At 44.2% G+C, this 143,719-nt stretch overlaps 2 protein-coding genes across 5 annotated transcripts; both read right to left on the bottom strand.

The window, feature by feature from the left end:
- Positions 1-23,515: 23,515 nt before the first annotated feature.
- Positions 23,516-56,795, bottom strand: KIFC1 (kinesin family member C1). Of its 2 annotated transcripts, none has more exons than XM_089657178.1 (17): positions 56,684-56,795; positions 51,494-51,634; positions 48,436-48,556; positions 45,705-45,755; positions 45,398-45,430; positions 44,012-44,219; positions 41,768-41,945; positions 39,583-39,750; positions 39,368-39,490; positions 36,535-36,651; positions 36,275-36,448; positions 36,006-36,173; positions 30,659-30,797; positions 29,374-29,513; positions 28,169-28,242; positions 27,433-27,508; positions 23,516-24,852 (listed from the first exon to the last, which is right to left on the bottom strand). In XM_089657178.1, the coding sequence occupies exons 2-17, from the start codon at positions 51,623-51,625 to the stop codon at positions 24,808-24,810; spliced, it is 1,947 nt and encodes a 648-aa protein (XP_089513304.1). In that variant the 5' UTR covers positions 51,626-51,634; positions 56,684-56,795; the 3' UTR covers positions 23,516-24,807. The 2 variants fall into 2 exon arrangements, with proteins under 2 accessions (XP_089513304.1, XP_089513306.1); XM_089657180.1 differs by having other exon boundaries at positions 51,512-51,634.
- A 6,370-nt stretch (positions 56,796-63,165) lies between these two features.
- On the bottom strand, positions 63,166-120,246 carry LOC149441568 (uncharacterized). 3 transcript variants are annotated; one of them, XM_089657175.1, is made up of 11 exons: positions 120,116-120,246; positions 107,363-107,473; positions 96,337-96,528; positions 92,028-92,156; positions 87,563-87,652; positions 83,000-83,143; positions 81,426-81,584; positions 79,518-79,676; positions 75,842-76,018; positions 74,295-74,538; positions 63,166-67,823 (listed from the first exon to the last, which is right to left on the bottom strand). In XM_089657175.1, exons 2-10 carry the CDS (start codon positions 107,465-107,467, stop codon positions 74,320-74,322), a joined length of 1,374 nt encoding a protein of 457 aa, XP_089513301.1. In that variant the 5' UTR covers positions 107,468-107,473; positions 120,116-120,246; the 3' UTR covers positions 63,166-67,823; positions 74,295-74,319. The 3 variants fall into 3 exon arrangements, with proteins under 3 accessions (XP_089513301.1, XP_089513302.1, XP_089513303.1); XM_089657176.1 differs by lacking the exon at positions 79,518-79,676; XM_089657177.1 differs by lacking the exon at positions 96,337-96,528.
- Positions 120,247-143,719: the final 23,473 nt, after the last annotated feature.

The raw sequence follows: 143,719 nt of genomic DNA, 5'->3' as shown, positions 1-143,719 counted from the left end.
TACTCGCCGTGAAGTCGGGTTGCTGTAGTGACGTCAAAGCCCCTCCCCAACGCGTTGCGCCACAGGGACAGGTGGCTTCGTCCGGGGGATGTGATAGAACAATCACCATACTAAGGATCCTTAGTATGGTTTATATGAGGATGTGAATAGATGCCTGCTGACCTATATATTTAATTATTATCTCATACCTCAGTGGCTCGCAAGTAATTTTAATATATATTATTTCTCTTAGAAGTTACATTCCCTTTATTGAAAAGGGGCAGGGACAGCGTTGCTATTCATCGCCTGAAATTCCAGAAGCTTTCCGTTCTTACTATTCGAAGCTCTATAATCTGCATGCTCCGCTGACACCTGAACAACTCGACACCCGACGGGGGCAGATTGGGGAGTAATTAGCGACCTCAGGTCTTCCTACAATCTCTGCGTAGGCGATGGCATATCTGGGTGCTCTTTGGCACAATGAAGTTGCTGAAACCTCAGAAAGCCCCAGGACCTGATGGTTTCACGGCGGAGTATTATAGAGGGTTTGCTCCTATTTTGGAGCCTAGATTTGTGGCGGCCTTTAATTCTCTTCTCGAGGACAACTCCCTGCCCTTGGACTCGTTGAGGGCGCATATCATGGTCATTCCAAAGGAGGGAAAGGATCCCTCTCACTGTCAGAATTTTAGGCCCATTTCACTTTTGAACACAGATCTGAAGATATTTAGAAGATATTTGAAGATCCTCTCCATTAGGTTGTTGTCTTTTCTCCAGGAACTAGTCCATCCTGATCAAGTGGGCTTTATGCCATGCAAGGAAGCTGAAGGCAATACTACTAGGGTCTTGGATGTCATTCATTGGGCTCATTCTCGTAGGCTACCCGTGAGGCCTTTGACAGGGTGAACTGGCTTTTCTTGAAGGAGACGCTCCGATATATAGGTGTGGGCCTGGGATTCCTGGCTTGGAGTGATGCTATATATTCCCACCCTTTAGCAGCTGTTAGTACTAATGAGGCCACCTCTGTGTATTTCTTCCTGTCCAAAGGGACGCGCCAGGGTTGTCTTTTGTCGCCGATGATCTTCATTTTGACTCTAGAGCCCCTTTTGTGTCATGTGCGGCTGAATCACAATGTTAAGGGGTTCTTATGGGCAGAACGGAACATAAGGTGACGGCGTTTGCAGAAGACCTCTTGTTCTTTGTGGAGGCCCCTGAGGTAACATTGCCTAATCTTTTAGAAGAGCTGTCTTGCTACGGGGCTCTTTCAAACTTCAAAATTAATAGCCACAAGTCAGAGTTTTTGAATGTTTCTATGCCTCATGGTAGATTTCGGGCCGTCTGTGCCACCTTTCCTTTTCAGGTGGCCACCTCATCAATGTCATACTTGAGAGTCAAGATTACCCGTACTCTGGATCAGTTGTTCCAAACCAATTTCCTTCCTGCTCTGGCTGCTATCACGGAGGATCTGCGTAAATGGAATGATCTTGCCCGGACTGACCATTCGGGCATTGCCCAAGGGCCTGAGGTCAGTAGGGGGCCCGTGGGAGGATCACTGTCCAGTGACAGTGTGGGGAGCGGAGGAGGAGGCAGTCTCAGATCCCGAGCCAGAAGTAGCTCACCTGTCACTTCGCGTGGGGGCAGAGTGAGTCGGGTGACAGGTCCAGAAACTGTGCTGGTGATGGAGCCGGTGGGAATTTGAGAGGCATGGGTGAGGGGTGTTCACCACACACACCCTGCACCTCCCCCCCCTATGGATGATCTGTATCAGGAACAAAGTCGGAGGTGATCGGTGCAGGGGAGGGAGAGTGACAGCACCGATCTCCCTGCATGGATTTCAAGGGAACAGCTGAAAGCCATGGGATAGAGAGGCTTCCAGCTGCCTCGTTGAAATCCATACAGGGAGATCGGTGCTGTCACTGTCCCTCCACTGCACCGATCATCCCTGACTGTGCACCGGATTTCCCTCCTGGGCCCCCCCTCCATGCTCCTCAGACCCCCCCCCCCCTTGCAGGTCTCTAAAGCCTCCTCTTCTCTGACAGTGTCCAGCCCCTCCCCCCATCCTCCACGGTAGAGCAGCGGAGAGAGGATCTGCTGTGCCTCCCCTGTCCAGATCAGCCGGCAGCTCTGTGATGCTTCTAAGTGTACCAGGTCCGTCTCTCTCTCTCTCCCTCTCTCTCCTTCCCTCTCTCTCCCTCCCTCTCTCTCTCCCCTCCCTCTCTCTCCCCCTCCCTCTCTCTCTCCCCTATCTCTCTCCCACCCTCTCCCCATCTCTCTCTCGACCCCTCCCTCTCTCTCTCCCCCCTATCTCTCTCCCACCCTCTCCCCATCTCTCTCTCGACCCCTCCCTCTCCCACCCTCCCATTCTCTCTCCCTCTCTCTATCCCTCCTCCTCTCTCTCCCCCCTCTCTCTCCCTCTCCCCCTCGCTCCCTCTTCCTCTCTCTCCCCCTCCCTCTCCCCCACTCTCTCTCCCCCCTCTCTCTCTCCCCCCTCTCTCCGCCTCCCTCTCTCTCTCTCCCTCTCTCTCTCCTTCCTCCACCCATTTCCTTCCTTCCTCTATCCATTCCCTCCCTCCCTTTTCTTCCTTCCTCCATCCCCTCCCTTCATTCTTTCCTTCCCTCCCTTCCTTCCTTCCCTCCCTTCCTTCCTTTCGCTCTCCTTCCCTCCCCTTCTTTCCTTCCTTCCTTCCCCTCCCTTCTTTCCTTCCTTCCTTCCTTCCTTCCTCCCTTTCTTCATCCATTCCCTCCCTCATTTCTCTTCCTTCCTTCTTCCCTCTCCTCCTTCCTTCCTTCCCTCCCTTTCCTTCCTTCCTTCTTCCATTCCCTCCCTCCCTTTTCTTGCTTACCTTCATTCCTTCCTCCATCCCCTCCCTTAATTCTTTCATTCCCTCCCTCCTCATCCTTCAATCATTCCCTCCTTCCTTCCCCGCTCCCTCCCCTTCCTTCTATCCTTTCTCCCTTCCTCCCTCCCTTAATTCATTTCCTCCTTCCTTCCTTCCTTCCTTCCTTCCTTGCTTCCTTCCTTCCTTTCTCCCCTCTATTCGTTCCTTCCTCCCTCCCATTCTTCCTTCCCTCCCTTTCCTTCATTCCTTCCTCCATCCATTCCCTCCCTCCCTCCCCTTTCTTCCTTCTTTCATCCCCTCCCGGTATCCTTTCCTCCCTCCCTTCTTTCCTTACCTTTCCTTCTCTTCCCTTCCTTCCTTTCTCTATCCATTCCCTTTTCCCCCTTCCTTCCTTCCTTCCTTCCTTCCTTCCTTCATTCCTTCCTCCATTTCCTACCTCCCTTTTCTTTCTTTTGCCATCCCCTCCCTTCATCCTTTCCTCCCTCCCTTCCTTTCATTTCCTTCCTTCCTTCCTTCCTTCCTTCCTTCCCTCCCCTTCCTTCCTCTCTCCCTCCCTACCATTCCTTCTTTCCTTCCTCCCTCATTCTATTCCCTCCCTTTTCTTGCTTCCTTCCTCTCTCCCTCCCTACCCTTCCTTCTTTCTTTCTTTCTTTCTTTCTTTTTTCTTTCTTTCTTTCTTTCTTTCTTTCTTTCTTTCTTTCTTTCTTTCTTTCTTTCTTTCTTTCTTTCTTTCTTTCTTCCTTCCTTCCTTCCTTCCTTCCTTCCTTCCTTCCTTCCTTCCCTCCCTTTCCTTCATTCCTTCCTCCATCCATTCCCTCCCTCCCTCCCTTCCTTCCTTCCTTCCTTACTTCCTTCCTTCCTTCCTTCCCTCCCTCCCCTTCCTTCCTTCCCTTCTTTACCTTCATTACTTCGCCCATCCATTTTCTTTCTTTCCTTCATTCCTTCCTTCCTCCTTCCATTCCCTCCCTCCCTTTTTGTTCCTTCCCCCATCCCCTCCCTTCATTCTCTCCTCCCACCCCTTCTTCCTTCCCTCCCCTCCCTTCCTTCCTCCATCCATTCTCTCCCTCCTTTTTCCTTCCTTCCCTCCTTCCTTCCTCCCTCCCTTCCTTCCCTCCCTCCCCTTTCTTCCTCCCTCCATCTATTCCCTCCCTTTTCTTCCTTCCTTCCTTCCTTTCTCCCCTCTCCTTCCTTTCTTCCTCCCCTTTCTTCCTCCATCCATTCCCTCCCTCCCTTCCTAACTTCCTTCCTTCCCTCCTTTTCCTTCATTCCTTCCTCCATCCATTTTCTTTCCTTCCTTCCTCCATCTATTCCTTTCATTCTTTTCCTCACACCCCTCTTTCCTTCCCTCCTCTTTCTTCATCCATTCCCTCTCTCCCTTTTTATTCCTTCCTTCCTCCCTCCCTCCCATTCCTTCCTTCCTTTTCCTTCATTCCCTTTTCTTCTTTCCCTTCCTTCCTCCATCCCCTCCCTTCATTCTTTTCCTCCCACCCCTCTTTCCTTCCTTCCTTTTTCTTCATCCATTCCTTCTCTCCCTTCTAATTCCTCCCATTCCTTCCTTCCTATTCCTTCATTCCTTCCTCCATCCAATTTCTTTCTTTCCTTATTCCTTCCTTACTCCATCAATTCCCTCCCTCCCTTTTCTTCCGTCCCTTCCTTCCTCCATCCCCTCCCTTCATTCATAATGACAGCCCAACATATACTAGTGCTCCCTGTTCACTCCTTACTGACAATGTCCACTGCCCCCACAAAATCATTGTGAAAAAAAGACATAAATTGTAAAAAATAATTTAGAAATTAGATAATAAAAATTAAAAAATTCTGACACCTTCACTATTGCTCTACTGACACCATGCACTGGCCACCCTAAAGTATTTTGAAAACAAAATGATAAAAAATAATAAAAATGATAAAACATTAATTTGTAAATAAAATCATAAATTTGCAAAAAAAAAAAATAATACTAATAAAAATGAAGATCTACTGACACCACCTACTGACACCATCTTACACATAGTACCCACAGCCATACTCTCCGCACTCTTGTCCCTGTATGTACTACCCACCACCATACACTCCGCACTCCTGTCCCTGTACATACTACCGCCATACACTCCGCACTCCTGTCCCTGTACGTACCACCCACCGCCATACACTCCGCACTCCTGTCCCTGTACGTAATACCCACCGCCATACACTCCGCACTCCTGTCCCTGTACATACTACCGCCATAAACTCCGCACTCCTGTCCCTGTACGTACCACCCACCGCCATACACTCCGCACTCCTGTCCCTGTACGTAATACCCACCGTCATACACTCCGCACTCCTGTCCCTGTACATACTACCGCCATAAACTCCGCACTCCTGTCCCTGTACGTAATACCCACCATCATACACTCCGCACTCCTGTCCCTGTACATACTACCGCCATACACTCTGCACTCCTCTCCCTGTACGTACCACCCACCGCCATACACTCCGCACTCCTGTCCCTGTACGTACTACCGCCATACACTCCGCACTCCTGTCCCCTGTACATACTACCGCCATACACTCCGCACTCCTGTCCCTGTACGTACCACCCACCGCCATATACTCCACACTCCTGTCCCTGTACGTACCACCCACCGCCATACACTCCGCACTCCTGTCCCTGTACGTACCACCCACCATCATACACTCCGCACTCCTGTCCCTGTACATACTACCGCCATACACTCCGCACTCCTGTCCCTGTACGTACCACCCACCGCCATATACTCCACACTCCTGTCCCTGTACGTACCACCCACCGCCATACACTCCGCACTCCTGTCCCTGTACGTACCACCCACCGCCATACACTCCGCACTCCTGTCCCTGTACGTACCACCCACCATCATACACTCCGCACTCCTGTCCCTGTACATACTACCGCCATACACTCTGCACTCCTGTCTCTGTACGTACCACCCACCGCCATACACTCCGCACTCCTGTCCCTGTACGTACCACCCACCGCCATACACTCCGCACTGCTGTCCCTGTACGTACTACCCACCGCCATACACTCTGCACTCCTGTCCCTGTACGTACCACCCACCGCCATACACTCCGCACTCCTGTCCCTGTACGTACTACCCAGAGCCCTAATGATTGGTGCTGATTCATCCTCTGACAATTGCTGGTTATCAGCAGTACTTTCCTGTGACGGCGCGAGGAAAGTGCAGCCAATAACCAGCAACTGCATTTACCGGTGATCTGCTGTGTCATTGGACATAGCTGATCACGTGGTAAAAGGCCGCTGTGATTGGCCTTTTACCACATCACGTGATCAGCTGTGTCCGTAGGACACAGCAATCACAGAGATCGCTGGGTGCGTGCCGCTGGGGGCGCACGGGAGGGCGCGTTCTGGGGGGACGTCATATGATGCCCTGCTAGGACTGGACAACCGCGCTGTAGCCATCATTCGGCTACAGCGCGTCATTCGGCTATTGGCAAGTGGTTAATGTATCCTCCAAATACATTATTGGGTTCTTATTTGGACTATACTGTACATATTTGTAAGTGTACATTTCATATCATATCATTTGCCCCTTGGAAACAAGAATTGTCCTTCTGGATCCACCATTCTATCATCTATAGTGAATCTTACATTTTTTGCCATCCCAATAGCTACTCCTTTAGCTGGTTTTATTGGAGAATCAGCATAATACTAAACTAGCTTTTTTTTATTGTAATCTAATTCTTGTATCATGAGATAAGTGTGTTTCTTGTAAAAACGTATTTAAAATTCAAAATACTAACCACAGCTTACAAAGCCATCCACAACACTGCCCCTAGCTACATCACCAACCTCATCCACAGATATCGGCCAAATTGCCCACTCCGCTCCTCCCAAGATACCTTCCTCTCTAGCTCCTTCATCACCTCCTCCCATGCTCGCCTCCAGGACTTCTCCAGAGCCTCTCCCATCCTCTGGAACTCCCTACCACAGTATGTCCAGTCAGCCCCCAGCCTGTCTGCCTTTAGGTGATCTTTAAAAATGCACTTATTCAGAGAAGTCTACCCCACCTCCACCTAAGAACTGTACTTGAATCACCTCCAACAGATCATCCCCTGCAGCTATCACCTTTTGTATCACCTCCCCTTTCCTTTAGATTGTAAGCTCCATGAGCCGGGCCTTCACACTCCTTCTGTACTGAAATGTATTGTAATTATACTGTCTCCCTTATATTGTAAAGCGCTGCGCAAACTGTTGGTGCTATATAAATCCTGTATAATAATAATAATATTATATAAATCCTGTATAATAATAATAATATATAAATCCTGTATAATAATAATATATAAATCCTGTATAATAATAATATTATATAAATCCTGTATAATAATAATATATAAATCCTGTATAATAATAAAAAATACACTATATCCCATGAACATTGATAAATTCCCCTTACAATCCTATGTCTTTTCACCAGAGTGTTTAATCCTTTTACATTGTATGTTACAATGTTAACTATCTTCCCTTCCTCCATCCATTTTTTTTTATTCCTGCTCTTTTCCTCCCAGTCCCCCATAGCATGGATCTGGATACGATATGTCTGACCCAGCAGAAAACTGCTAGACAATTATTTCCTCTTTCACTTCCCCTCCCCTTCACCTCCCCCCTCCCTACACCTCTTCCATCCCTCCCTTCCCATCCCCCCTCCCTCCCCTCCCCTAAGAAACCTATGGCTCATCTGTAGCCTTCGGATCTGTTGTGGGACAATTCCCCTCCTCGATCCCTCTAATTGGGGTAAGGCTCTGTCTATGTATGCCTCCCTCCACCCCATCCCTACTTTTGGAGTGCGGGTCCAAAGGTGCATTGGCCTCCATTTATACCGCCTATGCTATACCTTTCAAGCGTCAACCTCCATCTCTCTCCCTCCTTTCCCCTCCCCCACCCCCCACTCTCCCAAGTCTCCGACCACCCTGTATTACACATGGGTCTAAGATTTAAAGGGAAAGCCAGGCGCATAAGAAAGAGAGGAGAGGGGGAGGGCCATGATACAATATCAGAGAGAGAGAAAAGAAGGAAGAAAAAAAAAAGACAGAAAAAGAGACTCTGAATCTAACTTTCAATTACACTCCCATTCAGTTCCCTCTATTATTATTATTATTCAGGATTTATATAGCGCCAACAGTTTGCTCAGCTCTTTACAATATAACAGGAGACAATACAGCAACAATACAGTTCAAAACAAGAGGGATTTGAGGGCCCTGATCCTGGGAGCTTACAATCTAGGATCTATTGAATAATATAGTCTCTATGCATATTATCTTCTTCCGTTCTTTGAGTCTCTATTACCGTCTCTCCCTTTAGAAATTAATAACCATCTTTCTTCTTCCTGTTCCTTCCTTCTCCCTATCTCCTCGGTCCATCCTGGAATTTTTGGTATTTGCAAATCTAATCTTCCACAAAAGTCCTGAATAGGGGCGGACTGACCATTTGGAAACTAGGGCACTGCTCGAGGGCCCGGGATCAGTAGGGGGCCCCATGAAATGTCCCTGGTACCTTTTTCATAGGCTTTTATGAGTTTGGGCAAGGACACAGGGGCCCCATGATCCCCTATTGCCCGGGGGCCCCATGAGTTGTCAGTCCGCCCCTGGTCCTGAAGCTCATCTGGGAACCTCAATCTAGCTGATCGACCATCTTTCCATCCCTTTAAACATGCTGGGAAACCCCAGCTGTATCGAATATTTTTTTTCCGCCTCTATTCCAGTAATGGTCTCAGAACTCTCCTGCTTGCGAACGTTTCCGGTGCTATATCTGCATAAATCTGCAAGGTCGCTCCTTCGTATTTCATTGAGGGTATTCCCTTCATTTTCTCCCAGATCTTTATTTTATCTTCATAGTAGTGGAATCTTACTATCACATCTCTTGGTGTTTCTATAGTCACTCCTTGGGGCCTTCTTATCCTGTGAACTCTGTCCATTCTCAGTTGCTCTGTTATAGGTCTATCTAATATTGAATTTAGTAACTTATTCATTACAATTCTTAAGTCTTCTCCTTGGGATGCCTCAGGTAACCCCCTGATCCTCAGGTTATTCCTTCCATTTCTATTTTCCTGATCTTCTATCTTGTATAACAGTTTCCTCTGCTCACTTCGCATTTCCTTCATTTTCCCCTTTAACTCAGACATTACTTGTGCATGTTTATCCAGTTTCTTCCACTCGAGTGAACGCCTGTCCTAGCTCCTTATGCAGTATTGCCATATCGTTCTTTATTGAGAGTTCTAGCTTTGCGAACATATCTGCCATTTCAATCTTTGTAGGCATTTGTGAACTTTCTATTTGTTCTTCTCTGTTTCTTTTATCCTCTACACCTACTAAATTTGGTCTTTCTTTACAGGGGTTCAGATCCTTAGTCTATAATGACAGTCCAGATTGGTCTCCACTATTAATGAGGTGATAGTCAAACAATAAAACAAAAAACACTTGAGCTAAATGCATACATCAAATGAAATATATAAAGTGAATTAATTCAAAAACTCACATGAGATTATGAAAAAAAGAAAAAAGAGTGTGGATTTGGGAAACAAGTACCAAGTCCTGGGGAGCACTTGCATACTTGTACACCTGAATTTCTGTACCTGTATATCTATTAATCCCTTCAACACATCTATTTAACCCTTTGCTGAAAATTAGAAGGAAGACTAAGCGTATACACAGGGGCGGACTGACAACTGATGGGGCCCCTGTGTCCTTGCCCAAACACAAAAAAGCCTATGAAAAAAGGTACCAGGGGCATCTCATGGGGCCCCCTACTGACCCCGGGCCCTCGGGCAGTGCCCGAGTTTCCAAATGGTCAGTCCGCCCCTGCGTATACATAAAATCGCTAAAGAAGGTGAAGAGGTAAGGAGGGAAAGAGAGAAAACAGCTATGGAGAACAGAGCGACGAAAGGAGGAGGGGTTAAGACACCCAAAACTAGTATAGGTACAATCAAAAATTATTTGCCCCCCAAGGAGGTTTATCCGTGGAGAGAAAATGGGAATCCAACGGTAGACAGGATACGGAAAATAATAGTGGAGACCATGCATAAATAAATGAACATCAATAGTCCAGTGGCGCTGTGACCAAAAAATTATATAAAACTAAACAACAAAACATTAATGTGACACACCAATCACTTGGTGCATTAGAATAAAGTCCATTGTGACCAGGGGCGGACTGACAACTCATGGGGCCCCCGGGCAATAGGGGATCATGGGACCCCTGTGTCCTCACCCACACTCAAAAAAGCCTATGAAAAGGTACCAAGGGCATCTCATGGGGCCCCCTACTGACCCCAGGCCCTCGGGCAGTGCCCGAGTACCAGAATGGTCAGTCCGCCCCTGATTGTGACACGTGAATATCTCTTTCAATGTGCTAAAACTTCACAGTATTCCCAAACCAAAAAACACCTCGTGCCCTTTAGCAAACGCCTCCCCTTCTGGGTATCCACTCACTAAATTCACATTGGCATATATTGCTGATGGATAGAGTGCTGGGACCGGTATTACCTAGCTCACCTAGGTTTGTCTATAGGAGGTCACGGAATTTTGGTGAGATGGTAGAAATTCCGTGACCTCCTATAGACAAACCTAGTGGGACAGTTGCAGGATTTTTCATCTAACCAAGGCAGATGAGCCAAGGGTAGTAAATAGGACTGAGGGGTGAACCCATCCTGAAGAACCAAGAAAAGTAGAAGCCCTGATCAGGTTTAGGTCTGGCTGTAGTTGGAACGCCCTGTCAGAGAGACCAGGGATGAAATTTGGGTGGCCAATGATAGGTGTCAGTGGAAATGGGAAGCTAGATATCTCGGCCATCCTGTAATATCTCTGGAGTTCCAGTAGAGTGGATTAGATTAGTGGATGTGGAGAAGAGTACCTGGAGAAAGGGACTCCAGCCCATGGAAGGCCAGCAAATGGGACTGGTACTGAATCCTGTTCCAGAGATTGTGGGAGGAGTGTCTACACCAGTCCATTACTCTTGCCATGTGGACTGCTGTACAATAAATGTCAGGATTGGGGAGGCCAACTCCTCCTCTGAGCTTTGGCTGTAAAAGGAGGGATCGTTTCAGATGAGAAAGTGTACCTTGCCAGAAATAATGAATGAATAGTGAACGAAGCTTACGAAAGTATTCCTGTGGAATCCTTACGGGCAATGCTTGCAAAAGATAAAGAAGATGCAGCATAATGTTCATCTATAGGACATTACATCTACCAAACCAGGAAATGGCCAGAGTCTTCCACCTCTCTAAGTCTGCAGAAAAAGAGCTCAACAAAGGTTGACAATTGCATTGAAAGATCAGCTGAAGGTTGGAAGGAATTCTGGTACCCAAGTATTGGATGCAATGGGGGGCCCAACGGAAAGGAAAGTTGACAATGAGATGTGCAAAGGACTAAGGGGTGAGGGAGACATTGAGGGCTTCCGATTTTTGTAAGTTAACCTTGAACTCGGAGAGATCACTATAGGCTCGTATTTCAGATATTAAATTCGGTAAGCAAACCCCGTGGAATTGCTATGTAGAATAGTAAGTTATCCACATAGGCAGCCATTTTGTTGTGATGTGTGCTAATTTCTAAACCTTTGATGTTGGGGTTATCCCTAATATGTCGCAACAGGGTTTCTAGAGAAAGTATGAAAAGGAGCAGAGAAAGGGGCATCCTTGCTGCGTGCCATTGCTAATAGCAAAGGATTTGATGGCAAAGCCATTTACCCTGACAGTAGCAGTGGGAGTCGAGTAGAGAGCAGAGATCCAGGATAGGATTGAGGCAGGCATCCCAAAATGTCTTAGGGTAGCTTGGAGAAAAGCCCAGTCCACCCTATCAAATGCTTTTTAAGCATCAGTAGATAGTAGGATGAATGGGGTGTTGAGGTGTTTAGCTCGTGCTATAACATCAATAGTCCATATCGTGTTGTCTCCAATTCACAAAAAAAACATTGGGGAACTGGAGAAGGTACAGAGAAGGGCAACCAAACTGATAAGAGGCATGGAGGAGCTCAGCTATGAGGAAAGATTAGAGGAACGGAATTTATTCTCTCTTGAGAAGAGGAGATTAAGGGGGGGTATGATCTCCATGTATAATACATAAGGGGGGATGTGATCTCCATGTATAATACATAAGGGGGATGTGATCTCCATGTATAATACATAAGGGGGGGTATGATCTCCATGTATAATACATAAGGGGGATGTGATCTCCATGTATAATACATAAGGGGGGATATGATCTCCATGTATAATACATAAGGGGGGATATGATCTCCATGTATAATACATAAGGGGGGGATATGATCTCCATGTATAATACATAAGGGGGGATATGATCTCCATGTATAATACATAAGGGGGGGATATGATCTCCATGTATAATACATAAGGGGGGATATGATCTCCATGTATAATACATAAGGGGGGATATGATCTCCATGTATAATACAAAAGGGGGGATATGATCTCCATATATAATACATAAGGGGGATATGATCTCCATGTATAATACATAAGGGGGGGATATGATCTCCATGTATAATACATAAGAGGGGATACGATCACCATGTATAATACATAAGGGGGGGATATGATCTCCATGTATAATACATAAGGGGGGATACGATCTCCATGTATAATACATAAGGGGGATATGATCTCCATGTATAATACATAAGGGGGGATATGATCTCCATGTATAATACATAAGGGGGGATATGATCTCCATGTATAATACATAAGGGGGGATATGATCTCCATGTATAATACATAAGGGGGATGTGATCTCCATGTATAATACATAAGGGGGGATATGATCTCCATGTATAATACATAAGGGGGGATATGATCTCCATGTATAATACGTAAGGGGGATGTGATCTCCATGTATAATACATAAGGGGGGATATGATCTCCATGTATAATACGTAAGGGGGGATATGATCTCCATGTATAATACATACGGGGGGATATGACCTCCATGTATAATACATAAAGGGGATATGATCTCCATGTATAATACATAAGGGGGGATATGATCTCCATGTATAATACATAAGGGGGGATATGATCTCCATGTATAATACATAAGGGGGATATGATCTCCATGTATAATACATAAGGGGGGGATATGATCTCCATGTATAATACATAAGGGGGATGTGATCTCCATGTATAATACATAAGGGGGGATATGATCTCCATGTATAATACAAAAGGGGGATATGATCTCCATGTATAATACATAAGGGGGGATATGATCTCCATGTATAATACATAAGGGGGGGATATGATCTCCATATATAATACATAAGGGGGGATATGATCTCCATGTATAATACATAAGGGGGGGATATGATCTCCATATATAATACATAAGGGGGATATGATCTCCATGTATAATACATAAGGGGGGGATATGATCTCCATATATAATACATAAGGGGGATATGATCTCCATTTATAATACATAAGGGGGGATATGATCTCCATGTATAATACATAAGGGGGGATATGATCTCCATGTATAATACATAAGGGGGGATATGATCTCCATGTATAATACATAAGGGGGGATATGATCTCCATGTATAATACATAAGGGGGGATATGATCCCCATGTATAATACATAAGGGGGATATGATCTCCATGTATAATACATAAGGGGGGATATGATCTCCATGTATAATACATAAGGGGGGATATGATCTCCATGTATAAATACATCAGAGGTTCATATAGTGAACTCGGTGTAGAGTTATTCACCCTGAGGTCATCACAGAGGACAAGGGGGCACTCATTAGGTCTGGAGGAAAAGAGATTTAATCTCCAAATATGGAAAGGTTTCTTCACAGTGAGAGCTGTGAGAATGTGGAATAGACTCCCTCAAGAGTTGGTTCTGGCCAGCTCAGTGGATTGCTTTAAAAAAATCCTGGATTCTTTCCCAGATACACAGAATATAACTGGAAATGAATATTTATAGGTAAAGTTGATCCAGGGAATATCCGATTGATTCCCAGGGGATCAGGAAGAAATTTGTTCCCCTGCAGGAGCAAATTGGATCATGCTTTGTTGTTTTTTTTGCCTTCCTCTGGATCAACTGTGGATATAGGATTATAACTTTTTTTGGTTGAACTGTATGGACTTTTGTAGTTTTTTTTCAGCCAGACTAACTATGTAACTATGTCTCGGGCTTCTCTATTACGGATGAAACCAACTGGGTCAAGGTGGGGGGTGATCTATTTTTGTGTGGTGGTCTATTGTTGCTGATGGGGATCTATTGTAGATTGAATCAATTGTTGCTGGAATGGATCTACTTTTGAGGGAGGGGTCTGTTGTCTTGGCTATTGTTGCTGGCTGCTGCAGAGTCTATTGATGCTGGCTGCTGGGAGATCTATTGGAGCTGCTGGGGGTCTATTGTTGATGGGGTGGTATTTTGTTTTGGGGGTCCATTGTTGCTGGAGGAATCTATTGTTGCTGGGGAAGGGGGGTCTATTGCAGCTAGCTGCTTTTCTTGTTAACATTAACAAATTCCATACAAACTATTTAGCACCACACAATGGCATTTGGCTCTGTATTCTGTAAAAGGAGAGGTACTGGAAGGTGGGTAGGGGGTGGAAGCAAGTGATGGTGTTTGAAGGTGGGTAGGGGGCGGAGACAAGAAGTGATTCAGAAGGGGGGAGTTCCTGCACCTATTTTTTGAGAAAAAAGAGCCCTGATCATATACCAATTTTCTGAATTTTTAATAACATATCCAATAGCAATTCTCAAGCATATTACTGCTATAATACTCATAAGGGGACTTACACATGGTACTGATGTTTGAACATATTCAGTATTCCTGGCTGAAATCTCTTGGGTTTGTTTTGCACCTATTGGCATGCATGCCGGCATAAAGAAATATTAATGTAAGTGCACACTTTGCTTTGGTTTTAGCTCGCTTTTAATAAAGAATACTGCACAATGGTACTTCTTCTCTGTTGCCTATTTTCTACAATAGCTAATATGGTACTGGAGGAGCTAAAAAGCAGGCTGTAAGGCTCCTTTCACACTGACGGTCTGATTGGGTCCACCTATCAGACAAGCTTTAAAATTCTGCACGTTTAAATGGATGTAGAGAAGAGAATACAGCAGATAAACAGGTACAACTTATGTAGGAGTACAACTTATGTAGGAGTACAACTTACAGTGGGGATCGAAAGTTTGGGCACCCCAGCTAAAAATTTGTATTAATGTGCATAAAGAAGCCAAGGAAAGATGGAAAAATCTCCAAAAGGCATCAAATTACAGATTAGACATTCTTATAATATGTCAACAAAAGTTAGATTTTATTTCCATCATTTACACTTTCAAAATAACAGAAAACAAAAAAATGGCGTCTGCAAAAGTTTGGGCACCCTGCAGAGTTAATATCTTGTACTGCCCCCTTTGGCAAGTATCACAGCTTGTAAACGCTTTTTGTAGCCAGCCAAGAGTCTTTCAATTCTTGTTTGAGGTATCTTTGCCCATTCTTCCTTACAAAAGTCTTCCAGTTCTTTGAGATTTCTGGGCTGTCTGTCACGCACTGCTCTTTTAAGGTCTATCCATAGACTTTCAATTATGTTGAGGTCAGGAGATTGTGAAGGCCATGGCAAAACCTTCAGTTTACGCCTCTTGATGTAATCCCCCGTGGATTTCGAGGTGTGTTTAGGATCATTATCCATTTGTAGAAGCCATCCTCTCTTTAACTTCAGCTTTTTCACAGATGGCATCAAGTTACCATCCAAAATTTGCTGAAATTTTATTGAATCCATCTTTCCTTCTACTCGTGAGATGTTCCCTGTGCCACTGGCTGCAACACAACCCCAAAGCATGATTGATCCAACCCCATGCTTAACAGTTGGACAGAGGTACTTTTCATTAAATTCTGTGCCCCTTCTTCTCCAAACGTACCTTTGCTCATTCCGGCCAAAAAGTTTAATTTTAACCTCATCGGTCCACAGAACTTGTTTCCAAAATGCATCAGGCTTGTCTATATATTCATTTGCAAAGTTCAAACGATGATTTTTGTGGTGAGGACGTAGAAGAGGTTTTCTTCTGATGACTCTTCCATGAAGACCATATTTGTACAAGTATCTCTTTATAGTAGAATAGTGTACCACAACTCCAGTGTCTGCCAGATCTTTCTGGAGGGATCGTGCAGTCAAACGTGGGTTTTGAATTGTTTTTCTCACAATCCTGTGAGCTGTTCTGTCTGATATTTTTCTTGGTCTTCCAGATCTTGCTTTAACTTCCCCTGTTCCTGATGACTGCCATTTCTTAATTACATTCCGAACAGAGGATACTGACATCTGAAAACGCTTTGCTATCTTCTTATAGCCTTCTCCAGCTTTGTGAGCGTCAAATATTTTCAGTTTCAGTTTTCTAGACAACTGCTTAGAAGAACCCATGGTGCTGATTGTTGGGGCAAGGTCAGATGAGTCTGGGCATTTAAAACCTTTGAGATTGACATCACCTGGTCTTCCCAGACGATGATTGAGAACAATCCATGACACTGGCAGGTCTCAGCTTTGCAAAGGGGGCAGTGCATGCTATAAATTCTGCAGGGTGCCCAAACTTTTGCAGACGCCATTTTTTTGTTTTCTGTTATTTTGAAAGTGTAAATGATGGAAATAAAATCTAACTTTTGTTGACATATTATAAGAATGTCTAATCTGTAATTTGATGCCTTTTGGAGATTTTTCCATCTTTTCTTGGCTTCTTTATGTACATTAATACAAATTTTTAGCTGGGGTGCCCAAACTTTCGATCCCCACTGTATGTAGGATGATTTGTTTCAACTTTGTGTCTCACATTCATTTCACTGGGTATATGTGAGGGTTTGCAACCACTTTGAAGTTACATAAACCCAGTAAGGTGACTGGTCTCAGGTATTACATAAGTTGTACCTGTTTATATGTATTATTCTCTACATTTATTTATTTATTTCAGGTACTTATATAGCGCCGTCCATTTACACAGCACTTTACATATATATTGTACATTCACATCACTCCCTAACCCTCAAGGGGTGTACAATCTAAGGTCCCTAACTCACATTCATACATACACATAATAGGGCCAATTTAGACTGGATCCAATTAACCTACCAGCATGTCTTTGGAGTGTGGGAGGAAACCAGAGGAAACCCACGCAGGCACAGGGAGAACATGCAAACTCCAGGCAGGAGGTGCCGTGGCTGGGATTTGAACCAATGACCCGAGTACTGCCAGGCAGAAGTGCTAACCATTTAGCCACTGTGCTGCCCTACATCGTTTCAAAGTGCTACATTTATACAGCTTGTATGAGTGTTAAGAAAGCAGGGGCAGGGAACTAAAGTTACACTCTGCAGAGCTCAGTGATAGCTGATTGGAGGGAAGAGATAGACCCCCCCCCTTCACACAGCATACCGGAACAAAGCTGAGGCTGTCAATCACAGGCTTTGTGCTGGAGGCTCTTCCTCTGTCACCTTTTCCTTCTTGGTATCAGGAAAACTTGTCAGAAATGATTCATGCTGATAGCAGAGGAAGGAGGCAGAAATGGCACATAGTGCTCTGGATTGAGACAAGCGCACACTATAGAGGGATATGGTTTGTTCATGTCATGTCTGAGGTTTACAACCACTTTAAGGGGTCATAAAATTCCAGTGAGGGCATAGACTGGGTGTGAGCACTGTGGGAGCATGGAGTGACTCGAAGGAGGTGTTTTGTAGTACAAAACGTCATTTTTGATGAAGGAAACCTTTGTTTCAAGATCACTGAAGATAAATGGGATTTTCTTTCATTCACAATATGAAGTGATAAAGGAAGCACTTCTGAAAGAACTCGGGTTTTTTAAAGACTTCATATAAAACGGACACTGTCTGCGTAAGGATTTTTCCCTTTTTTTATTGTGTTTGTTTTGCATTGTCATGTTATATTGTCACAGAGTAACAGAATATTATTTACTGATGAATGATTGATTAATGAGATACACTGTTCATTATGTTGGTTTATGGCAGGGGTGGGTAACTGTGGCCCTCCAGCTGTTGGTGAACTACAAGTCCCATCATGCCTCTGCCTTTGGGAGTCATGCTTGTAACTGTCAGTTTTGCAATGCCTCATGGGACTTGTAGTTCTACAACAGCTGGAGGGCCACAGTTGCCCACCCCTGGTTTATGGTTAAGCGCAGCATCTGATATTTTAATTCTCATTATAACAACTGTTGATCCTTTCGTTAAAAAGGGAAAACGCGTTTTTTGGCGCAAGCAGCTTCCACTATTAGGATACTTATACCATGATAATATGCGCGGGATTGCTATGATCTCGGTGAATGCAGCTTAATGTGGTGTCACCTATAGCATTCCCCTTCCCTGTAGGTGACGCAAGCCAAGCCTATTGGAATGTGGCTGCCCCCAGGAATGTCATGTTTACTGGCCAGGAGATACAGAAGGCTGAACAAAGGCGGTTCGGTGGTTTCAGGCAGGGGCGGACTGACAACTAATGGGGCCCCCGGGCAATAGGGGATCATGGGGCCCGTGTCCTCCCCCACACTCAAATCACACTCAAAAAAGCCTATGAAAGGTACCAGGGACATCTCATGGGACCCCTACTAACCCCAGGCCCTCGGGAAGTGCCCGAGTTCCCCAATGGTCAGTCCGCCCCTGGTTTCAGGAGTGCAGTTGTCTGCAGGGGATGACTGGGACTGATGTCTCTCAGGAACGTAGTCAATGGGAAGTGTAGATGGGTCAGTTCAGGCTGCAGGCAGAGACATGGTCTGCAAAAAGGCAAGACACTGTTGCTGACTTACACTGGTCTGGTAGCACTAGGGCTGGTGTGGTGGCAATCAGGAACACTGTTACTGGCTTACACTCATCTGGTAACACTAGGACTCTTGTGGCAGCAATTAGGAACACTGTTGCTGAAGACACTGGGACTGGTTTGGCAGCAATCAGGAACACTGTTGATGAAGACACTGGGACTGGTTTGGCAGCAATCAGGAACACTGTTGATGGCTACACTGGTTTAGTGACATTGGGACTGGTGTGGCAGCGATTAGAACATGGTTGCTGGCTGCTGGTGTGGCGATGATCTGGAACACTGTTGCTTGCTGCACTTATATCGGTCACTGGTACTTGTGTGGCAGCAATTATGGAGACTGTTGCTGGCTTACACTCATCTGTTAACACTAGGACTCTTGTGGCAGCATTTAGGAACACTGTTGCTAATGACACTGGGACTGGTGTGGCAGGAATTAGGAACACTGCTGCTGGCCTACACTCATCTGGTAACACTAGGACTCTTGTGGCGGCAATTAGGAACACTATTACCGAAGACACTGGGACTGGTTTGACAGCAATCAGGAACACTGTTGATGGCTACACTGGTTTGGTGACATTGCGACGAGTGTGGCAGTGATTAGAACTGTTGCTGGCTGCTGGTGTGGCGGCGGTCAGGAACACTGTTGCTGGCCGCACTCATATCGGTCACTGTTATTGGTTTGGCAGCAATTAGGAACACTGCTGCTGGCCTACACTCATCCATTAACACTAGGACTCTTGTGGCAGCAACTAGGAACACTATTGCCGACACTGGGACTGGTTTGGCAGCAATCAGGAACACTGTTGATGGCTACACTGGTTTGGTGACATTGGGACTGGTGTGGCAGTGATCAGGAACACTGTTTCTGGCTGCTGGTGTGGCGGTGATCAGGAACACTGTTGATGGCTGCACTCATATCGGTCACTGGTACTGGTGTGGCAGCAATTAGGAACACTGTTGATGGCTACACTGGTTTGGTGACATTTGAACACGTGTAGGACAGATTAGAACACTGTTGCTGGCTACTGGTGTGGTGGCCATGAGGAACACTGTTGCTGCCTGCACTCATATCGGTCACTGGTACTGGTGTGGCAGCAGTTAGGAACACTGTTGCCGGCTTACACTCATCTGTTAACACTAGGACTCTTGTGGCAGCATTTAGGAACACGGTTACTAATGACTGATGTGGCAGCAATCAGGAACAGTGCTGCTAGCTGAATTTGTATGTTCACTGGCATTGGTGTGACAGCAATCAGGAAAACTGTTGTGGCGATCATAAACACTGTTGCTGGCTGCTGGTGTGGCAGCGATCAGGAAAACTATTGCTGGTTGCACTCATACTGGCGTGCAGGGGTGGACTGACCATTTGGAACTCAGGCACTGCCCGAGGGCCCGGGGTCAGTAGGGGGCCCCATGAGATGCCCCTGGTACCTTTTTCATAGGCTTTTTTGAGTTTGGGAAGGACACAGGGGCCTCATTATCCCCTATTGCCCAGGGGCCCCATGAGTTGTCAGTCCGCCCCTGCTTGCGTGATAACAATTAGGAACTGTTGTTGGCTTACACTGGTCTGGTGACAATGGGACTGAGGAGGCAATGATCTGGGACATTGTTACTGGCTTACACTGGTCCGATGACACTAAGACTCGTGGAGATTATCAGTAACACTGTTGCTGGCTGCTGGTGTGGTGGCGGTCAGGAACACTGTTGCTGGCTGCTGGTGTGGCGGTGATCAGGAACACTGTTGCTGGCTGCACTGGTCAGGTGACACTGGGGACTTCCATGGCAGATCAGGAATACTGTTGCTGGCTTGCAATGGTCTGATGACTCTAGTACTGGTGTGGAGGCAATCAAGAACACTGTTCAGGGCTACACTGTTTTAGTGACACTGGTACTGGTGTGGCAGTGATTAGAACACTGTTGCTGGCTGCACTGGTCTGGTGGTGATCAGGAACACTGTTGCTGGCTGCACTGGTCTGGTGGTGATCAGGAACACTGTTGCTGGCTGCACTGGTCTGGTGGTGATCAGGTACACTGTTGCTGGCTGCACTGGTCTGGTGGTGATCAGGAATACTGTTGCTGGCTGCACTGGTCTGGTGGTGATCAGGAACATGGTTGATGGCTACACTGGTCTGATGAGACTGACTGGTGTGGCAGGAATCACCGGAACACTGACTTGCTGCACTGATATGGAGACATATGCTGCACTGGTGTGGCGGTGATCAGGGATACAGGAAGATTCTTTCATTACAGAGCCTCAAGTACAGCTATCTCTCCAGCAAGTAGGGTAGCAAGCAGTACAGCAATGACATCACCAAATCTCACAAGACTAGACATGAAAGGCAGCAGTCTCACACAAGACATAAAAAGCTCTGCATTGCTTTTTTTTTTTCTGAAGGAATTGAAAGAATACTAGAAATTGTAGCTGTCTGCTGTCTTATAAAGTTCAATGAGGTATATGCAATCTCTTGGACTTCGCTTTTATTTACCATTTACATATAGCCATACTTTCAGTGCTCTAACGCTGGACCTTTGATCTCCAATACAGAAGCTGCAGTCATGTGCAACTGCTCTGCCTGTCACTTTATCCTCTTGCTCTTTTACAGAAGGTTTTGTATTATGTGAACCCATTTAGACCAGAGGAGGTTTTCTGTAAGTAGTTAGTGGAGAGGAGGGGCAGGCAGTCACACAGAAGCTAAATCTCTTCTGTCAGAGTGCCAGGACAATAGCAATATGCATAATAGTAAACAAACAAAAAAGTCCATGAGATGGCATGCACCTCCTTGGGCCCAAGACCTTACAGGCCTGCATATTTTTTTTTTTATCTTTTAAACTGCTGCAATTTTTGAAGTTCTTTAAAAGCAGAACTATAGGCAAAACCTCTTTTTTTTAATTTTGGATTAGCGTAAAGGAGGGTTATAACCCATCAGCGTTTTTGGTCATCTGTGTCCCATTTGGGAAGATTTACCTTCACTTCCTGTTCAAATAGTCAAAACAGGAATTGAAGAAGAGAGAAAACACTGCTCCGGGTTCGTCAGCCACATACTGCTCTGGTAGCACTGAACAACTTAGTGTTACTAAACCCACAACAGTAAAATCGGTCTGTATATGTAGTAAAGCATGCTTGTTATACTCACTGTGGAATCTAAGGGATTAAATCTCTGCATTGTGTAAAAAGGCTGTTTGATCCTGTCTTCTCTGCCCCCCTCTTGTCCAAATATCCACGCTGATGAGACAGACTGCACATGCTCAGTTTAGTGTGTATTGCTAGAGGGTTTTTTTTATTCTTGGGAGAGTGCATGTGATCAGCACAGGGCCAATCAGCACTATCCAGACAGAAGTCAGGGGTTTTGTGTACTGTGGGAGACCAGATATAGTTAATGCATGGTCCGGTGTTTAGGAACACTTTAACTCAACTCAGCTTGGTTGGACCATAGGCCTGATCCCACGCTACCATCATCAGGTATCATGGCGATTTGCACAGTAGTGCAGGCCTTCCTTTTTCCTTCAAAACAGGAAGTGATAGGAAACCTCTGCAAGTTCTGCGTTTAGTTATACTTTAAAGCGGAACAATACTCACCTCAGTTCCAGCGATGCGGCATCTTTAAGCTCCCTGCCCGGCTGCTGACATCTTTGGGTGGCCTTCTTCTGGGTCTCGATCGTCAAACGCTGACATGGCCAGGCGAGGATGACCTCACTCCCGTGCATGCACGGGCATTCAATCAGATTCAGCATTGCCAAATTTGTACAGTGAGCTGCGTGTACATTCACTATACAAGGATGGACAGGCAGGTAAGTAGTTTTAATGCAGAAAAGACAAAGCATGTCTATTCTGTATTAAAAATCCTGCCTGCGCACTCATTTTAATTTCCCTTTAAAACAAAAAGGTACAGTTTTAAAGTGTACTACTTAAAAAAATAAAAAAAATGAACCTTCCTAGATGTCCCCTACAAGAGAACAAATCTTCACTTTGAGTTCAATTACACTATATAAAAACTATAAGATGTGGGCAGCACAGTGGTTAAATGGTTAGCACTTCCGCCTGGCAGTACTAGGGTCATTGGTTCGAATTCCAGCCATGGCACCACCTGCCTGGAGTTTGCATGTTCTCCCTGTGCCTGCTTGAGTTTCCTCCGGGTACTCCAGTTTCCTCCCACACTCCAAAGACATGCTGATAGGTGAATTGGCTCCTGTCTAACTTGGCCCTAGTATGTGTATGTATGAATGTGAGTTAGGGACCTTAGATTGTACACCCCTTGAGGGTTAGGGACTGATGTGAATGTACAACATATACATATATACACACACACACACACACACACACATACATATATATACATATATACATATATATACACACACACACACACACAACATATACATATATATACACACACACACACAACATATACATATATATACACACACACACAACATATACATATATATATATACATATATATACACACACACACACACACAACATATACATATATACATATATATATACACACACACACACACACATACATATATATACACACACACACACACACACATACATATATATATATACATATATATACACACACACACAAACATATACATATATATACACACACACACACACACACAACATATACATACACACACACATATCTATCTATATATATATATATATATATATATATATATATATACACACACATATATATATACATATATATATACATATATATATATATATATATACACACACACACACACATAAAGCGCTGCGTAAATGGACGGCGTTATATAAGTACCTGAAATAAAGATGAAAAGCAGAATCTCATACAGGGAATTGCCCACAGCAATATTATTATTAGGACACAAAACTCCAGATACTAATAAACGAAGGCAAATTTATTTACAATAACACATCACGCATATTTACATATGTACACACATCCATAAAAATTAAAGCACAAAAACGGACCATAAGAAGATTGCCGTTATAGCTGTCATGGGAAAAAAAGAAATATGAAACAGTAATGGGTTCACTCAACAAGGCAACACAATGCCCACAAAGCGGACCAAGAGTATTTCAGCACATGGATGTCCAGGAGAGATGAATCCTGATTGGGTAATGTGGGTTTCTATACTTCCTGCTTTGCTTTGGCCTTATTGGTTAAAGCCTTTATATATTTGTAGAAAGATAAAGATTTTTTTAACAGATTAAAAACCAGAATTAATAGCTGCAGAGAATATGCATAAACATGCAAGACTTCCTCTTCTGCCACAAAAGTAAGACGCTATCTTAAACAATACAGGTTTATTTTAAATGCTAGGCTATTGGTCCAGGGTACAATAAATATACATATTAAAGTCATTTTCTCCTGTTGTTGATGGATACATTTTTTTTTTCTGTTTGCTCATTCTGCATACAATACAGGACATTTCAATTCTGCAACAAAAGTAAAAAATACTGCCTTATAGGGCTCATACACAGGGATGCATCTGCCCATATAATGTAAAAATTGTGAGTATTTTGGTGCCTAGGAGGTACATGTGGTACATAGAGAGCCTGCTGCCAGCAGCCTGTGAAAGTCAATGACCGGATGAAATAATCAGTGGTTGTCAGGGACGGACTGACCATTTGGAAACTGGGGCACTGCCCGAGGGTCCGGGGTCAGTAGGGGGCCCCATGAGATGCCCCTGGTACCTTTTTCATAGCCTTTTTTGAGTTTGGGCAAGGACACAGGGGCCCCATGATCCGCTATTGCCTGGGGGCCCCATGAGTTGTCAGTCCGCCCCTGGTGGTTGTATGAACATCTGAGCAATACTCATGTACAAGGCTGTACGTCCCAAACGAAGACTTTCTGCATTTGGGGCATGCGTCCCTGCATGCATACGGACGGCCCCTGTACGAGAGTACCACTCAGATGTGTGTACAGCTGCTGTCTATTTCAGCCTATCATTGATTTGACAGGCTGATGGCAGCGGGCTGCATGTACCACCCTCAGTGCCTCCTGGCTGCTGAAACACTCCTGGTCTTTATGCTGTGTGGGCAAATGCGTCCATGTGCATAAATCCTAAACAATACAGGTTTACTTTAAATGCTAGGCTATGGTCCGGGGTATAATAAAAATACATATTAAAATTCATGCTTTCATGTGGTTGAGAAGATGAGACGATTATTTTCTGTTTGCCCGTGCTGTGCCAATCACACATTCGTTGACCTGCAATCAAAAAGATATAGTTTGTTTTTTTTACATTATCCCCAAAGCCAACAAACCCCCTCCAAATCCCCGTAGGGCTAAATACCAGAGCAAACTAAAAATAATTCCGGGTTTCTGCATTTTATACAAGAAGTGATAATTAGGAACACACATGAACCCCAAACCTCCCCCTTCCTCTCTGAAACTCATCCCAGCATTATTTTATTCTTTCACTTTTTTCTTGTAGTGATTAAGAAAATGTTTTACTCCGTCTGTGATGTCATAACCAGGCTTTTTGAATTTTTTCAGGACTAGCTGCTGAGAGCTCCACTCCTATTGCACTACACTTCCCAAGAGCCATTTACCTACACAGAGTACATGCAGGCACATTGGAGTCGAATCAGCAGCATCATTGTGCTGGGAAAGAGAAATCCATATATGCGTTTAGAGAGGCAGGGCAAGGCAGAGATCTGTAGTCCAGCAGGCATGGCTGACAGTTTCAGAGCAAAAAAAGCATTCGGTGGAGATTTCCTAAAACTGGAGCACACAGAATCTGGTGCAGCTGTGCATAGCAACCAATCATCTTCTAACGTCAGCTAAATAGAATAATAAAAGATTTACATCTTTTTGCAGGTAAATAATATGCACTTATTATTATTATATTTTTTTACTGTGAGCTTGCAAAGCATTGAACACGCGATCATTAGATCGCAGGTGCAATGCAGGGCTCTTGCAGACTGTCAGTGTAAGCTGTCACCTCACACCTCGTATGAGCAGGAAGTTAACACACTGTCAGGAAGACTCAACGAACCAATTACACTACAAGCTGACAGCAGCAAAGGCTGTCAGTACTTGTAGTTTTCACATTCACTGAACTCTGAATTAATGATGCGGCCGGGCGGGCAGAGAAGATCCGCTGCTTGCAGTGAAAACGAGGGATCGGGGGCAGATGCATCTGTAACATGGTTGTCATGTTTCACATGACTGTCATATGCCTTTAAGTGTTTTCTATATTTTGTTTTGCTCCTCCTTTTCTTTTGGTTTAGTTAATGCTGTACAGATAGCCCACCTTTTTTCCCAGAAATGCATTGCAGCAAGCCTCATGTCATGAAGCAAGTCACATTATGATCTTTTGACCTATCCGATGTTCATTGTTGTAAGATTCTCTAAGCTTATGGAATAAACTTCACAAGATATCATCTCGATTGAGTCACTGACTGTGGTATCCAACCGAGATTGGAGTTATCGCTATCTCATCACAACTGTAAGTTACAGAGATCACACTTTCAATGCTTAGATTGGAGAGACAGAACAATGGTACACCCCGAATATGGGTGTAGCATGTAATAGGTTACAAAAGCCTCGACAATAAAATTTGGAAGCTGATTGGTTACTATGCACGGCTGAACCAGATTCTGTATGCACCAGTTTTAGTAAATCTTCTCCACTGTGTTGTCAACCAAATTAGAAAGTAAATCGCTTTGAATTTTGTGGCAAATCACATCTGTCCAAATTAGAACAGTTCCAAGCAAAAGCAAAAAAAAAAAAAAAAAATCTACTAGCAATTCAAAATGATGTCACAAACAACCATCAACTTTGTCAAAGTAAAATAAGAGAATGATGGTCATCATGGTGCACAAGCAACTCTCCGTAATACTTAACGACACCCATGCTAAAATTCCTACAATCGTCACATGAACCTTGATCGCACCGTCCTTTCTTTGTAGATGGAATGATCCCGTATGGGGTTGGGTGCTCAGCCAGGCCATGCAGACCCCTTCCCATTCCACCACCTCTGGGAACCCTTTTCCTACACACCTCTTTCTTTCTCCTTTTTTATTTTCTACATTCAGTTTCTTCCCCTCTTTCTCTCATCTCCCATTTAGTACAATATTGCACAATATAGTTTTGCCAATAATTTCCTCCATCTTGCATAAATAACTTCCTGGCTTGCCCAAGAGGATCTCCCATATGGGCACATTTTCATTTAAATTTCAGGATAATCTACGGAAAACACAATGCCGTATAGATCTGCCATGACCTTTTACTTTATATTATGCATCTCATCCCGTGAGTTTTTATATGTTCTTCGTTTTCTACTTGTGAATGTAAAATATATGGCTTGTGCCTTTAACTGTTGAACCATAAACAAGACTCAAAACTTTCGTGAACTAAAATGATGTCACAGCGGAAACTTTGTTGCAATTTAAAGAGTTATGCGATTCCTAAAATTTCTGTGTAAAGTCTAAAATAAAACTGGAAGGCAGGCTCTTTGCTGCAAAAAATATATGCATAGTCTCTTCCTCCGCATTAAAATGTACCTACCTGCATGCGTACAGTCTTCTGTAAAATGTACATGGAGATGAACATGCAAAGTTCAGTTTACATTCCAGCACAAGGTCTGTGTGGTGGAATGACTGCACACCTGCATGGAGTGACGTCATCCCGCACTGGCCAATCAAGATGGCCGAAGACTAGCAGCCCTAAACAACCAGGGGACAGATGCCAGTGAAGAACATCTGCAGAAAAACCCAGTAACTAAACTATGCATCAAAATAAAGGTGTTAGACCAGAAGGAAAACACTAAAATGACTCGCTTACCTTGCTGGCAAAACGTAAAGAGTTCAAAGATTCTGCAAAGTTTTCCTCTAAAGGAGAAATATTCACAAACATCAACCTGGAACAGAGCAATTAGATGGTAATCAAATGAGAGTCCCCTCTTCCCAAAAAGCAAACAAACAAACTACAGATTTTAGGGCCCATTCATGGGGGTGCAGAGGCCCATACACCACAAAGAGCTGTTCATACTTCCGGAGCAGTGTGGAGCTCTATGCAGGCAGCCAACATTGCTCAATGGAGATGTGGCGGCTGCACAGACGGGGCTCATTCACATGGAGACTGAGGTCCAGATAGGATCTAAGAGTCAGTTGTTTGCACCTGGGAGCAGGGGCAGACTGACAACTCATGGGGCCCCCGGGCAATAGGGGATCATGGGGCCCCTGTGTCCTTGCCCAAATTCAAAAAAGCCTATGAAAAAGGTACCAGGAGCATCTCATGGGGCCCCCTACTGACCCCAGGCCCTCAGGCAGTGCCCGAGTTGCCAAATGGTCAGTCCGCCCCTGCCTGGGAGCAGCATGAAGCTCCATGCAGGCAGCCTATATTAGTCGATGGAGATGCAGCAGTTTGACAGGCATGCAGGGAAGGGTGCACAGACCCGGATGCACACGGTCTGATTTCGAGGTCATGCACCTTGGAGCTCGGCCATGTGAATAAGCCCTTATGTTGCACTAGAATAAGAAAGACTAGAAAAAAAAAAAAAAAAAAAAAGATAACTTACACTTTTGAGTTTCCTCCCAAACTGTTCTGTAGAAGATAAGTCAGTTTGCTGTTTCTGTAGGGTATATGGGAGTCCTGTAAGAGGGATAATAAGAAAGGTCACCCCTACAGTGCAATTCTGAATACATACTAATTAAAGTAAAACTCATTTTTTTTCATTTATAACAAAAGATCCGTAGGCCAACATTATCAGGAATAAAAAGCTTTCACTGCAACACCTACACTTCAATCCATAGCTGTCCCCCACCAGTCATTTCTGCCACCAGATCAGAGGTCACCACCAGGTGGAACGACCCACTTCAATTCAGTTCCCTTTCCCTCAGCTGAGAGTGTCATGCGCACACTCCCCCCATTGGAGGTGCAGCATCAGCCCCAACCTGGGCTCAGAAAACTACTAATCCTAATGTGTCATTACGTGTCGTGGGTTCAGTGCATGAGAAAAGACCGCCACCAGCTGCAGGAGAAGTAAACGGACCTGTGAAATCACTGGAGAGGCTGAAAGACCCTTGGGGGAAAAGGGTTGAATGTAAACACATACTATACATCTCTTTAGATTTTCTTTTAAGTATGAGGGTGGATAGGAAGTTAACTAAAACCTGAAGTTCTGCTTTAATGGCAACCATTAAAAAAAAATTATTAAAAAAAAAAAAAAAAAAAAAAGACAAGGACATGTACATGCTTCATGCATAATTAAAGCAGAGTTCCAGGTGAAAAAAAAAAATAAAAAAAAGTCAGCAGCTTCAAAAACTGTAGCTGCTGACTTTTAAAGGACAGTCACTTACCTATTCCTCAGTCCAGTGGTGTCCTCACCATGGCTGGTCTCACCGGCCGTCTTCTCTCCCTGGCGCCGGCATCTTCAGTGTGGGCATCCGGCTGTGACAGCTTGCAGCTTCAGAGCCGGGTGCCCACTGCGCATGTGTTAGAAGCACTGTGCTTTTTGAATGGCCCCGTAGTCTTCTAGGACCTGTCACATGCCCCAAAAGACTACGAGGGGGGGGGGGGGGGGGGAGTACAACTTCCGCTTCCGATCGCCTAAGGCGATCGCAGCAGAAGTGGGAGGGAGTACCTGTCAAATTCAGGTGCCCACTCCCCAAAGGTGCCAATCCTTAATGGGGGAGCGGGGGACAAAGGCTTAAAGCGGAACTTCCCCTTTTGGGTGGAGCTCTACTTTAAATACACAGGCAAAGCAACACAGCATGTACTCACTTTGTTGCACAGAGAGGTGATAACCATCCCCAGGGTGGACAGTGAAGTGTTGATGCTCTGCGTTTCCTTTAAACGATCACCAGTTGATAACGACCGGTCCAGACGCTCGCTCCCAGCAAGATCAATCAGGCTTAGGACCGCTATAGATAAAGTAAAGCGTTGCACAAACGGTTGGCAATATAAATCCTGTACAATAATAATAAAACTGGGATTTTTTTTTTCTACTAGTAATGGCAGCGATCGGTGACTTTTATCAGGACTGCGGCGGGAATTCTGACACTGGGGGGAACTAACTTGGTGTCACTGACATCCTCAGTGACACCAATACAGTGATCAGTGCTAAAAAAAATAAAAGAAAGCACTGACACTGTACTAATGGCACTGGACAGGAAGGGGTTAATGTGAAAGGCGATCAAAGGGTTAACTATGTGCAAGATGTGTTTTACTAGGGGGCAGCTTACCAATCATTCATTGTGGTGACTGCATTCGTTTTCTTTTATTAATACTATACACTGCCACTATACTAATGACACTGGCTGAAAAGGCATTAAGATCTTGGGGTAATCAAGAGGTTAATTGTGTGCCTAACAAGTGTTAATGTGTGTATCATGTGCTACTTTTTCCTAAAAATCTATTTATTCCTTCTCCCTACTTTGCAGAAACAAACAAACGATTGTTTCCTCTGCACAGAGCCCTAGGTTGATTGTCAACACAGAGCTCTGACCTATGATTGGACACAGCCAATCAGTAATACCCAGGACCTGTAGACAGAATCTTGCAGTCTCTAATCACAGTGGGAGTTGGAGTGCAGGGTGTGCGCCCTGTACCCAGAAGAGGCCAGCAACATACCGGTACATCACTGTGCCTGTACGGGCCGCCCCTCCGTAGTGCATGGCGGTCCTAAAGTTAACCGATACATTTGCAGGAGAGCTTGTTCTGTTGAAAAACTACCAACTTACTTGCTGAATCACCAGGTGAAAGCAAAGGAAAAAAAACCCAAAAACGAATGCAGCCATCACAGCTAGGAATTGGTAAGCTGTAATATAATAAAATGTTTGCTTTTGGGTTTAATACCACTAACAGCAGCAGAGTAAATGCTGGTCCCCTGGCCTGCCAGACAGGGCTGTGCGGTAAATCTCAGAAAAACAAGTTCAGAAACACATCCTTTGGTGGGTAAAATATCCCCTTCTATGCATTTCATCTGTGTATTTAGCCATTTGGTTGTAGTAAGTACATTTGAGTTACCAAGTCTCTCCTGGTACTCCTAACCTCTGCAGAAACTTACACGATGTATGGACATCTCTTAGCTTGTTCTCGCCCTCAATTTTCAGCTGGAAAACACTGTGGCTGCGAGACGACCGGTCGTTAAGCGCCGTTTTGGCCACAGAGCGATGTGTTTTAGCTGCATGGAGGAGGTCATGCACCTGGGATGAAAAGAAGCATTCAGATTTATTATTATCTACACCCTAGAATATAAAATAGTGGTAGTTCCAAATGTTTTGCATCACATGATATTACTGCAAAAGGTCAAAGCAGCACAAAAAAAAAAAAAAAAAAAAAAAAAAAAAAAAAAAGAAAAAAGAAAAACACAACACACTTAAAGTGAATTTTAGGGCAAGTAAATGCAATAAATTACCCACATTTTTGTTAAAATATAAAAGATGAGGTTGCACCGAGTAAACAGACACCCAACATATCAAACCTTAAATGTGTGCGCACCCATAAAATAGTGACAAACTTCAGTACCCGATATTTTCTATGGATGACGCTTCAACAGCTCCTACAGGTCATCAGTTTAGTGTTACAGAGGAGGTCTGGTGCTAGAATTTTTGCTCTCACACTGGCGTGCGCAGCGATATGTAACATGGGTATCGCAATCAACATTTGACATATAGGCACCTCAGACGTGTGCGTTTACGTATATGTGGGGGTGGGATGTTATGTTCTTGGGTGTAACTATTTTTTTAATTAAAATAAAAATGCTTCACTTTTTTTCCCATCACGTAGGGGACACAAAGTCCCTTATGTGATAAATCTTTACGTGACAGGTTCTCTTTCATGAGACATGCAGGGTCTAAGAGACGCTGCATGTCTCGTTTGGGCTCCACTGGATGTATTACAATGCATTCCTCCCCGGATAGAACAAAAAGGGACAGGATGACCCTGTGACGTCAAATACATTGCTTTCCGGGTTACAGCAAGAAGGGGAGGAGAGTGGATGTGTGTCCACTTCTCTCTCCCCTCCCACCCGCCATGTCAGCCCCGGGCCCATGGAGCCCAGAATACATGATGGTGGCGCTGTTACCGGGGTGTGTGGCAGCCATTGGGTGGCACTGCAGCCTCCCGACTTCTTCCATCTGACATGCAGGAGTCTTCCGGCCTGTTTTATGCACAATCCTGGTGGCTGCAGCCAACAGATTGTGCATAAACCCCCCCTGGCTGTCAGGTCCATACAAACTACAGAACTGGCAGTGAAAGAATTAAAGCCCAGCTGAAGTTGTAATTTAAATCCACCAAACACATTCCAAGTGCAACAAAACAAAAAGGCGTGCAAACTCGTATCTGGTAGTTTTCTTTAAAAAGTAGCCTCAGCTTTGCATGTCACCCATCTTTCCCAAACGCTCACAGCCGCTTCTCCTCTTCATATAACATGGATTTCAAATATCAACTCGTCCACGTTGTTGCTCATATAGACAATTCATCAAGACTGTACTCATGCCTTCTGCCCACTATAAAGTATAGTTGGTTGAATCAAACATCTCCATCCCACACTTTCAAATATCCCCCCCATCCAAATCAATCTTTTCTTTCTTTGAATTGAGTTTTCCTTTATGTCACATATGCAGACATGATGCCTGTTACTTTCTGTATGCATTATGAACAGCACTCTATATATATTGTATGCTATATATGTATTGATAAAGTTAAAGAAAAAGTAAAAAAAAATAAAAGTAGCCACAGCCTTATTAGGAAAACCTGCTTCCTGCCAGCATGCTGCATAGGACACTTGCTCTGTGTGTGAAGGATGTGGTCTCTCTGCAGAGGTCTGGCACATCCCTTAAAGAGGAAGGCCTAAAGAAAAAAAAAATCTGCTACCATGTTCCCTGCTAATTAAACTAGTTCTGAGTCAGAAGGAGGGTGTATCAGACCTCTGCAGAGAGACCACTGCTTCCCCATGGAAAGCAAAGAGCCTTCTCTGCTGCATGTAAACAGGGTAAAAGCTTTTCAGCTTAGTCTCAGCTCAGCGATCACACGGCAAAGGTCCAATACATTCCCTCCTTTAAGAAATTACAAAAAGAGGGCACTCCAGCCGAGTGCATTATCCCAAAGTATTTATGAAAAATCTGGGCTACAGACAAGTAACACGAGCAATTCTAATTCTTGTTTGGGAGTATAATTTATGATGATTTCTATTAAATACCATGGGGTAAAGCACTAGCTAGGCTTCAAGACACCCCCAGTCCAAGAGGGCAGCAAGGCTTGAAGCCAGGGTGGATAAAAATCAATGATAAAAAAAATAAAAATAATCAGATTTTTTTTAAATAAAATGATTTTTGAGGAAAATATATTACAATACAAAGGTTATTCCATCATGAAATAAAGATTAGTTTTTTTATTTATGTAGAAGAAGGTTGTATATGTTTAATTTTTAACATGAACAGAGTTAAGAAAAAGACCTTCATTTTAACTTCTACAAACCTATGAATACAGAATCAACCCCTTCAGTGCCAAGTTTCAAGAAGTTCAGTGAATAGAATAGAAACAATATTTTTCTGATTGTTTGGAGTGGAATAGATCTGCACAAGAAGAAAGTGAAGCTCAGTGTGAGGAGGAGGAAGGGGCTGACAGTCTAAGTTTCCTAAAATATATATATTTTGTTTAGCCAAATTAGTTACCAAACATGGATGTTTAAGCAAATCACAGATGCTGGAATGTTATTGTTTCAGTTGAATAAATCTATTTAAATTGTTATTATTAAGGTAATGATTATTTTTCTCCTTCCTAAGTACAACAGAAAAGTTGTCCAAATATGAATGATTAACCTATTAAACTGGGGATAAAAAAACTAATATGAAAAGTTGTTATTCTAAAAATCTTCATCTACTTGTATATTAAAGTTATACCGGCAAGAATTAGTCTTTATGTAGAAAACTAGGATTTAAATCAAGCCTTACTGACTAGTGATTTAAATCGTGATTTAAATCAGTTTGATTTAAATCAAATCCACCCTGCTTGAAGCAATACCCCAGTGATGTGAAGTTATCTTCACTTTCAATAAATTTATATTTGAAAAAATTGTGATTTTAGAGGATACAATTGCAACCGCTATTACGTGGACAGGCAAAATGAGTACATTAAGAGCCAACAAACCAAAAGCGGTTGTGCACAGAATAATAAAACTGTAACTAGTGATAAAGGAAATGGTATGTCAAGAATTACATTGACCACATTATGTCAATGGATCAGCATGTGGAACAGATGAGGATCCATACATCTATTTCCCGATATCAAGCATTAGTGAGTGGAATATTAGTATATAAAATACACAAAGTATATAATGGAACCAAGGGTTACATGGGACTATCCGCAATTTGTCCCTGCGGGAGATCCTGTAGAAAAAAAACAACAAGAAGATCGAAGAGGAAGTAAAAGAAGGACATAAAAAGCACTCGGACACAGGTTATGGAGCCTCTGTCATTCTAGTAATGAAAAGCTGCCTATTTGATATAGAAGGATGGGCACGTTGGATCCAAGGAGTCCAGGTTTGAAATAAATCTCTCATGGGTGTCTGAAAGAATGCTGGAGAGCTTTTCTTGCACAATAGTTTTTATTGGTTTTTCACTTTTATCTTGTTTGAAGAAATAATGTCACCCAAACCATACTCTCCGCTCCTCGCAAGACCTCCTACTCTCTAGCTCCCTTGTCTCCTCCTCCCATGCTCGTCTCCAGGACTTTTCCAGAGCCTCCCACATCCTCTGGAACTCTCTACCCCAATTTATCAGACTATCTCCTACTCTGTTCACTTTTAGGCGATCTCTGAAAACCTCTCTCTTCAAGGAAGCCTATCCTGCCATCAGCTAATAATGGAATCTTCTACTCTTCCAACCAGTCCATCACCCACAGTTACTACCTTTTGTACCACTAGCCCCTCCCTCCTAAATTGTAAGCTCTGAGGATCAGGGCCCTCCTATCCCTCTTGTATTGAACTGTACTGTTGCTGTATTGTCTCCCACTATATTGTAAAGCGCTGAGCAAACTGTTGGCGCTATATAAATCCTGTATAATAATAAAGAGCAATGAGTTAGAAAAGAAAGACCCTCGCAGGGGATCAATTGATAAATATACAAAACAATCAACAACACAGACAGATTAGCCTTCAACAAGAACACGCCCAAATTAGAGCGAGATGAACCTGAGTAAAATACACGGCCAAGGTAAATCGCAGCAGAGAGCTGTGGGAAGGTAGGGGTGGGGAGGGGGGATAACATCACAGAAGAGCAAAGAGAAGAGGAGGAGTACAGTTAGAAGTTAAAAAAAAAAAAAAAAAAAAAAAAGGTTAGGAAGAAAGAATCAGAGGTAAGAGAATCTGAGTGCAAGGACCCCCCTTAAAAGCGGTACGAACCCAAACTATTCGGAAAGTGAAGGGTAAGCGCAAGACCACCAAGGGCTCCACATTTTCAGGAACCGAGGATGAGAATCATTAAGGATACTCAACATTTTTTAATGAATCACGAGGGTGGTCATAATATTCCTCACCTCCGCAATCTGAACAGTTGGTTTCTTCCAGGCCTCAGCAATGGCCCTTTTAGCCGCTATAAAAAGACAGGTAGCCAGTCTCTGCTGGTGGGACAAGAGGCCAGAAAGTGGGCAATGGAGGAGCGCATGACGAGGATCTCTACGGTAAGAGTGAAAAAGGGTCGACAATAGGCCATAGACTCTGGACCAAAAGCCCACTAGCCGTGGGCACGTCCACCATACGTGTAGCTCATCTACACAGACTCCACAAGAGAGCTTTTCATTAATAAAGAAAAAGTCTAGGAGGTGGTGAACTTCTGTAAAAGGTATGAACTGTTGTTTCCAAGCTTTCGCTATGATTTGTTTTGCCACCAATAGTACATGTGTAGCCAGCTTAAATTGGCATTTAGTGAGGCCCGGGGGTTTCAGGTGGAGAAGGACATTCCACGACGTGGAGGTATCTTCAATACCTGTACTGGACTATCACACTGTTGTGCAGGAGGCTTTTTTTTCTTTTTGTTATACACTCCCTGCTTTGCCAGAGCTAGAGCGCTCCCAAATACCAAGGAGCAGGTTTGCTGGTTGCAAATCTATAGGTCTGACATAGCAGGTGGTGTGTTGGACCTCTGCAGAGAGACCACTGCTTACAGACAGAATGCAAGGGTCCTCCTCTGCAGCAGGACACTGGCTTTTCTACACAAGCTGTGGCTGCTTTCTAGGTAAAACAAACAGTAAAGACTTTGCACATCTTGTTTTGATGCAGCTAAAATATTTTGCTGGATAAGCCAGACCAACAGAAGAACTCGTCCATCGTCTGCTACTCCTCACTGTCCAGTCAATGGCTGGGGGAAGAGTCAAGTAATGAACAAAAACCATTGTGAGCTTCAGCTTCTTACCTCCTCTACACTGGAGACCTCCACATAGCGCAGGTTGGTGACGTAGACTTCATTGCTGGTGTTATTTACTTTGCGGATGTCGTATTCCTGCTTCTTGTCAGGCCGGTTCACCAGCAGATCCTTGATAGTCTCGTTATAGATTTCAAGAAAACTTGCTGTGAATTTGTACTATAGGAAGGCAAAGAGCAGGCAGTGAAAAAGCTGAAGTAGCTACTTAGTTGCTGATCATCTCTATGCTGATCATCTCTATGCACAGCCTGTATTCTCACCTGCCACCCCTTTATCTTCAGCTCCTCTGCACAGCTGAAAATCTGCCGAATGGCCCGAGGGATCATCCCCATTGTCTCCACAGAGACGTTGTCCGGACCCTCCATGGTGTAGGTTTTTCCGCTGCCAGTCTGTCCGTACGCAAATATACACACTGGATACCCGTCAAGAGCAGACTAATTAGGGGAAAGGATAGTGTAATCGGCACAGATGGAACCAGGAAACATATACAACACAGGACGATGACGGAGTCAGGATCTACCTGGACCAGCAATGAAATCTCCTCAAACACAGCTGCCTGGCCAGTGGTCGGCGGGAAGACGCAGTCAAAATTAAAGTCATATTTCACAGATTGGCTCTTCTCTCTGCCAATGTGGGACTGAAGAAAAAAAAAAAGGAAAGGATACAAATCAAATGCGAGTTTGCAAAGTCACAGAATACATTGGGCGAGATTTACTAAAACCGGAGCACTCAGAATCTGGTGCAGCGTGCATGGGAGCCAATCAGCTTCTAACTTCAGATTGTTCAATTAGGCTTTAACCCCTTGCCCTCCTGAGGATTTCCCCCTTTCTTGACCAGGCCATTTTTAGCGTTACTGCGCTGCATTAATTTAACTTACAATTGCGTGGTCATGCAACCCTACACCCAAATGAAATTTGCTCGGCGATCACCAGGCGCCGGTGAATAATCACTGGCCAGCACCCGGTGATTGACAGCCGTGGCTGGTGGCACGCGCACGACCCCTACCCAGAAATGCAAAATCACGTATATATACACGTGATTTTGCGCACCCGTTCCACTCTGTAGCAGTACTTCTGCTATAGGACGGACGGGAAGCGGTTACTAATAAAATCTGGAAGCTGACTGGTTTCTATGTAGAGCTGTACCAAGTTTTGCACTCTCCAGTTTTAGTAAGTCTCCCCCATTGTGTCTTCAATGATAAGATGTCATGACAAAGGTCTACCAAACATTTGTATTCAGTACAGGGGGAAATCAGCATGCCATACAAAAGCATGGACCTATGGTATGCCTTCTTTGATATAAAACACACATTTAACTGAAGATGGGTAAAGGAAACCTTTAGAGAAGCTCTCCTCTATGATAGTCCCTAAAACCCTGACTGCAGGTAGCCTGGTTTTCTACTTACCTTCAGCCGTGATCCAGTGAAATCCCCTTCGACATGGACCTAGACGGCTCCTCTTCAGTCATGTGCTCTGTGGTTCTATTCATGCCTATGGTTAGCCCTACTTATGGCAGCCTCTAGCAACCACCTGAAGTACAGCTATCCCCATAGGAATGAATGGGGCTGCCTGCTCCCGTGGGGAGGGGGGGCTGTACGAAAAGGACAACTTCATTACAAAGTGAAGTTGACTATTACGAGGTGGTATCAAAAAGTAGAGACTAGTTTTGTAGAACGCAAACAGATGGAAGCACAAGGCTGCACGCAGGAGGGAGAGTACAGGGGGTGACCCCATCAATGTGGCCTTGCTGGGGTGGCTTCTGGACCTTGTTTCTCTGTCAAGTATTTGTACTTCTGTCCAGCGTGAATGCTATTCAAATCCTTTTGCAGGTTAAACATCAAATTCCAACCACAGTGTTTGTGGTTTACCTGGCATTGAGCTTTACGAGTTGGTATAAAAAAAAAAAAGTTTTCAGACTAGTTTTGTAACAGGCCAATAGATGGCAGCACAAGGCTGCATGCACAGTCACAAGGAGCACCGACCTTCATAAGGCAGTGTGCCAAAAGATATCGTCCTGTGTACATCGAGAGCTGTGCAACTGGTGCTATTCTGACCTTGTGCGTTACCACGTCTGCAAAAATAAAGTTTTCCAGCAAGCCCATTCGTGAGCAGTCATCAGTAGATGGACAGCACTTGAACAGGACTGGCCATAGATGGATTGAAATTCAGCCAGTCCTTGCTGACCCGGCCGAATTTCAATTCAATTCTTCTATGGCCAGCTTTATGCAAACAGAGCAAGGCAAAAACTAGAGTTCTGATTGGCTAAATGCTGATTTGCAAGAGATGGATCTCAGCAGAGTCCAATCTGCCTGGTGAATGAAAGTGCACTTTAAATACCAAGCGCAGTAATGAGAGCTGACCAAGGCAGAAGGCTAGCTGTATATATTGAAGGAGGTAATGAGTATGCATATCCTTTAGGTGACTAAACCCCCTGCATTTTAACCTCCTTAGCGGTATTCCCGAGTGTAGCTCGGGGTAAAATGTCAGTACCAAGAGCGGTAACCCCGAGCTACACTCGGGCTTACCATGCGGCGTTGCTCAGGGAGTCCCTGCAGCACTTACCTTGTCCTTCGCTCCCGTGATGTGTCCCCTGCAGCGTCCCCGGCCATCTCCTCCGGCCGATGCCGGCATCCGGCTTCCGTGTTCCGGTCCCTGTGATGTCGGGACGTACGGGCGCCGGAACCGGCAGCAAATTTGAAATTTTTAAAAAATGTCTTTTTTTTTTTTAAAATGATCATTACATAGTAAAACATTGCTGTTTCAATGCATTTCACATACATTTTGTCCCGAGTGCTTTGTCCGGCGCCCTGCCTGCATTTTTACTGTTCTTTCTGCCTGGAAACTTAGAAACGTCCATGGTGTCCAAAAACGTCCCTTTACGTCAAAAGCGGTTTTAGACCGGCTAGAGAACAGCGATAGTAAATCAGAACCACTTGCAGAATTGAGTGATAATGATTTGTGGGGAAATTCATCATCAGACACTGAAAACGATTTTGCGACTTTGCTCAGTGATGTGCGAACTTGGCGCTATATTTAAAATTTCAGTGTTTTTGGTTTGATTATATTATTGAATTAAATTTATTATTATATTATTTTTTGTGATTATTAAATTATAATTTATGATTTCGTGTTTCAAATTTTATCCTACCCGGGATGTTTACTAGACTCTTGTTCGTACAGATTTAAGTGAGTTATTCCTAAAATTTACAGCCTACAATAAAAAACTACATATTTCCATGCAAAAAAATGGTACCGCTTTCAGCACAAAAAAATCGGAAATAATCATACCACCGAGGAGGTTAATAGTACAGGGGCACTTTATACGAGATGCAATCATGTCATGTAATGGCTTACCTCCTCCACCTTTGTTAGAACAATGGCCTTCTCGTCATTCGGAGAGAAGAGGACATTTCCAGCAGGAAGGGCCTTCTCAGATTGGAGGGCTGGCCTCACTCTGCAAAATACACGTATATTGCCCTGTGATGGGGAGAAGAAAACCCGTAAGGAGACCCATAACATATTACGTAGATACTTCTGAGAAATGCAGAATACATAGTGATAGGTCTTACCTTTAGCTCCTGGACGGTGTTATGCAACCTCCTCCTCTCAGTCTCCAGCGCATGCACTTGTGTATCCCTGTCTTCTACAGTATGTTTCAGGGAAGAGATCTCTGCACTCTGATCACTCACAAGTGTTTTCAGTCTGGAGTTTTCTCCCTCCAGACAAATCAGTTTTTGCTATAGAAAAAAAGGAATGCCAGATTTAAGTTTAGATATATTTACTGCTTGTTAAAATTGTTCTGAAGACTTTTTACCTTCATGCATTATGCATGAAAGGAACAACCTTCTGAGTGCAGCTTCCCCTTAGCCCCCCCTCCAAAACTTACCTGAACCTGATCCAGCGGCTCTCCTGGATCTCTGCCTCCTCATTTGCAGAGACACAAGAGCTGGAGCCGTTGGCTCACCCTGTTGTCAATCACAGCCAGTGAGGAGGGAGTGGTGGGTGGGGCTGAGCTGCGCTCTGTGTCAAACACATGGGAGCGAACATACAGGAGTGCTCCCATAGCAAGTGGCTTGCTCGGGGGCCACTCAGCAGGGGGGAGGAGCCAGGAGCATAAGCAGAGAACCCGAGGAGGATCAGGGCTGCTCTGTTCAAAACCATTGCATAGAGCCGGTTAAGTATGACAGGATTGTTACTTAACAACAAAAAAAATTTGAATAAATAATGTGAACCTTTAGTATCACTTTAAAAATATATATAAAATATGTCAATGTCTAGCCTGGGCATAGGCACACTTAAAAACCAGCAACGATCTCTCATAGTTGTACATAAAAGCTGGCACTCGTCAATAGGCTATACAATTTTTTATTTATTTTTTTTTGTTTAACTAGAGCATTGTTTCTCAACCTTTTTTCAGTCAAGGCACCCCTTAAAAGTATGGGCAGTCCTGAGGCACCCTTTAAATTATGGACAGTCCTGAGACACCCAATTCCAAAATGTGAATTTATTCTTCCAAAGCAAATACACTTCTGCACACTGGTACTGACTAGTATTCCAATGTTTCTTTTCTCCCTCATTTTTTCTCCATCACTGAGCTAATGTGACCCCAGCATTGATGGAGAGGGGCGGGGGAAGGTCAAACTAGGATGCTGCGCAGGCAGCTGACACCCTGCTTATCAACTGATGTCATTGGTTGGGTTGTCAGGACGCCGTTGGTCAGAAAGTCGTAATGGTGCACAATGAGATCCTATGACTTTGTGCAACTAAAAGGCAGGCTTGTTCCACCCGCTGGCTTGTGTACAAGTTTTGGGCACTTTTAGACATTTTGCCAAGGCACTCCTGAAGAAACCTCAAGGCACCCTGGTTGAGAAAGGCTGAACTAGAGAATGGGGTGAAAAAAAACACAGCTAGAACAGTGTTTACGAGTTTCAGCCAGGAATGGCCTTACTCTTTGGCTAGGAGTAAACCCATTCCTGGCTGAAACACATCAGCACCGTGAAAGAGTGCCGGCTTTTATGTATACCTTAGCCCCAGTCCTGCTGTTAGCGCAGATACCAGAGTACGGCGAGTTTAGTCTGGAATCTCCCAGAGTTGCTTGCACTGGCCTGTCCCACACCTCTACTACTGGTTTATGAAGCCACCTACCATAGTGATGGACCAAAAGTAAGGTGCAAGAGGAAGTAAACCACACAAGACATTATTATTAATATACAGTATTTATAAAGCGCCAATAGTTCGCTCAGCGCTGTATATTACAAAGGGGGACAGAACATGTGACAGAACAATACCAATACAATGCAAAACATGAGGGGATTGAGGGCCCTGCTCCTTGGAGCTTACAATCTAGGAGGGAGGGGATGGTGGCACAGGAGGAGATAGCTGTGGGGGATGGAGTGGTAGGAAGAGTGGAGGAGATCGGCAAGTTAGCAGGGGGTGGTGTAGGCTTCCCTGAAGAGATGGGTTTTCAGGGTGCGCCTAAAGGAGAGGAGAGTAGGTGATAATCTGATGGGTTGGGGCAGGGAGTTCCAGAGGATGGGCGACACCCTGGAGAAGTCCTGGAGGCAGGCATGGGAGGAGGAGACCAGGGAACTAGAGAGAAGGAGGTCTTGTGAGGAGCGGAGTGTGCGTGTTGGGCGGTACTTGGATATTAGGTCAGTGATGTAGTACGGGGCAGTGTGGTGGACAGACGTGTTAATTGAACATCAGAACACCCCAGTAATGCAGAAAATTAAAAAAAACAAAACCCCCACCTACCTCCTTATGCTTTAGCTGTTCTGTAAGACTGTGACTGGTCTCCCGTAACTCCTGTACAGTATTTTTCTCATTAGACAACTCAGTTTCCTGTTTCTGGCAAAGGCCAGTCAGACGCCGAACCTCTCTCTCCAAGTTCGCCAGCTTCTGCTGTTCGGACTTCAGCTTTGATTCCACAGTTCTGGCAAAAACACGATACGATCATATATCTCTAGTCACCATCATAGCACTATTTACAACTCAACTCCAGGCAGAATTTATTTTGTTAGATGGAAGTATCTCTGTTAGGTGTTTATAATTGTGCTAAACCAACAATATACTGCACAAAAGGACTCTTATTGGAAAATCTCTTCTGTGTAGACACTGATGGCACCCCTGAGAAAAATCTTGGAAGATGGATACAAATGAGACTTTTCCTGTTTATAATCCATTCTATCATGGGGAGCATACCTGGGTGACTTGATTGTTCAGTTTTTCAGATGGTGCTGCCAGAAATATATTTCAGGACTATTAGGGCTTATTCATACTTGCTTTGGTTCTGAAAGGCACTCTGCATTGGAGGGAAGATTTGCAGAGACGAGCTGGCACCCAGCATAAGACTGCCTAAGCACACCAGGGTGGGGGTTCGGGGGGGGGGGGGGGGGGGGGAGGGGTGCGATAAAATCCAAATCAATCCCCAGCAGCTTGCTGGGAATTCATATTTTTAAAATAGCTGTCCATGGGAGGGAAGGGAAAGGGAGGGGGTGCGGGGAACACTGCTATGGGGGAAGGGGGGGGGGGGGGGGGGGGAAAGAGGACACTACCGTAGGAGGTGATGTGAAGGGCAGTAAAAGACATTGCTATGGGGGTGGTCCTGCCCATAGCAGTGTCCTCTGCTCCCTTCACATCACCTCCCCCCCACAGCTGTGTCCTCTGCCCCCCCCTTTCCCCCATAACAGTGACCTCTGGCCTTCTTACCCCCGCCCCCCAGCAGCGTCTTCTGCCACCCCCCTCTCTCCTCTCATAGCAGTGTCCCAAGCAGTAATCTACCTGTGTACACAGAGGAGAGAGTGGAAGTCAGTACAGGTTTGGATGGTTGGGGAGGGAGGTTGTCAGCGTGACTTTTCATATTAACAAGCTGGTGATAGGTTGCTAGGACTTTTGGGTTAACTTGAAAAGTTAATTTTGAAGGTCCTCATCCCACCCTCTGTCCTCAGCTGTGCACTGAGGGTCTGGTGGCACAGGGTCCTGTTCGAGGTCTCCCGGTCGATAGACCGTGGCTTATGGATTGCAGCCCCCCATTCTACATGTATCCTGTTTTGTGAACAGTGCCCCATCATTGGTGTTAGTGGGAGGAACAGTGCCCCATCATTGGTATTAGTGGGAGGAATAGTGCCCCATCATTGGTATTAGTGGGAGGAATAGTGCCCCATCATTGGTATTAGTGGGAGGAATAGTGCCCCATCATTGGTATTAGTGGGAGGAATAGTGCCCCATCATTGGTATCAGTGGGAGGAATAGTGCCCCATCATTGGTATCAGTGGGAGGAATAGTGCCCCATCATTGGTATTAGTGGGAGGAATAGTGCCCCATCATTGGTATTAGTGGGAGGAATAGTGCCCCATCATTGGTATCAGTGGGAGGAATAGTGCCCCATCATTGGTATTAGTGGGAGGAATAGTGCCCCATCATTGATATTAGTGGGAGGAATAGTGCCCCATCATTGGTATCAGTGGGAGGAATAGTGTCCCATCATTGGTATCAGTGGGAGGAGTAGTGTCCCAACATTGGTATCAGTGGGAGGAATAGTGCCCCATCATTGGTATTAGTGGGAGGAATAGTGCCCCATCATTAGTATTAGTGGGAGTAAAAGTGTTCCATCATTGCTGTCAGTTGGATGAAAAGTGCTCCATCATTGGTCTCAGTGGGATGAATAGTGCCCCATCACTGGTATCAGAGGAAGGAATAGTGCCCCATCCTTGGTATTAGTTGGAGGAATAGTACCTAATTGTTTATATCAGTGGGAGGAACTGTGCCCCATCATTGGTGTCCGAAAAAGGCAAAATGCCCCATAGTTGGTGCCAATGGAAGAAAATGGTGCCTCCTAGTTTGTATCAGTGGGAGGAATAGTTCCCCGTGGGCCAGATAGAGGCAAGCAAAGGGCTGCATTCGGCCCACGGGCTGCAGTTTGGAGACCACTGGTCTAGAAGGTTTTATAGCAATTGAGGTAGTATATTGTCAGACATTGCGCAGCGCCCCTGAAATTACCTTAGCTGTTGGCTGAGATCAGCATTTTCAATACTCAGTATATCCACTTGCTTCGCAAGCTGTTCCTTGGTGTTCAGAAGACGAGCGTTCTCTCCAGAGAGGCACTGCATCTTTCCCTTGTAAGTTGTCACTTTGTCTTTCATATCATTGACCTGACCCTTCAAGTCCCAGGCAGCACGCTTCTTTGTGCCTGCTGGCTGAGTGGGTGCTAAACCGTAAATGGGAAATTTGATATGAATAAATATAAATTAAATGGCATAGATGCTAAGAAATCGGTGTGACCAGGCATTGACCTTCTCTTCTCTATGGAGAAAAGGGAACAAAAAATGTGGGGATTGGTGGTAGGGGAGAGAAAGGAAAGCAGTTGCTATTGGGAAGTGGCATTAAAGCAGTTTGTTGAAGGCTGCATTTGGCTTCCTTACTTTTGAGACAGACCCAGAACAAGCATACTGTAAAATGGATTTCTGAATGCCTCATTTCTACAGCTCTTTCAGGCCTGTGACCCAAAGGGGGGTATTTACTAAAACTACTGCACTGGGAATCTGTTGCAGCTGTGCATGGTAGCTAAATCAGCTTCCAAATTCAGCTTGTTCAATTAAATTTTGACAATACAACCCAGTATCTGATTGTTTTTTTTGTGCATAAGATTTTGCACATGACCCCCCCAAACTGTTGGACCCTTGAAAGCCAGGCAACTACCAATCTCAATAGGAGAGGTAAAAAAAATGGCAGTCTATACATACACCTTAGCAGTGCTGTAGCAAGAAAAACTCCAATGTGTGCATCCCTTTAGGTCAGCGGTTCTCAACCTGTGAGTCGCAAACCCTTTGGGAGGGTCGAATGACCCTTGCTACACCGTGCTTCAAGACAAAATTTCATTTATTTGTAATTAGAAATAAATATTTCACAATATATAATTACATATTGTTATTGTGATCACTATGCTTTAATTATGTACAATTTGTAACAATGAAAATACATCCTGCATATCAGATATTTACATTGAGATTCATAATAGTAGCAAAATTACAGTTATGAAGTAGAAACGAAAATAATTTTATGGTTGGGGGTCACCACAACATGAGGAACTGTATTAAAGGGTCGCGGCATTAGGAAGGTTGAGAACCACTGATTTAGGTAAACATGAACCAAATATACCTATAACCAGATTTCTCAGCATATATGCAATGCTATTATAGGGAATGCTGGCAATTTGACTTGCAGCTCTGTGGTAAGGGTGGTGGTGGTGGTGGTGGTGGGGGGGCGGGGGGGGGGGGGGTTGGGGCGTGTGCAGACAGTACAGGATGCCTCAAGGCCACCATTTTGTCAGCAACTGACATTTTTAATAAAAATAAAACAGTTAGCTGCGGTTTTGCTCAGACTCACCTGGTGCAGTCATTTTGGGTTTGGCTGGTGCAGCTGCAAGGAAAAAAACAATTTGACCAGTAAGACCAGACTTAGCCAGCATACAGCTTAATGTAACAGATCACACAAAGTGGACTTGTCATCAAGTAACCCATGCCATTAGAGCAATCATCTAACAGTGCCCCTGCATTGTTCTCTTTTCTATTAATAATCCCCAGATTGTGGTGCACAGCATACAGGACTCAGTCATTGCTTTCCCGATACACCATGAAAAAGAAAAACAAAAAACTTGGTTACATTTGAAATGATTGCCTATTAGATCACTTACCTGATAAGTTTGCTCTGTTTCTTGGATTTATTACTGCCAGAGACTGTCGACCTGCAACACCAAACAGTGCACAATTTAACTTCATCATCATTGTATTTTTTTTTTTACATACTTTTCCCTCTTCTTTTTCTTTTCTCTATAATTTGTTATAATTTTGAATCTGGATTTGTGTGACAAGCTAGGCTTGCTGTGAGTAATTATACTAGCAGCCTTTTTTTTATAAACTAGGGAAAAAGAAAAAAAAAAAAGGCTTTTTTGTCAAAATGAGACAGGGTTAGCATGGGTGGTGGATGTGTGTCCTGTTTTTCTCAGAAAGCAGGTCATGGGGGTAAGTGTTAACAAGTCATTAAGGGCATGAACTAGAGTTTATCTCCTAGATTGTAAGCTCCAAGGAGCAGGGCCCTCGATCCCCTCATGTTTTGCATTGTATTGGTATTGTTCTGTCACATGTTCCGTCCCCCTTTGTAATGTACAGCGCTGAGCGAACTATTGGCGCTTTATAAATACTGTATAATAATATACATTTAAAGGAGAAGAAAAGCCTAACTATTTTATGTTCCATCCCACTCCTACCTATCCTGCGTCACCTGTTAAGGAAAGAAAAAAAAAAAAAAAAGAGAAAAGTGTATACTTCTATAAACCTATCCTTATTCTGCTCTGGTTTAGTCACGTGATCCCGCAGCTCCGGCACCCAGTGCCTGCTACATTGGAGAATAGGGAGCACTAACAACAGCTGGACCATGGGAGCCTATAGGTGAAGATACAGCTCCGAGAAATCACAGTCATTGTTAGGCACTCCCTTGTTTAAAGGAGAAGTTCACCTTTCATAACATGTTACACCCATTTTCAGGGTTTAACATGTTATGAAAGTACCAGCCCCCGCTTTGACAGCTTGCTCGTCAGCTTGTAGTTCTCAATGAACTACAACAGCACTGCGGAGTGTCGTGGTATTTCACTGAATCTTCCTGGCAGTATATCGGCTTGCTAGTACATCCCATACGGGCAAGCCGATATACTGACAGATCTGCAAGAGACCTGCATGGCACCAGCAATCTGCTGATCGCTGGTGCAGTGCTTTACAGGCTCCTGCAGCATAAAAATAATAAAATGCACTTTTTTTTACCTGCAAAAAAATATGCATTATTTTTTATCAAAAGGTGAACTTATCTTTATACCACTTTCACCCCCTTCCTGCCCAGGCCAATTTTCAGCGCTGTCACACTTTGAAATTTTGAAGGACAATTGGCCAGTCATGCAACACTGTATTATATGACATTTTCATAATTTATTTTGAAGACAGAGCTTTCTTTTGGTGGCATTTAACCACTTGCCTATTGGGCACTTTTTACCCCCTTCCTGCCCAGGCCAATTTTCAGCTTTCAGCACTCTCACACTTTGAATAACAATTGAGCTGTCATGCAACATTGTATCCATACAAAATTTTTATAATTTTTTTCACAAACAGAGCCTTCTTTTGGTAGTATTTAATCACCACTGGGTGTTTTATTTTTTGTACTATAAACAAAAAAGCAAAAAATTTGGAAAAAAAGGTTTTTCTTTGTTTATAACATTTTGCGAACAGGTAATTTTTCTCCTTCACTGATGTGCGTTGATGAGGCTGCACTGATACGCAGCACTGATGAGGTGGCATGTATAGGCAGCACTGATGAGAACTGATAGGTTGTACTGATGAGTTGGCACTAATGGGCATTGATGAGGCGGCACTGATGATGCTGCACTGATATGCAGCACTGATGGGCATTGATAGGCGGCACTTTTGGATGCAACTGCTGGGCGGCACTGATCATCAGTGCCCTGATCGGTGCAAATGTCCTTTGCGACAGTTGCTGGTTATTGGCAGTACTTTCCTCATGCTGTGACAGCATGAGGAAAGTGCAGCCGATAACCGGCAGCTGTGTTTACTCTGTAATCTGCGGTGACATTGGACACAGCTGATCATGTGGTAAAAGGCTGCTGTGATTGGCCTTTTACTGCATCACTTGAACAGCTGTGTCCATAGGACACAGCGATCATGGAGATCGCTGGGGGTGCATGCCGCTGGGGGCGTGCGGGAGGACGTCATATGAAGCCCTCCCAGAACTGGACAACTGCGCTGTACCTGTCATTCGGATATAGCGCGGTTGGGAAGAGGTTAATCACTGCTGGGTTTCCGTTATAAAATTTTGCAAATAAGTCACTTTTCTTCTTCACTGATGTGACGATCAGTGCAAACAAAGTACAGACAGCTTTGTCGGGTATCAGCTGTCCTTTCCTCACAGACACAGTGTGTGAGGAAAAGACTGCCAATAATCGGCAAGTCTGTTTACATGTGATCAGCTGTGATTGGACAAGGTGTTTGGGTCTTTACCTCTATCTGTGATCAGCTGTGTCTAAAAGACACAGCGGTCAAAGAGAGTGCTTGATGTGTGCCCCAGGGGGTGCATTCTAAGAGGACATCCATGGACAGCCTCCCAGAACAAGAGAGCTGCGCTGTAGCGGTCTTTCAGTTGTAGCACGGTAATAAAGTGGTTAGGATCACATGAATGGAGCGGACTGAAAATAGGCAAGTACACATATCTCTTTTATACAGGTTTGGCAGGATAACTTGGAGGAGGAGGGAACATTTTTAAGAATTATAGTTAGACTTCCACTTTAAAGTTTTTTTTGCAGCCCCACTACAAGGGATCATTTTTTATTTTCCGGACTTAGGCTTTAAGCAGATGTCACCTACCGATCACTTGAGGTTTAGGTAAAGCAACTGCAGGAGCCACACGGGGCCTGGTGGTGGCAATGCTTGCTGCCACCCGAACTTTCGGCAGCTCAGCTTCAGGGGACGAAGGTCTCAGACGTTTCTGAGGAGACAGAGTACGTTTACTTTTTTGCTTTGTCAGTACTGTTATCAAACAAGACCTGAGTGAGCGAATGACAACAGAATCCCTGTGATAGCAAAATCAGAAACCATAAAATGCACAGGGTACTTTTTAGGGCACAGTAACATTTCTATAAAACTCCTTCAAACATAGCAAATATTCATGAGTTCAGACCCACTTTAACAGATGTTAAGAAGGAAAGTCAAGTGAGTGCAAGTTGAGGAAGTTCCCCCTAAATGCCTTATTGACACGGGGTGTACTACGACGTATGCCTGTGTTAGGCTGCATTTACCAGCACAAGTGTTCCATGCATCCCTGCGCACACAGTCTGATTGTTGTCAATTGTGATGCAGTGGCTGCATGGACACAGCCACTGTTTCCAATATGACATCAGTGGGGGTGCGTCTCCCTGAACTGCCACGGGAGTATGCTGTAGTACTAGGCCTTAAAACAGCTGCAGATCCTGAAAATACCTCCTGATGAAAGTACTCGTTACCCTAGATCAGTGGTCGGCAAGCCACGGCTCGCGAGCCACATGCGGCTCTTTACACACTCTAATGCGGCTCTTCTGTGTGCCGGGCGCCCGCTCCCCTCCCTCCTCTCGGGCGGCCGCCCCAAAAGTCAGGACTCTGCAGCTAGCCCAGCAATGGGCAAACTACGGCCCGGCGGACCTTTTAATCCGGCCCGCGGAGCGTGGCAAACATTGGCTGTCAGGATGTAGGCGGGGCAGCATGACGAACTCCTCTCCTCTCACAGTCCGCCCTGAAGACCGGAACGGCGCTGGAACACGGCGAGAGGAACGCGCGGAGCAAAGGTAAGTGAATTGACACAATATGGAGAATGAATTACTATAGGGGGGATGAATTACTATATGGGGGATGAATTACTATGGGGGATGAATTACTATATGGGGGGTGAATTACTATATGGGGGGTGAATTACTATATGGGGGGTGAATTACTATATGGGGGATGTATTTTCAGTTTTAAAAAATGTGGCTCTCAAAATAAATTTCAATCGTGGTTTTGGCGAGATTTGGCTCAGTTGAAAAAAAAGGTTACCCACCCCTGCCCTAGATCTACCCATTGATGACAAAATAAGTCCACTGTTTTATCCGCTGCTGGTATGTCAATGGTCAAAACAGTTGGACTGTGACATTCAACCCACTCATAGATGTAAGATAGGTTGGGCTCTTGGGGCCTCCTCTGATTTAGGTATGACACGGCCATAGTGTTTTCGGTCTGGACTTGCAGGGGATAACAGTTGAGAAGGGGATTCAGTGAAGAAATAACACTGTTCAACAGGTAAAAAGTTTTGGGCATAAAATTAGCTAATCTTACATAATTTTGGGGTGCTGAAAACGAAAATGACCCTAAAAAATGTTGATTGGCTCTAGTTTCCATGATATATTCACCCATCTAATGACGTAAGCCATTCAAAATTATGATGCAACTTCAGCTGCATATTGCGCAATTGATACTGGTGACCAATAGAAAATTGCATGTATACTGAGATGATGCAATATTAGCCTTTAATTGCATCACTTCACTGCATAAAAGCTGCAGTATCTGTAGCTGATTGTAGTTGGACAGCGTCTTTACATTTCGTTTTATGCTTATATAGGCTACTCAGTAATGCCTCGAACTTGTGTGAATAAAGCAGATAATTTCTGCTATATCTGCGGTGAAATAACTTTTATCTCACAAAAAAGGAGGATAACAGGAATGATTAAGAAAGCCTACAACTTGTATTTTGGCTGCAAGATAGGAGACCAGGACAAGAGCTGGGCACCACATATATGCTGCAATTCTTGTGGGACGGCACTGGAGCAATGGTTGAATGGAAAAAAGGCATCTATGCCTTTCGCTGTGCCAATGATTTGGAGAGAGCCAACAGATCATGTTAGTAATTGTTACTTTTGTATGGTGCCTCCAACTGTAAAAGGGCTAAATAAGAAGAAAAAGTTATCTGTGCACTATCCAAATATTCCATCGGCAATACGTCCAGTTCCTCATGGAGAGGGGCTACCAATTCCTAAAGCACCAGAATCCTTCGTGGTTGAGTCAAGTGAGGAAGAACCTGAAGCGTGTAGTCACGTGCAGTTGTAAGAGATAGCCCTTTCCTCGAATACAAGAGAAAAGCCAAGAGAAGCAAAACCGACACAAACCGAAGACAAAACTAGTGAGAATCCTAAGTATTAAAATGATTCAACTTAGCTTATGGCTATAATTTTTCTTGGTAATCCTATGCAATATATTATGCCATTTAGGCTTTGTTATGTAGTCAATATCACTTGCTTTATATTTGTGGAAAGACATCTATCTATATAATTATTGTGCATTATGTAGTCATTACGCCTATAGTAGAAAACTTTCCGTTTACAGAAAAACTAGAGCCAATTGACAAATTTCATTGTTATATTTGAACTCAGAATGTGAAATTCATTAAGAAATGGATCCTTTTGTTTCCAAAACTGGCAAAAAATAAAATTTGTTGAACAGTGTAATCAAACAACCCGGATCTTTAGGATATTTATTACAAAGGATGGCTCCTTTATAGACTAACAGCCACAAACAACAGGAGTGCCCAGGTCCGCTAATCAGCTGGTGCAGAGGCAGAAGAGGTACCACAAAGTCCTCTGTGAAGTATGGAAGGGATAATGAACGTGGTCCACAGCTACAGACAGGTCTGCTGTGACCCTAGTAAAGACTGCAAGGACAGGGAGGTGCAGAAAGAAGGTTCACCCAAGGAGGAAGAGGGGTTGTAGAGGAGTCGCAGGGACTGCGTGCCATTGGTTAGAAATTGCTACCTTTCACAACCCCATGTACTTACTTTAAATGATACGCATTAATGCAATTCCCCAACCGATGCCGAGCACACCACCCACAAGGAAGAAGAAAACAGAAACAGGAAACAAACCCCTAGGACTGGCTTTACCCTCGACATCTGCTCCTGGTTCTCATCGCTCAGCTGTCTCTTCCTGCTGGGTGGGATGGGCAGGCGGGACATCTTGAGGGGCTGCTGTTGCTTCTTTTCTAATGAGGTCTCCATATTCAGATCCTACATGAAAAAAAAAACATTCAGCATTTCCGGAACATAGGAATTATATTAGCCATCTGAGTAAGAGGTGCATCGGTCACAGCCTCTCTTTACCCCCAATGTGTACTCATACGTGAAAACCCCAACTTTCCATAAGCAGCAAAAAGTTTTGTAACATAGGCTAGCAAGTGAAGATAAATAACGATTGAATTCTCTTTCAGACCAGGAATAGGATGCAGCGGCTCAGTGGTTAGCATGTCTGCCTTGCAGCACTGAGGTCCTTGGTTTTGAACCCCAGCCAGGGCACTATATCTTCATGGAGTCTGCTCTGTGCTTGCTTAGGTTTTCTCCCGCATTCCATGCTAGTAAGTTAACTGGCAATAGTACATGTAAGATCACCGTGGACTATAAGCTCCTTAAAGCAGAAACACATTCACCTCGGCTCTAGCGATGTGGCGTCCTCGAGCTCCCCACATGGCAGGCTTCTGGGTCTTGATCACTGGCCGGGCAGGGATGATGTCACTCCCGTACATGCATGAGAGGTCAGTCAGTTTCGGTATTACTAAATTTGTAGAGGGAGCTGCGCATGCATGGCTCACTGTACTAAGGCAGACAGGCAGGTAAGTAACTTTAATACAGGAGCGACAAAGAATGTCTTTTCTGTATGAAGATTCCTGCCTGTTCGGCCATCTTTAATTCTGCCCTAAAGTTCCACTTTAACCACATGACCTCTGGAGAGCTTTACCCCCTTCATGACTGGGGCATTTTTTGCTGTTCAACACTGGGCTATTTTAACCACTTGCCGACCGCGCATAGCCGAATGACGGCTTCACCGCGGCCGGCCAGTTCTGAGTGGACGTCATATGACGTCCTCCCAGAACGCGCTCTCCTGCGCGCCCCAGGGGGCGCGCACCCGGCGATCTCCGTGATCGCTGTGTCCTACGGACACAGCTGATCACGAGATGTGGTGAAAGGCCGATCCCACCGGCCTTTTACCACGTGATCAGCGGTGTCCAATGACACGCTGATCACAGGAAAATGCAAGTGCCGGTTCTCGGCTGCACTTTCCTCACGCTGTCAGATCGTGAGGAAAGTACTGCCGAGAACCGGCAGTTGTCAGAGCGGGGATCGGCACCGATCATCAGGGCACTGATGATCAGTGCCCTGATGATCGGTGCCCAGCAGTGACCCCCGCAAGTTCCGATCAGCTGTGCGCCCACTAGCCCCGCCCACCCATTCCCAGCAGTGCCCCCACCTGTGCCCAGCAGTGCCCCCACCTGTGCCCAGCAGTGCCCCCACCTGTGCCACTCTGCAGTGCCACCTACCTGTGCCCAGCAGTGCCACCTACATGTGCCCAGCAGTGCCACCCACCTGTGCCCACCCACCTGTGCCCACCAGCGCCACCCACCTGTGCCCACCAGTGCCACCCACCTGTGCCCACCCACCAGTGCTGTCCACCAGTGCCACCCACCAGTGCCACCCACCAGTGCCCAGGGGTTGTGCCAGTCAGTGCCGCCAGTCAGTGCCCAGAAGTGATGCCAGTCAGTGCCGTCTATCAGTACCCATCATCAGTGTCACCCATCAGTGCCGCCTATCAGTGCTGCATATCAGTGCCGCCTATCCGTGACCCCTAATTAGTGCTGTCTATCAGTGCCGCCTATCCGTGCCACCTCATTAGTACTGCCTATCAGTGCCCTTTAGTGCTGCCTATCAGTGCCCATCAGTGCCGCCTATCAGTGCCCATCAGTGCCGCCTCATCAACGCAAATCAGTGAAGGAGAAAAAATACCTGTTTGAAAAATTTTATAAAAGAAACAAATAAACTTTTTTTTTTTTTTCAAATTTTTTGCACTTTTTTTAATTTATAGCGCAAAAAGTAAAGCGCCCAGTGGCGATTAAATACCACCAAAAGAAAGCTCTATTTGTGAGAAAAAAATGATCAAAATTTCATATGGGTACAATGTTGCATGACCGCGCAATTGTCAATCAAAGTGCGGCAGCGCTGAAAGCTGAAAATTGGCCTGGTAAGGAAGGGGGTATAAGTGCCTGGTAGGCAAGTGGTTAACTGGCAATTTCTCGGTCATGCAACACCGTATGCAAATAAAGTTTATATAATTATTTTTCACACAGAGTTGTTTTGGGGGCATTTGATCACGACTGGCTTTTTTTTTTTTTTATTTTTTAATATAAAAAAAACAAATTTTGAAAAAAGAAAAAAAAAAAAAAGAAAAAAGATATTTTCTACTTTCTGCTATAAAAAAAATACCAAATAAAATAAATTTCATGAATTTAGGCCACAATGTATTCTGCTACATGTCTTTGGTAAGAAAAAAAAACCCCTAATAAGTGTATATTATTTGGTTTGTGTGAAAGGTATAGCGTCTACAGACTATGGTATAGATACAGGAATTCAATCCTTGCTTCGTTAAGGTTAAAGCGAAGTTTCAGCTGAAGAAAAAAAAAAAAAAGATAAAAGTCAGCAGCTACAAAAACTGTAGCTGCTGACTTTTAAAATACAGCCACTTACCTCTCCCTTGGTCCAGCTGTGTCCTCACCACGGCTGGTTTAACCAGCCGTCTTCTCTCCCCGGTGCCGGCATCTTCATGGTGGGCACCCGGCTGTGACAGCTTGCGGCTTCACAGCCGGGTACCCACTGCACATGTGTGAGAAGCTCTGTGCTTTGTGAATGGCCCCGTAGTCTTCTGGGACCTGTCACGTGTCCCAGAAGACTACAGGAAGGGACGGGGAGAGAAACGTCTGCTTCTGATCGCCTAGGCGATAGCAGTGGAAGTGGGAGTGGGTACCTGTTAAATTTGGGTCCCCAAAAGGTGCCAATCCTTAATGGGGAGCGGGGAAAAAGAAAAAGCATTAAAGCAGAACTTACCCTTTTGGGTGGTGCACTGCTTTAAAGAAGAAGCTGCTGTGTCCGTCAATGAACGCAAGAGAAAAGCAGCTATAGACACTATACTGGCAATGATGATCAGCAACTTTTATTGGCACTGTAATAGGGTGGTGGGCAATCTGGTGCTAACATACACTGGCTGGGAGGGACACTGACACTGAGGTCGCTAGTGACACTAATACAGTGATCAGTGATAATTCTGTACACTGTACTATTGACACTGGCTGGGAAGGGGAAGTTCCGCTTTAAGCCTTTGTCCTCTGCTCCCCATTACGGATTGGCACCTTTGGGGAGCGGGTACTCTGATTTGACAGGTACCCGCTCCCACTTCCGCTGCGATCGTCTAGGCGATCGGAAGCAGTTGTCCTCCCCCCTCCCTCCCCGTAGTCTTTTGGGACATGTGACAGGTCCCAGAAGACTAGGGGCCATTCACAAAGCGCAGCACTTCTCGCACATGTGCAGTGGGCACCCAGCTGTGAAGCCACAAGCTGTCACAGCCGGGTGCCCACACTGAAGATGCTGGTGCCAGGGAGAGAAGACAGCTGGATGAAATCAGCCATGGAGAGGACACAGCTGGACCGAGGGACAGGTAAGTTTCTGTATTTTGTAGCTGCTGACTTTTATTTCTTTTTTTTCCAGGTGGAACTCCGCTTTAAAATGGTTGTAAAAGCTCAAGGTTTTTTAACTTTTATGCATTCTATGCATGAAGGTAAAAAACCTTCTCTATGCAGCAGCTCCCCCTATACTCACCTAAGCCCCCTCTCGATCCAGCGATGTGCATTGGAGTCTCAGCTATCCTGGGACTCACTCTCCACATTGGCTCAGACAGAAGAGGGAGCCATTGGCTCCCACTGCTGTCAATCTCAGCCAGTGAGCCAATGAGAAGAGAGAGGGGACAGGGCCAAGCCATGGCTCCACGTATGAATGGACACACAGAGCAGTTAGTACCCACATAGCTGCTTGCTGTGGGGGCACCAGACAGGACCGAAGGGCCAGGAGAGCCTGCAGGGGACCCAAGAAGAGGAGGATCCAGGCTGCTCTGTGCAAAACCACTACACACAGCAGGTAAGTATAGACACGTTTATTATTTAAAAAAAAAAAAAAAATTAAGCCTTTATTATCGCTTTAACTGCGTGCCTAACAAGTGTAATATGTGTTGCTTTTACTCACAGATCTGGCTGCTTTCTCTCCCTGAACGCAAAGTTGATTTCATGGAAAAGAAGCAGCCAGATCGCTGTTCTGTGTGTTTGCCAACACAGAACTCTGTGCTGTGACTGGGCACACCTGATCAGCAGGTATACCACCAAAATCATTGCCTGAAACCTGCTGACAAACTTGTGCTGTGTCCAATCACAGCACAGGACAGCAGGAGACGTGCGCCAGAAAACCTAGAGGTAAAGAGGAAACGTTGCTGAGCCTGGAGCTAAATTTCCTACGGACGGGCGACAAACAATTAAAAGGCAAGGAGTGATGTGAATGTACAATATATGTATTGGCACTATACCGGTGAAGCCCACCTCCCCCCCCCTCTTCTCTGTACAGCACTTCCAGGGCAGATCAGAGTGATTCTGATTGGCCGGCGCTGTCACACTGGTCTGCTCTGTCCTGGAAGCCCTGATGGAGAAGAGCTGGGAATTCAAACCCCTGGAGCGGCTGACAGCTCGGCATCCCCGGAGGTAAGTACAGCAGGGCCCACGGGGGGGGGGGGGGGGGGGGGTTGTGCTGACATCATGTGACATAAACCTTACAATCGCCATCATTGTATTCTATAGGCACAATGATCTCAGAGGGTATCGTGGTTTTTTTTTTGGGGGGGCGGTAATAAATATTTATATTCATACAATATATATGTTCATTTAAATGTCCATTTAAATACGTGTTACAATGAAGGGAAAAGTGGGCTCTGGCAATGAAAGGGCATTGGATTGTAAGCTCTTCAGGCAAGCAGTATGTTTTTATTGCTGTGTTTGTTTATATACAACCCTATGGCGCTCCCACATTGTATGCACCTCAGGCTACACCACTCTGTACTGCACCACGGCTGGTGACATCGCTACATCACCCCTATGTCCTGTAACATGAAAACCCCCGTGCAGCGGCTGGTAACACGCAGCGATCGTCCGCCTGCCCACCCCAGACCCAGTACGGCTGCCGTATGCAGGTACTTACCCTCCCGCTTCGACTCGTTACCCAGCCAACTTTCCTTCTGTTCAAATTCAAACCAGGCGGCGGCTAGAGCGAACAAGGGACCCGCCAAGGGCCGCCCGCCAATCAGCGCAGCGCTCCGGCGCCGCTCGCAGTTTGACTGGACAATTTTTAAAAACAAGGTTGGACAAGCATGCGAATCTGGCCAATGGGGATTGGCCACGTCAGAACTCGGCGGCCGCGGTCGTGTTTTGGGAAATGATCTAGGAGTTTTTTGTCCCCGGATGTAGGAGCCATTTTGTCGAAGACTGAGGTGGGTTAGGATTCGGACTTCGAAAAAATGGCGTCTAATTAGTAGAATAGAGCAGCGGTCTCCAAACTGCGGCCCGGGGAAAGGGGCCCTTTGCCTGCTTTTATCTGGCCATTGGGACACCATTCCACCAACCAGTACCGGGACAGGTCCATCTAGCGCAGGGTTGCCACCTCATCGCCTTAAAACCGAACATATATGAATGACACAGGTTCTGGGGCTAATTTAATGCAGATAAGGCACTATGTGAGTTTAATGACCACCTTAATCAGCCACAGAACCTGTGTCATTCATATGTGTTCGGTTTTAAAGGGAGGCGGTGGCAACTCTAGAGCTCAGGGCAAGGATGTGAAACTGCGGCCCCTCCCCCGCTACTAATACATGTTGGAGGATGGGTCCTACTTTCATTCTCTGCCCCCCCCCCAATCTGCTGCGCCCATGGCAGCTACCCCTCTTGCCCAACCCCTTGTCCTGTCACCAACTGCCACCAATGATAGAGCACCAATCCCCCTACTAACACCATCAATGGAGCACTAATCTCACCAATATCAACGATGAAGTACTATTAAAACCAGTGATGGGGCAATGGTGCTGGAACATTTTTTTTTACTCCCACTGGCCATGGTCCAGTCCGTCTAAACATGCACACGGGTGTCAAACTACAAGTCCCATGAGGCATTGCAAGATTGACAGTTACAAGCATGACTCCCAAAGGCAGAGGCATGATGGGACTTGTAGTTTTGCCAACAGCTGGAGGGCCGCCAGTTTGACACCCCTGCGTCTAAAGCCTAAAAGACAGTAAACTGGTCCTTTGCTTAGAAAGTTTGGAGATCCCCTGGAATAGAGGACTGTGTTGAAAATATTTTTTCATCTCTCATAGTCCTCCTCAGGGGTGGACTGACAAATCATGGGGCCCCCGGGCAATAGGGGATCATGGGACCCCTGTGTCCTTGCCCAAACTCAAAAAAGCCTATGAAAAAGGTTCCAGGGGCATCTCATGGGGCCCCCTACTGATCCCGGGCCCTCGGGCAGTGCCCGAGTTTCCAAATGGTCAGTCCGCCCCTGGTCCTCCTAGATTGTAAGCTCCCAGGATCAGGGCCCTTCTGTCCCTCTTGTATTGAACTGTATTGTTGCTGTATTGTCTCCCGTTATATTGTAAAGCGCTGAGCAAACTGTTGGCGCCATATAAATCCTGTATAATAATAGTCTTTCCAAATCTTAGATTGGATGGATGGATGGATAGATAGATATGGAAGGATAGATCGATCGATCAATATTGCATCTTACCAGTTAAGGAGGACCCTCTCCTGCAAGAAAATGGCAATAGCATATTATTATTATTATTATTATTATTATTATACAGGATTAATATAGTGCCAACACATTGCACAGCACTTTACAATATAAAGGGGGACAGTACAGCTACAGCACGGTTTAATATGGAAGGAAAAAGAGGGCCTTGCCCGTGGAGCTTACAATCGACATTGTTTACAGGGCATGTACCTTACAGCATTACACTCATCTGTTTTTTTTTAATGCCTTGCCCAAAATCTCCCAACAATTTTTTTTTTACCATCAAATGGGTTTAAAGTGATATTAACCCCTTGGTGCCGACACCTCCCGACCCTTTAAGGGTTTCAGAAGCCAGGAGGCAGGGCAGGGTTTAGGGTCATGTGACTGCCGTGACATGCTGTCACAGTGGTCACATGATCGGGAAAGGTCCCGATCGAAAGAGGAGATCGGGACCTTTCCATGAGTACCGGACATGTGTGCTGGGAGCGCGCAGGGCATGCGCTCTCAGCACATTTTTTTTGTAATAGAACACAAATGTGCGGCTGCTCGGCGTCTAGGCTCAGACGCCGGGAGGCCGCACATTTGCGTTGAGCCGGTGCAAAGAGGTTAAACATGTTATACTTACCTGCTCTGTGTAATGGTTATTGTACAGAGCAGCCCTGATCCTCTTCTTCTCAGGGCGTTCTTGGCTCCTTCCCCTTGGCCAGTGCCCCCTATAGTATGCCGCTTGCCATGGAGGGGGTAACGGTGCGTGCTCGCTCCTGAGCTCTGCTCTATGCATCCATAAGACACATTGAGCCGCAGCTCTGCATCACAGCTCTGCTCTCTCATTGGCTCACTGGCTGTGATTGAAGCAGTGGGAGCCAATGGATCCTGCTGCTTTCCCAGCCAATGGGAAGAAGGAGTCCCAGGATAGCCAAGACTGCAGTGCACATCGCTGGATCAAGAGGGGGCTCAGGTGAATATTAGAGGGGCTGCTTCACACAGAAGGTTTTTTACCTTCATGCATAGAATAGAGACAAACAAGGCATTTGCCTAGGGCGTAATTTTTCAGGGTGGCGGTTTCACCCTGGCAGAAGTGACACAGTGGCAGCTGGTGACTGGAGAGCAGTGGAGGTAGAGGAACTGCAGGAGCTGGGATCCACGAGAGGCTGACACCACCAATGGGCAGAATTGTCAGAGGCGTCTGGGAAGCGCTAAAAACACTTCCCAAACGCCTTTCTGCCACTTGAAAACAAGGCTAGTGTGAACGTAGCCTAAATGCAAAAAAAAAAAGAAAATTCTTCCTGATTTGTATTGTTTTAAAGTGCACTTTGAACTTTATATTGATCATAAATCAATTCACTAAAGTGAACACATGTAGCATATATAATGAGATTAGTATTCCAGAGCCTTGACCTTCCTGCTGCTGGCATGGAAAGTACTGGGTAGACAGGGGGGCACAGGAGGGACCGCAGAAAGGGACAGGGCTTGGGGTTTCTCTCATATCCCCTCTCTCAGCCCTCAATCTCGCACCCCCTCTCATCTCACCCCCCCTCCCTCTCTCATCCCCCTTTCACCCTCCTCTGTCTCTCATCTCCCCATTCAGCCCTCAATCTCTCACCCCCTCTCTCCCATCTCCCTCACTCTGTCTCAACCCTTCTCTCATCTCTTTCACCCTCTCACTCCTCTCCGTCTCTCACGCCCCTCTCTCTCACCCCCCTCTGTCTCTCATCTCCCCACTCAACTCTCACCCCCTATCTCTCCCATCTCAGCCCTCTGTCTCTCATCCCCCTTTCACCCCCCTCTGTCTCTCATCTTGCCTCTCAGACCTCAATCTCTCACCCCCTCTCATCCTTCCCCATCTAGCTCTCACTCCCTCTCAATTCCTATCACCCCCCTCTCTCTTACTCCCCCACTCTCTCACCCCCCCTCTGTCATCCTTCCCTATCTCTTTCTCCGTCACCCCCTCTGTGTCTCTTCCCTCTCTCACCCCCTCACCTTCTCTCTTACTAAAATGCCCAGGCCTATTTTTTGTCTCAGACTGGGCCTGGTCTTAAGGAAGTGGCTCTGCATCACAAAATGCATAGACCATTGGATAAAAGAAATGTAACAAGTATCTGATCTAACATGATGGTTGATCAGTTAATATAATATGGTGCCATAGGTTTTTATGTTTGTGAGGTAGTATGCGGTTTTGGAGGCAAAAGGGGGACTTACTGAATATCAGGTTGGTTGTCATAATGTTATGGCTGATCGGTGTAAATCCTCTATTATAATAATATGAATATTACCAGTCTCTTGGACAGCACAGGTGCAAGGTGCTGTCAATCAAGCTACTGGAAGAAGGAGGAGCAGCTTGCCATTGTAGACTTCTGCTACGATTGGAATGTGAGGATGCACAGGACACTCAATTGCAGTCCCAGCCAGGATCACGTGCACTCTGGTGACTGCGTTGGTCCCTCGCAAGAGAATGGAGCCACCCTAAAGCAAGAACTGGACCACAGTCCTTTTTTTTAAGAATGCAATACTAAGCACTTACAGGATTTAATAGACGAACAAACCTGATAATTGTTGAGGTCGGCAGCACTATAGGCTTTTTTTTGTTTCATGTTTTCACTTCACTTTAAGCACTTCAGGCAAATCAAAACCACTTCCATACCGGGCACTTTTACCCCCTTCCTGCCCAGGCCAATTTCAGGTTTCAGCGCTCTCACACTTTGAATGACAATTGCGCGGTCATACAACATTGTACCCAAACTAAAATTTTACCATTTTGTTCACACAAATAGAGCTTTCTTTTGGAGGTATTTAATCACCACTGAGGTTTTTATTATTGCTAAACAAAAAAAGACCGAAAATTTAGAACAAACAAAAACCCACGTTTTTCTTTGTTTCCGTTATAAAAGTTTGCTAATAATTGTTCTTCATAAATTTAGGCCGAGATGTATTCTACTACATGTCTTTGGTGGAAATAACCCAAATTAGTATTTATTATTTAGTCTGTAGGAAAGGTATAGAGTTCACAAACTATGGTATAGATCTGAATATTGATCAATGCTGAAGTATTGACGGCCAATCTAATTTCTTGAGGTCCAAAAATGTCAGAACAGTACAGATATCCCCCAAATAACCCCTTTTTGCAAAGTAGACAGTCCGACATACTTCATAAAAAGGCATGGCGAGTTTTTTGAAGTTGTAATTTTTTTGTCATAATTTTTCAGAAGATGAAGAAATAGAAAAAATTTTCACAATTTTTTTTTAAATGCTGTCACCAGTGCAGTATAGCATCCGCATATAACTAGTGTTGTGGTGATCAGGGACACTGACTGGTGACAGTACGAAAAAAAATTTTTTTTCAATTTTTTTATTACATTTTTCTTTTTTTTAACGTACTACTTTAGGAAAGTGATCAGTAGCTTTTTTTTTTTTTTAATACACAATTTGATTGCTTATAGCAAAGAATTTATTTGCTATACGCAAGCATTTAACTGAATGAAATCGATTTATTCAGGTTTTTTTTTAAGTTGTGATTGGCTAATCACATGACACAGATGGGTTGTGATTGGCCCAGCCTGTGCATGTGATCGCTGTAACCATTCATAGCTAGACACAGTTGTATACAATGGATGGCAAAAAAGGAAGCCACCCATTGTATATAACTGTCATGTGACCTGCTGTGATTGGTCACATGGTGCTGGCAATGGGGCAGATACACAGATCTGTCATCGGCCTTGTCCAAGGTACACGGCTGGTGACAGATATCGCCACAGAGCGATCCGGGAAAGACGTCATGACGCTATCCCGAAGGGACGAAGTGTTCAGCCGGCCGTCATTTGACCATAGGCTGGGCGGCAAGTGGTGAACACGATGTTATAAATATGTTCATTTTTTTCTCATGTGAAGTACATGCATGCTAAGCAAAGTGTATGTTTCCAGGTGTTTATTACCTCTCAGATAACCGTATTCCTTTGGACCATAAAAGTCCACTTCTCTATTAAAGTGGTACTAAACAGAGATGTGGTAATCACCATACTCAATTCATATAAAATATATATAATGTCATTGTATTTTGTTTTTTAAAACCTGTAAGTACCTTCTTCCTCCAGAGCATATTTGTGGTCACATGATCTTTCCTTGTTCTTTGGCATCAGCAGGAAAATATCCTTGCCAGAGTCTTCTATTACTCTACTAGTGTATGTGCCTTACCATGAGTCTGTCAGTCACATGACCAAAAAAAGAAAGTTTCCGTATAGTAAATTTTAAATTAAATTCTAAATATCAAAAAAACTGCTTTAAAGCTCCCTATAAATCTTTATTGAACATCAAAGGTGTATTTTCTGTGCAGTAATATTGTGTGAGCAGAGTCAAAGATGATTGACAACTTTTTTTCAGATGGAAACTGCAGCTAAGGTTTTTTTTAATATTTTACATGTATTAGCAAATACATTTGATTATATTTAATACGGATTTATATTAAAACTTTTTATGAAATCCTTAGCAAATGTAATCAATCAGCACACTATACCCCCCTTCCCCTCCATAATGTTTAGCAATAGAAGGACATGGAAGGGGAATTCATTTACCACTGTGTATATGCCCAAACGTGTGATTCTATAGTCATGTAGGCTGCAAAAAAAAAAGAAGAGGAAATGAAGAGCTTAGACGGGAACTGAAACTGGAGCATGCTCAGTAGATGACAGCAGCTGGTCTATACAATCTCAGGCTGCAATGGGGACACAGAGAAGATGGGAGGGACAGCTGAAGGTAGGATCAACCAGGTATATTTCAAATCTGCACAAAAGGAATGCTTTAGTGGCTTTGTAGTAACTATGCACACTCTGTTTCACAGAATGTAATGAGAGTTTATCATAGTGTGGGTTTAATGACGATTTAAAGAAACAGTTAAAGCAAGAAAAAAAAATTAAGTCAACATTTTATTTTGTAAAACTGATTACATAACACCACACTATATCTAAAAGCAAAAAACAAACAAAAAATAAAAACCATGATTTCTTGACAATGGAGGGTCATTGACAAAAGTAAAATAGTAAGCAGAGCATTTTCTAAGTTTGAACATAGATGGGCAGATGTCTTTCCAACGATAACAGGAAGTGACACAAATTTGATTTTAAACCCACTGGCATACACTGTGACCATCAGTGCAAAGTAGCACCACGTGCAGCAAGTTAGGACATTGTTGGCAGGAATAGAGGGCTTCCATGCTATGGTAGCACTTCTTACTGCTTCTTAAGGAGCATTTATACTACCCGCTTCTCATCTATTCATCGTACCAGGATATCGGAATCAGAGCAGATATTTTCAAGTCAGCCAAAATTGCTTAAAACAGAATAACCCTTTTTAACCCTTTCTTGGCAACCCTTTTAAGTGGGTCTAAATGCCATTAGGTGGGACAGACTTCATAATCACAAGACCACTGTAATAGGCTGTTACAGTGTTCACATAATTGGAAGCCCATCTCACTGGCTTCCGGGAGCCATCTGTGACAGCTTGGCCACTGTGCTGGCAGTGCACAGTGATTAGGCTCTCAGCAGAGAACCTTGGCTCTAAAGGATGCACACATGTGAACCGTTCTTTGTTTTGCTTCTCGTCCAATAAAATAGAATTTTGAACAAACTTCCAGGTGTTAGAACGGCACTATATGGCCAATATGATGTAAACTCCCCTTCAGATCTGGTGCTAAAATTACCGATCTCATTGTGGCATGGTGATATGCAACATGTGTAGCATAACTGCCATTTGTGTATGTGATTTTGTATGTATGTGTGCATGCGTATATGGGGGGCTAAAAAAAAAATGTCTCTTTAAATTTTTTTTTTTTACATGACTTTATTGCTATCATAGCCCAATCGCTCCCCATGTGATAGCATATAGGTGACAGGTCCTCTTTATGCAAGAAGGAAAAGAGGGGGGGGGTCAGAGTGTGCAAGGAGAGGGGCAAGAGAGGAGAGGTACACTGTTTACAATGAGTGGGCAATGAGTACTGAAAGTCATTGCCGGTTCTGAATGCAGTAGCAGGCTGCTTTGTTTACTTCAGCACCATAGGAGCCCCACCATAAAAGGAGCGGTCATCTGGTCATTGTAAACACCATTCCTCTCTTTGCACACACTGCCTGCCCTGCCCCTCACCACCATCTGCTGTACATACTGCCCCCTGTAACCCGCATTTCTTTTTTCTTTTGTTTACCTTCTGCTGTCAGTGGAGCATCCCCGCTGACAGCAGAGATGTGTCACTGGTTGTTAGAATGCTTGTGGGTGCCATCTCCCAACAACCAATGCAAAAATGGATGCAAAAACTGAGCTTTTGTCCATTTACATCCGTTTGGGTCCCTTAGTTTTTCTTTACTTAAAAAAAACACTTGTTCTATTTTTAAAAAAAAAAAAAAAAAGAAAAGAAAAATGGACCTGAAAGAATGTGGATGTAAACGGATATGAACAGTTGATCATACATTTACATTTATCTGCCCATAGGAGTGCATTGCTGTCTGTTTTTCATTCATCAACAGGGGGTACACCCATGTGAAAAGACCCTTAATACTACAGCAAAATAAAGACCTTAGAAAACTGTGCTCTTCCGACAGTTGTGAAAACCCTTTTCTGATCCAGCATAATTGTGCCCCTGTGCAGAAAGCCAGCTCCATATAGACATGATTTGAAATGTTTGGTGTGGGGTGGTGACGAGCAAAGGTTCAGGCCGAACCTTGGGAAGCTGTCACATGATAGCAGGCCACCGTACCAAATCAGCAGCATCTGGTGAATTCACGGTCCTACAGCCACACAAAAAGAGGCAAGGATTCAAGTGACATCACTGACAAAACATGGCCATATTGGGACAATGTCAGACCAAATAGGGCCATGTGGCCACATTGGGTCAATAATGTCACCAGAATCCCTTTAAGTGCAGCTTTGGGCCAGAGAATGCTCTGGCTGCGGCTGATTGGGCCAGCTCCCTGATATCCTGTGACAGTTTCCTAAGGGTTTGGGCCCAAACCTTAGCACAGCACCAGTATGGAAGAACTTGAGCGTACTGTACAAAGCCCAGAACTCAACCCTACTGAACACCATTGTAATTCATTAGAATGCCAATTACTGGCCAAGTCTTCTCATTCAACATGAATACCTGACCTCACAAGTACTCTTTAGGTCGAATGGAGACAAAATTCCACAGACACTTTAAAATGAAGAGGCAAGTCTTCCCAAAAGAATGGAGGCTGTTTGGGGTCAACTCCATAATAACGAACATGGTTTTGAAATGGATGTCCAACATGCTAAATTTTAACCGTATATGTCAAAACAGCCACTGGAACAACAGATAGTTGCGACTTTTTCCCTTCTTCAAACTGTAGGGAGAAAGGTGGTCTCTAATCAGCGGCATATTACTAAAGTGAGATCTAAATTAAGGCAGATGCAGTGGTGCAAAATTAAAGGATCACCCCACTCAGACACAAATATTGGCATTTAACCACTTCCAGTCTGGGCCAGTTTTGACATTCCTCTCCTGCATGTAAAAATAATTTATTGCTACAAAGCTGCGTAGCACCCCAAACATTTTTATTTACGCAGAGGCTCTAAAGAATATATATTAAAAAAGTGGATGTTGCATATTTTTATGTCGCACAATATTTGCGCAGCCGTTTTTCAAATGCAATTGTTTGAGAAAAAATACACATCAACGAATTTTAATGCACAAAAACAATATAATAGCCAATTTTTAAAATATAATAAATGATGTAAATAGATACCAAACATGTCACACTTTAGAATTGCGCACGCCTGCGGAAACGCGCCAAACTACGGTACCTAAATATCTCCAACACTTTAAAAAGGACACAGGAGGTCTGGTGCTGGAATTATTGCTTTCGCTCTGACATTTCTAGTGATACCTCACGTGTGGTGCGATCACAGTTTACATATGCCTGCAGGACCAATGCGCACACTCACTTTTGAGCGCGAGTACGGGGCTGCTTTAAAAATCCTTAAAAAAAAATAAAAAGGTACAATGTTTTAAAAAAATTAATCAACTTTACTGCTATAACTAGGGATGAACAGCCCTTGTGATAGCATGGGCCATGACAGGTCCTCTTAATGGAGAGATCTGGGGTCTATTAGACCCCAGATCTCTGATGGCCTCCAATGCATCGGATTAGACACAGATCACTCTGATTGGCTGCTACACTGGCTAACTGGCCAGTAAACAACAAACCAAAACCGGAAGTGACGAAATCCTCATCGCTTACTGTTTCTTACATCACACAGTGGGAAGAACAACATTAGTTCCTCTCACTGTATGCCCAGAGCTGGATGCATCCTTACCGGGCTCCCTGATTGGATGGGAGAGACTGGTAAAATCGATGGCAGGAGGGGGGACCCCCTTCCACTGCCTGTAAAAGCAAGACAAGACAATCATTGGGGCTAAAACAATTATACCGAGATCACGACTGTAGTGCCATCATGATCCTGGTATAACAACTTTTATAAAAACGGCCTAAGGACAGGAAGTGGTTAAAATGACTCAGCATAATTGCTGAAAGGATTCTAAATTTCATTCTTAGCTAAAGCTCTATAGTCACCAATGTCTTTGGCCCCAAAATAAGCTTGGGAAAAATGCAACCCGCTCTGTCCCCTCACCTAGCAATACCTCCTTTGCCAGCCCACTGCAGGCTCACCCACCGAAGCATAGGAGAAAGGCTGCATAACACAAAAACATGTGACATGTTGCTACAGTCCCGCTAGGAAATAGAAATCTGGTGAGTCATGATGATTGCATACAAAAGGGTAAACTAAGTGGAATTTTGACATTATTGCTACCTCTTAGCAGAGCCAGATCATCTACAAGGCAACCTAATCAGAAGCCTCTGGCCTAGTGAATGCTCATGGGGCCCAACTACAACACTTAGGAAAATAGAGGAAAGTAAAACTGGTCAACCCGCCTGTCACAGCACAAGATAAGATGCAGATGTAGGCTGTTCTGTGTTTGATGGAGTGGGCAATGTAGATGGAGCAGCTTCTCTGCACCAACTACAATCCTGATCAATTTTAAGGATGAGGGGGCTCGGGGGTGCAAAGCTTCTACCTTGCCTAGGGCGCCCCCCCATTCTGCCTTAATCCATGTCTGCCTCTTAGCATTTGCACATCTGTAAGTGAACCCCTTTTGTTTTTACAACAAAATTGAATTCAACATCCCCTGGTAAGGTGAGCTCAAGTATCACTTCATAGAAAAAACAAAACAAAAAAAAAAAACATCCTGACTACATCAAAGCTAAAGTATGCTAAAACAGGTAACATGTAAAAGTTTGCCTTGTTACAATTCACATTGTAAAAATATTTGTTTTTTTCCCTCCCGCAGGTCGTTACGCTTAAGCTTGGTTAACATAATATTTAAAAAAAAAATAAAAAAAAAATCTGAAACCGCAACTGGAAATCGCACAACTTTAAAAACGTCACTACACATGGAAATGTACATCATTTTACACTGCCCCGCTAATACAAAAAGCTGTCTCTTTGGACAAGTTGTTTCAGCTCGAAATTCACGCTGCTGTGGGCTGGTCATCAGAGGGATTCCTGCAGAAAAACAAACACCGGAAGATTGTTAGCGTTGGTGTCATTTTGTGATAGTTAAATGAGCGAAAAGCAAAATGAAGATAAAAAAATTGTATACAGCGCTCAGCATAAATGAGTACACCCCAACAGATGTCAGAAAACCTTCACTTTCCTTTCAGAATCAACATTTCCTGTGGGACACTATACTACAAAATACTCCCACTAATGCCGGCCATTGATTGCAAACAAGATTTGTTAATTTGCACACACAAAAAAGTATTTTTTCTAACAAATTCGTTCAAGACCATGTTGCAGAAATGAATATACCCCAATGAAAATCTTAGGAGCAAAGCTAAATTTTATATAACAAAATCCTAATTAACAAGAATTCAACTACAGGTGAGTCTAATTATTCATTAAACAGGTGTCCAGCAGACAGTTGATTATAAAAGGGGTTAAAGAAAACCCATCACATTATATGCTGTCAGCAATGGCACCACATGGAAGAGGAATGTCACCTGGACTGAGAAAGTAAATAATTTCTTTACAGAAGGCTACAAGATGATCAGCAAAGCTTTACTTGTCTCTCAAAATACAGTAGCAAAAGTGATACAAAAGTTTAACAAAGATGGAACTGAAACCATCTCACAGAGACATCCAGGCCGTCCACAGATGTTAACACCTCCACAAGAACATCTTCTGATGAGAAGGGTTGAAGAAAATTGCCAAGCAAATTCACTGCAGTTAGCTAAAGAAGTAGAAAGCCAAACTGGGGTGACTGTTTCCCAGGACACAATATGGTGAACACTGCAGAGGAATGGCATGCATGGGTGTAGTCCACGAAGGAAGCCTCTCCTAAAGCCCAAGCACAAAAAAAGCCCGTCAGAATTTGCCAGGGCACATGCTGAAAAAGAAGACTACTGGGACTCTGTACTCTGGAGTATGGCATCGCAAAGGTGAGGAGTACAATGAAAAATGCATGATGCCTACAGTGAAACATGGTGGTGGCAGTGTGGGGCTGCATGAGTGCTGCTGGTGTCGGGGAGCTGCATTTCATTGAAGATACTACCATCACACTGTGCCCTTGGTCATCGTGCTTTTTTCCAACATGACAATGATCTAACACACACACATCTAAGGCCACTGTTGCATTTCTGAAGAACAGGATGAAAGTGATTCACCGGCCACGTATGTCTCCTGATCTGAACCCAATCGAACACCTATGGGGAATTCTGAAGAGACAAGTTGAGCATCACTCTTCATACAGCATCCAGGCTCTAAAAGAGGTCGTTTTTGAAGAATGGAAAAAGATAGATGTTGCAATATGTCGCCAACTTATTCATTCCATGCCTAGAAGACTTGGTGCTGTCCTTACAAATCATGAAGGTCATACAAAATACTAGATGTAGTAGTTTTTTTTGTGGGGTGGATTCATTTTTGCATCAACTAATTTGAGTAAAACTGAAGATTTTGTAATCTACATGATATTAACCTTACTTTCATGTAATGAGCTTAACAAATGTTCTATAAAATTTGGTTTTGTCAACATTTTGAAAATTGTTCTTGTGTTCATTGAGATATTGATTAAAATTACTTTTCAAAAAGGGGTGTACTCAGAGTGAATGTATATATATATATATTTGTTTTTAATATACAGTACATGTACAAGTGATCAACATACCATTGGGACTGAAATGTCAAATCCTATTAGCTCTACTGTCAGCCTTCTCTGCAGGGTGCCTGACCCTCTTCCTAGCTCTGATTTTAGTTGAAACCCAAACTTTTCCAATTCACCCCATACCCCTGAAGCCATAATCTTCCAGTGCGGAGTGGAAGTCAATATAAACCGAGGGACCTGTCTCAGGCACTCTTCAAAGGGCCAATTAAACCCACCCTTTGTGCCCTCTTCCATTTATAGTTGCTGTACTACAGGTTCTAGTGGTTAAAAGCGATCTTTGAATGGAGGACACGTGGATGAACGAATAGTCCGCCACTTTAATTCAAGGATTGCTTTTTGTTAATGGAAGCTATAGTAGAACTTCTTTAAATAAAGAAGGGGGGTGAAAAGGGCAGGCATAGTCCGCACTCTTGAACAGTGCCTATGACAGGTCTTTTGACTTGTATAACTCCTGCTGCATCAAAGGGTATATGTCTGCAGGGGTTAGGAGGGGATTGGCGGATTTCAACTAAAATTGCAGCCAGCAGAAAAAGGAACACAGCATATTGACTGTAAATACTGTCCCTTGTGCTAATTTTTCTTTAGAAGATGTTTTGACTAAACTTATTTTTGCAATTTTTAAAACATTAAAAAATTTTTTTAAGTATTTTTATTAAAAAAAGTATCACTTTGTTGTTTGACATGCAGCATTTAAGCAAATCAAATGTTCATCAGTTGGAGTTTTCTTTAAAAGAAGACAAGCAGGTATTAATTTGCAAAGCATTTCACTAAACCCCAAACATTATATATAACAGCATTGAACATGGCTTGACAAATCCCAGACGTCAGGTCGCCATGGCGACTAGAAATTGCATTCTGGCGCCTGGGATTTCCTCAGCCCATTCTGAGGAAGGCGGACCCCGACATCAACAGGAAAGACCCAATCGCCCCTCGCACATCCAGAAGACTGGAACACATGCCTAGAGCTGGGTGCAATATAGGACCTTGAGAAAGCAAGTCGGGCCAACATGGCAGAGACTACGGCCTGTCTACTGCCACCTTCACTATGTTTGCACACCAGGCCGGGGCAATCAGCATCACTGGAATAGGCTGCTCCCAAATCCTGCATAAGACATGGCAGCAGCTGATTTCGGAGTAAAGGCATAAATCAGTGAAAACTGGTTCCAAGGTACCACTAAGGCATCTACCCCCGCCGTGGAAGGGTCACTTACCCTAGACAGCAAAAGACCAACCTTGCTGTTGAACCTGGATGCCAATAGATCGATGCCCGGACAACCCCCCATTGCTGGCAGATTCCCTTGAAAACCTCGGGATGCAGATTCCCTTGAAAACTTCGGGATGCAAAGTCCATTCCCCTGGAATCAGAGTCATCAACCACTAATTCAGGCTTCACAGTTCCTCTGGAAACAGAGACATACAGTAATCAAGGGCCAGAATCTTCTTGTTCCAAACAATCAGAATGTTCCTGTGCAGCGGTCTGTTGTGGAATTGGGCATAGGGAACAGCCTCAAACGAGGACACCATCTTCCCAAGCAACCTCATACAGGAGGCGAATTGAAGGAGAATTTTTGGCTTTTAAATTGAAAACCTCATTTCTCTAGAAGCAGAAATACATTTTGCCTGAACTGTGTCTAGGACCATTACCAAATACTCCAGGCTCTGTACTGGCACCAGGGCTGGCTTTTTGAAGTTGAGCACCCAGCCCAGCTGTTTCAGGATCTACATCGTAAGGACCACATCCTGCTTCAGACCTGACACCGACTGACCTCTGAGCAACAGATCATCTAGATAACCTATGACCAATACCCCCAAGTTCTGAGCAGCCAACACCAGAGCAAGAATTTTTCTAAAAACTCTGGGAGCCATGGCCAGACCAAACGGTAGTGCTATGAACTGGAAATGCTGAGCCCCTACTGCAAATCGCAGAAATCTTTGGTGAGGAATGAATATTGGCACATGTAGGTATGTGACCTTCATGTCTATGGATGCCAAAAAAATCTTGTAAAGAGGCCACTACTGACCGAACTGATTCCATAAAAGACCAGACATTTATAAACGGATTTAGCCCCTTGAGGTCCAAAATGGGCCTTACATCCCCATTTGGCTTTGGGACTGAACAGGTTTGAATAAAACCCCTAAAATCTTTAGTCCGCTGGAACCTCTGTGATCACCCCGAGACAGTAGTACATTTGATCTTAGAAACCAGGGGGGGGGGGGGGGGGAGACCCAAAATGCTCTAATCTGTACTCCAGAGAAATCATGGAAATTATCAACTTGTCTTGGATTAAAGCCTTTCAAGGCAGCAAAAACTTCCAAAAGCCTTCCCCCCACCCGAACAAGTGGGGGCGCCCCTTCATAAGGAGGCAGACTTTGGATCTGCCTTGGATGACTTACACCCAGAGCCTCCTCGGGTTTTGCTTCTGAGTTCAACCCCTGGAGGCTGGGACCTGTGTATGCTGGAACGACTGCCTGGTGGATGAGGGGCCAACAACCGAAGCCCCTGACACCTTAAAAGAAGGGAGCTTGGATCTCCTTTTAAAAAGGGTAGAAGAGAACTCTTACCCCCTGAAATCTTTTGAATATATTTGTCCAAATCTTCCCCAAATAACCGCTCTCCATGAAAGGGAAAACCTGCCAATAATGTTTTGCATAGCAGTTCTGCCGACCAACTCTTTAGAAACAAAACCCTGCGCATGTACACTGATAGGGGGGCCAAGAAAGAAATTTACTGGATTCCTTAAGAGCATCAACCGCAAAACAAAGCACGTGGAACATCCTCCAAATCCCCGGCCGAGTTTTCTCCCTGCACCGATGGTCTTCCAAGCAGTCGTTTGACATGGTAAGAAAGACTCTGGCAAATGCCAATAGCTGCCACTGCTGGCTGTGCGGCAGAAGCTTACAGGGAGCAGGAGGCCTTAAGGAGAGACTCCAGTTTTTTATCCGCTGGATCCTTGAAAACCTGTACATTATACACAGGACTTTTCAAGACTTATTCAGTGATGAAACAGCTGCATCAGCTACAGGCATATCCCATTTCTTAAACATCTCTTCCATGGGGTACAAAAAAGAAAACCTCTTTGGTGGAACAAAAACCCTGTCTGGATGATCCATACATCAGCATACATAATTTGCTCCAGAAAAGGATGCACTGGAAAGGCCTGAGTATTCTGCGGAGGCTTCAAACAGCCCAAAAAAGAATAAGTAACCTCAGAGGTTTCTATCAGAGGTAGCCTGAATCCAGATCGTTCCTTATCAGTGAGGTTCTGGACAAAACCTCTGAGATTGGGAGGCAGAGACTTCCTGCTTCGCCTCAGGCTGTGACCCCTCAGACAGACTCTACTGCCAGACCTTCCTCCAGTTTTTTTCTCATCCTCAGGTTCCACCCATTCCTGCTCCAGGATTGGTGGTTCTAGTGACGGGGATCTCTTCCGCTTCTTAGTCCCCTGAGAAACCAATGCACTTACACCTGTGCTCTCATCCTCTAAACCTACTAAGGCTGAAGCAAGATCATCCTTGGTTACATATGCCGAGACAGATACCCCAGTAGTAGCCACAATGCCAGATAAATGCAGTGGCTCAAACTGCTCAGTCGCTTCTGGCCTCTCAGGAGAGGATATTACAATAGACATTCAGCCAGGTTCCTCAGGACCTAGCCGCAGCACATTAGTGCCCTTTTCTGCTGTGCCTCCCCCACTCCACTTATTGGAAGACATTACTTCAGATAGTGTAAAAACCTTTGCACCTCCAATAGTAAACACAGACCATAAGATACAGCTATGCAAGTAGTGTGCGGAAGAAAACACTCAATGCAAATTGCTGAGCTTATGAGCCACCAAGGGCAGCGTCTGACTGACTGGGCCAATGCTCCTTCCCCCTCAGGGGAGTACTCACGTGAACCACTGAATAGCCTGCTTTGTGTCCCGGCCACAGGAATCCATCAGTGGCAGCCCACGTGTGCCCAGGCCTCCTGATAAATGAATATGGCCAACTTCCGTCTCCAGCCGTAACTGCGCATTCAATCCTTGTGAGCGTGCAACCCGCCATGCATGCGCCCCACAGTCGATGGCCGGCCGCACTCCTAAGGACCAGAATGCTCCCTCTAGTGGCCACCAACAGAAATAACAGGCAAGCATGTAATGGGATAAAATGCTCCTCTAGTGGAAACCTTGGCCAAACAATATCTCTCCTTTTCCCTCCAAATTTGAGCTTTGTTTAAAAAAAAAGAAAAAAAAAAAAAAAGAAAGCTTACCAGTCCCGCCGCAAGTTCCCAACTTCTGCCAAGCACCAACCTTCACCCATCATGGCGGACATTGCCATACAGACCTTCAAGGACCCAATCCCCATAATGTGGGGCCACTGCCTCGGACCTGTATAGCACCTCGCTGGAAAGCACCTTGGTCAGATTTAAAACTGCACAGGGTCCCATCTACACGGGGTCCAGCACCATAAGGCTGCATTACAGGCAAAACCGAGGATTCTTTTCCTTATCCAGCGAGGGTTGGGTACCATCCATTTTAGCTCACAGCTTTCCGAATGGATCCGATTAAAGTCCATGATTCTCGAAGGGACCGTACTAGACCTTAGGTATGCTCCAGGAGCACAACAACACTTTCAGTAACCATCCACCTTACAGACACTGGCGAAAAAAACTGAAGTACTTCCTGTGTAGGAGGAGTTATACAGGGGAGAACCTCCACTCTGATTGGTCAGCCAGTGTCCGTTCACCTATAGGTGGCATATAACCCACAGTCATGAATAGCCTGCGCTGTGTCCCATGATGTACGATAAAGAAACATTTGAAAAAAAATCCCTACCAGTTCTCTGCCAAAGGTCGTGAACTTATTTATCTTCTTCATCCTCCTCCTCATCATCGTCATTGTCATTATCATTATCATTGTCATGGTCATTGTCACGATCATTGTCACGATCATGGTCACGATCGCGATCATGGTCACGATCGCGGTCACGATCGCGTTCACGGTCACGATCACGCTCATGGTCATCTTCCTCGCTGTCAATATCATCTTCATCCTCAGTGTTTGATTCCGAACTTTTCAACTGCAAAATACAAAAATGGCAAAACTTTACTCCAAATGCCAAAATAAAAAGCATTTTCAGAAACATCAATTCACAGTCTCAAATGGAGGTGCTTTCTATTTTTTTTTATTACAGTGCCCCTCAGAGGACAACATACAAGTAGTACTTTGTAGTGAAGTTGAGGGTTAGCTACGCAGTTGGTCAGGATGCCCCCCCCCTCTCCAACCCAGCTAGCAAAGGGTTGGCTGACACGACATGCGGCAGTCCACAATACAGCCATATCCTTGCTAGCTTCAGGCAGTTGTAGAGGGAGGGGTTGTCCTGTCCAACCACACAGCTAGTGTTCTATAGCACTTAACTACCGGGCACTTTTACCCCCTTCCTGCCATGGCCAATTTTCAGCTTTCAGCGCTCTCATACTCTGACAATTGCACGGTCATACAACACTGTACCCAAACTACATTTTTTTCCTTTTTTGAGACAAATAGAGCTTTCTTTTGTTGGTATTTAATCACCACTGGGGTTATTTTTTGCTAAAATAAACAAAAAAAGACCAAACATTTAAAAAAAAAAAAAAAGAAGTTTCTTAGTTAATGTTATAAAGTTTTGTAAAAAAAGTAATTTTTCTCCTTCACTGGGAACTTATAGGCTGCACTGATGAAGAGTCACTGATGGGCACGGATTCAAATGATGGTCACTGATTGCCAGCAAACACGGACACTGATCCTGATCCTGAGGCCTGATCCGCCTGCTGGCCTGTATACACTTTTTTAGGCATCTTACCAGAACACCCATGATGAATCCTGAAGGCTCCCTAGGGTGCCTGGGCATCCTGGTTGAAAAAGGCTGCCTTATGCCATTCAAAAACACTTTATTGCTTCATCGAATGCTAACCATAGTTCTGCTGTAACTGAGCTAAAGTTTCACACAAAATTTGATGTTAATGTGCGCCTCCAGATTCCGGTCACTCATTTTCTGCCAACAGCGCAATGCACACACGTGTTCTTTCTTCTACTGCTCCATAAAGACCGAGTCGCATGGTCTACCTTCCAGGAGAGTGCAAGTTAGAACATGTCAGAACACGCTGGAGTGCAAATGGCTGTGTGACTCACCATCATAGTGCTACGCAGCGGGCATTCTGGGAATTAAATGGTCACACCTCATAAATGTATGCTGTTATCTTCTACCAATAAAATGCATAATAGAAAAAACCCTGATGTGGGGTAGGGAAAAAAAAAAAAAAAAAAAAAAAAAAGACTTGGTGGGAGGTTTCAGTTTTCTGTCTCACATAAGTAATGTGTGCAGTGTGGGGACATCTGGTTACCTCATGATCCTGATCTTGATCCTGCTCCTGACTTGGTACCTCAGAGAAGATACCCTTCTTCCTCGGTCTCCCTCTTGGTCTTTTTGGGGTTAAAGACAATGAAGTAGGGTGGTGCAACTTCATCTTCTTTGGGCGCCCTCTCTTTTTAACCTCAAAGGTCCCTGACATAGGAGCTAACTGGGAAAAAAAAAATAAAAAGAAGAATTAAATATAGTTATTGCTTGGTAAGGCTAAGAAAGCATCTGGCACATTAGCCCTGGTTCACACTGATGTGGTGCTATTTCTATGTGTTTTCAAGTTCAATTTCAGGAGCAGTTGCAGTGCGATTCTGCTGCAGTTATGCACAGCTACAATTTCTTTATGGCTAATTTTGTGACATTAGAAACAGGTGTATGCACTAAAATCACATGTTCTCTGAACATCTGTGTGTTCACCGCTCTTTCCATTCAAGTCTACGGCTCAAAGACACAACACACCAAACATGCACAGGACCCTTCTGGAAATCGTATCCTATTGGAACACATAGGCCTGAACGATCTCCAGAGAAAGCCATGTTATCTCCCTTGACATGCAAATATATGTTTTGGAATGCATCAGTGTGAACCAGGGTTTAGGCTTCAGTCACACTTGTGTGAACTCCAAAGTCATGTGAATTTCATTGAAAAGCAGCACAGTCCCTTACCGCCATTTGTATTCTGCATTCATGTTATCTACTCTCAGTTACATTACAACTAATGTAGCACCTGGAGCTGAACACGAGTATAGCACCAATTCTATCCTAAGCTCTGATCCGAGAAGACTTGACCCAGGAGAAGTGTGTATTGAAAAATGTTATACATGCCTGTATACCTGTCTACTTTAACCACTTCAAGACCAGGCCTATTTATTTTACCTTTTTGTTAAGTACACTTTGCAAGAAAAATTGCTGAAAGCATAACTTTGGGAAATAAACTCTGGAAGCTGTGCCCGCACTGCACAGGTTAACTGCTCGCTTTTGTCTACGTGTGAGGAGGGCAGCAATATACTTGCCTAATTCAATGATCCTCCCACCAGTCCCTGCTGCTCCTGCATCTAGCATTCTTATGCAGGACTGTTCCTGATGTCACCACGCCCACAGACCAACAGTCGAGCAGTTAACCCATGCGCATGGACACAGCCCCACTGCATGGGGCACAAAATTTTTTTCCCTAGGTGTTCTGCTTTAAAACCCCCAAATATATTTTTTAAAGCAGACGCCCTAGAGCAGTGATGGCGAACCCGTGGCACGCGTGCCACAGCCGGCACGCCGAAGCCTTATCTGTGGGCACGCCAGGAGAATCCAGCGGCGCGCTGTCTTCTCGGCTGTAGTGTGCGTGACAGCCGGGTCACAAGTGCGCATGCACAAGAAGCAGTGCTCTTTGTGAATGGTAAGGCGGTACCTGGGACACATGACAGATCCCAGAAGCCGCCGGACCAATCACAAAGCGCAGCGCTTCTCGCTCATGCGCACTGGGCATCCGGCTGTCCGACGAGCGCCCACACTACAGAAGCCGGGAAGACAACGCGCGGCTGGATAAAGGAACAGGTAAGATAAAAAAAAAAACTCTGCGGAAGTAAGAGCGGGTACCTGTCAAATTCAGGTACCCGCTCCCCCTCCCTCCCCAAAGGTCAGCAGTCATCCCTGTGCTGTCCGCAGTCTCTGGTCATCCCTGTGCTGTCCGCAGTCTCTGGTCATCCCTGTGCTGTCCGCAGTCTCTGGTCATCCCCTGTGCTGTCCGCAGTCTCTGGTCATCCCCTGTACTGTGTCCGCAGTCTCTGGTCATCCCCTGTACTGTGTCCGCAGTCTCTGGTCATCCCCTGTACTGTCCGCAGTCTCTGGTCATCCCCTGTACTGTCCGCAGTCTCTGGTCATCCCCTGTACTGTCCGCAGTCTCTGGTCATCCCCTGTACTGTCCGCAGTCTCTGGTCATCCCCTGTACTGTCCGCAGTCTCTGGTCATCTCCTGTGCTGTCCGCAGTCTCTGGTCATCTCCTGTGCTGTCCGCAGTCTCTGGTCATCTCCTGTGCTGTCCGCAGTCTCTGGTCATCCCTGTGCTGTCCGCAGTCTCTGGTCATCTCCTGTACTGTGTCCGCAGTCTCTGGTCATCTCCTGTACTGTGTCCGCAGTCTCTGGTCATCCCTGTACTGTGTCCGCAGTCTCTGGTCATCCCTGTACTGTGTCCGCAGTCTCTGGTCATCCCTGTACTGTCCGCAGTCTCTGGTCATCTCCTGTACTTTCCGCAGTCTCTGGTCATCCCTGTACTGTCCGCAGTCTCTGGTCATCCCTGTACTGTCCGCAGTCTCTGGTCATCTCCTGTACTGTCCGCAGTCTCTGGTCATCTCCTGTACTGTGTCCGCAGTCTCTGGTCATCTCCTGTACTGTGTCCGCAGTCTCTGGTCATCTCCTGTACTGTGTCCGCAGTCTCTGGTCATCTCCTGTACTGTGTCCGCAGTCTCTGGTCATCTCCTGTACTGTGTCCGCAGTCTCTGGTCATCTCCTGTACTGTGTCCGCAGTCTCTGGTCATCTCCTGTACTGTGTCCGCAGTCTCTGGTCATCTCCTGTACTGTGTCCGCAGTCTCTGGTCATCTCCTGTACTGTGTCCGCAGTCTCTGGTCATCTCCTGTACTGTGTCCGCAGTCTCTGGTCATCTCCTGTACTGTGTCCGCAGTCTCTGGTCATCTCCTGTACTGTGTCCGCAGTCTCTGGTCATCTCCTGTACTGTGTCCGCAGTCTCTGGTCATCCCTGTACTGTGTCCGCAGTCTCTGGTCATCCCTGTACTGTGTCCGCAGTCTCTGGTCATCCCTGTACTGTTAATTAGTTTGCACTACTGTACGAGTTGTTTTTTCTAAACCAAAAGCTCGATATTCAGGTTTCATTGCAGTGTTGGCACTTTGAAAGAAATAAGTTGGTTTTGGGTTGCAGTTTGGGCACTCGGGCTCAAAAAGGTTCGCCATCACTGCCCTAGAGAATTAAATGGGTGCTGCAATTTTTTATACTACATGATATTTTCACAACAGTTTTTAAAAAAATTTTTTTTTTTTTAAATATACTTTAATTTTAACAAAATGACAAAATACCCAATAGTTCGATAAATAATAAAAGAAAATAAAATCATTTCAAGTAAATAGATACCAAACATGTCATGTTGTACAATTGCACATGCCTGGGCAACGGTGAAAAACTACGAACATTTTATTATTCATAGGTGATGGTTTAAAGTGTTATTAAAGTGATATTAAATTTTTCTTTAAAATAACAAACACGTTATATATACCTGCTCTGTGTAATGGTTTTGAAAAGAGCAGCCCAAATCCTATTCTGAGGTCCCCCGCCATTGCTCCTGGCCCCTCTCACTTTCCAAGTGCCCCCCCCCCCCCAGCGCTCTTCACGCATGTGTAGCGGACACCCAGCAGTGAAGCCGCAAGCTTTCACACTCGGGTGCCCATACTTAAGATGCCAGCGCTGAGGAGAGAGGACAGCTGGTGAATCTGGCTGGGGTGAGCACATCGCTGGATCGTAGGAAAGGTGAGTGGCTGTTTATTTAAAAATCAGCTGCTGACTTTTAAAAAAACAGCCACTATTTTCTTCAGATGAGACTGGAGCTCTGCTTTATTATCACATCATCGTGTGTACCGTGGAGGTATCCAATTAGTTACCTCTTGATCCTGACTTGGTACTTCTGAAAAGCTCTTCTTCTTGCTTGGTCTACCTCTTGGTCTTTTTGGAGTTAAAGACATTAAAGTAGAGTTGTGCAATTTAAGCTTCTTTGGACGTCCTCTTTTTTTAACTTCAAAGGTCCCTGACATAAGTGCTGACTGAAAAAAGAACAAAAATATAAAGAAGTTATTGCTTGGTAAGGCTAATAAAAGTACCTACCACATTTTCTAATCAAATCACACAAAGTGCACTGGTTTTAACCTCCCTAGCAGTATTCCCGAGTGTAGCTCGGGGTAAAATGTCACTACCAAAAGCGGTAACCCCGAGCTACACTCGAGCTTACCATGCGGCGTTGCTCAGGGAGTCCCTGCAGCACTTACCTTGTCCTTCGCTCCCACGATGTGTCCCCTGCAGCGTCCCCGGCCATCTCCTCCGGCTGATGCCGGCATCCGGCTTCTGTGTTCCGGTCCCTGTGACTTCGGGACATACGGGCGCCGGAATCGGCGGCAAACTTGAAATTTTTTTAAAATTTTGTCCCTACTGCTTTGTCCTGTGCCCTGCCTGCATTTTGTTCTTTCTGCCTGGAAACTTAGAAAAGTCCATGGCGTCCAAAAAGTGTCCCTTTACGTCAAAAGCGGTTTTAGACCGGCTAGAGAACAGCGATAGTAAATCAGAACCACTTGCAGAATTGAGTGATAATGATTCGTGGGGGAAATTCGTCATCAGACACTGAAAACGATTTTGCGACTTTGCTCAGCGATGTGCGAATTTGCCTCTGTATTTCAAATTTCAGTGTTTTTGGTTTGATTATATTATTGAATTAAATTTATTATTATATTATTTTTTATGATTATTTATTAAATTATAATTTATGATTTCGTGTTTTTTATCATATCCGGGATGTTTAATAGACTCTTGTTCGTACAGATTTCAGTGAGTTATTCCTAAAAATTACAGCCTACAATAAAAAACTACGTATTTCCATGCAAAAAAATGGTACCGCTTTCAGCACAAAAAATCGGAAATAATCAGACCGCCGAGGAGGTTAAACAAAGCAATGTTTCAAAGAGGGATGGCGAGGATAGTAGACACAGTTCCAAAACTATTAGTGTATTTTATTATTTCAACTGATGTGAATGTACAATATAAGTGTAAAGAGCTGCGTAAATTGATGGCGCTATATAAGTACCTATAATAATTTCCCACTTCCTGGGTAGTCATCACAAGGGGAAATTAAAGTCTCTCCAATGGAGACACAACAATAAGTGTTTATGCACACTAGCAGCATAAAAAAAAAAGCCAGAACCTCTGGCAGAAAAAGCAGCATAAAAAAAACCTAATAGTAGCGCATATTGCACAAAGGTTTACGGGGATTTGCTTTTATAAGCGTTTTTTTCCCCAGAAAAAAATTCCCCTCTGCTGAATGAAAACGCTGACCGCTCCTAAACACTGCATTTATAAGCGCTTTGCTTTCTTTTTGTGCCTGAAAAGTTCTCTCAAAGACGCACTTGCAATGTTTTTTTGTTCTGCCTCTAAAATCTCCTCTGCAAATATGCCTCTAAATGCCCTAATGTGCACGGACACATAGGCTAACATAGAGCTGGTTCTACAGGGAACGGAAGAGAAGGGGAAAAAGAAAAGAAAAAAGAACCACGTACAAGCAAAATGCCTGTCATTAAGGTAGTGCTCTCTCCATCCTTGTTGAGGAGATTTTTACCAAACAACCCATGTGGCTACCAGATCATCATACAGTGTATATAGAGTAAGCACTAAAATCCTGATGTGGTCTAAACCCTCGCTCTGCCCAAAAAGGAAAAAAAAAAAAAGAAAAAAAGTCTTGGCTGAAGTTTCCAATTTTTGTTCTCATGAGAGTAATGTGTGCAGTATGGAGGCATCTGATTGGTTACCTGATGATCCTGACTTGGAACTTCTGAAAAGCCTCCCTTCTTCCTCGGTCTCCCTCTTGGTCTTTTAGGGGTTAGAGGCAATATACCAGAGTGATGTAATATAATCTTTTTTGGGCGTCCTCTCTTTTTAGCCTCAAGGCTCCCTGACAAAAGAACCAACTGTAAAAAAAAAAAAAAAAATTAAAAGCTGTTAATATTTAGGAAAAACAGTTGTGACCAAGCATGGGGGGACAAGTATATATAAAGTGGAAACATTCTTTGTTTTTATGTTTTGGGTAGAGTAGCTAATGGATGAAAAACCCATGACATTTTTATCTTTTTTTTTTCTGTGTCTCAATAGGGAGATTTTCCTTAACTTCCTAGACACAACAGGAAGTGAGAAGAAATCACTCCAAAGTGAAGAAAAATCCCCTCAAACAGTTGTCACCAGAACAAGTACCCCCATTGGAAGACTGCCCTTCTATTTCCATACAACTCAAAATTTACTTTCCCATAACTTTTAGTCTCAATAAAAATGGTCACTAGGACAAAAGAGGGATTATTATCCCTTGTGAGGACATTGAGACAGCAATAAAAACTGATAGACACTATAAATCTTCCATTCCTTATCCAAAACTACAAAAACGTTGGTCTTCAGATACACTTTAATAGACATGTTAACCACTTGGCGCCCACGTGCTCGCTATGTACCCTTACGCAAAGCAGGGATGAGAAAGTTAGAGATCTCCTCATAAAAGCAGCACACTACACACTTTGTTAGACAAACATTTACCTCCTTGATTGCCCTAGATGTTAACCACTTCCCAGCCAGTGTCAGAGTGTATAGTATTATCACTGTATTAATGTCACTTGAGATGTCAGTGGCAGTTAGCCAGTTCCCCCAGCATCAGTTAGTGTCAGATTGCCCTCCATACTACCACAATCCCAATAGGAGTCGCTGCCATTAGTAGTATTTAAAAAAACACACACAATAGGTGCTATAACTTTCACACAGATCAATCAATATAAAGTTATTGGGACTTTTTTTCATCAAAGATATGTAGCAGAGTACACTTTGGCCAACATTTATGAAGAAATTCGATTTTTTTTTTTTTTTTTTATTGGATGAGTTTTTATAGAAGAAAATAAAAAAAATATTGTTTGTTTCAAAATTTTCAATCTTTTTTCATTTATATTGCAAAAGATGAAAAAAAACAGTGGTGATCAAATACCACCAAAAGAAAGCTCTATTTTTGTGGAAAAAATTATATATATTTCATTTGGGTACAGTACTGCATAACCATGCAATTAACAGTTAAAGTAGCACAGAGTGGAAGAGCAAAAAATAGCCTGGTCACGAAGGGGGTAAAATCTTCTGGAGCTCAAGTGGTTAAAGAATACAGGTAAAATAAAAACTACACACACCACCAGGGTTAAATTTTGCTCTCAACTCCCCTTACCCTTTTTGTTGGGTTATGCTCGTTTAACATACTTACAAATGTCTAATATCTACAGACATGGAAGAGGAAGGAAGGTGTGAAAAGTATTGGCACTGGGGAAATACAGACGGTGATAAGAAGGAACAAACATCTTACCCTTTTCTGAGTTATAGCTTTGTTCAGGCTCCCCTTTGGTCTCCCTCTTCCTCGTTTTGGGGTCAAGCCTTCATTCGTTTCGTTGGTATGTGGGTTTTTTCGAGGTCTGCCCCTTCCTATTTTTCCTCCTGATGCGAGCATTTTCTGCAGAACAGAAAAAATGTAAACAAAAAAAATAATCATACGTATGTACGGCAATAAAACCCGGTCATACACAATGACTATAAAAGCAAAATTGTATATCGCACTGTGTCAGTCATTTCTTGTGTAGAAATAAAAATACATACACACTGATTCAGAAAGGATGATGCAAAAGTAAATTTATTCATAATGGAATGAACCCAACACAACTGTATTAACCCGAAAAGACACATTAACTGTCCAAGTTTTACCTCTACACTCCAAATGTTCAATGGTAGCCCCGTTGGTGACACTGAGCAGGCACAAAGTGTATGTCTTTTTTTTTTTCCCAAGATACTGTCACTGGCCACTCCTACCTGGACAGGATTACAGAATGGCTCATGCCACAGATGGAGAAAGATCTGCCCAACTCAGTCTTTCAGCGGGATGGCGCGCCTCCTCATTTCTGCTTGGATGTTCATCTACACCTGAACCAGAACTTACCAAAAAAGTAGAATCATCTGCGCAGGAACAAAAGATTCAACAATGTCGCTCTGGCCTCCACAAATCACCAGACCCAACACCCTGTGACTTCTTTCTGTGGGAATACACCAATGACTTGGCGTATCCCCCCCCCCCCCCCAAATGCCACAGGACCTGAAATGATGCATCACAGAAGAAGTGTAGTCAATACCCGAGGACATGCTGGCACAAGTCTGGACAGACCTGAGGGACTGTCTTCATCTTTTGTCATGTCACCAACGGGGTTCACATCAAGCATTTGTAGTGCAGAGGTAAGACTTGGGCAGTTTATGTGTTTTCTCATGTTAATACAGTTGCGTTAGGTTCATTCTGTTATGAATAAATCAGCTTTACTTTCGTACCATTCTTTTGGAATCCCCGTGTACAATAGGAACACTTGGACTTGTGTCTAGGAAAAATAGCACATGTGCAAAGTGTACATATAGGCAAAGCAAATGAAAAAAATGCAGTAAATCTCTGCAATGCATACATATTTACCCACATTTTGTCCTTTTAAACAACACTGCATGTACAGAAAATTACCTGCTAATCTGACAGAAATCCAATGAGATTCTCTCTTTTATTTTTAAACCGATACTTTTTATTTTGCATAAAAAGTATAAAACAATACAAAACCCAAAACAGGTCTGGTTGGTATATAATGCAAGAAACACAGAAAAGCAATGCAGCACAAACAGCAGCGTATACAATAGAGGGCAGATATTCCTCGAATACAATAGTTGAAACTGCAGGTTAGTCAAGGACAAGGAGCAATATAACCTCATGAAAGGTAGGTTCACAGCAAGGAAAACCAACATTTATAACTCAACCCTCGGATAGAAGAAGAGGGGAGGGGAAGGAAGGAGGGGAGAAATAAATGGCAATCACACCGTGGCAGGGAAATAAAGGAAAAAAAGGAAGAAGAAAGAAGGAAGAAGAAAGAAGAAAGAAGAAAGAAGAAAGAAGGAAGAAGGAAGGAAGAAGGAAGGAAGAAGGAAGAAGGAAGGAAGAAGGAAGAGGGGATGGGGATGGAGGGAAATCATTAGAATAATACCCTAAAGTTAAGAAAAAGGGAGTCAGAGAAGGAGGGGGGCAAGGGGCAAAAAATTAACAAATACATGAGGGTACAGACTGGTTGTCGAGGGGCAGAGATCCCAAGCACAGTGAGACCCTTTAACAAGACGCTCACTCAGAGCTAAATTATCAGTGTTGTACAGAGGAGGTACCTGGTTCACCATTGTTCTCCACTGCTGAACTGTGGGTGGCTCAGAGGACTTCCACCTGGTCAATATAAGCTTTCGCGTGTAGATTGCTGCATAGAAAAGGAAGTGCTTTTGGTGGAAGGAAACGTCCAACTGAATGCCCATACCCAACAGGAGGAGAACTGGATCTAAGGGTAGACGGAGATCTAAGATAGTATTAAGGTCTGCCAGCACTGCCTGCCAATAGGATTGTGGACTAAAGCAGGAACAAATCATGTGTAGAAAAGTGCCCACTTCTGACATGGACTGGGGACAATATTTACTAACTGTAGGATAAATGAGAGATAGCCTCTTCAGGGTATAATATCCACACAGTGTAACAATTTGAGTTGGATAAATCTATCCTTGGCCAATATCAGTGGTATAAACTGTTCTCCTCAATCCTCTTCAGTAAGGCAAGGGAGATCACTCTGCCAGGTGTGACACAGTTGGGTAACTTTTGTCATCTCCGTCCTGTGGATCTCCTAACTTTAATTTTGCTGACGCTTCCTCTGTTGCACTGAAATCTCAAGCAGTGTTGTCAGCCTGCTGGACAATAGAGCACCTTCTGGGGCAGGGCAGAGTTGTCAGCTCAAACAGGAAGCTAGGAGATGACTGGATTTCAACAAGTATTTTTCTGTACTTGCAGCATTATTAAAAGAGACAAATGCACATGTGTTGCATAGAATTACTGATTTTTTATTTATTTTTTTTTTTTACTGGTTTTTATTGAAATTCTTAGGAGTAATTTTTACAAGTGGTCTAATTAACTCCTTCCTGATGCCTTACGGCAACCCTTTAGGTGGGCCCTAACACCAAGAGGCAGGACGGACTTCTCGATCATGTGATTACGAAGATTGACAGTCACTTGACCATGGGTGAAGCCTGCTGGATCCCAATCATAAATAGGGCCCAGGAGGTGTCTGTCACAGCTCAGTCAGTGTGCTGGCACCCCACAGTGAGCACGCTCCCAAAAACCTTGGTTCCCACAGCTGGTATGTGCAGCGTGTGGACGTTAGGGCCGACCTGCCCTGCTGCCACACATATACAGTGGATATAAGAAGTCTACAAACCCCTGTGAAAATTTCAGGTTTCTGTGATGTAAAAAAATGAGAAATATAAATAATTTCAGAACTTTTTCCACCTTTAATGCGACCTATAAACTGTACAACTCAATTGAAAAACAAAACTGAAATCTTTTTGTTGAGTAAATATAAAAAACTAAAATAATGTGGTTGCATAAGTGTGCACACCCTCCTATAAACTGGGGATGTAGCGGTGTTCAGAATTAAGCAGTCACATTCAAAATCATGTTAAATAGGAGTCAGTACACGCCTGCCATCTGATTAACCCCAAATAAAGTTCAGCTGTTCTAGTTGGTCTTTCCTGACCTTTTCTTAGTCGTATCACACAGAAAAAAGCCATGGTCTGCAGAGAGCTTACAAAGCATCAGAGGGATCTCATTGTAAAAAGGTATCAGTCACGAGAAGGGTAAAAAAAGAAGTTCCAAGGCATTAGATATACCATGGAATACGGTGAAGACAGTCATCAAGTGGAGAAAATATGGGACAACAGTGACATCACCAACAACTGGACATCCCTGCAAAACTGATGAAAACGAAAACTGGTCTGGGAGGCAGCCAAGAGGTGTACAGCAACATTAAAGGAGCAGCAGGAATATCTGGCAAGTACTGGCTGGGTGGTACAACAATCTCCCATATTCTTCATATGTCTGGGCTATGGGGTAGACTGGCAAGAGGAAGCCTTTTTCTATGAAGAAAAACATCCAAGCCCGGCTAAATTTTGCAAAAACACATCTGAAGTCTCCAAAAAGCATGTGGGAAAATGTGTTATGAAACCAAGGTTGAACTTTTTGGCCATAATTCCAAAAGATATGTTTGGCGCAAAAGCAACACTGCACACCACCAAAAGAACACCATACCCACCGTGAAGCATGGTGGTGGTAGCATCATGCTTTGGGGCTGTTTTTTCTTCAGCTGGAACTGGGGCCCTAGTCAAGGTACAGGGAATTATGAACAGTTCCAAATACCAGTCAATATTGGCACAAAACCTTCAGACTTCTGCTAGAAAGCTGAACATGAAGAGAAACTTCATCTTTCAGCATGATAACAATCCAAAGCATACATCCAAATCAACAAAGGAATGGCTTCACCAGAAGATTAAAGTTTTGGAATTGCCCAGCCAGAGTTCAGACCTGAATCCAATCTAAAATCTGAGGGGTGATTTGAAGAGGGCTGTGCACAGGAAATCCCCTCACAATCTGACAGATTTGGAGTGTTTTTGCAAGGAATAGCGGGCAAATATTGCCAAGTCAGGATGTTCCATGCTGATAAACGAATACCCAGAAAGACTGAGTGCTGGAATCACATTACAAAGGTGCTTCAAAAAGTATACGTTTAAGGGTGTGCACACTTATGCAACCAGATTATTTTAGGTTTTTTATTTTTACTTACTCTACCTAAAAGATTTCAGTTTGTTGTTGAACAGAGTTGTACAGTTTATAGGTCACATTAAAGGTGGAAAAAGTTCAGAAATGATTTATCTTTGTCTCATTTTTCTACATCACAGAAACCTGACATTTTAACAGGGGTGTGTGGACATTTTATATCCACTGTACAATAGGTGGTCAGCAATCTTACATTGTAATCCTCATTCTCACCAGTAGAGCGGCCTTTGTTGGCTTCTTATTTTTGCTTCCCTTCGGCCTCCCCCTGGATTTCTTTGGGACATCTTCACCAACTGGTTTGACCTATAAAGATGCAACACATCTCAGAAATTGGAAACAGCTTCAAGGTTGTGATCAAATCGACACAAATATGTATAAAACCTTCCAAGCTGATTAATATGATAAAATTAAAAGAAAATTATAAAACTGTGAACCAAATAATTTATTCATCTTGCAAAAACCAGAAGCTATAATATATATATATATATATATATATATATATATATATATATATATATATATATATATATATAAACGCCTGTGATACAACAAAATAATAAGGTATATCTCAATGCAGCGCTTAAAAAAAAAAAAATTTAAAAAAATGGTGAGGAGAGACAGCCGCTTAGAGGGCCTTCCTCCCACAAGCCTGGTCCTGGCTGGAAATCAGGTCCAACTGATAATTTCAGACAAAGTGGAGAACCTTGACCAGGTTGCTGCCTTGCATATCTGCTCTGGGGTAGCACCAGCTCTTCCCGCCCAGGAAGCTGCTGAAGCACTAGTAGAACGTGCCCTTAGATCTTGCAGTGGAGAGAGCTGCAAAACTTTATAGCCCTCCACAAAGGCTGACAATCCACCAGGATAAGGTGCTTTTGGATGCTTGTTTCCCCTTTTGTTTGCCTATGTACAGGACATAAAGGGCACCGGAAGATCTGAATTGCTTTGTAACCTTCAGATATCTTAGCAGATCCTTTCGGACGTCCAGGAGGTTCAGTTCTTGTTCCTCACTACTGGAAAACGAACTGCAGAATGACGGCAGCACTAGTTCTTGAGTCCGATGCCACCTTCGGAATGGAGCCCAGGTCCGTCTGCAGGATTACTCTTCCTGTAAAAATCCTTAAAGGCTCTCTGACCGAAAGAGCCTGGATCTCCCCTATCCTTTGGTCTGTAGTAACGGCCACCAAGAAAACCGTCTTCAATGTTACCAGTCGCACAGAGGTCTCGTGTAGTGGTTCAAAAGGGAGCTTGATGATACCCTTCAACACTACCGACAAGTACCAGCTAGGACATTTCCAAGATTTAGACAGTTTGCTTTTACACACAGCTCTGCAGAACCTGGAGATTAGAGGACCTTCTTGTATAGATCGATCAAGATATACAGAGAGGGCTGCTATCTGTATCTACAAAGTACTAAGTGCTAGTCCTTTCTCTGCCCCCTGCTGTAAGAACTCCAGAATAGTTGGAGTGTTTGGGCTATTTGGACTAGTGCACCAAGAGTTCTACTTTTTCCACATCTTCTTATAGATAGCTCTGGTACCAGATTTCCTGACACTTTGTAGTATCGCCATGGCCTTATCTGAGAGACCCTTCAAAATGTCTTCTTCAGAAGCCAGGCAGTCCATTTGAACCTTCCTAAGTTGGGATGATGTAATGGCCCTTGACAGATTAGGTCCTCTCTAGGAGGAAGAGGCCAAGACTGATCCGCTGGGAGGGAAAGAAGCTGCGAAAATCAAATCCTCTTGGACCAGAACGGATCAAAAACAAGGTTGTCTGTTCCTGCAAAAATTTGATTAGCAGTCGGGGAATCATAGGAATCGGGAGAAAGGCATAACATTTTCCAAAATTCCAAGGATTTTGAAGAGAGTCGATTCCCCACTCTAGGTCTCGTGGATTCAGCGAATAGAACTGATCCACTTTTGTATTCTCTCAGGAGACAAATAGATCTATGTCTGGAGTACTCCAACGTGCAGCAATGCCTGGGACACCCGCAGGTATAATTTCCATTCTTCTTGCGACGCTGACGACTGAGGTAATCTACTACTTGATTGTGATCCTCTTTTAGGTGAACTGCAGACAGGGATAATAGGTTCTTTTCTGCCCACAAGCAGATTTGATTTGAAATCTGGATTAAGGATGGGCTTCTGGTGCCCCATCGCTTGTTCATGTACGCTACTGTCATTGAATTGTCAGACAGGACTAGGACATGATGTGCCCTGAGCTGGTCCTGAAAATAAGACATTGCCCTGCCTATTGCGAAAAGCTCCCTCCAATTTGAGGATGCTTGGGCTCCTTCCTGGGTCCACTTCCCCTGGGCTGGCTGGCTGGCCCTCTAGATGGGCCCCCCCCAGCCCCACCTGCTTGCATCTGTCGTAAGTCTGAGAAATTGGGAAAGTCCAGACCTGACCTCAGATGTGTGTGGTTTCTCCACCACCATAGTGCCATCTTGCCTGCCCCTGGAAGCAGTACCTTCCTGTCCAGGTCTTCCTGTCCTTGCCGCAGAAGAAAGGCTTGCAGGGACCTTCGATTGAATCTTGTCCATGCAGTGGACAAATGCTCATTTCTTTGACACTTTGGGGGGGCGTCCAGATACTTGATCTTCGACAATCAGAAATCCTCGTGACTGGCTGCAAAAAAGGGCCTCTTCTTCGGCCCATTCTTTGAGTACCACATCCGACATCATCTGATGGACTGGGAACACTTTAGACTTATTTTTGAAGGACTTTGATGCATTAGTTCATGTTTTGAAGGCTCCCCCTTCTCTTCCTCGATCTCCAAGGTCTCATAAATGGCCCCAAAATATCCTCCACATCATCCAGGGATAATTTAAATTTGGGGCCCCTAGTTTCCTTTCTACAGTCTTCCCGCTCCGAATCCGAGCTGCATGCGCCAGCGTCACTGGTTGCAAGGTTAACTGCCTTGTCCCCCACAGTGTCCTTTGCCCACAAAACTACTGACCTTGGCAAGGCTACAGGAGAGGGCTGATCGATTGGAACAGCAAGAGCTTTAATGTTTGAAATTGGCTTCTTAAACTCCTTAAAAGTAGAGGTCATCTCTTCTTTAATGGACCCAAAACAGTTTGTGTAAAGGGTATCCGCCTCCTTTCTCAACATCCTGAAGACACGGTTTACAAAGTGATTCTGTGATATCTGAAGGCACCTTCATTCCACACTTGGCTAAACGGCAAAAGAACAATAAACACAGGAATCCCAGGGGTGAACATGTGGCTTTCTGCCAAGGTGGTGCTCACTCAGCGAAACACTGCACTCCTGCCATGCTCCTAGAATTCAAGGCCATGCAGTGCACCAAGCTGCTCTGCCCCTGAAAAAAAACTGAAGGACACCCCTGGGTGCCTACCTATGTCCCACTGGCATTGGACTCCCCCGGAGCTTGTACGGACGGTATATCATCCATTTTATCTCCCTGCATACTCGGGAAGTGCAATGCTCGCGCTCCCCCTGAAGTGGAGTCCGCCATAAATGCCAGCCCGTCCATTCCTCCTCCTTGTGCCTAGCACGTGCCGATTACCTTATCTCTCCTGGAAGTGACACCCCTGCATCCCTGGTCAAGCGGCTTCATCTCCGGCTGCAGAAGAGATCAGATCCCTGGCCAGAAGCCAGGCCGCCAAGGAGAGGAGACATTCGCGCTCATGTCCTTGCCTGGGCTCAGCAGAAGCGGGGAGTGGACCACCTCATGCCACTGCTAAGAAGGGATTACCGCTGCTGCAACTACCGACCCTCTCCACCAACTGTTGCTGGTAAGGGTATACCCCCTGTTTCAACGGCCCAGAAGCTCCCAACCCCTGCCAGCATCTGACATCACCAGCCCAGAAGCCCTTTGAGAGATGGAGCCTCCCACACGTGGTTCCTCAGGCAACAAGCCTCCTCCGGCATGGAGGAAACACAATAACTGAACATCAACCTGGAGAGACCACCTTAAGAATCTGTGGGCAATGTCGGAAGGGAGGAACTCCATCTCTCAAGGGCTGCCCTGGAAGAAGCCTGGAGGAAAGTATTGTATTATATTGCACTGGTTTTGGTTACCTAAGGGTGTTGTAGCACTGCATTGAGATATAATTCTGATTTTATGCAACTGCATCTTTTAATATGGGTAACAAATATTTAATGGGGATATTAAATAGGATATGATATTAAATGCACCAATTCAATAATATAAATTCTTCAGTGTGAAAGTTCATGCACAATAAAATCCTTTAATAAATATTGTGATCAAATAAAGCCCTCCAAACAATACATGAAAATATTTTTAACCAACATTATTTCAAACAAAATAGGCTCAAATAAAGCAATCCAACGATGAAATGACTAAAAAAGTTAATTCACAGATTTCACTAGCAGTAAGCAATGATGTCAGAAGTGACATCTTGTTTACTACTATTCATGTGACCACTGATTGGCCAATCAGTGATCACATGATCGGAACTTCACACAGAGGTCCCGTACAGCGATCGGCGTCCTAGGGAGCGTGCACAAGGGAAGCGGGAGGACGTTTATAAACGGCCACCCGTCCCTGCACTGCTCCCGTCCAACCGTTTATGTACATGGGCCGGACGGGAAGTGGTTAATTGAACAAGCTGAAGTTAGAAGCCGATTGGCTACCATTCACAGCTGCACCTAATTCTGAATGCTCTAGCTTTAGTAAGTCAACCCTTATTTCTCACCTTTGTGCTTCCCCTTGGTCTCCCTCTTCCTCTGTGCGGTGTGACTACAATGTCTTGAGATTCAATTTTAACATCACTCCCTGGCACTGAGGAATATACAGGAGACTTCCCCTCACGGACGTCATACACCTGTGAACAAGGAATAAAAAGAATAAGCGATATCATGGGGTAACTAGACCTACATTGGTGACAGACAGCTGTAGAGACAGCTGACGAAACTGCACCATTCTTTAAAGTAGAATTCCAGGTTTCACTTTAAAATCAGCCTCTCTCGACCTTTTCAACACAGAGAAACCCTTGAAATAACTTTCTGGTCTCAGGGAACCCCTGCTAACAACTGATACATTAGTCTGATGGTCCAGGCGAAGAATGCTCTTTACACTTGTAAACAATGGGAAGAATTACCTCCTTACAGATAACTAGTAAGATCAATGGTGTCAGTGGGAACTTATCAGAGGCAGAAATTGTTCAAGGAACCCCTACAGTGAAGGAAATAAGTATTTGATCCCCTACTGATTTTGAATGTTTTCCCACACAAAGAAATGATCAGACTAAAAATCGAATGTTCGGTGTATTGTAACACAGACAGAATAGCAACAACAAATTCAGCAGAAATGCATGTCTAACAAATGATGCACTGATTTGAATGTTCATGAGGGAAATAAGTATTTGATCCCCTTCACAAAACATGACTTAGTACTTGGTGGCAAATCCCTTGTTGGCAATCATAGAGGTCAGACATTTCCTGTAGTTGGCCCCCCAGGTTTGCACACATCTCAGGAGGGATTTTGGCCCACTTCTCTTGGCAGATCCTCTCCAAGTCATTAAGGTTTGGTGGCTGACAATTGGCAACTCGAACTTTCAGCTCCTCCACAGATTTTCAATCGGATTAAGGTCTGGAGACTGGCTAGGCCACTCCAGGACCTTAATGTGCTTCTTCTTGAGCCATTCCTTTGTTGCCTTGGCCGTGTGTTTTGGGTCATTGTCATGCTGGAACACCCATCCACGACCCATTTTCAATACCCTGGCTGAGGGAAGAAGGTTCTCACCCAAGATTTGACGGTACATTGCCCCGTCCATCGTCCCTTTGATGCGGTGCAGTTGTCCTGTCCTCTTAGCAGAAAAAACCCTCAAAGCAGAATGTTTCCACCACCATGTTTGACAGTTGGGATGGTGTTTTTGGGGTCATAGGCAGCATTCATCCTCCTCCAAACACGGTGAGTTGATGCGAAAGAGCTCAATTTTGGTCTCATCTGACCAAAACACTTTCAACCAGTCCTCCTCTGCATCATTCAGATGTTCAGTGGCAAACGTCAGATGGGCCTGGACATGTGCTTTCTTGAGCAAAGGGACCTTGCAGGCACTGCAGGATTTCAATCTTTGGCGTAGTGAGTCACCAAGAACACAATTGATGACAGTGGTCCCAGCTGCCTGGAGATCATTGACAAGATCCTCACGTGTAGTTCTGGGATGATTCCTCACTGTTCTCATGATCATTGACACTCCACGAGGTGAGATCTTGCATGGTGCACCAGACCTAGGGAGACTGACCGTTGTTTTGTGTTTCTTCCATTTGCGAATGATTGCACCAACTGCTGTCACCTTCTCACCAAGCTGCTTGGCGAAGGTTTGGTAGCCTAGTCCAGCCTTGTGTAGGTCTACAATCTTGTCCCTGACATCCTTAGACAGCTCTTTGGTCTTTGCCATGGTGGAGAGTTTGGAATCTGATTGTTTGATTGCTCCTGTGGACAGGTGTCTTTTATACAGGTAACACAATGAGATTAGCAGCACTCCCTTTAAGAGACTGTTTCTAATCTCAGCTTGTTACCTGTATGAAAGCCACCTGGTAGCCAGAACTGAATGATAGGGGATTAAATACTTATTTCCCTCATGAACATGCAAATCAGTGCATCATTTGTTAGACATGCATTTCTTTTGAATGTTTTGTTGCTATTCTGTCCCTCAGTTGTACAATACACCGAACATTCCATTTTTAGACTGATCATTTCTTTGTGAGTGGGCAAACATTCAAAATCAGCAGGGGATCAAATACTTATTTCCTTCACTGTAACAACCTCTGGTGGAACCCTGCTTTAAATAGTTCATTTGGGCAAAGCTGGCCCAAACAAACTATTTCCATTACATAACTACAGGCAGTCCCAAGTTAAAAACATCCAGTTCATAGTTAAGAATGGTGGCAGAACCTATCTTGTTCATAACCCGGAGACTGCCTGTATGTGGCCACTATGTGAGTTGCGATAACCTGTAGTACATTAACTACATACAGTGAGCGGTGCTGTGTTCTGGCAGCAGACAGGAACAAAAGTCAGACTGAGTATCTCCCCGCCATCTAGGAGAAGCACTGTATTTTATATCAATGAAAATAAAGCCTTCTCCATGTGGTCGAGCTGGAAAGTTGTTGCGTCATCCGCCCACTTCTCCACCTCGGCCAGTCAGAGGAAGCCTTGTATTCACTGATAAAAATGCAAGGCTTCTCTTCAATGGAGGAGCACTCAGGTCAACTCTCTTATTTCTACAACAGATGGAAAGTTGCTAGAACACAGGGCCACTTGATGATGTAGCTAATGGTACTACAGAAGATTACAGCACACACAGCGGACATATAGTTACAGCGGGTAAAAAGTATTGGACACGTCACCATTTTTCTCAGTAAATATATTTCTAAAAAGGTGCTACTGACATGACCTTTTCCCCAAGTGTTGGTAACAACCCGTGCATACATATAAAGAAACCAAAACAAATAAGTTCAGAAATTAAGTTATTTGTAATAAAACTGGATGACACAGAGAAAAAGTATTAAACATGCTAACTGAAATGTAATACTTTGTACTAATCCTTTGCTGGCAACGACAGCTTCAAGACGCTTCCTGTATGGAGAAACTAGTGGCATGCATTGTTCAGGTGTGATTTTGGCCCATTCTATCACACATACTTCTTCAAATCTTGAAGGTTCCGTGGGCCTCTTCTATGAACTCTGATCTTTAGTTCTTTCCATAGATTATCTATTGGATTCAAGTCAAATGATTGGCTTGGGCCATTCTAGCAGATTTGCTTTCCTTTCTTTGAAACCAGTTGAGAGTTTCCTTGACTTTATGTTTAAGATCAATCTCTTGCTGAAATGTCCACCCTTGTTTCATCTTCATCATCCTGGTAGATGGCAGCAGATTTTTATCAAGAATTATCCTTCCTTCAATGACATGAAGTTTTCCAGTACCGCATGCTGAAAAACAGCCGCACACCATGATGTTCCCACCTCCATGCTTCACTGTTGGTATGGTGCTTTTGGGGTGATGTGCAGTGCAATTTGACCTCCAAACATGGTGTGTATTATGGCATCCAAAGAGTTCAATTTTGGTCTCATCTGACCAGACTAAATTCTCCCAGTATTTCACAGGCTTGCCTAAATGTTGTGCAGTAAACTTTAATCAAGCTTCAACATGCTTTTCCTTCAGCAATGGAGTCTTGCGTGGTGAGTGAGCATACAGACCATGGTAGTTGAGTGCATTACTTATTTTCTTTGAAACAATTGTACCTGCTAATTCCAGGTCTTTCTGAAGCTCTCCACAAGTGGTCCTTGGCTCTTGGAAAACTCTTCTGATAATTCTTTTCACTCCGTCAGTAATCTTGAGAGGAACATCTGGTCATGGCTGGTTTATGGTGAAATGATGTTCTTTCCACTTCTGGATTATGGCCCCAACAGTGCTCACTGGAACATTCAGAATTTCAGAAATCCTTCTGTGACCAATGCCATCAGTATGTTTTGGAACAATTAGGTTGTGAAGGTCTTGAGCGAGCTGTTTGCTTTGATCCATCATGAGATATTTTATTTCTTTTGTGACACCTTGGTAATGAGACACCTTTTTATAGGTCATCAGTTAAAACTGAACCAGCTGATATTAATTTGCACTGACAAGGGGCAGGATTGCTTTGCAATTACTGATAGATTTCAGCTGGTGTCTTGGCTTTCCATACCTTTTCGCACCTCCCTTTCTTCATGTGTTTAATACTTTTTCCCAGTGTCATTCCTTTTTTATTACACATAACTTAATTTCTGAACATATTTGTTTTGGTTTCTTTGTATGTATGGATTGCATGGGTTGTTACGGACACGTGGTGACAATTTCATGTCAATAGCACCTTTAGGAATAGATTCACAAAGAAAAATGGTGACGTGTTCAATACTTATTTTACCCACTGTATGTAGTGCAAATACTTTGTTGTGGCTTCCTCGGCCCAAAAGAACTATTAACAGTGAAATGAAACCTGGAATTCTACTTTAACACCTCACCTTAGTAGGTAAGGTGGGGAAGGTCTTGTTCTTGCTCCCTTTCGGCCTTCCTCTCCCTCGAGGTGATGTCACCGATCCATTCGGACATTTCTCAGGCATGTTCTCTTTGTTCTGCAAGGTTACCGGGAGTTTTGACAAGCCCAGCTGGTGTTCTTGAGCTCCTCCATCTCTGGCCTGGGAGAACTCCGGCTGCTGTAATAAACAAGGTTAGGAAAACAAAAAGCAGAGTTGCATATCATGGCTCTTGACTGGCTTCCTGGTGGTGACAATGGCAGAACACGCTGCAGCAAACTTATCAAATATAAGGATATATCTATGAGCCATTCACTGCCGACACCTTTGTGAGTCCCACCTCACCACTTGACACCTGGACCCTGTCCCCTCACAATTATTACGACCCTCTTCCTGCTCTATCCTAAACTCTCTAACTCACATCTTCATTCTCTCCCTCTCCACTGGCACCTTTCCCTCCCCGTTCAAGCATGCACTGGTTACCCTCATACTTAACCACTTTCCTGCCGCCCTATAGCAGATACAGTGGGGCAAAAAAGTATTTAGTCGGCCACCAATTGTGCAAGTTCTCCCACTTAAAAAGATGAGAGAGGCCTGTAATTGGCATCATAGGTAGACCTCAACTATGAGAGACAAACTGAGAAAAAAAATCCAGACAATCACATTGGCTGATTTGGAAAGAATTTATTTGCAAATTATGGTGGAAAATAAGTATTTGGTCACCTACAAACAAGCAAGATTTCTGGCTCTCACAGACCTGTACCTTCTTCTTTAAGAGGCTCCTCTGTCCTGCACTCATTACCTGTATCAATGGCACCTGTTTGAACTTGTTATCAGTATAAAAAACACCTGTCCACAACCTCAAACAGTCACACTCCAAACTCCACTATGGTGAAGACCAAGAGCTGTCGAAGGACACCAGAAACAAAATTGTAGACCTGCACCAGGCTGGGAAGGCTGAATCTGCAATAGGCAAGCAGCTTGGTGTGAACAAATCTACTGTGGGAGCAATAATTAGAAAATGGAAGACATACAAGACCACTGATAATCTCCCTTGATCTGGGGCTCCACGCAAGATCTCACCCCGTGGGGTCAAAATGATCACAAGAACGGTGAGCAAAAATCCCAGGACCACACGGGGGGACCTAGTGAATGACCTGCAGAGAGCTGGGACCAACGTAACAAAGGCTACCATCAGTAACACACTACGCCGCCAGGGACTCAGATCCTGCAGTGCCAGACGTGTCCCCCTGCTTAAGCCAGTACATGTCCGGGCCCGTTTGAAGTTTGCTAGAGAGCATTTGGATGATCCAGAAGAGGATTGGGAGAATGTCATATGGTCAGATGAAACCAAAATAGAACTGTTTGGTAGAAACACAACTCGTCGTGTTTGGAGGAGAGAGAATGTTGAGTTGAATCCAAAGAACACCATACCTACTGTGAAGCATGGGGGTGGCAACATCATGCTTTGGGGCTGTTTCTTCGCAAAGGGACCAGGACGACTGATCCATGTACAGTACAGAATGAATGGGGCCATGTATCGTGAGATTTTGAGTGCAAACCTCCTTCCATCAGCAAGGGCATTGAAGATGAAACGTGGCTGGGTCTTCCAACATTACAATGATCCAAAACTTACTGCCCGGGCAACGAAGGAGTGGCTTTGTAAGAAGCATTTCAAGGTCCTAGAGTGGCCTAGCCAGTCTCAAATCCATAGAAAACTTTTGGGGGGAGCTGAAAGTCCGTGTTCCCCAGCGACAGCCCCAAAACATCACTGCTGTAGAGGAGATCTGCATGGAGGAATGGGCCAAAATACCAGCAACAGTGTGTGCCAACCTTGTGAAGACTTACAGGAAACGTTTGACCTCTGTCATTGCCAACAAAGGATATATAACAAAGTATTGAGATGAACTTTTGATATTGACCAAATACTTATTTTCCACCATAATTTGCAAATAAATTATTTCCAAATCAGCCAATGTGATTGTCCGGATTTGGTTTTCTCATTTTGTCTCTCATAGTTGAGGTCTACCTATGATGCCAATTACAGGCCTCTCTCATCTTTTTAAGTGGGAGAACTTGCACAATTGGTGGCTGACTAAATACTTTTTTGCCCAACTGTATATTGCTAAAGGGCGGCAGGGTTGCGAAAAATCACGTATATATACACATGATTTTGCATTTCCGGGTAGGGGGCATGCGCGCCCTAACCACACTGCCATTGGTGGTCTCAGCTGTCGATCACCGGGTCCCGGCCGGCGATTCCCTGCTGGCACCTGGCGATCGCCAAGCATCACTGATGGGGAAGAGGTCTGTATGTGAATAAACATCTCTCCCCTGTCAGCTCCAGCATGCTGCTTTATATGACTTTGCATAGCAGAGCCATACAAAGCAGTGTACTTACACAGTGAAACACACACAGCACACAGTTAACCCTTTGATCTCCCCAGATGTTAACCCCTTCCTGCTGAGTGTCAATAGTACAGTGTAAGTGCTTATTAGCACTGATCACTGTATTGGTGTCACTGGGGATGTCAGTAACAATCAGTTCACCCCCAGTGTCAGAATGCCCGCCGCAATCCCACAATAAGTCGCTGATCGCCATTACTGGTATAATAATTAAAAAAAAAAGTATATATACACCGCCATTTTTTAGGCGCTATAACTTTCACGTAAACCAATTAATTTACATGTATTGGGATATTTTTTTTTTAGCAAAGACATGTCACAGAATACATTTTGGCCTAAATTTATGACTAAACTTGATTTTTACAATTTTTTTTACTCGTCACATTTAATAGCAAAAAGTCAAAAATATTGTTTTTTTTCTCAAAATTGTCAGTCTTTTTTCGTTTATAGCACAACAAAAAAAAACGCACAGGCGATCAAATACCACTGAAAGAAAGCTCCATTTGTGGGGAAAAAAAAAAAAAAAAAAAAGGACAAATTTAATGTGGGTGCAGTGTTGCATGACTGCGCAATTGTCAGTTAAAGTAATGCAGCGCTGTATCGCAAAAAATGGCCTGGTCAGAAAGGGGGGTAAATCCTCTGGAGGGCAAGTGGTTAAAAAACCCTCACTGGATCCCTCCTGTTCAAATAACTTAAGACTAAGGTTTCACTGATACCAATATCGGTACTCGTGCAAATGCTCCGATACCTGAAACCGATACCTTCAAGCTCAGTTCTTTTAACTGTCAATGGGATTCCCCAGCTGGCAGACAAAATATAAAATTTTAAAAACAGCCAGCAAAAACAGAAAAAAAAAAAAGATGGCAATTACCGGTTAAGGAGTGGGCCACCAAATCCTTAACAACCGATTACTCATTACTCAGATGTCAGTGGGGTTCCCCTGACAGCTGAAGAGTAAACAAGTCTAGGGAGCAGTCAAAAAAAAAAAAAAAAAAGGCAACCTGACAATGTTTATCAACAACATTGATCAGCCTAACAAAGATACAAATAAAACATTGTTTCATTTTGTATCTTGTTTATTCATCTACAGATCAGGGATAAACCTTTGGCAGATGAAGTCAGTTAAAAGCAACCTGACAATTTTTTTTTTGTTTGTTTTTTTTAATATGTTCCTCTGTTTAACCCCTTGTTAATTTAACCCCTTAATTTACTCTAATCAGCCCTAATTAACTCCTTATTCTCCTGTAATTATTTTACTGCATATTTTTTCTTGTTCATTTCTATTTTATAAACTACTCATTTTTTTTTTTAGTTTGCTATATTCATTAATATTTTAACACCTTTAACCCCTTCACGCCTAAGGATAAAACAAATTATTATACAGTATTTATATAGCGCTAAAAGGTTTGCTCAGCTCTGTACATTATAGTGGGGGACAGAACATGAGACAATACAGTAACAAAACACGAGGGGTTCAAGGGCCCTGCTCAATATTAATGCAAGCACAATTTTGCAGCTTTGATGTATTAGTAAAAACTATACATATCAGAACTATTTTGTGCAGCCAGGGGGATTATACCTTTTTTTTCCAAGACAAATTGGGCTATCTTTTGGTGGTAACTGTTAATTATTTTTTTTCCTTTTATCATCAAAATGAAAACTGGCCCAAAATAGTGTAAAAAAAGAAAAAAAAAAACACAAAACTTTTTTTAAAATTTAGCTGTATATTTAATTGCAACTACTATAACCTACCACCAAAGAAAAACCCAAAATAAATTTTCCTGCTCCTGACATTCACAACATCAATACATCATGTGTATGTTAGTTGTAGTTTATATCCGTAGTACAGCCCAGAAAAAAAATAGTGCACATTTTGCTTTTTTTTTCACCCTACCTAAAACACACCAACACTGATAAAAAAAAACTTAAAAAGATTTTTTTTTTTTTTAAAAAAATACTGACCCTGACTTCGACCTTGACCCAAACACTAATCAAGGCACTGATCGAGATCAAACCTTGATCTGGGTATTTTTAAATTTTTGTTATTTTTCTTCTTTCTGAAAGGAGAAAGATATAATGTATCTTTCCTCCAATCAGAGAGAAAACATGGAGTGGACTTCACTGAGACTGATCACTGTGATAGCCAGAGGCTATCACAATGATCAGGTGACCCGGAGTTCCGGGTCCCGATCAATAGTGCGAGACCCTGGTCTCAGTGTTGGAAGCACGCCGTGTGGCCCTATGGAAAAAAGCCCGGTCCATTAGGGCAGCATATCTGCTCAGCGGGAAGGGGTTAATATATATTTACACGTTTTGCATTGAAAGAAGCGCAAGACTGAAAAAAATTGAATTATTCCATTTGTAAATAACCTCTGAATGCTTTGTACCTAAATCATAATTTTAGTGTCATTTCAAAACGTTACAAATGACAGAATAAAATGTGCATTTTTTAATATGCAGTAACACTGGTTTTAAACGCTGCTGAAAAAAAAAAAAAATAAAATATAGAAGCAGTTCTTTACATTTAATTGTCTAGGGATTGTGAAAAAAATATTGTTGCAAGGCAATATTCGTGAAAAGAAAAAGTTTCTGTTGCCTATCATCTTGAGCCAGTCTACCCATTTTCCACTGATCTCTGACATCAACACAACTACCGCTCACTGAACTGGATATTTTCTCTTTTTTTGGACCATTCTCTGCATACCCTAGAGATGGTTGTGCATGAAAATCCCAGAAAATCAGCAGTTTATTTTAAATACTCAGACCAGCCCATCTTGCACCAACAACCAAACTTACTTAAATCCCCTTTCTTGCCCATTATGATGCTCGATTTGAACTTCAGCAAATCATCTTCACCACGTCTAGATGCCTAAATGCATTTAGTTGCTGCCATGTGATTGGCTGATTAGCAATATGTGCTACCAAGCAATCTAACAGATGTACCTAATAATGTGACCGGTGAGTATATATCATGTTGTAATCTTAAGTCCTCACGCACACGGGACGTTTTGATAATGCTGGTAACATTAGCTGTGTAAAGTCACGTTAAAAACGTGAGTTTTTCATATTTTTTTAGCAAAAAAAAAAAGTCCAAAAAACGCCTGTTTGTAGTGTTTTACCACGTTTTGCCGCGTTAGAGCGTTTTTACAACTAAAAAAATGCTCTAGAATCCCACTAGTTCTGGGTTTTTTCCAGCCAAAAAATGCTGATTCCAGTCTGTGTGTGCATGGACACATAGGATAACATGCTGGGGGGTTACTGGCTGTAGAAAAAAAAACGTCAAAAGCCAAAAACAGCCGCTGTAAAAACATTAAATGTGCATGAGGGCTAAGTAATGACAAAGTTATCACCAAATAAACAGGTCCATAGCAGAAATGTAACAATTGCTCTGGTCCATAAGGGGTGAAAAGGTGTGAAAGCCAAAGTGGCTAAGGAGCAGAACTGCTGCGTCCTTAACAACCGATCACTGATTCAGTTGTTAGCAGGGTTACCCAGCTGACGAGTGTAGTGTAGTGTACTGTAACTGGCATTGGCGAGTACAAAATAAGACGTATCGGTACTCGCCGTAACAATAAAAAAAATGGAAGCGATGCAACCCCACTTAAGACCCAGCTCCCATTTGCCTCCAAGCTTCTTGAACACCTTGTTCACAACCATATGAGTTGCTACCTCACTGACCGCAAACTTTTCACTCCTCTACAGTCTGGCTTCCACCCGCAGCTGCCCATTGAAACTGCCCTACTAAAACTCAATTGCGACCTACTAACTGCTAAAACCAATGGCCACTACTCCATATTCATACTCTTAGCCCTTTCTGCTGCCTTTGACACAGTTGACCACCCGCTCCTCCTCAAAAAACTCAAATCCTTTAGCCTCTGCTCTGGTTTTCCTCCTACCCATCTCAGCACACTGTGTGTCACATACAACATTATCACCTCCGCTCCTCTTCCTCTGCTGGGGTACCCCAAGGCTCTGTCCTTGGACCCCTCTTTCTACACCTCTTCTCTGGGCCAGTTGATAGCCTCTCATGGCTTCCAATAGCACCTCTACGCAGGTGAAATCTCTCTACGCAAATCCCTCTCTCTAATGCCCAGCTCACCCCCCCCGATCTCATCATGTATTGCAAATTTACTGAACAAGTCCTTCCAACATCTTGAACAACATTGGCATCTGCAGGCCTCTGAATTCTACCGTTACATCCAAGTTCATTCCCATATCCATAGACTACTCCAATGTCATGAGGAGTCACCCAAACCCTTAACCCTGTTCGAGAATCGCTGTTGGAAGTACCCCCATATAAAAAGGCTTGGTCTCAGACCTCTACACCTCCCTGGCCAATTCGATAGGCTCTGGCCCTCTTGCCTATACGTCAAAACAAGATTTGGTTGACAACTTCACCCCTTTGACCCCAGACCGCTTATCTAAGTTTAATCCCTCTGCACCTCCCATGTGTTTCTGCAGATGTGGGAAATGCGACACCTTATTACACATATGGTGGACCTGTTCTAAAGCTGTCCGTTTCATGACATGAATTTATGTCATGCTCAGATCTATCCTTTCATGTTTCCCTACCTCTTAATATTTGGGAAGCCCTTCTACATGAACCGATATTATCCCTCACTAGGCACCAAGGGCGGCTGACGGGATTTGTGTTTCTGGCTGCTTGGCAGACATTGGATACAGTGTGGAGGCAACCATTCACTAACTTCGCAGAAGTTAAGTAGATATTAATGGGCACAATGGTGCAGGAGAAGCTCACTTCCATTCTGGACGATACCCATGCTAAGTTTTTTTACGGGTTTGGGATCCCTAGATCACATATAATTCCCAAGAGAACATTGATCAAACCCTGCTTTCCATATGATACCCACCTGCAGCCTTTGTACTCTATAGCTGGACTGGCCTGTTGAGGTACCCCCCTTTCTGGACCTCCCCACCCTTCCATTTTTTCTTCTGTTCTTTTGCTCCCAGGCAAGGACTTCATTCTTTTCTACCCTCTCATCGCCTCTCAAGCATCCTTGTTTTCCTTTCCTCTCCCTCTTTTCTTCCCTGCTGCAACACCTCTGGCAAGGGCCATTGGATCCTTCTCTTTTTTTTTTTTTTCCCCTGTCTAGCTAGGCAGATGGGAGTGCCTGATACTTCTGCAATGCACGTTGAGATCAACAGCACAACCATCGGTCCCTCCGCACATGCCAGGGTGCTACGTGTAATCCAAGACTCCGACCTCTCCTTCAGGCCCCATCTCCAATCACTGCCTACATCTTGTCGACTCAACCTTCACAACATTTCGAGAATATGCTGCTTGCTGACTAACACCACCACAAAACCTATCCATGCCTTGGTTATATCCCGCCTTGACTACTGCAACTTCCTTTACACAGGCTATACACTCTTCTGTTTATTATGAACACTGCTGCTAGACTTGTACACCTTACTAACCGATCAGAGGATGCTGCCCCTCTCCGCCAATCTTTTCACTGGCTTCAACAAGGACACAACGGACAAAGCCATCCACAACACTGTCCCCAGCTACATCACCAACCTCCTCTTTTCCCAAATCTTCCACTCCTCTCCTCCCAAGACATCCTGCTCTCTAGCTCCCTTGTTACCTCCTTCCATGCTTGCCTCCAAGACTTCTCCAGAACCTCTTCCATCCCCTGGAACTCCCTACCCTAGCATGTCCAGTCAACTCCTACCCTGTCAGCCTTTAGACGATCCATGAAACCTAATTTATTCAGGGAAGCCTACCCCACCTCCACAAAAAAAAAACAAAAAAAACTGTACTTGAGTCACCTCCATCCAATCCCCCTGCAGCTATTACCTTTTGTACCACCTCCCTCTCCCTTTAGCTTTTAAGCTCCACGAGCAGGGCCCTCTTATTCCTTCTGTACTGAACAGAGTTGTAATTATACTGTCCCCATTTATACGGCAAAGCGCTGCACAAACTGTTGGCACTGTATAAATCCCGTATAATAATAACACCAAAGAGAGGGACTATTCAGAGTATATAAAAAGGACTTAAAAACTCTGTACAAAGAGAGTTTCATCAGCAAAGGCTTTTTCAAGGCTGTACCACTGAAAATGTCATTGATAAAACATGTTAAGGCAGTGTCAAGACACATAGCTGGGGTAGGTGTTAAGCGGAATCTGAGACTATTAGCATTTGCAGAAGCGGATGAAGCTACAAGAAACCATGGGTGATTATTAGGGATGCACCGAAATATCAGGCACCGAAACAGATCGGCCGAAAATAGCCAATACAGGGGACTGTGTGTACTGTAGATGTGAGGTGGGGGGGGGGGGGGGGGTGGAGAAAGGCAGAAGAGGAGCAGTGTGTACAGTGACTGGCTGTCACTATAGGTCAGAGCCGGTTTTTAAATAGAATTACCTGCTATTTTTTTTTTCTTCACTATAGCTCACAGAATCATCTGTCACTTTTCCCCCAGCTAAAATAAAGCAAGTTTCCCTTTATTTTATTTCCCAGAGTTGAAAGAAACAATGATTCCTTTTAGTTTCTTTAGCTCCGGGGAAGGTGACAGCTAATTCTGTGAGCTATAGTGAAGAAAAAAAGAAGCAAGAAATTGCATTTAAAAATCAGTACCGACATAGTGACAGCCAGTGAGGGAGCCTCTCTGTATACACTGTTCCTCTCCTACCCCACCCCCCTACAAAGAGGACCTGTCACACATATGCTATCACATAGGGGACTATTTGTCCCTTATGTGATAGCAATAAAATCATAAGTTGAAAAAAAAAAAAAATTATACATGAAAGTAGAAGAAAAAAAAATACAAAAAAACAAAAACAAAAAATGAAGCCTTCCCACCCCCACATACACAGACATTTCAGTTTCTGGCCACATGCATTCTGAATTTTCGGTATCAGTTTCGGCACTAGAATTTTCATTTCAGTGCACCACTATATTGCTTAAGCTTTTGAAATATTGCTGGCATATACTTTTAAATGTGAGTTGTTGTCTGAACATCCTTGGTATTAAACCGAGTACTATTACACTATTAACACTTTCAAAAATGACTTATTCAAACGAAAGTCATTCATCATCATCAGGGGAGGTATTGCCACTAAGATATGTAAAAGGTCTATTTTTTACCTTTCAGTGATGGAAAGATAAACAAAATGGTAAATGTGTTTTTAATGTGGGGTGGACTCTTGAAAACATCTTGTGATATGAAGATACACGCTTAAGAATTTGGATTTACATGGACATTATTCATCTGTCTGTTTTGTGTGTTATATATCAAAATAAAAGACGCCATGTCCAACTTTGGATTTACATCTGTATGTGTATTGTTCTGTCTGCTTTTTTCTAATAAAAATCTTGTTTGGAAAAATAAATAAATAAATAAAAAGACTTGTCACTTTATTGTTAGCAGGATTACATATTTAGTTTTAGCACAAACTAATATTTGTGGGATATACTGTATATATATATATATACACACACACACACACACACACACGAGCTATATTGTGGTTCAGTTTTTGATATATCAGTTTTTGATATAAAACATCCATATCTAATGATACATTTTATCATCCTCTACAAAGTAGTAATCATACAAGTTATTCATTTGTGCAGTGCTCCATCATACATGATGTCGTGTTTGAGCAGAAAATAACCAACCCCAATTCATTTTTTTCCCCGACACTTTTTGTGAGCAAAGCACCCTTCCTCAGAGAATCTACTCAGAGTTATGTTTTACGATATTTGCAGAGCACCTGCCAGGCCTTCCAGAATTTCCCAAAGTGAAGCTGGGTGTGTCCTCTGGGCAAAGCAGTATTAAGGTACCAGCCTTTGAAGTGGCTGGTGTTGTGTCTTATCGCCAGTGATCCTTAATGCAAAACAGAAATAATACTTTCTAACTGCCTTGTTTGTTGCTGACCCAGACTGACCCAACTACTTTCTTGTCTGCCGCCTACCCACAACCACTGCCTGGACCTGACTGCTCTCTTGCCTACCCACAACCACTGCCTGGACCTGACTGCTCGCTTGCCTACCCACAACCACTGCCTGGACCTGACTGCTCTCTTGCCTACCCACTACCTATTCATGAACCTGACTGCTCTCTTGCCTGCCTGGAACCAAGTACTCTCTTCTGTGCTCTCTGCCCACAACCTTGCAGCACCTGACCACTCTCTTCTGTTCCAGCTACCTCACTAGTGGAGTAAGTCTGCGACCTGGTGACCGTTTACAGCGAAGAAAACTGGGACCACTAGGAATTCTGGCCCATCTTCACCATTGGGAGCTCTGGGGAGGACCAAATGTCACTCTGTGCCTCGGCTTAGCTCACATCACCTGCCAGTAGCACCAAAACATTGTGAGTAATATAATAAAACAAATAACACCACATACACTTCAACAAGGGACAAATGGTAGCGGCTAAAGTGGTTGCAAAATCTGGATATTAAATCTAGACTAAAAGCCTAAGGGTTGCTTCTTCTGGGGTGGCCATCTGCCTGCTGGACTTCCCACCCATGTTGGTGGAAGCTGGCAGATGTTTGATACCCAACGCTATGCCAACTTTGAACATTCATCAAAGACACATATTCAACACAGTGAGGACTCAGTCTTGGCAACATGGATTACCTCTAGGATGTCATGTCTCGAAGAAGCAAATAGCTTTCTGCTTTTGAACTTTTGTGGTGTCGACCTCTTCCGCTTAGAGCTTGTATCCGACCTGCCCGTACTCATATTTACCTGCAGAGAGACAAGAGATATCAGCAAAAACATACTGGCAAATGGTATCCATAGTACATCTATCCTGCCCCCTGCATAAACACCACCCACTGTTCATGATCAACATCACCACACCCAGCACCAAAAAAAAACACAACCACAATCTGTGCACTTATACTATGAATACAGAAGGGGAGGCTGCCATTGCTGAGCTCCCTGTGTTCAGTGCTTTAAACACCTGACCAGGAGAGTTCCAGGGTTCTGCTTAACCACTTTCCGTCCGCCTGCTGTTTCTAAACGGCAGGGCGGTGGCAGTCCAGGGGCGGGTTGCTGTTCATAAACGGCACCCGCCTTTTCTAGCTGTGCGCGCTCCCTGGGAGCGCACAGCACCGCGGTCCGGTGCCCGCTGTGTCCTCTGGACACAGTGAAACACGGATCGTCAGACGGGACCTCTGTACGAGGTCCCGATCATGTGATCACTGATTGGCCAATCAGTGATCACATGCAAATTAGTAAGCAATGTCGTCACTTGTGACATCATTGCTTACTACGTGTGAAATCTGTGAATGATCACAGAGGTCACATGGTACAAGGCTATTCACAACAGCCTTGTACCATGTGACAAGCTGTGACCAATTACAGCTCACTCAGTACTTCTCAATGACTGCAAGAATGCAGACAAAGAGAAGGAGAAATGATTGCTTTTACATCCTATATGGGTGTAAAAGCAATCAGTGTAAAAAAAAAAAAAAAATCTTAATCACCCCCGACAAGTAGTACAGTGTCACCATGGTGACACTGTACTGCTAGGGTGACAGTATGTAAAAAAAAAAAAAAAAAATTAAAAAAAAGAAAATGTAAAAAAAAATGTTTAAAAATTATAATTTTTGGTTATAAACTAATTTGGAATTTTTTTTTTTTTACTAAAAAAATAACGGAATAAATTTTGGCAAAGATCTATGATGAAATATTATTTATTTGCAAAATTTTATAAAGAAAAAAACCACTTTTTTTCTAAATTTTTGGACATTTTCATTTACATAGTAAAAAAAATAAAAATCCCAGCGGTGAATAAATACCACCAAAATAAAGCTTTATCTGTCTCAAAAAAATGGTAAAAAATTCATATGGGTACAGTATTGCATGACCGCGCAATTGTCATTCAAAGTGTGATAGTGCTGAAAGCTGAAAATTGCCTGGTCAGGAAGGGGATAAAAGTGTCCGGACAGGAAGTGGTTAAGGCCTCATTCACACGGCCCTCACAGATCCCCTGCCAGGACTGCCAATGGTACCTGAAGAACCCCTGACTTCCAACGGTACTCACACAGCCCCTGCCAGGAATGCCAATGGTACCTGAAGAACCCCTGACTTCCAACGGTACTCACACAGCCCCTGCCAGGAATGCCAATGGTACCTGCAGAACCCCTGCCAAGGCTGACAGGAGAGTTCCAGGGTTCTGCTTAAGACCTCATTTACATGGCCTCTGCCAGGACTTCCAACGGTTCTCGCACCGCCCCTGCCAGAACTGCCAATGGCAGTCACAGGGCCCCTGCCAGGACTTCAAATGTTACCTGCAGAATCCCCGATTCCAACGTTACTCGCAGAGCCCCTGCCAGGATTTCCAACAATACTTGCAGAAGCTCTGCTAGAAATGCCAACGGAACTCGCAGAGCCCCTGCCAAGACTGCCAGAAGGGTTCTAGGGCACACAGCCCAATGAATTTCACTGCTATAAGCAAGCATTTTTACTGATTGAAATCGATTCAGTGTGTTTTATTGTGATTAGCCACAGCTATATCACATGGCACAACAGATGGGCTGTGATTGGCCCTGTCTATACCATGTGATCACTGTGACCAATCACAGTTAGCAACTCAATTGTACACAATGAATGGACGTCATAGGATGTCCACCTGGAATGATATAAGTCCCGCCCGGCCATCATTTTGCGATAGGATGGGTGGGAACTGGTTTCCCCCTTTCCCACTCTGTAAGGGCTTGTTCACACTTGACTCAAAATGCGAACACTTTACAAAAGGACATATAGCATTAATAGGTGCGCTTTACTTGTGTTTAACGTGCATTAAAAACGCTCCCCAAATACCCCATGTGCGTTTTTGGTGCATCTGACATGCGTTAAAACTGCACCACAAACGCCTATAATAAACTGTAAATTTGCAACTGCACTGCGAATACCCGCCAGCATGTTTGTGGAGCGTTACCACAGACTTAAATGGAAGGCGCTGAAAGGCTGCAAACTTTGAGTCAAATTTAGGTACTTATGGTGCTTGTGTATTTAATTATATATTTATGAATACAACACTGCATTCTTTTTGTCTTCATACCTACCCATAGTTCACTTTTAAAATCACATATAAAAAGTATGCATTTAAAGCGGAACTAAACCCTCCTATCCTTTTCAGTCAAGGAAGCTGCCATCTAATGCAGGCCATAGACGGCTCATTTATCGGCCAAATTTTCGTCCGACCGAAAAATCGTCCGATATTCACACCGTTAGGCTACGTTCACACTAGCGCTGTGTGCAGGCGGCAGAGAGGCATTTGGGAAGCGTTTTTACCGCTTCCCAAACGCCTCTGCCAATTCTGCACATTACAGCACATGGTGCTGTTCTAACGGGAGCGTTTGCGTTGCGGCAAAACGGACGCCTCTGGACGAGTCAGGAGGCGTTGAAGCCTCCTATTCTCGTCTATGGTGCCGCTCCACAAACGCCGTGCAGTTGCGGGGCGTTTGCGGAGCGGTAACACCACTCAAACTGCATTATAGGCGTTTGTAGGGCGTTATTGTGGGGTGTTAAAAAACGCTCCGCAAACGCCGGACCAACGCTTGCCAAACGCTATAGGGGTGTTTGGCAAGCGTTGGCAAAACAGCCAAGTGTGAACGAGCCCTTAGTGGGGCAATGCCATTGGCCCTTTTTCGCAGATCTCGTATCTTTTTATCAGTCATGCTGGAAAATCCACGAAAAACGGCAGTTTTTCGTAAGCATTGGTGGCAGCATCCATGGCAACAACGACTGATTTTTCGTTTCTTGGCAAACAATTCGACCGATAAACGGACCGTCTATGGCCTGCATTAGTCTCTGTTCGATCTGCAAATTTCATGGTGCTGCACATGTGATCAGTTATGACACCAGGCTGAAGATTTACCAGTTGGGCTGAGAGCACAAGCAAATGTGACAGCAGTTAGCACTCCTGGCATGCCGGGAATTGTTTTTTTGAAACTATGAAATCGATGGGTTTCATTCTGCTTTGAATTTGTGTAACAATGCACATATTTTCTGCAGCAGAGGTGTGAACACACCCTAAGGGCCCATTCACATCAGCGCATTGCATTAACGCACGGTAAAACCCGTTTTATTGTGTGTCATTGCAAGTGCACAGCATTGTACAGTGCGTACTGCTCTGTGGTGCAATTTATCTTGAACAGCATTCCAATGCACTAACACAACGCAATGCATGCTTGTTGTAGCCAACCACAGATGTGAACAGTCTGTATGTTCCATTAAAGTGGAAGCAAAGGTTCAAGGTGCATTCTCTGCATGAAGCTAAAAAACCTTCTGCATGAAGCCGCCCCCCCTTACCCCTTAGGTTCCACAGTGAGTATACCAAGCATGCTTTACTACATATGCGCAGCACAGTGGCTGAATGGTTAGCACTTCCGCCTGGCAGTACTAGGGCTGCCGGTTCAAATCCCAACCACAGCACCACCTGCCTGGAGTTTGCATGTTCTGCCTGTGTGGGTTTCCTCTGGGTACTCCAGTTTCCTCCCACACTCCAAAGACATGCTGGTAGGTTAATTGGCTCCTGTCTAAATTGTCCCTAATATGTGTATGTATGAATGTGAGTTAGGGACCTTAGATTGTACACCCCTTGAGGGTTAGGGACTGATGTGAAGCGCTGTGTACATTGACGGCGCTATACAAGTACTTACAATAAATAAAAATAAATAAATATACAGGCTGATTTTACTATTGTGGGTTTAGTAACTACTTGCTGCCCCCTTAGCAGTAGATTCACTGCCACTGGGCGGAAACAGCAGGCTCAGCGACTTACCTGTACGTCGCTGATCACATGTGCACTGGCGTGACCCCATCCCGTGACTGCTGTTTTCAGTGAACACGGTGGATCACAGCACAGGGATGTTGAATTTGTATTACCCGATGCCCAGGACATGTAGTTCCGGGCGCTGGGCATGTAGTTTTTTTTAAACCTTTAGCCCTGCTGCGGTCAAGCAGTGCTGTGCAGTGCAGCCGCCCGATTAATTCCACACAGCCCACTAAAGTGCCAGCCACCTTCGCCCCACCATGTACCTCAGTCCTGCCCACAACGTCTCCTGAGCTCCGCTTGCCCATCTGCAGGCTTGGGACCGGTTCAGCGGTGCCAGAGTGTAGAAGGGATGGAGGACAGCGGACACGTCTGCTCCCCTCCTCTTCTTCTCCTGACCCGGAAGGGACGTTATGATGTCACTACCGGGTCCCCGCTGACAGATTTCCGAGTCATTCAGGCTGGGGAAGAATGTAATGCAGTGCGATATGCACTGCATTACATCCACTTGAGTACACAGGAGACGTGCAGGGTCTTTTAGACCTTGCATGTCTCAAAGAGAACCGGTCACCAAATATTATCACATAGGTGACTTTTTGTCCCCTATGTGACGAAGAAAAAAAAGTTACATAAAAAAAAAAATATTTTTTTTTTTTAATCGTAAAAAATTAAAGTTACACCTAAGCACATAATACCACCCCACGCCCCCTTCCCCCCAAAAAAATGCTGAGGCCCCCCACATATACGAATGTACAAACGTAAAAGCACACGCCTTGACACCTACGCATGAAAACGGCAATTGCGAAACACATGTTACATATTGCCACGCATGCCAGAATGAGAGCCATAATTGTAGCACCACACCTCCTCCATAACACTGAACTGTTGAAGTATAAGGGGCCTTAAAAGAGTCACCTATAGAAAATATAGGGTACTAAAATTTGTAGCCATTTCACGAGCGCATGTGAAACTCTGTGAAACCTCATCTTTTATATTTTACAAAAAAAAAAAAAATGGGTAATTTATTGCTGTTTTGTGCCCTAAAATTAAATGTATTTTTTTGTATTTGTTTGTGGTAATATCATGTGACATAAATTGGAACTACCACTATTTTGCTCTCTAGGGCACGGGTGTCAAACTGGCGGCCCTCCAGCAAACTACAAGTCCCATGAGGCACTGCAAGATAGACAGTTACAAGCATGACGGGACTTGTAGTTTCACAACAGCTGGAGGGCCGCCAGTTTGACACCCCTGCTCCAGGGTCTTTGCTTTCAGAAAATATATCATGTTTGGGGGTCTTATGTAATCTTCAAGCCTAAAATGATTTTCTAAAATGCAAAAAAGGCTCCGGCAGCGAAAGGGATAAAGAATACGCTCGACACTCCCCTTTCCTGACGAACACCCAATCGGTGCTCATTACACTGCGAGATCTCTCCTCTCCCTGCTAGTCCCCGGGTGCAGAGCTGGAGACAAGCGGGGAGGGGGGGCAGCGCAATGTTAAAAATATTACACGTTTAAGTCACCATAAAGCACCTTTTGTTTTGTGTTTTAAAGTCCCAGACACTCCTAAAAGCACCTCAGATTTAACCTCCCTAGCGGTCTGATTATGTCCATATTTCTGTGCTGAAAGCGGTACATTTTGTTGCATGGAAATATGTGTTTTTTTTATTGTAGGCTGTAATTTTTAGGAATAACTCACTGAAATCTGTCCGAACAAGAGTCTAGTAAACATCCCGGGTAGGATAAAACTTGAAACACAAAATCAAAAATTATAATTTAATAAATAATAATATAATAATAATGAATGTAATTCAATAATGTAATCAAACCAATAACACTGAAATTTGAAATATAGCGCCAAGTTCACACATCGCTGAGCAAAGTCGCAGAATCGTTTTCAGTGTCTGATGCCAAATTTCCCCCACGAATCATTATCAGTCAATTCTGCAAGTGGTTCTGATTTACTATCGCTGTTCTCTAGCCGGTCTAAAACTGATTTTGACCTAAAGGGACGCTTTTTGGACGCCATGGACGTTTCTCAGTTTCAAGGCAGAAAGAACCGTAAAAATGCAGGCAGGGCGCCGGACAAAGCACTCGGGACAAAATGTATGTGAAATGGTTTGATACAGGAATGTTATACTATGTGATTTTAGTGAATGTCACTTTTTGACATTTTTAGATTTCCCGCTGTTCCGTCCCCCGTACGTCCCGACGCTTGCAGGGGACAGAACCCAGATGACAGATGCCGGCATCCGCCGGATTACATTGCCGGGGACATCGTGGGAGCGCAGGACAAGGTAAGTGATCGAGGGATCCCGGAGCAGCGTTGCATGGTAAGCCCGAGTGTAGCTCGGGGTTACCGCTTGTGGTACTGAAATTTTACCCCGAGCTACACTCGGGAATACCGCCAGGGAGGCTACATATGGTCTTGGTTAAATTTTTTTTCTTTTTAATCAGGACAAGTAGATTGGAGGCCCCAATTTAGTCCCTGGACAAGTAGTTTTTCCACACCCCTGTAGCACTCGGTTCCCGCCCACTGTGCGTAGCTGGGTTATGATGTGATCGCTATGATCCATTACAGCGATCACAAGATAACTTGCAAGCAAACTGTCATGAATAGCTTTCATTCATCAAACAAGAGATCCCTGTGCTCAAATCCCAACAGCTAGTACATGCATTTATCCATCAGGTGCTAAAGGGGTGTAACCACATATTAACACTAGAAATTTGCAGGCAGAGCAGAGTAGGACCGACCATGGAGGGATTACTTTGACGCAGTTGGCCAGCTTAACCATTAGCCGCCCGGCCTATAGCCGTTTTGCGGCGGCAAAAATGCTTCACCTTTCCGGGAGCACTCCAAACGTCCTCACGCACATGTGCAGTTTGCGCGGTTGCAGAGCCGCGCAGCGGCGCGATCTGTCACCGCCGTTTACCTCGGACACAGCTGATGACAGATCTGAGTACCCAGTTGCCGGTACCATGTGACCTGCTGTGACCAATCACAGCAGGTCACAAGACAGTTGTATACAATGGATGGTTTCATTCATGCCATCCATTGTATACTAGTGCCTAGCTGTGAATGGTCACAGCAGGTCACATGCACATGTCATGTGATTACCTGTGGCCAAATCACAGCTAAGCGCCAAAAAAAAAAAAAAAAAAAAAAAAAAACCTGAATGAATCGATTTCATTCTGGTAAATGCTTGCTTATAGCAAATTCTTTGCTATAAGCAAATTGTGTAAAAAAAAAACAAAAAAAAAACTGATCACTTCCCCAAAGTAGTACAATGTTACTATGGTAACATTGTACTACTTTGGTCATAGTAAAATATGAAAAAAAAAAATCTTAAAAAAAAAAAAAAAAAAAGTAATAAAAATTAAAAATAATAATAAAAAATATATATATATTTCTTTTTTTCCATACTGTCACCAGTCAGTGTCCCTGTTCACCGCCATGCCAGTTATATGACACTGTACTGCACTGGTGACAGTATGTAAAAAAAAAAAAAAAAAAAAATAGTGAAAATAATTTTTTTAATTTTCCGAAAAATTATGACAAAAAAAATACAACTTCAAAAAACTCGCCATGCCTCTTATGAAGTACGTCGGACTGTCTACTCTACAAAAAGGGGTCATTTGGGGGATATCTGTACTATTCTGACATTCTTGGACCTCAAGAAATTAGATTGGCCGTCAGTACTTCAGGATTGATCAATATTCAGATCTATCCCATAGTTTGTGAACTCTATAACTTTCCTACAAACTAAATAATACATCCTAATTTGGGATATTTTCACCAAAGACATGTAGCAGAATACATCTCGGCCTAAATTTATGAAGAACAATTATTTATTTACAAACTTTTATAACAGAAACAAAGAAAAACGTGTTTTTTTCTTCAAAATGTTCGGTCTTTTTTTGTTAATTTAGCAAAAAATAAAAACCCCAGCGATGATTAAATACCATCAAAAGAAAGCTCTAGTTGTGTGAAGAAAATGATAAAATTTTAGTTTGGGTACAATGTTGTATGACCGCGCAATTGTCATTCAAAGTGTGAGAGCGCTGAAACGTGAAAAATGGCCTGGGCAGGAAGGGGGTAAATTGCCCGGTATTGAAGAGGTTAAGCATGTACTGCAATATGTGTGAACTAAATATCCCTATGTATTGCATAGTCTGCTTGAAAGGGTATATACCAGTGTGCAGAGGGTCCTCAGAATTTCTAGCTTTCATTCATGACACTTTGCTTGATGTTGTGATTGGTCACCAGTGATCACATGGTACCCTGTACCATGTTATTACTTGCGACCAATCACAGTATCACAACAGGAAACACTAAGTCAGGAATGAAAGCCATTTATGACAAGTAAAACGATTGCTTACAACAGTGATCATCAAAAACGGTGGCATCCCCAGTAACAGCACATATTACACACATTACACAGTTAGGCAAACAATTAACCCTTTGATTGCTAACCCCTTCCTGCCCAGTGCCATTAGTACAGTGTCCTTGCACTTCATTAGCACTGATCACTATATATGTGTCTCTGGAGATGTCAGTGCCAGTTCCCACAAAGTGTCAGAATGCCAGCTGAACTCACAGTCCCACCATAAGTCGCTGATATTACCAATATAAGGGGGGAAAAAAATCCAGTATATATACCATAGTTTGTAGACGCTATGACTTTCACACCAACCGATCAATATACACTTGTTGGGATTTTTTTTTTTTTTTTTTTTTTTTTAGCAGACATGTAGAATACATTTTGGCCTAAATTTATAAAGAAATTTGATTTTTAATTCTTTTATTGGATATGTTTTATAGCAAACAGCAAAAAATATTGTTTCTCAGAATTTTTGGTCTTTTTTCGTTTAAATCTCGAAGAATAAAAAAAAAAAAAAAAACTCAGTGGTGATCAAATACCACCAAAAGAAAAATATATGTGTGAATAAAAGAGATATAAATTTAATTTTCGTACAGTGTTGCATGACCGTGCAATTATCAGTTAATTTTTTTAATCTTTTTTTTTTTTTGTAAAATACATTTTGGCCTACATTTATAAAGAAATTTGATTTTTCATTGGATATGTTTTATAGCAAAAAATATTGGGTTTTTTTTCAGAATTTTGGTCTTTTTTCATTTAAATCTCAAACTCAGTGGTGATCAAATACCACCAAAAGAAAAATATATGTGTGAATAAAAGAGATATAAATTTAATTTTCGTACAGTGTTGCATGACCGTGCAATTATCAGTTAATTTTTTTTTTTTAGCAGACATGTAGAACACATTTTGGCCTAAATTTATAAAGAAATTAGAGTTTTAATTTTTTTATTGGATATGTTTTATAGCAAATAGCAAAAAAATATTGTTTTTCTCAGAATTTGTTTTTTTTCGTTTAAATCTCAAAGAATAAAAAAAAAAAAAAAAAATTCAGTGGTGATCAAATACCACCAAAAGAAAACTGTGTGAAAAAAAATATATAAATTTAATTTGCGTACAGCGTTTTATAGCAAAAAATATTGTTTTTTTCCTAGAATTTGTCTTTTTTCATTTAAATCTCAAAGAATTAAAAAAAAAAAAAACTCAGCGGTGATCAAATACCACCAAAAGAAAACTACTTGTGTGAAAAAAAATGATATAAATTTAATTTGCATACAGAGTTGCATGACCATGCAATTATCAGTTAATTTTTTTTTTTTTTTTTAGAAAAGACATGTAGAATATATTTTGGCCTAAACTTAAAAAAATTAAGTTTTTAAATTTTTTTATTGGATATGTTTTATAGCAAAAAAAAAAATAAATTGTTTTTTTTCCCTCAGAATTGTTGGTCTTTTTTCGTTTAAATCTCAAAGAATAAAAAAGAAAAGAAAAAAAAACCTCAGTGGTGATCAAATACCACCAAAAGAAAACGATTTGTGTGAAAAAAAAAAACAAATCAGCGTTGCATGACTGTGCAATTATCAGTTAAAGCAGCACAGTGCCGTTTAGCACAAAATGGCCTGGTCATGAAGGGGGGTAAATCATATGGAGGGCAAGTGGTTAATCTGCCCAAGAACAAATTGCCCCCCAAAAAAACAAAAAACAAACAAAAAAAAAAAACATAAAAATTGCAAAATGCGTCAAAAACAAAAAAGTTTCAAAAATGCACCACAAAAAGCACTGCAGAAACAGATCAAAAACAAACTGCATGTGTGTGAACAGGCCTGGTTCACACCAATGCTTTTGCCACGTTTTTCCAGCTTTAATTTTTTTTGTTGCTGGGCAGAATAAAAACACAACGCAGCAAAAACGCACTATTATAGGTATTTATATAGCGCCGTCAATTTACGCAGTGCTTGACGTGTATGTATGTGTATATATATATATATATATATATATACACACACACACACACACACACACACATATATATATACATACACCAGTCCCTAATCCTCAAGGGGCGTACAATCTAAGGTCCCTAACTCACATTTATACATACACATACTAGGGACAATTTAGACCGGAGCTAATTCACCTCCCAGCATGTCTTTGGAGTGAGGGAGGAGACCGGAGTACCTGGAGGATACCCACGCAGGCACAGGGAGAACTTGCAAATTCCAGGCCGGTGGTGCCGTGATTGGGATTGGAACCATCAACCCTAGTACTACATGCATTTTAGCAGCTCCTCCATTGAACTCTATCATAGCAAAAACACTGCTTTTTTAATTTCAAAAAGTCTCCAACCATTTCCAAAAATGCAAAAATGCAGCAACTCAAAAATGCATACATGTGAACGTGTCCCATAGGAAACCATGTTATATGGACTGTAATGCATTTCTGCAAAAAGCACTAAAAAAAACAAAACACACGTGTGAACCAGGCCTAAGGCTAGGTTCACACCTGTGCGGGTGGTGCTGCTGCGGATTGGCACAAAAATCTGTGCAGCCGCACCACCCGCACAGAAGAATGCGGACCCGTGGGCGGGTGCCATTCATTCTAATGGCACGCCACTCGCACTGGAAATCGCGACCACACTGGGGACCGAGGTTCTCATGCGGGCTGCGTTTTCAGGGACTTCTTCCCTGCGTGTCCCGGGGCACAGGAGTCCATTCAAATTAATGGGCTCTCGTGCCCGTGCAAAACGTGGATATGTGAACCAGGGGTAAGGGCCCATTGATAGCAGCAGCAGCAGCTGGTGTGTGCACTGGTTTTTTTTTTTCCAAAGCTAACTTTACTGAAATGTCAAAAAAGCGTCATTTCACAAAGTCCTATCGGCTGCAGCACAGAGCGCAGGATTGGTTGCTGCCTGAAAAAAGTATTGTACACCGCACTTTTTTTTTTGTAACCACCTCCTGACCACCCTATAGCAGAAGTACTTCTACAGGGATACGCAAAAAAAAAAAATCACAAGTGATTTTGTATTTCTGGGTGGGGGCGCACGCACCCTACCCACACCGCTATTGGCTCCTCTGAATGTCAATTCAATCACTGGGTCTCGGCTGCCGATTCTGCCAGGACTCGGTGATCATCGGCAGAGCTGACAGGGGAGAGGTCTGTATGTAAACAATACAGATCTCTCCCCTGTCAGCAGAAACAGGCTGCTTTGCATTGCTCTGCACAGCAGAGCAATACAAAGCAGCTTGTCTGCATAGTAAAAACACAGCACACAGTTAACCCTTTGATCGCCCCAGATGTTAACCCCTTCCTGCCCAGTGCCATTAGTACACTGTCAGTGCTTTTTATTAGCACTGATCACTGCATTGGTGTCACTGGGGATGTCAGTGGCAGTTAGTTCCCCCCCCAGTGTCAGAATGTCCGCCGCAGTCCCACCATAAGTCGCTGATTGCCGCCATTACTAGTAAAAAAAATTAAAATCTCATTATCTATACCGCCATTTGTAGATGCTATAACTTTCACGTAAACCAATTCATTTACACGTATTGGGATTTTTTTCAGCAAAGACATGGAGCAGAATATTTTGGCCTAAATTTATGACAAAATTAGATTTTTAACATTTTTTATTGGACATATTTTATAGCAAAAAGTCAAAAATATTTTTCCCCCCAAAATTGTCAGTCTTTTTTGCTTATAGTGCACAAAATTGAAAACCGCACAGGCCATCAAACACCACCGCAAGAAAGCTCTATTTGGGGGGAAAAGACAAATAGAATCTGGGTGCAGCGTTGCACGACCGCGCAATTGTCAGTTAAAGTAACGTAGCGCCGTATCGCAAAAGAAAAAAATGTCCTGGTCAGGAGGGGTGGGGGGTAAATCCTCTGGAGGGCAAGGGGTTAAGCGCACACCAAGCCAATGTGGCGATATGACCCTGGCCTGGCAGAACATAGACACCCCCCATGCAGTCCATCCACATGGAGGAGGATCCCCCCACATTGGTTGGTGCTCCTCCTGATCAGGACCCCCCTCCCCCCCCAGTAATGCTCAGTCAGGGAGAGGTGAGGAGCTGAGGCTGGAAAAGTTGGGTGTTGGGAGCAGAGTTCCTCCTTAGTGCAGGTGAGGAGTTGTGGAGAGGAGCCGAGTGATGGAGGTGAGGATATGGCGGGGGAGGGGGGTTGCATGCAGTGGGGTGCAGTCTCTAGGGGGGGTGCTGCAGCTCGTACTCACCCCACACTCCCTCAGCTGTCAATCACACACACGGCTCAGTGTGAGCTCGGACGGCTCTCTGGATCTCAGAGCGATGCACAAAGCTGATGGTAGAGCCCCGCCTCATCCTGTGCATCCTACGTCACTTCCGGTCCTTCCTCCTCTGCTCATGGCGGGGAAGGGAGGGAGGGGGGAGGTTCTCCTCACAGACTGCCATTGTCATGGTGATTCCTCAGCCACAAAGCACGTTGATGTGTGAGGGAAACCTCATAATACGCACAGCCAGAGCTCTCCTCCATCTGTCCCCTTCCCTCTGTCCTTCCTTCCTCCTCAGCTAGAGATCTGCAAAATAAAATGACGAAGAAAAGTCTAAAAAAAAAAAAAAAAGTTATGAGCGGGAAGACGGGCTGAATAAACATGGCTGCCTCCTCACAGTGCTCGTTAACCCCTCGTCGATTTTCTTCATTTTTCACACACAATAAAACCTGTTTTTTTGGTTTTTTTTTCGAATAGTACCATAACCCTCCTCCCTCCACGCGTGCCCCCTACCCTGAGCTGCAAAATCATGTATATTTACGTGATTTTGCGCACAGCAGCCGCCCTGTAACAGTATGTTATAGGGTGGTATGCAAATGGTTAAGATCCATATTTTTGTTCAGGCCCTTTCACATGAACGTCCTCCGCTCAGTCTGCTGGCCCTTTCCACACGGCGTTCCGTTTGTTTGGCATCCGTTCGCCCGTAGGAATGCATTGCTGTCCGTTTTTCAGCCATTTACATCAATTTTCTGTTCGCTTCTGTTTTTTTTTAAATGGCACAAAAATTAAGATTTGTTCCGTTTAAAAAAAAAAAACAGAAGTGAACAAAACGTCGTCCGTTTATATCAGTGTGTCAAAAGGAAGGCCTTGCTGTCCGTTTTTCATCCATCAACAAACGGACAGATGTCCATTTACCTGAAAAAAACTAAAGCAGATTAAAGCAAATGTAAACGGATGAGAAACCGATGTAACCAAAATCCATTTTTTCTTATAAAATTTCGCCCATGTGAAAAGGGCCATAGGAACGCATTGCTGTCCATTTTTCATCCATCGACGGATGGCCGTTTACGTCAGTTTTTCATCCTCTTCTGTTCAGGTCTGTTTTTTTGAACAGAACAAGTTCTGCATTTATGTTACGTTTAAAAAAAAACCAGACCTGATCAGAAGTGGACAAAACGTCGTCCGTTTATATCAGTGTGCCAAAAGGAAGGCCTCGCTCACTGTTTTTCATCCATTTACATCAGGTTTTTTGTCCGCTTCCGTTTTTTAAAATGGAACAAAAATTAAGATTTGTTCCATTTAATAAAAAAACAGACCTGAAAGGAAGGCCTTGCTGTCCGTTTTTCATCCATCAACAGACAGATGGACGGCCGTTTACGTCAATTTTTCATCCTCTTCTGTTCAGGTCCGTTTTTTTGAACAGAACAAGTTCTGCATTTACGTTCCGTTTAAAAAAACGAAGGCAGACTAAAAACGGATGTAAACGGATGAGAAACTGATGTAACCGAAATCTGTTTTTTCTTGGTAAATGTCGCCCATGTGAAAGGGGCCGTAGGAACGCATTGCTGTCCATTTTTCATCCATCAACAGACGGATGGCCGTTTACGTCAGTTTTTCATCCTCTTCTGTTCAGGTCTGTTTTTTTGAACAGAACAAGTTCTGCATTTATGTTCCGTTTAAAAAAAAAAAAAAACAGACCTGAACAGAAGTGGACAAAACGACGTCCGTTTATATTAGTGTGCCAAAAGGAAGGCCTTGCTGTCCGATTTTCATCCATTTACATCAGGTTTTTTGTCTGCTTCCGTTTTTTAAAATGGAACAAAAATTAAGATTTGCTCTATTTAAAAAAAACAGACCTGAAAGGAAGGCCTTGCTGTCCGTTTTTCATCCATCAACTGATGGATGGACGTCCGTTTACGTCAGTTTTTTATCCTCTTCTGTTCAGGTCCGTTTTTTTGAACAGAACAAGTCTGCATTTATGTTCCATTTAAAAAACAAAAACAGACCTGAACAGAAGTGGACAAAACGTCATCCGTTTATATCAGTGTGCCAAAAGGAAGGCCTTGCTGTCCGTTTTTCATCCATTTACATCAGGTTTTTTGTCCGCTTCCGTTTTTTAAAATGGAACAAAAATTAAGATTTGTTCCATTTACAAAAAACAGACCGGAAAGGAAGGCCTTGCTGTCCGTTTTTCATCCATCAACAGACGGTCGGACGTCTGTTTACGTCAGTTTTTCATCCTCTTCTGTTCAGGTCTGTTTTTTTGAACAGAACAAGTCTGCATTTATGTTCCGTTTAAAAAAAAAAAAACAGACCTGAACAGAAGTGGACAAAACGTTGTCCGTTTATATCAGTGTGCCAAAAGGAATGCCTAGCTGTTTGTTTTTCATCTATTTACATCAGGTTTTTTGTCCGCTTCTGTTTTTTAAAATGGAACAAAAATTAAGATTTGTTCCATTTAAAAAAAAACAGACCGGAAAGGAAGGCCTTGCTGTCCGTTTTTCATCCATCAACAGATGGACGGACGTCCGTTTACGTCAGTTTTTCATCCTCTTCTGTTCAGGTCCGTTTTGTTGAACAGAACAAGTTCTGCATTTACGTTCCGTTTAAAAAAATGAAAGACGACTAAAAACGGATGTAAACGGATGAGAAACTGATGTAACCGAAATCCGTATTTTCTTGGCAAATGTCGCCCATGTGAAAGGGGCCGTACGAACACATTGCTGTCCGTTTTTAATCTATCAACAAAGGGGTGAAAAACAGACAAGAACACCTGTGTGAAAGAGGCCTAACATCATTTTCTTAGCTGCTTCTGTTAAGATCCATATTTTTGTTCAGGTCCTTATCTATTGATTTCAGATACTTATATAGCGCTATCAATTTGCGCAGCGCTTTACATATATATTGTACATTCACATCAGTCCCTAACCCTCAAGGGGTGTACAATCTAAGGTCCCTAATTTACATTCATACATACACATACTAGGGACAATTTAGACAGGATCCAATTAACCTACCAGCATGTCTTTGGAGTGTGGGAGGAAACTGGAGTACCCAGAGGAAGCCCATGCAGGCACAGGGAGAACATGCAAACTCCAGGCAGGTGGTGCTGTGGTTGGGAATTGAACCTATGACCCCAGTGCTGCCAGGCGGAAGTGCTAACCATTTAGCCACTGTGCTGCCCCCTTCTCATGAACGTCCTCCGCTCAGTCTAGTTCTTGCTGGCCCCTTTCACGTGGCATTCCGTTTGTCCGTTTTTCATCCGTTTGCCCATAGGAGTGCATTGCTGTCCGTTTTTCATCCATTTACATCAGGTTTTTGTCCGCCTCCATTTTTTTAAATGGACAAAAATGAAGATTTGTTCCGTTTAAAATAAAAAAAAAGCAGACCTCAGAACTGTAAGATAAGATATTATTATTATGTTTAACCTTTTTTTGGACACTCTAAAATGATTATTTCGTGGAATTAGTAAGACTGTTAGGAATTATTCAATATTTCCTTTTTTCTCTTTGTTAAACTTTACCGCAACACCTATACTGTGATATTGTGTAGCTTTTCACTGTCCTATTTTTGTTTTTTTGTTGTTGTAACTATATTTGTAAAACCAAATAAACATTTATTATGGAAAAAAACAACAAAAAACAAAACAGACCTAAACAGAAGTGGACGAAACGTCTTCCATTTATATCAGTTTGCCAAAAAGAATGTCTTGCTGTTTGTTTTTCATCCATCAACAGACGGCCGGACGGCTGTTTACGTCAGTTTTTCATCCTCTTCTGTTCAGGTCCGTTTTTTTGAACAGAACAAGTTCTGCATTTATGTTCCGTTTAAAAAAAAAAAAAACAGACCTGAACAGAAGTGGACAAAATGTCATCCGTTTATATCAGTGTGTCAAAAGGAATGCCTTGCTGTTCGTTTTTCATCCATTTACATCAGGTTTTTTGTCCCCTTCCGTTTTTTAAAAGGAACAAAAATTAAGATTTGTTCCATTTAAAAAAACAGACCTGAAAGGAAGGCCTTGCTGTCCGTTTTGCATCCATTAACAGACGGATGGACGTCCGTTTACGTCAGTTTTTCATCCTCTTCTGTTCAGGTCCGTTTTTTTGTACAGAACAAGTCTGCATTTTTGTTCCATTTAAAAAAATGGAAGCAGATTAAAACAAATGTAAACGGATGAGAAACCTATGTAAACTAAATCTGTTTTTTCTTAGCAAATGTCACCCATGTGAACAGGGCCATAGGAATGCATTGCTGTCTATTTTTCATCCATCAACAAATGGATGAAAAACAGACAGACATGAATGCCCGTGTGAAAGGGGCCTAACATCATTTTCTTGTCCTCTTCTGTTAAGATCCATATTTCTGTTCAGGCCCTTTCACATGAACGTCCTCCGCTCAGTCTTGTTTTTGCTGGCCCCTTTCACACGGCGTTCCGTTTGTCCGTTTTGCGGAAGCGGACTAAAAACGGTTGTAAACAGATGAGAAACTGATGTAACCAAAATCCGTTTTTTCTTAGCAAATGTCGCCCATGTGACCAGGGCCTTAGGAACGCATTGCTGTCCGTTTTTCATCCATCGACGGACGGCCGTTTACGTCAGTTTTTCATCCTCTTCTGTTCAGGTCCGTTTTTTTGAACAGAACAAGTTCTGCATTTATGTTCCGTTTAAAAAAATAAAACAGACCTGAACAGAAGTGGACAAAATGTCATCCGTTTATATCAGTGTGCCAAAAGGAAGGCCTTGTTGTCCATTTTTCATCCATTTACATCAGGTTTTTTGTCCGCTTCTGTATTTTTAAAATGGAACAAAAATTAAGATTTGTTCCGTTTAAAAAAAAGCAGACCTGAAAGGAAGGCCTTGTTGTCCGTTTTTCATCCATCAACAGACAGACGGACGTCCATTTACATCAGTTTTTCATCCTCTTCTGCTTAAGTCTATTTTTTTGAACAGAACAAGTTCTGCATTTATGTTTCGTTTAAAAAAATGGAAGCTGACTAAAAACGGTTATAAATGGATGAGAAACTGAAGTAACTGCAATCCATTTTTTCTTAGCAAATGTCGCCCATGTGAACAGGGCCATAGGAACGCATTGCTGTCCATTTTTCAACTATCAACACACGGATGAAAAACAGACAGACGAGAAAACCCGTGTGAAAGGGGCCTATATTTTTGTCCTCTTCTGTTAAGATCCATATTTCTGTTCAGGCCCTTTCACATGAACGTCCTCCACTCAGTCTAGTTCTTGCTGGCCCCTTTAACGTTCCGTTTGTCCGTTTTCATCCGTTTGCCCGTAGGCATGCATTGCTGTCCGTTTTTCATCCATTTACATCAGGTTTTTTGTCTGCTTCCATTTTTTAAATGGAATAAAAATGAAGATTTGTTCTGTTTAAAAAAAACATGACCTGAACAGAAGTGGACAAAACGTCATCCGTTTATATCAGTGTGCCAAAAGGAAGGCCTTGCTGTCCGTTTTTCATCCATCAACAGATGGCGGGATGTCTGTTTACGTCAGTTTCTCATCCTCTTCTGTTCAGGTCCGTTTTTTTAAACAGAACAAGTCTGCATTTATATTCCGTTTAAAAAAACAGAGGCGGACTAAAAACGGATGCAAATGGATGAGAAACTGATGTAACTGTTTTTTCTTAGCAAATGACGCCCATGTGAAAAGGGCCATAGGAATGCATTGCTGTCCATTTTTCATCCGTCAACAAAGGACTGAAGGGGTCCTTTCACATGGACGGACCCATTTAGCGCATCTGCTTGTTCTGCGGGCTGATCCCTGCTGAGCAAGCTGATGACAGGTCCGTGTCTGCTCCGCTGCTGCAGTGCGGACACAGAGCAGCTCGCTGTCCTCAGTGGGCAGTCGGATGGAAATGGACCACCTGTCCATTGCCATCTGACCCGATCCAATGGACGGAAGGGGAATTGGATCCTCATACGTCTCTTATTTTGCAGGCTGGATCGGATTGGATGTGGGCAGTTGTAAGCGGATACATGTCCGTTTACACCGGCCGCTCCATAGAGGAGACAGGAGGTTCCGATTAGGTCTGCCTGAAAAACAAACAGGTGTACCTGATCAGAATGTCCCTGTGTAAGAGGCCCAAAACAGACAGACGAGAACACTCACAGCCCCTTTCACATGAGTGTCATCTGTTCGGTCACGATCCATTTCAGTATACATTAGTTTACATTTGTCTTCCTGTTCTATCTACATCCATTTTTCTTCCATTTTCCATCCACTTCTGATTTTTTAAATTGAAAAAAAATGCAGACTTATTCCATTTATATAGCGCCAAAGGGTTTGCTCAGCGCTGTACAATAGAGGGGTGGACAATACATGAAACATTACAGCACCTACAAGCAGCACACAAGGGGTTATAGGGCCCTACTCTTTGGAGCTTACAATAAGTTCACCTTTTGGTAAAAAAATTATAAATGCACAATTATTTTGCAGGAAAAAAAATTTGCATTTATTATTTTTGATTGCAGGAGCCTGAAAAGCATTGCACCTGTGATCAGTAGATCACCTTATGGAGAATAACCTACTCGATCCTGTTCAGTCTGGATTTTGCCCACAACTCTCCACAGAAACTGCTCTCTAAAACTCACAAGCGACTTACTAACCACTGAAACCAATGGTCACTATTCCGTACTCTTAACCATTTGCCGCCTGCCGGCGGCAAATGTGATCAGCGTTCCGGGTGGACGCCATATGGCGTCCTCCCACACATGCGCAGATTGCGCTCCTGCAGACCTCAGACACGGGTGATGACAGATCTGAGTATCGGCCCCGTTGCCGGTACCATGTGACCTGTTGTGACTAATCACAGCAGGTCACATGACAGTTGTATACAATGGATGGCTTCATTCATGCCATCAATTGTATACTAGTGTCTAGCTGTGAAGGATCACAGCTAATCACATGCACATGTCATGTGATTAGCTGTGGCCAAATCACAGCTAAACACAAAAAAAAAAACAAAAAAAAAAAACCCTGAATGAATCGATGTCATTCAGGTAAATGTTTGCTTATAGCAAAGTAATTCTTTGCTATAAGCAAATTGTGTAAAAAAAAAAAAAAAATACTGATCACTTCCCCAAAGTAGTACAATGTTATTATGGTAACATTGTATTACTTTGGTCATAGTAAAATATGAAAAAAAAATCTTAAAAAAAAGAAAAAAAATTTAATTAAAAAAAAAAAAATATATATATATATATATTTATTATTATTATTATTATTACTACATCTAGTTTATATAGCGCCAAAGGGTTTGCTCAGCGCTGTACAATAGAGGGGTGGACAATACATGAAACATTACAGCACCTACAAGCAGCACACAAGGGGTTATAGGGCCCTACTCTTTGGAGCTTACAATCTAGGAGGGAGGGGGTAGTGGTACAGGAGGAAGTGGCTGTGGGGGATGGAGTGGTAGGAGGAATGAAGGAGAGCAGCAGTTAGGTGAGGGTGGGGTAGGCTTCCCTGAAGAGGTGGGTTTTCAGGGAGCGCCTGAAGGTGAGGAGGGAAGGTGACAGTCTGATGGATTGGGGTAGTGAGTTCCAGAGGATGGGGGAGGACCTGGAGAAGTCTTGCAGACGTGCGTGTGAGGAGGAGACCAGGGAGCAAGATAGAAGGAGGTCCTGTGAAGAGCGAAGGGTACGGGTAGGGTGGTACTTGGGAATCAGGTTGGTGAGATAGTTAGGGGCAGTGTTGTGAAGGGCTTTGTAGGTCAGAGTGAGTAGTTTGAATTTGATGCGTTGGGCGATAGGGAGCCAGTGGAGGGATAGGCAGAGGGGGGTGGCAGAGGTGGAGCGGGTGGTGAGGTGGATGAGTCTGGCCGCTGAGTTCAGGATGGTCTGAAGCGGGGAGAGCCTGCACTGGGGTAGGCCGGTGAGGAGGGAGTTGCAGTAGTCAAGGCGTGAGATAATCAGGGTGTGTACGAGTAGTTTAGTGGTGTCTGGGGTAAGGAAGGTGCGTATTTTGGCGATGTTCCGGAGGTGGAGCCTGCATGTGTTTGTAAGTGATTTGACATGAGGTTGGAAGGAGAGGTTAGAGTTCAGAATGACTCCAAGGACTTTGGCTTGCGGGGGCGGGATTGATGGTGGTGATGTTAGTAGTGATGGATAGGATTGGGGGGGGGGCACGGGCAGGAGGGAAGACGAGAAGCTCGGTTTTGGAGAGGTTGAGCTTGAGGAAATGGAGCGACATCCAGTCAGAGATGTAGTTTAGGAGGTGAGTGATGCGGGCGGAGAATGTGGGGGTGAGGTGAGGGGTGGAGAGGTAAATTTGAGTGTCATCAGCGTAGAGGTTGTAGTTGAAGCCGTGGGAGTGTATGAGTTTGCCAAGGGAGGAGGTGTAGATGGAGAAGAGAAGGGGTCCAAGGACAGAGCCCTGGGGGACCCCAACAGAGAGGGGGAGGGAAGGGGAGGTGGCACCATTGTAGGAAACGCTGAAGGAGCGTCGGGATAGGTAAGAGGAGAACCAGGAGAGAGCGGTGTCTCTGATGCCAAGGGAGAGTAGTTTATTAAGGAGGAGGGGGTGGTCAACTGTGTCGAAGGCCGCGGAGAGGTCCAGGAGGAGGAGGACAGAGTAGTCGCCTTTGGCTTTGGCGGTTAGTAGGTCGTTGGTGATTTTGAGGAGGGCGGTTTCGGTGGAGTGTAGGGGACGGAAGCCGGACTGTAGTGGATCAAGGAGGTTGTTGTCAGTTAGGTGGGCGCTTAGGCGGTCGTAGACTAAGCGCTCCAGGAGTTTGGAAGTGAGTGGCAGCAGGGAGATGGGTCTGAGGTTGTTTGGGTCAGAGGGGTCCAGGGAGGGCTTTTTGAGTATGGGGGTGATGTGCGCATGCTTTAGGGGGGAGGGGAATACGCTAGTAGAGAGGGAGAGATTGAAGATGTGGGTGTGGGAGCAGATGAGGGAAGAGGGGGGTGACTGGAGGAGTCGAGAGGGGATAGGGTCCAGGGGGCAGGTAGTGAGGCGGGCTTCTGAGAAGACCCTGGTGACTTCCTCAGTGGTAGCGGGGCTGAAGGAGTGCAGAGCTGGGGGGGTTACGGTAAGCGGGGTCTTGGGTGTGGAGGGGGGCAGTGCGGTTGCGAGGTCAGAGGGGGGAAGAGATGAGGGGGAGATGGGGGGGGGCTAGGTGGGGAGGTAGATTGCGAGTTGACTATGTCCTGACGGATTGCATCAATCTTGTTGTGGAAATGAGTGGCAATTTCGTGGGCGGTGAGTGAGGTACTGAGTGGAGGAAGGGGGGGGGGAGAGTAGTGAGTTGAAGGTGGAGAAGAGTCGGCGAGGGCAGGAGGAGAGGGTGTTGATCAGGTTTACGAAGTAAGCCTGCTTGGCGGCGTGGAGGGAGGAGGTGTAAGTGAGGAAGGCAGATTTGTAGAGGGAGAATGAACGGGGGGACCTGGTTTTGCGCCATAGTCTCTCTAGCGCGCGACTGCGACGTTTGAGGCATTTAGTGTGGTCGTTCTGCCATGGTTGGAGCGGTCTGGGTTTGATGTAGCGTGTGGTTAGGGGTGCCAGAGAGTCTAGGGTAGCTGATAGTGAGTCGTTGTACGTGTTAGTGGCTAGGTCAGGACATGACAGTGGAAGGATCCTGTCGTGTAGGCGGTCGGCAGCTGAGTGGAGGGGGGCCGGGTTCAGGTTGCGGAGGTTGAGGCTGGTGATGGTTTGGCGCTCTGGGGGGGGGGAGTTAGGGGAAGGGGAGATGGAGAACGTGAGGAGGTGGTGGTCGGAGAGAGGGAAGGGGGTGTTAGAGAACTGGTTGAGGGTACAGAGGTGGGAGAAGATGAGGTCCAGGGTGTTCCCAATGATGTGGGTGGAGGATTGAGTGTGCTGTGTGAGCGCGAAGGAGGAGGTTAGGTGGAGGAGTTGGGAAGTAGCCAGGCTGTTGTCGTTGATGGGGATATTGAAGTCCCCGAGGATGATGGTTGGTAGCTCAGAGGAGAGGAAGAAGGGAAGCCAGGCGGCGAAGTCATCAGGAAGCGGGGTATGGATCCGGGAGGCCTGTAGATCACTGCGATCCTTAGGGGGGTGGGGGTGAAGAGCCGGATACAGTGAGCCTCGAAGGAGGAGAAGGTTAGGGAGGGAGGGTTAGGGAGGACCTGGAAGGTGCTCAGCGGTGATAGGAGCAGGCCGACCCCACCACCTTTGTGACCGCTCAGTCTTGGTGAATGGGACCAGACGAGACCTCCATAGGAGAGTGCCGCAGGGGAGGTGGAGTCAGTGGCCTGTACCCAGGTTTCGGTGATGGCTAGGAGGTTAAGGGAGTGGGAGATAAAGAGGTCATGGAGGGCAGTAAGTTTGTTGCAGACCGAGCGGGCGTTCAGGAGTGCAACCGAGAGAGGGGGGATGGATGCGGGGAGAAAGGGCACAGGTATGAGGTTGAGGGGGTTACGGCAGCTGGCGGGAGCAGGGGGGTCCCTAGAGGAGGGGTGAGGTGGCGAGGGGCCTGGGTTCGGGGAGATGTCCCCAGCGGATAGGAGAAGGAGAAGGGTGAGGAAGGTGGCATGGGGATGGGAAGTGCAGGAGCGTGTGGGTCTGATAGTGGTGGCACGTGGGTCGACGGGGGAGTGGAGTAGCAGGAGGAGGTGGTGAGTGCCGTAGTGGGGAGAGGGGAGAAGTGAAGGGGCAATGTAGAGCTGTTTTGTGGGGGTAGGCGGGTAGAGGGAGGTGATTTTTGGGATGGTGGAGAGGAAAACGAGGAGGAGGAGTGCAGGAGGCATGTTGGGGTGGGTGGAGTGACGGTTGGGTCAGGGGAGGTGAAGGGATACAGGTCAGGGCAGGGTGGTGTGGGGAATCTGTATTACCGTGGGAGAGTCATTTGAGTCCTTCTGTAGGGGTAGAGTGAGGGTGGAGGGCGGCAGCTGGTTGGCAGCATATATATTTTTTTTTTTCATACTGTCACCAGTCAGTGTCCCTGATCACCGCCATGCCAGTTATATGATGACTCTGTACTGCACTGGTGACAATATGTAAAAAAAAAAAATAGTGAAACTAATTTTTTTAATTTTTTAATTTTCCGAAAAATTATGACAAAAAAATACAACTTCAAAAAACTCGCCATGCCTCTTATGAAGTACGTCGGACTGTCTACTCTGCAAAAAGGGGTCATTTGGGGGATATCTGTACTGTTCTGACATTCTTGGACCTCAAGAAATTGGCCGTCAGTACTTCAGGATTGATCAATATTCAGATCTATTCCATAGTTTGTGAACTCTATAACTTTCCTACAAACTAAAAAATACATCCTAATTTGGGTTATTTTCACCAAAGACATGTAGCAGAATACATCTTGGCCTAAATTTATGAAGAACAATTATTTATTTGCAAACTTTTATAACAGAAACAAAGAAAAACTTTTTTTTTTTTCAAAAGTTTTGGTCTTTTTTTGTTAATTTAGCAAAAAATAAAAAACCCGGCGGTGATTAAATACCACCAAAAGAAAGCTCTAGTTGTGTGACGAAAATGATAAAATTTTAGTTTGGGTACAATGTTGTATGACCGCGCAATTGTCATTCAAAGTGTGAGAGCGCTGAAACCTGAAAACTGGCCTGGGAAGGAAGGGGTAAAATTGCTCGGTATTGAATTGGTTAAGCAGGCCATACATGGGTTGAATTCCAAACGATTTTTCAATCGAAAATTGAAAACATGGTTGGTTCTGTAATCCGATGGTGCCACCAATGATTTCGAAAATCGGTCGTTTTTCATGATTTTCCAGCATGCCCGATAAACGAAATGGGGAGGAACCACGAAAATAGGCCGGTGCCATTGCCCCACTAACAGAGCAAAAATAGAGCAAAAATCGGCCGATTATTCTTAGGTCCGATTTTCAAACAAATTGACCCATGTTTGGCCAGCCTTACTCTTGGACCTCTCCGCTGCCTTTGATACAGTTGACCACCCTCTCCTCCTCAAAAAGCTCTATTTACTTGGTCTCTATGACTGTACTCTCCGTTGGTTCGAATCTTACCTATCTCACCGCACCTTCAGTGTCACTTACAACTCTACCTCCTCCTCTCCCACGCCTCTTAGTGGCAGGGTCCCCCAAGGTTCTGTCCTTGGACCTCTCCTGTTCTCGATCTACACTTCTTTCTTGGGTCAGCTGATAGCTTACCATGGTTTCCAATACCATTTCTATGCTGATGACACCCAAATCAATCTCTCTACTCCTCAGTTCACCCCATCAGTTTCCTCACGTTTCACCTATTTACTAACAGACATATCAGACTGGATGTCACACCACTTCCTAAAACTCAATCTATCCAAAACTGAGCTCATAATATTTCCTCCCCCACGTGCCTCTTCCCCTGATTTCTTGGTCAGGATCAATAGCACCACTATCAATCCATTTCTGCATGCCAGGGTGCTAGGGGTGACCTTGGATTCTGAACTATCCTTTCAGACCCACATCCAATCCCTGTCCAAATCATGCCGCCTCAACCTCCGCAACATCTCCAGAATACGCCCCTTTTTAACCAATGATACCAACAAAGCTCCTAATTCACTCCCGGGTTATCTCTCGACTCGACTACTGCAAATCCCTCCTCATTGGTTTACTTTTACATAGGCTATCCCCCCTCCAGTCCATCATGAATACTGCTGCCAGGCTCATCCACCTTACCAACTGTTCAGTGTCTGCCACCCCTCTCTGCCAATCCCTCCACTGGCCTCCAATCAGTCTTCTACCCCTCTCTGCCAATTCCTCCACTGGCCTCCAATCAGTCTTCTACCCCTCTCTGCCAATCCCTCCACTGGCCTCCAATCAGTGTCTTCTACCCCTCTCTGCCAATCCCTCTACTGGCCCCCAATCAGTGTCTTCTACCCCTCTCTGCCAATCCCTCCACTGGCCTCCAATCAGTGTCTTCTACCCCTCTCTGCCAATCCCTCCACTGGCCTCCAATCCGTGTCTTCTACCCCTCTCTGCCAATCCCTCCACTGGCCTCCAATCAGTGTCTTCTACCCCTCTCTGCCAATCCCTCCACTGGCCCCCAATCAGTGTCTTCTACCCCTCTCTGCCAATCCCTCCACTGGCCTCCAATCAGTGTCTTCTACCCCTCTCTGCCAATCCCTCCACTGGCTTCCACTTGCTTAATGAATAAAATTCAAAATACTAACAACAACTTATAAACCCATCCACAACTCTGCCACCAGCTACATCACCAACCTGGTCTCAAAATATCAACCAAACCATTCTCTTCGATCCTCCCAAAACCTTCTGCTCTCTAGTTCCCATGTCACCTCCTCCCATTCTTGCCTCCAGGACTTATCCTGAGGTTCTCCCATCCTATGGCACTCCCTACCCCAATCTGTCTGGCTGTCTCCTAATCTATCCACCTTTAGACGATCCCTGAGAACCTCTCTCTTTAAAGAAGCCTATCATGCTTCTACCTAGTAAACTGCCTTTTATTTCCTCCGTCAGCTCATAGCAATTACCTTTTGTATCCCTCAACCCTTCCTCCTAGATTGTAAACTCTAACGAGCCGGGCCCTCTTCTTCCTCTTGTACCAAATTGTATTGTACTGTAACTGTAATGTCTACCTTCATTTTGTAAAGCACTGCAAAACTGTTGGCGCTATATAAATCCTGAATTATAATAATAAAAATGCAGGTCTCCTGCAGATCTGTCAGTATATCTGCTTGCCTGTATGGGATGTACAGGATATAAGGGCAAGCAGATATACTGACAGAAAGATTCAATGAACTACAATGAGAACTACAAGGCGACAGCCACAAAGGCTGTTGGGACTTGTAGTTTCTCATGCACAGGGGCGAACTGACCATTTGGAAACTCTGGCACTGCCCGAGGGCCCCGGGGTCAGTAGGGGGCCCCATTAGATGCCCCTGGTACCTTTTTCATAGGCTTTTTTGAGTTTGGGCAAGGACACAGGGGCCCCATGAGCCCCTATTGCCCGGGGGCCCCCTGAGTTGTCAGTCTGCCCCTGCTCATGCACGGCCACATTTTTAAAAAATTTGACAGCTAGTGGGGGGAGGGGGAGATCCCCCACAAGGTGTCAAAGCACGGGAGCAGCTTTGACACACATCCAGAATGCATCTGGACTGCATTTCTATAGTGTGAACCGGCCCTTAAGGCCCCTTTCACATTCAGTCTGTCTGTTTTCCATTCGTCTCTTGATGGATGAAAAACAGACAGCAACGCAATGCTGTCAAAACGGATGTCATCTTTTTTACATCAGTTTTTCATCCTCTTCTGTTCAGGTCTAATTTTTTAAATGGAACAAATCTTTGTTCCATTTGGCCCTTTCACATGAATGTTCCCATTGGGTCTGCCTATCATTTTTTCAGGCAGACCCGATCAGAACCTCCATTCTCCTCTACGGAGCGGCGGGGGTAAACGCATTGTGTCATTTTACACCTTCCTCCAATCCGATCTTCTAAAAATAAACAGATGGGGATCCCTTCCCCTCCGTCTGGCCGGATTGGATAAGATGGAAGTCAGGTGTAAACAGACAGGCGGTCTGTTTACATCCAAATGCCCATAAAGGAGAGCGAGCTTTATATGTGTCCACGCTGCTGCAACAACCTGTCATCCACCTGCTGAGTGGGGATCAGCGGACAAATCTGCTAAGTGGATCCCCGTGTAAAAGGGACCTAAAAAAGAAAGTGGACAAAAAACAGATGTAAACAAATGAAAAACAAATGTAAACAGAACAGAAGAGAGATGTTAACTGATGTAAACTGAATCTGTTTTTTTTGGCAAAAACTAGACTGAATAGATGACGTTCGTGTGAAAGAGGCCTAGTTCTGTTTAAAAATATGGACCTAAACAGAAGCAGGAGAAAAATGGATGTAAACAGACAACTGCTCTTTATTTGTCAACAGAAGGATAAAAAACAGACAGATGAAACGCCCCCGTGAAAGGGGCCATAAAGTGATATTAAAGGCAATATATAAAAAAAAACTGCACAGAGCAGCCCAGATCCTCCTCTTCTCTGGTCCCTGCTGGTGCTCCTGGCCCCTCCATCCTGCCAAGTGCCCCCACAGTAAGCATCTATGGGGGTACCCAAGCAGGCTCGCTCCCTAGCCACTGCTCTGCATGACCTTTCACACACAGAGCCGTAGCTCGGCCCCATCCCTCTCTCTCCTCATTGGCTCACTGGCTGTGATTGACAGCCAATGGCTCATGCTGCTGTCTCAGCCAATAAGGAGGGAGAGTCCTCAGAGAGCCAAGGCTCATGTGCACATCGTTGGATCGTGATGGGGCTCAGTTAAGTGTTATGGGGGGGGGGGGGCTGGAGGGAGCTGCACCCAGAAGGTTTTTTACCTTCATCCATAGAACCATGGCTCAGGGAGGGGGGGTGCACACACGTGATCGAGCCTGTACCTGCCGCCCACTCGCAGTATATTTACTGTGAGAGATCAGCAGTTAGTTAAAGCCATTCGAAAGGTTCTTTTGTGAAATAAACATGTCTATACTTACCTGCTGTGTGCAGTGGTTTTGCACAGAGCAGTCTGGATCCTCCTCTTCTTGGGTCCCCAGCAGGCTCTCCTGGCTCCTCCTGTCTGTCCAGTACCCCCACAGCAAGCAGCTTGCTATGGGGGCACCCTCTGCTCCATGTGCCCATTCACACATGGAGCCACAGCTTGGCCCCGCACCCTTTCTCCTCATTGGCTGACTGGCTGTAAATGACAGCAGCAGGAGCCAATGGCTCCTGCTTGTTGTCTCAGCCAATGAGCAGGCAGAGACCCGGGACAACCGAGGCTGTCATTCACTTCGCTGTATTGTGATGAGGCTCAGGTAAGTACTGGGGGAGGTAAGCATTGGGGGGGATGGGGGAATGCTGCACACAGAAGGTTTTTTTACCTTCATGTATTCTATGCATGAAGGTAAAATACCTTCAGCCTTTACAACCACTTTAAGGGCTCATTTACACAGTACATTTAAATCCATTTGTAACACATTTTCAGTGCAATTTCTAGGAATTAATTCAGATTTTTTTTCTCCAAGCTACATTTACATGTGTTTGTGGTGCATTTTGGTATGTTTACATGCAAAAAAGTGTAGCCTGGCCACCAGGGCTTTTTTTCAGAGGGAACATAGAGGAACGCCGTATCAGCACCTCCAGCATTGAATGTTTGGAATGACAGGGGGTGGTGGTGTTTGCTGGGGGGTCTATTAATGCTGGCTGCTGGGGTATCTATTGTCACTTAAGGGGATCGATTGTTGTGTGGGAAGTCTATTGTTGCTGGGGAGGTCTGTTAATGCTGATGGAGGATCTGTTGTTGCTGGGGGGGGAGTCTTATGTTGCTGGGGGATTGAAGTCTTATGTTGCTGGGGGGCCAATTGTTAGTGGGAGGGATTTACTGATGAGATTGATCTATTGTTGCTGGCTGCTGGAAGATCTATTGCTGCTGGCTGTCTGGAGATCTATTGTTGCTGGCGGGAGTCTATTGTTGCTGGGGGATCAATTGTTTTTGGGGGATTTTTGTTGCAGAGTGTCTATTGTTGCTGACTGCAGGGGATCCATTCTATTACTTAGCACTGAAAAATGATACTTGGCTTTGTATTCTCTAAAAATGGAAGTACTGGGAGGTGGGTTGGGGGTGGAACTAAGGAACAGTACTACAATATTCAAGAAGGCACAAGCCAGGGACTCTGGCCACAATTTGCATGTGCATTGTATGTACGGTGCCCAAGTGGGCACATAATGGTAAGGACTTGGCCACAGTGTGCATGTGTGCCCTAAGCGAGGCCCTTGAGCAGGCACAATGATAAGCCTCCTGGCAACAATGCACATGTGCACCCTAAGCACAGCACCTGAGCATGCACATCATGGTAATGGTACCTCCAGAAGCGCACAACTCAGGGTGGCTCCTAGGAGACTCTACCAGGAAATGTAGCCACCCTTATAGGGGCAAATTAGTTACACTGAAAAGCTCATCATGCAGAGTAGCACCCTCTAGTGCTGGATGGGATTTTTTGTGAGCTAGAGGCTTGTTAGAAGCCTGGGTTGAGTCAGCCTGGGAGTGAGTTAGTGGGTTCACCTCAGGACAGGCTGGGAGGATCTACAGGTTTGGGCTTTTGGAGCCCTCCCACCCCTCCAGAAACTTCTGGCACTTTTTGGATAGGAGCAGAGGAGATTTGCATGTTTAGTGATACCTGGCCAATCCCCAGGCAGAAGGCCGGGCATGGTGGCCAACAGCAACCCTTAAATATGAGAGAGCCTGTGCAGCAGAGGAGTCGAGTGGAAGATGGACTGAAGGAAGGTGCTGGAGAGTGGAGCCTGGGAGGGGGTCCCAGGGAGGGGAGCCTAACTACAAGCTGGTTGCTGCATAGAAGGATCTCCACTGTGCCAAGTCTCCTAGGGAGAACAATCCTGTCAGCAGGGAAGGAGCCAGACCAGCATAAGGCCTGAAAACAGCTGCTACCAGGCCCAGACTGGGACAAAAAATAGGCCCAGCCATTTAAGACTGAGCAGCCCCAAGCCTGGGGACCCTTCCCTTGGAATGCCAGGACCCGTTAAACAAACAGTAGCGTCTCTTTAAAGGCAGGGATTCGTAAATTGCAATTAAGAGTTATAGAAACAGTTCAACACTTTCAGAAAGAGAGATTTATTACTAAAAGGGCCAAACAGGTGCAATAAAAATATTTACAGAGAAGATGTAACTAAGATATATATATATATATATATATATATATACAGGAAACAGCATAGCACAGCAAAGAGATAACAGAGAGATGTTAAAGGGTTAAGTTACTTGCCAGTAAGCCTTTGATGTAAGCAGATCCAAGTTTTTTAGAGCAGAATGGTGCTTTGATTTCCCGCTGTTACGATGGAAAGATGGGAGATGTCTTCAATTCTACTCTTATGCCTGACAGCCGGTTTAAAAGTTTCCCGGCAGGGGGTGGTTCTGAAGTACCAAACCAATCCCTTGTGCAGGGAGGGGTTGGCAGGCGGGACCCTAAACTGGGGCCAACATCTTTCTTAATTCATATTCTGTTCCATAACGTTCCAGCTGCACAAGCGACAGTCTACCCGCGGGTATTTTATTATGCAGATAAGCCTGAGGATTATTTAGATATGAATTATGAAATTATATGTGGCTTGGTTCACGAGTTCTATGTTCCGGCTTCCCTGATGGCCCGAGATAAATGAGTGACCCATCAAACTGTTTGTCTGCTCATTGGCCATCTGACGAGGGGTCCGGTTTTTATGTAGGTCTCTCATATTCCAAGATCTGAGACATAGGGGAAAAATTGATTTGAGAAGTGTTCATCTAATTCTGTCACCTATGCTGAGTTAAGTTTATCAGCCCAGAGTCCCTTTCAACTCCTGGGAAGGCTCTGTTATCTTTTCACGAGGTGTGAAATTACACATGTTCTCCAGGCACCACATGGCTCCCTGCTGGGATCTGGCCTGACACTTTTAACACACACACATCTGTCACTGTGCCTCTCAGGAAGGGAGGGGTGAACGAGAATGAGGGAATAACATATATCAGGAAGGTTAATTCCTCCGCCAAGATGGAGGTTGAAGCCAAAATGGTTGAACCGCGTCCATCTTTGATGCGCGAGTTTGCGACAATACACTGTCAAGGTCCTACCTTTTTCCTGTGGTTATGTTACTTCATGTGCTGGTGTCCATCTTGGATTCTGCTGTGCATGATGGGAGCCCTTTTATGCCTTCAGGTTTCTGTGGTCCATCCTCCAGAGGGGTGTGGCTGATGACATATAAGCCTGTGGCCCGCACATGCTCTTTGCACTTGTGTCTTGTGTCTTTGTGTTGCTGTTACTCTGTTCTGACTCTCGTGACTCTCCTGGTATCTGATTCGGCTTGTCTTGACTATTCTTTGTATTCTCCTTTGATCTGACCCTCTGTTGCTGAACCCGGCTCGTGACCTGTGATTCTCGTCTGCTGTCCTGTACTGTTCTGTCCTGTTGTTGTTGACCCCGGCTTGTCTGACTACTTTTTTGTCTCTTCCACCAGCTACACGCCATTGGCGGCGGCCATTACCGCAGCTGAGGTGTCTCGGGGGCCGCGACCTGGTTCCTGGCTGCGTCAAGTCCATCCCCACCATCAGGGGCCCTGGTGAAGGGCAGCCTGGGACTTAGACTCCGCGCCCTGAGGGACTTTGGTCTGTGGGTGGTGGTTGTCGTCAGCCAGTGCGTTACATTGTTAGGCCTGCCTGTCCGTTCCTCAGCTCCTGCCCTGACATACACATGGTATTTGAAGGAAATCAGCAACATTTTTCGATTTCGTTATTTCAGATTCATTTAAATTTGTTATTATTGTAATTCGGAAATTCGGATACATTCGAATCCCTGAACAACAAACATTTTGTCTGAATTTGATTTGGAGCAAACAAACTGCACATGTCTAGTACTCATAGATCACCTATAATTCAGGGTATGATGATCTGGTAAGGGGTTGTGTGTGACACAGTGGTGGGAACTTACAGGTTACACTTCAAGTTGATTATGTTTCCGAATTGAATTTTTGGGGATTTTGTATTCTCACATACGGTGTTAATGGACTTTCAGTCTCGGTTCACACTACTGCGACCTGAAAGTTGCGCAACTTACAGTGCGACTTTGCCAGGCAACTGGAGTACTACTGTGAAGCAACTCTGAAGCAACTTTCAAGGAATGCCTTCATAATCTTCCTGTAATGTCGGATCCAAATCACATCAATATAGAGGATCCAACTTGGAGGCGACTTCCATTGCCGCTTCCGTGCTGTCCTATAGCAGAAATACTGCTACAGGGCGGCACAGGTGTGCAAAATTACGTATATACGTGATTTTTCAGTTCCGTGTAGGGCGTGCACACACGCCCTACCTGTGCCACCATTCACGGCCTTGGCTGTCAATCACCGGGTCCTGGCCGGTGATTACTCACCGGCACCCGGCGATCTCTGAGTATTTCTGACGGGGGGAGAGACCTGTATATAAACAATACAGGTCTCTATCCCTGTCAGCTCCTGCATACTGCTTTGTATGGCCCTGCATAGCAGTGTGATTACAGTGTAAAGCACACACAGAAAAACACTCCCTACACACAGTTAACCCTTTGATTATTATTATTATACAGGATTTATATAGCCCCAACAGTTTGCGCAGCGCTTTACAATATAACGGGAGACAATACAGCAACAATACATTTCAGTACCGAAGGAATAGGAGGGCCCTGCTCCTGGAGCTTACAATCTAAAGGGGAGGGAATGACCTTTGATCGCCCCAAATGTTAACCCCTTCCTGGCCCAGTGCCATTAGTACAGTGTCAGTGCTTTTTATTAGCACTGATCACTGTATTGGTGTCACTGGAGATGTCAGTGACACCAAGTCAGTTCCCCCCAGTGTCAGAATGCCCGCCGCAGTGCCGCTATAAGTCACTGATCGCTGCCATTACTAGTAAAAAAAAAATCCCAGTATCTATACCGCCATTTGTAAACGCTATAACTTTCACGTAAACAAATTCATTTACATGTATTGGGATTTTGTTTTAGCAAAGACACGGAGCAGAATACATTTTGATGTAAATTTATGAAGAATTATTTATTTATTTATTGGATAGGTTTTATAGCAGAATACATTTTGGCCTAAATTTTTGCCGAAATTTGATTTTTTTTTTTTTTTTACTAGACATGTTTTATAGCAAAAAGTCAAAAATATTGTTTTTATTCCCAAAAAGTGTCTGTCTTTTTTTTTGTTTATAGCACAAAAAATAAATACCGCATAGGCAATCAAATACCACTGAAAGAAAGCTCTATTTGTGGGAAAAGAAGATGTAAATTTCATTTGGGTGCAGCGTTGCATGACAGCGCAATTGTCAGTTAGAGTAACGCAGCGCCGTATCGCAAAAAATGGCCTGGTCAGGAAGGGGGGTAAATCCTCTGGAAGTGGTTAAAGTCTATGGGCACAAGTGGGATAGAAGTCACCTTGAAGCTGTACAGAAACCTTTTCTGAAGTTGGAGCGACTTCAGTGTCACTAATTAAGACGGCTTTCATTGACTAACATGGAATTTCACATGTCATGCGACTTGGGGGTCTCACAATTCGGATCTCAAGTCGCAGCAATGCGAACCGAGCCTTACGTTGATTAATTTGTTTATTAAATTATGATTGTTTTCACATTTCTTGGCATTTAAAGATACAGCGCCAAAAATTTGTAATACACAAGAATTTGCGTTTGGATTTCGACTCGTCTATGGACTCCTTATGTATAAAATATCTATACCGGGAATTCTTCTTTCACACAACAAAGAAAAAGATCAGTTTGTCGTGGAAAGTGTAAACACCACAATGGCGATGTCCACATTTAAAAGCCGCACCCTGCAAAACAATCGGTTCACACTTCTGCACAGAGCCCTGCGTGCCAGTGGAAGACGAGCTGATTCTCTCCTTCTTACAAAAACCTGACTTTCCTTTTAAAGAACGGTAAATAATTTAGAATTACGGCATTCCAACATTACTGCATTCTGCATGAGGAAGGAGCTGGCGGAGTTCCTTGTATAACACTTTCCCTCACATTTAAATGGCCATTTATGTGCGTTTTCCTGCATCTTAACCTCTTCATGCCGACCAAATGCAAATGTGCAGCCTCCTGGCGTCTGGGCGTAGACGTCGAGCGGGCGCACATTTGTGTTATATTAAAAAAGAACATATGTGCTGAGAGTGCGCGCCCTGCGTGCTCCCAACACACATGTCCAGTACTTACGGAAAGGTCCCGATCTCCTCTTTCGATCGGGACCTTTCCCGATCATGTGACTGCCGTGACGGCGTGTCACGGCGGTCACATGACCCTAAACCTAAACCCTGCCCCGCCTCCAAGCTTCTGAAACCCTAAACGGTCGGGAGGCACCGGCGTGAAAGGGTTAAGCCTAGGTTCACACCTATTCAGTTTGCTTCTGACCCGTTTCTGCGTTGCGTTCTGTTGCGTTTTTACACCTGCGTTTTTTATGTGTTTTGCGTTTTGTTGTTTAATTTTTCTTGTTGCTTGGCAGATTTAAAATGCAGCAAAAATGCACTACATGCTTTTCTGCAGTGTTTCCATTGAAGACTAGAGAACCAAAAACAACGGTTTGCGTTAAAAAAATTCCCTGAGCCTGGGTTCACACTGATACAGTGTGGAATTCTCAGTGGTATCTGTGCGAATTCCGCACTGCATCACAATCACACCCCATTCATGCGAACCGCTGCGGGTGTGTATGTTAAGTTAACAACACCCCAAAATCAGTCTGCAAAACTCAGTGTGATGTGCAGAATCAGATCACATGGGTGGGAATACGCATGCAATCCGACTCTAGTGCAGACCACAAAAAGGGTCCTGCACCTTTTTGGTGCAGATATGGTGCGATTTGAGTCATACAAAATGTATGGCTCAAATCGCACCGCACAAAATTCACATGTGATTTGCACAGGAATGCGGTGTGGTTCCTGTGCGAATCACATGCGATATGCCGCACTGCGCAAGTGTGAACCCAGGCTCACCCTTTCCAAAAAACACACCAGGTGAAAACGCGGAGATGTGAATGTGTCCCATAGGAAATCATGTGAAATGGACTGTAGCGCGTTTCTGAAAAATGCTGTGGAAAACGCTTAGGGGTGAACTTAGGGTAATTGTACATTTTTATACAAAATTGTGTAAAGCGAGGGAGAATGTTGCTTTTAAAAAGAATGATAAATGAATGTCTTGGCACATACTGTACACTTAGGCTTGGTTCACATCGGTGCGGGTGGTGTCACTGCGGGACCTGCACAAAAACCTGCAGCCGCACCACCCACACATCTGCGGGTGGGTGCCATTAATTCTGGAAATCGCAACTGAACTGGCAGGGCCATGGATAAAGGGGTACCACCGGTCCTCCTGTAAGGGGCCCAAGCCAGCAGGGGGGCCCAGGCAGCTGAGTGAATTGGATGTGGGCAGGGAGGATGATCAGTACAGCGGGGGGGGGGGGCAATTACTGGAGCAAATCCCCTGTATGGCTCTCTCTGCAAAAGCTGAAAGCCGGATTCTTCTCCTCAACTTCCCACCAGCTTTCAGCTGCTGCAGAGAACAATACAGGGGATCGGTTCCAGTAATTGCCCCCCTGCCGCACTGATCACCCTCACTGTGCATCATACGCTTTTCCCTGTGTGTCCCACCTCCCACCAGCAGCTGCAAGCACACAATAGGATCCTTCAGTATGGAGAAGGGTCCTGTAAATATGTCACATTTACCAGCTCCTTCCTTTCCTGAATGAACACAACGAGTGATCAGCACCAATCACTCACTGTGTTCATTCCTAACTGAAGCATAGTAAACTGTGTTTATTTGGGGGGGGGGTCCTATCAGGTTGGCTGCATGGGACCCTGTGGTTTCTAACAGCAGCCCTGTGGTTTCTAACAGCAGCAGTACTGGGAAGCTCAATTCCCGTGTGGACTGCAGTTTCCCAAGTAGTGCAGGGACTTTTTCCCTGCGTGTCCCGGGGAACATGATATTTAAAGTGATACTAAAGCTTATTTTTTTCTAAATTAAAAACATTAAAAACATGTCTATACTTCCCTGCTCTGTGCAATGATTTTGCACAGAGAAACCTGTTCTGGTGACAACTGTTGAAGAGGTGATATTCTGCCTGTGCCTTCCCTCAT

This window comes from Staurois parvus, unplaced genomic scaffold (genome assembly GCF_062004578.1).
Source record: "Staurois parvus isolate SC_StPar_1 unplaced genomic scaffold, SC_StPar_1.0 ptg000973l, whole genome shotgun sequence".
Taxonomy (NCBI): domain Eukaryota; kingdom Metazoa; phylum Chordata; class Amphibia; order Anura; family Ranidae; genus Staurois; species Staurois parvus.
This window is presented reverse-complemented; position numbering and strand designations above follow the sequence as displayed.

What these genes read in the sequence shown, in the direction of transcription:
- LOC149441568 (XM_089657175.1), bottom strand. Translation starts at nt 107,467, where the DNA reads ATGAGTACGGGCAGGTCGGATACAAGCTCTAAGCGGAAGAGGTCGACA. An exon ending in AAGCTATAACTCAGAAAAGG is followed by an intron (nt 81,585 to 82,999) that starts GTAAGATGTTTG and finishes TTTTTTTTACAG; the next exon opens with TTGGTTCTTTTGTCAGGGAG. An exon ending in TTCCAAGTCAGGATCATCAG is followed by an intron (nt 79,677 to 81,425) that starts GTAACCAATCAG and finishes TTCTTTTTTCAG; the next exon opens with TCAGCACTTATGTCAGGGAC.
- KIFC1 (XM_089657178.1), bottom strand. Translation starts at nt 51,625, where the DNA reads ATGGAGACCTCATTAGAAAAGAAGCAACAGCAGCCCCTCAAGATGTCC. An exon ending in AAACAGAGCAAACTTATCAG is followed by an intron (nt 45,431 to 45,704) that starts GTAAGTGATCTA and finishes TTTTCCTTGCAG; the next exon opens with CTGCACCAGCCAAACCCAAA. An exon ending in AACAGCTAAAGCATAAGGAG is followed by an intron (nt 39,751 to 41,767) that starts GTAGGTGGGGGT and finishes TTTTTTCTATAG; the next exon opens with CAAAAACTGATTTGTCTGGA.